Source organism: Balearica regulorum, chromosome 3 (genome assembly GCF_011004875.1).
Source record: "Balearica regulorum gibbericeps isolate bBalReg1 chromosome 3, bBalReg1.pri, whole genome shotgun sequence".
Lineage (NCBI taxonomy): Eukaryota > Metazoa > Chordata > Aves > Gruiformes > Gruidae > Balearica > Balearica regulorum.
This window is the reverse complement of record NC_046186.1, coordinates 6,798,704-6,942,882: the sequence shown is the minus strand read 5'-3', so window position 1 is coordinate 6,942,882 and position 144,179 is coordinate 6,798,704. Positions and strand designations below refer to the sequence as shown.

The window sequence follows — 144,179 nt, the reverse complement described above, 5'->3', positions numbered from 1 at the left end:
ATAAGGGTTTCTCGGAGGTGAAGAGCTCAGGAGACATGGCCTGGGAAAGGAGCTCAGAGTTTGCAGGATAATGGAGGAGCAAACAAGGAAGGAGTGAGACAAAAAGAAAACAAAAAAAGGCATTGTTCAGTCCAGCAAAGCTGCAGGCAGAGGAAGGATTTCTCAGGGTGTCTGGCTGCAGAAGGGATTGTGCCATGCCCGGAAGGTCCACGTGGGCTAACCTGAAATAAGAGGGATGGTTAACGGGGAGAAGGGGACCTCAGTGCCCAGAGCCTTTCTGCCACAGCTCAAGTGACCAAACACTAACTGATGAAGTTCAGCCACAGGCAGAGGACTAGCCTGAGGTCCATGTGTCTCCCAGCCTCTGCTTAAAATCTGGGATAAGGGTGTGGGTGAGGTAGGAGCCTTGTGCCAGCCCTTCCAGACTGGTGTGGGGCTTGAGTCCTGCACTTCCAGTGTTGGCAATTCAACACGCTGCATCCTGACCTAAAACTGCTGTAACAGCTTTGCTATGGCCTGTAAGTTGTGGGGATCTTGTCCTTGCAGGCACGTCATGTATCCAGCAGTGGTGAACACTTTGTTTGGAAAAGGCATCTGCCCGACAAGTCAGAGTGAAATCAAGGAGTTTGAAGAACATTTTCAGAAGTACGATGAGGACTTCGAATATGCTTCTCAGCTACCCGAGTGCTTCCTGAGGTAACGGAGTGGAGATGATGCACATGATGGTGTCCATTACAGGCATTTTGCTTGCTGAGATATCAACTGTGAGAGACATTTGCCCTGGAGGATGATACGCTGTGTCTATTGATGGTGTGCCCTTGGGTCAGGCAGGCTTTCAGCTAGGTGCTTCAGAGCAGTTCTGACCTCATCTCATGCATATTCCTGGCATAAAGCAGAAACAACCTTGCTTAGGTAGACAGGGTCCAGCTTGGACCAGTCAGGAGCAGCAGAACTGGGTAAAGGCCTGAGCCTAAATATGATCCCCAAGCTGAGGGGGTCCCCAGCGAGGCATCTCCACTCTTCCCCACACCTTAGCTGTTTTCTCAGCAGACCAATCCCAGGTTACACAGCTGCACTGTCACAGAGTTGACCTTGGGTAGAGGCAACCAAACCCTGAAGAGAACTGACAATGCTCTAAAAATGTGGCCTTTATTTTCTTAGTGAGGGGTAATTCTTGAAAAGATTGACTTAAGCAATCTGTCAAAATCCACAGTGAAATCCTATAGTGGAAAAACATGAAAGTTTAGGAGTCTTGCAGTCACGGGTCCTGGCTGCAAGATGAGGTCTGGCCAGGTTGAAGGTCTGAGATGTGCTGCTCTTCACGTCAGTCAACACTACTGTCAGTCAGACTGACGCTTGACTATTCATCAACTGACTGCTGCCCAGGGGCTTTTGGAAAGAAACCAGTGAGTCCTTCTCATGGAAAAGGAAATGTTGGTTTGTGCTGCCTCAGTTAAGTACTTCATGTTTGCTGCTTTTCTTTACAGGAACTGGTCTAAATCCAAAAAATGGCTTCTAAAATTATTTGAGAAAGTAGTGTCAGACGCTGAAAGGACCAACCCTTCAGAGACTGCATCCAAGGTAAACATCCAAGGCTATGAAATAAGATGACTTCGTTGTATATTCTGACAAGCAATGGAGCGCAGGAATTATTTCAATGCTGGAAGAAATAAGCCAAATATGTCAGCTTTGATAGCTGTACCTTCATTGTCCAGTATTGCTGTCACCTACATTAGAACAGACCCGTAATTTTGGGTCTTACTCTTCAATTTAGTTTATTTCCTACAATTCTGAGAAGTGATGTCTTCCTCTGTGGAATTTTAAGCCAAGGGTTCAGAGCTATGACCCATCGCCAGCCTCCGGTATCGCGGTTGCAGTAAGCAGTTGGAAGAGGTGAGAGAAAGATCTCTTCAGTTGTTTCTCTGAGGGCACCGCGCTGTGAAATTTCAAAACCTTACATGTGCTATTTTTAAACCCTGGTGTAGAGTGAGTAAATCCTCGAGCAGCCAGACTAGTAGAAAATAACAGATTACTGGATTAGAAGCCAAGTACCCTAAATATTGATTGTGTCAAAGCTGTGATAAGTTGTCCCCCTGGTTATTCTCCTTAGCTATGGCAGGAATTCCGTCTATACGGCTGACAAACGTGAGGGCAGACTGGCCTGGGAATTTTGATCTACCGAATGATTATAGAACAGATCATTAAACAAACCAGGTTTTATTTAGACCCTAAAAGCTTTACATACCACAATTTCTTTCATAAAATAAACCAGAATAATGGAAAGAAAGAGAGGGCTGGAGAGGGCATGGTGGGAGCTAAGAAGGCGGAGGAACTCGGTGTCTTAGATTGGGTGGGAATTTGGAAAAAAGAACGGTCATTTTTATTCAAGGTCAGCCGTTTCCCCTCTGAAAAGTGGACAGGAAGCTTTGCCTTGAACAAGTGGTTGTCCTGTATTTAAGGAAATACTATAAACAAAAGCTGATCCTAAAACATGACACAGTTGCTATAGTTTCAAAGGGTATCAAGCCATTGAAGTCACTGGTTAGGTCACTAACAAAGCACCTGAAACAAGGGAGTTCACTGATATATCAGACCACCTCTTCATAACAAGCATCTTTTTGGCAAGAACAGAGAGAACATTTTTTTCATATCCATTCATTCAACTTCTTCAGTCCCATTTTCAGGTTCTTTAGAGAAGTAGAGCAGGAATTAAAAAAGAGATTTCTTTTTTTCTTTTTTCCACATCCAAGCAAAAATAGGGAGTGAGGAAACCAAATCCCCTAAAAACTTTAAGAAAATGGAAGGCAGCGCAAGTATTAAGTAGGGATTCACGTGGTGCATTGACTTCTGGCCCTCTGCCTGTGAGTGAGTCTCACTTTCTCTGAACAGCTGTTATCTCTACTTTGCGACTGCAAGAAACCATAACTAACATTACTTCTCTTTGAGAAACTAGTCTTACGTTGTATCCTTGAATTCTAATAAGCCCTACCCTAAACTAGATTTTAATATACTTTTGGAAATACACATTATTATCTTTTATTTATAACAGACACTACTGCAACATCTCCTGGATAACTTGCAAGGAAAACATCTAGCTCCTAATTATGGTCTCCTAATGCTCTGGGCTTCCCAAGCAAATGCTGTCCCTGTAAGTACATCAGAAACACCTTCTCTCTACCCTGTTCAGAAGCCTGTATTTGGGAAGCAAGGACTTTGAACCAGAGGTCACACACACTGCGTGGATTCCAAAGAAGGGATTATCACGCCCACACGCATCACTACAAATATACCCAGGCTGCAATGTCACAGAAGCAACAACAAGAAAAGCTCTTCATGTATTTTTCCTAAATTATGCTGTCCCCTATCATAACATTTTGGGAACGTATGTCTCATAGCTATTAAGATCCCAGCCTTAAGCTGTGAAGAGCATTTAACTCTATTTTGAAGCACTGTGGCTGTATTAGAGTAGAGACTATTTTAAATAGCCTGGTGCAATTGTAAAGAATATAAAAACCATAATGTAGAGTAACTTCATCTGTGTGTAAATCCTTGAGTGAATTTGGCTTTTTCACTTTGGGCGATCTGCTGTACAAATGCCAGTGTTGCTTCAGGAGAAGAAAAACATTAGTTTGATTCTAGTGCCGCTCAAGTTTTGTCTATGTTAGAAATGGATTTGACAGATTAATGATATAGATAGTATGCTAATAAGCCCAATATATGTAACACGGCTTAGGCTGACCAAAGACATTTATAGGAATTTCTCAGATGAAAAATCCATAGCAGCAAAAACATCCTTTATTTACCATGACTACTAAGCTCTTCCCAGCACGGCTATGTCCGTTACAGATGTGATTTAGAAAAAAATGATAGTGATTTATTTTTATATGTACTCCTAATGGATATATCTATGTTTTTTGTAGATTGGATATTACTACAATTTACCCTAAAGGATTTTCATCCATTTCAGTGAGGTTTCTGTGGATTCACATGTTGGTATAAGTGAGAGGCATAGCTTGCTGTCTGTTATCAGGATAACTGACATTCCTTCCACAACACTATCATTACTTACTTCTGTAATATTCAGCTGTAAATAGACATACAGATATTTCGTGGTTTCTCAGAATAGTCACAACCGCTGTTCTGGTGACTGGAATGATGAAAAAAGGCCTTTCACCTTCCAAGGGGATTTTTTACAAGCGCATTAAACCCTTTTATCTGAAACAATTCAGTTATCCCTCCACAGCCCATGGAGAGAAGCCACAGTGTCCAAGTGCCGTACGAGAAAACTAAGCTACCAGATTTGTTTTGCAGAAGGAGGGCTGCATCCACGTGGGGCTGTTTGGGAAAGAACAGTAAGAGTTCTCATCCCTCACCAGCACAGATGGCCCACGACCAGATGCGCATGCAGACTGCATCTCCCGCTAGCTCAGCAAGAGGAGAGAGACTCCTGGCAGTGCTGCGAGTCCTTCTGGCTTCACCCTACTTAAGAGGATTTTCTCCTTTCCTAAATTTCTTGATTTTCAACTTCATTGCATAATCAGTTAGCAAATTATTTCTAAAGGGGATATACTACTGCTTGTTTTGCTGTTAATTAAAACTTTTCCTGCCCATTTTAGTGTGACTCACTGTGACAATGCCCTGCAAATTATTTAACCTCATTTCTGCTAATATTAGTAGGCATTTACTATTTAATTTTTCTTCCATTCATGCAGCTAAATCTAATCACGCACAATGATTTAGTAATTCATTTTAACACCTAGTTATTTGAAATTAAAGAAAGGACTCTGTGTATCAACACTCAAAGCCAAAGCCATATAATGTTCACTGAAGATAAGTACACAGACCTAATCTCCCAGGATCTGAGCCCTTAGATCTGGATTTACCCTGGAAGCACAGCTCCCCGTGCATCTCAACGACTGGCACATCCAAAAAAGTAAAAATGTCTTCACCTGCCTCTGTGATTTGCTACAAAGATACTCTAATTCTGTTCCATATTTCTGATTTAAAGTACTTTCATCTCTGTTTAGGTCGCATTTTGGACCCTTGTTTTCATACTCTCTTATCCTTCCATTTACAAGAAAATCATGGAAGACCTGGCTTCTGTGTTTGGCAAAGCAGGTAATAAATCCGATCGCGTCTTTCTGGAACCTGGAAATGATTTATTCTGTGTTGGCCCAGCACACGGCACACTTGGTCAATGGCTGGGAACAATGGATGTTGCTGCTAAGGGTACGACTGATAACATGGAGTCCAGCTTTGAGTTCTTTACTCAGCATGTGCTCAAGACATATTTTCAAGCAAACACACCTTTGATGTTAGCAGAAGGAGCTAGAAAAAGAACTGTATGTACCTATCTCTTCATTCCACACCTATCATTTAGACCTAGATTTGTATTAAGCAGTCTTGTGCCTTTTTCATGCTTCTGTGATAGGGTCAGATGAACGCTTTCAATTCAGCTGCTTTTCACAGTGAGATGTTCACCAGACTTACAGCTATTCTGTGGAAAATCAGGTCAGGAACTGTTGTCTTTTCTTTCATCTGAGGCCAGTTTCTCCAGCATAATTCACCCCCACATGACTAATCTCTTTCCCTCAAAAAACAGTCACCTACTGGGAGCAGTCACTCCCATCTGCAGTCCCCTGAACAATGCTTAGACTTTCTTGGAAGAGTCTTAGTTGACATGGGTCAAAACCACGTCAAGGAACATGTCAATAATTAACCAGTAAGGATAATCACGAACCAGTGCTTAAGCCTTTCTCCTGGCCCTGTTTTATCTGGTAGTCTTAACACAGCCCAAGAGCCCAACCTTGACTCCCCATCTTGGTGTCTTCAGTCCCTGAGATTCCCATGCAGTGTCCTACCAAAGTCCTGAAAAAGTACAGGGACTCCTAACTTCCAAGATGGCCTTTGTTTGGCCTCTTCTGAAAAATGCCATATCCACAGCTGCCTTAGAGTTATTATCTTCAGTGGCTTTTCTTAAATTGTACTGATTTTGGTCTGTTTATTTACTTTGAAATATAAAGAAAATTTCTGGGTGTAAACAAGGTCTTAAAGTCTTGAGGTAGACCTCAAAGTCTTGAGATAGGTAGACCTTAAAGTCTTGAGATAGACCTTCTATCAGAGGGTCTAAAGCAAGACATATCAGCATGTATCAAAACAAGTGTGAAATCTATTTTTTACATGGCATCTTCTTTCTCATGCCACAACAGGTAGAGATAAAATAGAAGTCTCTGAAGAGGACCTTAAGAAGCTCCCTTTTATTAAATGGTGCATTTTGGAAGCCATACGGCTGAGGTCACCAGGTGCAATCACCAAGAAAGTAGTAAACCCAATCAGAATTCAGGTGAGGTTTTTTTTTTCTTTTTCTTTTTTTTTCCCCAAAAGGATGGTGTATGATTTGTCTGGAAAATGGCCTCCCAATAGATCTAGATAAAATTAAAATAGTAGAGATATTTCACAATCTCACATATAACTTCTGTTTAGTTTAACAGATTTATTCATTATCATTGTATTAATCTTGATTAATTCAAGTGTGGTTTCGCTTCTGTTGCTCATAGTCTTACCTTCATTTTTGAATTGAATTTAAATTAAATTGCATTGAGCTGGAGATACTGTGTTGGTGGTATATGAAATAGCAATCAGACACAACAAATAGAGTAAAAGGCACCACGATTCAGTAACTGATAAAATTGCATTTTTTCTGTTTGTTCTCTTCAGTGCCATTTAGAGGGGAAGTGCCAGTGTTCAGAAATCTAACAAAAAAATGTTTGGGAGAAAACCACTCTGTCCCAAGGAACAGCACTCATGCCCATTTAAGAAATTACTAAAGTCCCATAAAGGTCTATTGTCATATAAATCTTTCTATGAATTTCTTTGGGTTTTGAAGGAAGTCCTTAACAAAAGATTTAGAAAAAAGTATCATTCACATGGTACATGAAGAAGTGGGAAAGATGGAAATAATGTTTCTATTATTTCTATACCTGAAAAACAAAATGAGAACAAAAATAGTCTTTCTACATTCTCCACTGTTTAGGTCTTTCTTACGGGAAAAAAGGCAACAGCAAGAAGCTTCAAACATGTAATAAGCCCACTGTGGCCTCACCACCCTCACTTGTCCTCTGTTAGGACCTTCTGCTGATGGAAGAGAAGTACTAAGGAGGGGCTGTTTTGTGAGTTGAACCCACAATTTTCTCTTTTCTTAGAGATTTTTCTCCTTTTCAGAATTTCACCGTCCCTGCAGGTGACATGCTGATGTTGTCGCCGTATTGGTTGCACAGGAATCCAAAATATTTTCCTGACCCAGAAATGTTCAAACCTGTAAGTTGTCACTCTTAGCATGGGTATTTTGCTGTCTTTTCTCCTCTTCGCTTATTTCAGAACAAAAGCACATGGACAAATTGGCTTAAAGTTGGGTATTCCCCATCGTCCGGAGGATGGCCTTATATACAGAGAAGATGTACACAAAAAGGAGGAGCCTGTAGGAATAAGCAAGACTTTAAAGTTCAGTTATATATTCCAAATAATATGGTACTACTTTATATCACTTTGATCTTGATTCAAAGCCCACCGTGGAAAGACCCCACTGATTGTGCTGTTGAACCTAATTCCAAGTACTCTCCTCTCCCTGGCATCTGTCTGTAGCTCATCTCCACATATTTACACAGGCTCATCGGTCTTTCCAGTCAGATGATTTCTGGTAGGTATTAGCTCTGCTAATTCAGTAGCTCATCTAGAATTTCTTCATTATTATTTCGCTCCAGGTGGCTGTGTGGGCAGGCTTGTAACTTGCTCTTTTTAGCACCACCCTCTATAGAACGGTTTGCCTTTTTTATAGAAATTAATTTCTATTACAAGGAGTAATTTTAACAAAACTCCCCTTTTAGCAAACTCTTCACCAATCTGAAATCTCTCATAGCAATTCCTGCCTGTTTGAAACCCTAAGCAGAAACCTTGACGCAGCAGCTTATTTCTTTAGTAAGTTTTTTCCTAAAAAGTAAGCTAGCTTGTTTTTTTAGAAACTCACCCTTTTTCCATGAGGAATAGATGAGTACCCCTTGGACACTGCCATTCCAAATGGTATCGCCTTGCTTCATCACTGCTGAGGTTTTTTTTTTCCTTGCTTTTATTAGATTTTGATGCTAACAGGTTTCTTCTTCAGAAACCTCTAAACAGCCCGAGCTGGAAAAAATCCAAAATAAACAAACACAAGATTACATCTTCTCTAAGACACCTTCATTAGGGGAGTTAGGCACTGTAAACTTGACAGAGTGTCACTTGAAGGCCTTGGTAGAGTTGCACTGAGTTTCTGGAGGCTGGTATAGTTTGTCACCCAAATTCAAGAGATTTACTTCTGTCAGTGTCACCCACCCAAACTTTAGCCCAAATTGCCTTGTTCCTTGTGTTGTTCCTTTTCTCTGAAAGCTCAGGATGGAGCAAGGAGCCCTCTGGGTACAGACAGGCTGGTTTTTTGGAGAAGAGTTCATTTTCTCACACGCCGGCTTGCGCCTGAGAACGGGGCTGCGCAGTCCTTGCCTTTCTCTCATGTGACAGCTGATATACCTTGCATTTGTCTGTGCGCAGCATCTTAGAAATAGTTTGTGTGCAAGGTGTGCGTGAGCCGTCTGTGTGCTGTGATACGATTTTGTGTCTGAGGGAAGGTACTGGTTGAACATTTGCTTGGAATGTGCGTATATTTAAATGGAGAAGGTCGTATTTTTATAGGGATTTTGAGAGCTCAAGACGCAGGATTTACAAAAATGGGGAGGTAAAGGAAGATGGCTTTAGGGGTGATTTTGAAAACCTCTCCAGCATTTTGAGGCACCTAAGTACATTTCAAATGGGATCCTCATTTCTTTCCCTGAGTCGGTGCTGACTTTTGAATCCAGACTCTAACAGGTTGAATGCAAAAAAATGGCACTAGTGCAATTCTGCATTGAGGATTAGCTGTCCAAGGTCATTTTTAGCTCGGAGAAATAAAGTTAAGCTTTATTTATATAAGGCTGATTTGGAAAAAAAAAATTCTTCCCACAGGATCGTTGGAAAGAGGCAAATTTAGAGAAGAATGCTTTCTTGGACAGCTTTGTGGCATTCGGAGGAGGGAAGCATCAGTGTCCAGGAAGGTCAGTGAAACAGCTGGGGTTTATTTATTCCCAAACCCTGCAGAGAACAACTCTCTTGAACTGGGCTCCTCTTACACTTGGAGATAAAGCATTTTCATTGCTTTGCTCTTTGTCAGTCCCCTAATGTTCAGTATTATCTGGACCTTGTTTAAACTGATTTGAAGTGGTTTCATTCCTGGAAAAGACAGGTTAAGTCACGATGTAAAGGCAGACTACTGTATCAAGGGATATCCCCCAGGGAGGAAAGTCAGCCCAGCTCTGCTGCTGCTGAGGCATCTTCTCATCAAGGGAGAGTTGTTCCACTTACAAACATGCCAGTTTACAGACATAGGCATTTAGGTTGCCATAAACCAGTTCTAAACTAACCTAAAGAACATTTCTCTGGTCTGAAACTCTCTTCCCATACTCTGTGATGCCACTGTCATCTTTGCTAACCTTCAGATGTCTTAACTGGCTCTTCTCTGAATCTTGTCTTCGCATTAAGGCCCCCGCAATTGTATGGTGGCTTAAATTGCAAATCCTGTCTCTCTTCACTCCTCCAGCAATGCCAGCCTCAATGCTTCCTGCATTCCTTCTGCTGTTTTCTCTGCTGTCCCTCTTCCTGGAACAAGTCCCAGGGAGCCAGCTGCTCCTTGTTTCTGTGTTCAAACATCTCTATGCTCAATTCCCTGCCTTCAATCCTGGTCTCCTCTAGGAAGCAAAGAACGGAAAATCCTTAAAACTGGTCAGTTTAACTCGAGAATCCCATGTGGAGTAAGGAATCTAGAGGGTGTTGCAGAGGATCTGCATTCTTGAGTCTGCACCCTATAGCAGGCTGGATATGAGTGTCAGATAAACTTTGTGAAAGCATTACAGACATAAACAAAATGAACAAAACTGCATTCACCATTTAGGCTTGCCAGAGAAAAGTGCTCACTCACTGCTGTGCCTCCATGGCTTGTACCATTTCCCTGAGCTAAATATGAGCACAGCCTCATTCCCAGCAAGGGCGACAGCAGAATTCACAAGAGGCATCCACAGGTATGGGACAAGCTGCAAAACGATGTTTCTGAAAGCTGCTTGTTTATACGTACTGACCTATTTGTTTGGGCTGTTTTCTGGGCTCTGATAATACATTTAAAATAAGTTTGTGGTTAGAAAGGAAATGATAACATTTCTACGTAGAAATGGATGGAGAATCTTTTTCTTGCTGACTGACATAAAGTCCTTCCAAACCCTTTGGCAGTCCACATGGTAACACACACCTTCATGCTTTTCAGCAATAGTTCCAAAAGAATAATGTGGTGGTCTTGGAAGAAAGGACATTAAATCAAGGGATGTATCTAGATCCTAGTTTGCAGATTTCCTTGGTACTACTGAATGAAACAATGATATTTCAAGTTTAAGATGTGTTTTGATTTAATTCAGTACTGGGATTTATAAATGAAATGTATTAAACATGTAATTTCTCCATTAAAAAAGTTCATCATGCAATTAAAACTAATTTAATCAAACTGAAAGCTAGAAAATAACTTACTTGTCAAATATTCTAGCAAACTGACATGGGAAGAGCTCCCACACAGCCACTTCTGTGCCATCTTTTTTACCTAGAGGAAAAATTTGATGGCAGTGAAGCTACTTTTGTCTAACCAGGTGACTATTGCCTGTGCGACTGTGCGTATCTTGCATGGCTCCATCTGTTGTCTCCTGCCTTATGCTGACATTGTAAACCCTTCAGCACAACGGCCGTGATTTCATTCTCGGACTCCATTTACTGCAGGACCTCAACCCACAGCTGGGCTCCTAGGTTACAGGATAACACCAGTACGCAGCAGTGCACTGGGGGCAAGATTTCAGAAGGCATATCTTTGTCAAACCCACTTGTCAGTAAATAAAATGGGAAGGCATCAGTGATTCAGAGTTTTTACAGGAAAACCGCTCTAGGACTCAGTCGTGAATATGAAAGACAGGTGGGAACTCAGGGGCATTTAGCTACAAGAAAGTGCATGATTTCTGCGCAGCACAACGTGCTGTGGGAGGGAGGGACGCGCTGCAACTCTGCAGTCCTGCCTCTCACTTCCAGACTGTCCCTCTGCCCACCCTCGGACGTGTGCATTGCTTATCATCCGTGTGCCTCAGCATCTCTGTTTGCAGAGCAGAATAACAGCAGCAGCCTGTTTGGAAAAGCACTCTTGAGATTTTACGGTGGGAAGTGCTGCAGTCAGTTATTGGTTATATCCATTGCCGCTTGGACAGATTGCAGATGAACCCCACTGCGGGTACAGAGGTGTCACAGCTGGTCACCCACATCCGGCTGTGCTTGTGTTTGAAGGACAGCCCTCTTGTAAAGGCAGCGCTTCCACTTTCAGGGCCATCTAGAGGCATTTTGGCATTTGTCCCCATTGTGGTACATCCGTGCCAAACCAGTGAGGATGGCTCAGAGGCAGGACCTCGAGCACCAGGGGTCCAGGGCCACTCTGTTCAAATAGCGCAGTGACTGTACGGAGCCCACCTTTGTACAGTGCCGCCAGCACGGAGTTTGGGCTAGCAAGTTCTGCGTGACCTGAGATAATTTCCATTGAAATATCTCTGCACTGCATTCCCCCCTGAGCTCAAGGTCACCTAAAGCTCCCTATCTCAAGGTAATTCCAATGTGAAATCACAGAGATAATTTGGATCTGAAGCTACACCAGAACAAACAAGCATCCTCCCATTCCAGAGCACAGGGTGGCTCAGATCTGGATGGCTCTGCAGGAGTTTTAGCTTGGGTCTCATGGGGCTTATTAGCTTCCTCTTCACACCTGCCAGGCCAAATCCAGGCTGACGCCATGGCAGTCATGTGGCCTTCTCCCCAGTGAATTCCCCAATAGCTGATTTAGCCAAGTTTTCCAGCATCTCTCAGATAATGGAAAATAAACTGTGTAGGAGAGCAAGGTAGTATTACTATTTTAACTAGGTGTTTAAGACTTACATCTAAATTCTGCAAGTGAGTAATCCCATGACCTAGCATAGGTGCATGCTAGTGCCCAAATGCAAAAAGCTCTTGTACATATCAACATTAAACAATAACAGCCTAGAAGAGTTCATCTGCAGTTATCTGAAATCTTCTCTGGACTGACTAAGAAAGACCTTTCTGAGAGTGTTACAGAAAAAAAAAATCATGCCCTTGGGTCTCATACTGCATTCTAATGCTGACGCATTAAATAATAACTCCCGCTGTCACAGCTACTCTGATGTCATCAGGCTCCCAGCTGTATTATATAACTTTATATAGCACAATTAGTCATATAGCCTTTTCTATATTTGACTGTCTTCTCACTCCTATGAAGTTATTTCAAGTCAGCAAGCGTTAGAAGAACATAAATGTTTACACAGTGGAAAAAACCGTAATGATAAGGGGCTGTTTTAAAATAGGGTGTCAGAGGGATACTGTCAGTCTAAAGTTTCACCGGAAAGAAGGAGCAGCCGCTACATTCATGTTCTTTGCCGGGTAATGAAGCTGAACAAAGCCACAGCAGATTTTCTTACTGAAGATAAACTTTGAGACAGAACAAAAGCATTGGAATGTGAAATGTGTCAAAGACACCCTGTTTTTTTATCTGATGATAACAGACGTGTGATGGTCAGGCTGGACGGACAACATTTTCCTCCTTTTTCTTGCAGGTGGTTTGCTATCATGGAAATCCAGTTGTTTGTTGTGCTATTCCTATACAAATATGAATTTGTGCTTTTGGATGCAGTACCAAAGGAGGTAAAAGCTCCATGCATTTATGTAGCGTTCCACATCTTTATCTTCTTCATTCATCACACTCAGCTGAACAGCCATGCTCAACTGTCGTTATGTATAATGAAGCAAAATTTTGAGAGGAGTGTTAATAAAACATGTAATGAAGAACTTGATTTTCATTTTAGCTCAGAAAACCCAGAGTAACTCCAGCAATGTTAGTGGGGCGGCACTGTCTATACAAGAAAGTGCCTCCAGGAGTATTTTGTCTCCTCATTGCTTAAACATTACAAGAGATTTTATAATTGCTTTCTGCCACTCACAAAAACAATGAATAAGGAACTAGATTACTAATACTTTAAGGATATGAAGTCAGATGCAGCACTGGCAGTGCCCTTCCACTACATATTCTGTGGTGAAAGAGAAATGATTAGGGTAAAACTGAAGGAGCAATGGTGACACAGAAAGGTTTTACCATTAAGGGAGAGTGGCACAGTTTCCACTCTCAGCAGTAATTTCCTTTTTCATTTGCACTGTGTCCTTTCCACTTTTCAAAAATCATTGTTCCTTACAAACATGGACTGCTGCAAAATCAGCATGTTGGTCTGTCACAACCTAAACGTGACACACATGCCCTATAGCTAAACTCCCAAGGAGAATAGGGAGAAGTTTAGAGTGGCAAGGACTTTGTATGATGGCTGGAATTTGGCAGCTGGGAGAACTTAATTCCTCTGCTCTCCTTGAAGAACGTGAGATGTTGATCTCAAGTAGTGGTAGGAAGCCCACCCAGAACAGGGGGGAAGGTTGCCTCTTCCTGACTGATGGTGTATTGCCATGCCAGCTCTCACTGGAGTTGCTTGTAACTTGGGTCCGCCCCCACCAGCAATTACGCTGGTGAAAATATTCAAAGCCATTAGTTTCTTAAGATCTCATGTGTCATCCTGTGTCAGAGTGAGTGGAATAAAAAGTAATCATGAAGGCCCTACTCAATGGCTTCAGCAAAGCCAAGAAACACTCTCAGTATTTGGTCTTGGGTCTGTAAGACCAAAGCTCCAAGAATATGTTTATATCTTAATATTAAAGCACGATGATGATTCTATTAACTGAACTAACTTAAATGTTTCTACTGATTTTCTTCTTTTTGCAGAGCCCTTTACATTTGGTGGGGACACAGCAGCCCATGGCACCGTTCCGGGTCCAGTATAAATGCTGGGAATGAAAGATGCCCAGCACTAACTCACCTTCCTTTGCCAGCCACTCCTGGATGGACGGACCACTGAGCTGCTTCCCTATCCTACATCTTCAGATAGGTTCTCTGCCTCAACAGGTCTTAATTTCAACTTTAAATGCTGTACATACTCTGCGTTGTGGTCTGTCATACCAGTATAGTCGTACCTGTGTTCCTCACCTGATTGCCTACCTCCTAGTATTTAAAAAATCAGCTCTCCAGCTGTGTTACTGAAAAACCAGTAAAAGAATTTCTCAACAGCTGCAATGATAATTTGTGGGCCAAATTACTCACAGATTTTGCAAATAACTGATATACTAAACTCACCAACCAGACATTCAGGACAAAAAAGCTGCTACATTTGGAAATCCTGCATGGAAGTTGTGCTAGAACCAGCGGAAAAGCAGGTCCCTTGGGCCAGGTCACAGCTTCCTGCAGGTCTCTTCGAACCAAGGCCAAAGTGGTGCCTCGTGCTAAGAAATCAGATTGGTAACGCCATACAGCTCCCTGGTGCTGGTGTGCACAAAATACAGTGCTGAGCAGAGACCTCCGGATAAGATCCACAGCCACGACAAACTAGCAGGACTTATGTATCACTGCCTGCGTAGGTAGGTGAAGATCTGGCCTGCTCTGCCTACAGTCGGTGCCAACTTTTTGCAAATAAACTGCATTTGTAATGGAAAAATTGCAAGTGTAGGAAACACTGGGGTCTTGTTCCACTGCAGCACCTAAAATTTCTACTGAGCTTTATTTGCTCCACAGAATTCAGAACTGGTCCTTGCATGAATATGTAAGTAAAGTTTTGATCATGGGGTTTGGCTTCTAATGAAAAGTGATCGCAAGAAAAGCTGTTGTCATTCATTCTAGAACATTTTTGCTTTCCCTTTAACATGACTTACTTATTGAACAAATTGAACAAATCTAAAAATATGAAATCCTATACAGAATACCTAGTAAAAGTTGTTCAAAGAAGCTGTCAAGTAAGTTCAGATACCAACACTTCAACTGCTGTCAGATTTCATATACGGTAATAGCTGGCATGTATTTTTAGTCTCTTAAGTGAAGATTATTCATCATTTTAGAAGTATTTGCAAAAAAAATACAAGTGGACTTTCAACAACAGTAAAAACTATGAGATTAACATCCATAGGAAAATAACACATTATATAATTCATTAAATGGTTGGCTTACCTCAGTTATTGATAGAACAATTTAACAAACTTTAGTGATTTACATGGCTGGAAAATGATTCATCCTACTTCTAATTTAGCTCATAATAGTTAACTCCACAAGAGTTGCACTCTTAACTGCTGTGTCAGAATCTCTTCCATAACTGAAACCTATTCCCTTGGTTTTCATGTATGGTCATTACCCAAAAGTGTATATTTTAATTTTAAAATTTGGGAATGTCCACAATATCCGTTCAGGTATCTTGTCATTTTGCAAAGGTATTTTTTGTTTCCCAATGTGCATTTCTTTTTATTTTTCTGTTTAATTAATTTTGGATTTGGGTTTTGTTGTGTGTGGTTTTGTTTTGGTTGTTTGGTTTTTTTTGTTTGGTTGGGTTTTTTTCCCAAAGGGTAACTCAAAAAAGCAAAATTCTATAATGGCAAACTTGACTTTAAACTAAAAAGGTCCCTAAAGGGAAGTATAACCTGAAGGTCAGCATCAATTTGGTTAGAATGAATAAAAAGTACCTGATGCCAGCTAAAACTGTGAATATTTATTAATGCACCATACACATGGCTTCTGATCTGTCCTAAACACAAGCACAATTCTGGTGTAGTTTCTGCATATTGCTGAGTTTTTCAGACTTGGTGTGTTCTTGTGCCTGATAAGAACCATGTTCTGCCTCCTCCCACATCCTGCAAGAAGGGCCTGTGGACTACGTTAGGGTACGTGATATAAACCACATTCCCCCACACGCAGAGGAGAAGAGGAACAGAAGCAGGCAGGGACTGTGAGCAGCACCTTGCCTGACACCTCCTGGGGCTGGCCATGTCCGGGGGTGACACCTGGCAGCGGGAGCAGCTCCCACCTTTTGGGCTGAGGGGGCAACACTGCCTGCGGGTATTGGACATGCTGTGGGATGCAAGGGAGGAGCTGCTTGCTGTTGCACAAGGCTTCCTATAGGATGTTTAGGGGAGGAACTGAAAGTAGGGAAAGGGAGGGATCAAGGTGGGTTGGGGAGGAACAAATGTGGAAAAATACAGGGATAAAGGGAAAAAAGAGGTTAGTTGCATGTAAACAGGCCCTGTGCCTGATCTGTGCAGTCTGTCCTGTCTTCTTACTCTCCATTTTCAGATCTTTTCCTGGGTGATGGTCTCTCTTGTGTGTGCACGCGTGGCTATGGGGGTGTGAGTGCAGCAACTGGGGTGGGACCACAGGTTAGAGGACCCATGGGTCTGTGCTGCCAGCAGCTGGAGGGAGCGTGGGTGTACATACTGTGTGGGTGCATTATGTCAGTGTGTGATCGCTAGGGAAAACCACACCAGCTGGTGAGTAGGTGAAGTGTGTGTGTGTGTGTCTCATGGAGGAGCTGGCTGCCAGAGGGACCAGGGGGTTCAGGCCAGCTGCCGGAGAGCCCCTGGGGTCTGGGGGTCGACTGAGACCCATTTGTGAATGTGTGTGTGCGCATGTGTGTTTCTCTGGGCAGGAGGCAGTTGGGAAGAGCAAGGATTCAGGACCAGCTACTGAAGGGATCCACATTGTACACGTGTATTTTTATATGTATTTCGCACTTTCAGACCTTCACCCTGATTTGCACAGAGGGGAGTGGGATGAGGCTGTTGGTGCTGCTTGTGTGAGCGCTGAGTGTTTCTGTTGTGATCAGTGAGGCCATCAGTGCATACGCATGCCGTGTGTGTGTGTGTGTGTGTGCATGAGCCTGCTGGGAATCCATGCTCAGCCTCGCTGCGGGCTGGACCCAGGGGCGTGGAGCTGCAGCAGCCTTGCCTCTGTCAGGCTACCAGATTTAGCAACTCCCTACCAGGCTATAATCAATCATGAAAATATTTGTCCTGAAAGGCAGGACATAGTTTTATGAAAGTGTAGGCTTTTGGCAAGAAAGAAGTACCTGTTTTTGACAGAGAGACGCCAAACAAGCAGGTGAAGAAAAGTGGGCTTGGCTCCGGGATTCCATGGCTGCATGACTGCCCTGTGGTGGATGACAGCTCTGTGCGTTTGCCATACTTTCCTAGGTAGGAAAAAACAAGGGAGGTGGATTAGTAAAGCAATGTGGTGGTCAAGTGATAGAGCTAAATGGGGTCTTGTACCTGGAAATAATTGAGAAGCTTCTGGGGGAGGGAAAGACAGCACTTTCCCACTGAGACAGGGTTAAACGGGTATTAAAAGGTCATCAAGATACCCTACTCAGGACTGGATTAACACTATCATCTAAATTATTATTCTTCAAGTGTTTGTCCAGTCTGCTTTTAAGTACAGCAATGCTGAATTTCCATGGGGCATTTGTCCTCTTACCCGACTCTCCCTACTGTTATAAAGCTTTTCTGCATCTCAGGAGGAGTCAGAGTGAGGTTTTTATTCACACTACCACTGCAAGGGCAGTATCTCCTCTCCACAAGCAGGAGATTTTTAACTCAAAAAGAAAAAAAAATAATGTATTTTTTGTATTTCTACCTTCTGGATGAAGTATGGATGTTAAAGAGAATGCAGCAGGGCAGCCCTCAAAAAATGTCTAAGAAAATGCAGTTGTTCCTACTCCATGCATGCCATAAGCCAGATCTATCTAAGCAAAACTGGGCTGGCCAGGACTACATGTTGGTACTCATTTATAGTGGGATAAGTAAGTAACTCCCATGCCTAAGCCAGTGAAACAAATGGTAGGAGTCTTCTTAACGAGAGAGGAAATCTAGAGTTAGGAGAAATGAGCAATAAACTCTTTTAAATCAAATTTCCTTTAATAATTCATGAACTTAGTTGTATATTAAGAGTTTCAGGAAAAGAAAACAAAACACAGAAACTATCACATTGCAGCCAAACCTTTTCTGATACTTTTGAGGAAAGAATAAACGTTTTCGCTGAAATCATAAATTTCCAGGAGAAATATAATATTTGACAGAAAACTCATGAAAACATTTTGAGTTAAAATTGTTGACCTACTGCAAGTGAATCTTCTCCAGTCAGCACGGTGAAAAGATAACCTGTCGTATCAACAGCCACCTCCCAGAATAACTGCAACTTCTTTTATGTCTTCCCTCTAATGAGCCTCAGTGAAGGCCCCTCTCAGCTGTACTTAGCAGTCAAGTATTTCAAGTGGTCTCTTTCTTTACGCTAGTAATGGTATTCGATATCTTTTCTGTGCCACTGATTGTCACAGAAACCAGAAGTTTAGGCTTAGCACGTATACCTCCTGAAAATAGATATCTGGGGACTAAAAGATACGGCTGTAGCCATTCAGAGGTAAGCTAAAAATAATTACTTCCTTTTGAAAAGAAATTAATTCTAAGGCCCTAGCTCTGTGCTGTCCCTAAGCACTGTGCCAAGCAAAACTTGACTTAAGCATGTGTTTTGCTTTAAGCAAACACTTAAAATGGATTTGCAGACTAAGAATGGATTTCAATTTAAGCACATGCTTAAGTGCTTTGCTGAACCAGGGACCGAATACCTCAGTTCCTAACCCGCTGTGTATAGTGAGTCTTGGCATCTGTGTTGTAATTTTAAAGATATACAAGGGTTAGTGGAAATACTGAGGTAGCTTTGCTCATTTTAGGTGAAACTGGCAAACGTTAAGGGCTTTTAGGAAAAATATTTTTTTAAATGGTCACATTTATAGCATAAACCAGTAGGCTTTATTGGCAGCAAGCATCTTTCCCAGTTATTTGGTACATTCTAAATGTGTGGCTCATCACATGGCAAAAAATATTTCCTCTCCACTGGTATGCAGTGGAAGGGGAATTAGACACAAGAAAGGCATTCAAAAGATAGCAAACGTTTAGTTGAAACAACCAAGGAGAAGCTTTCATCATGTAGCCATTCTGAATGACATTGGACATGCAACTGATTGGCACAGCATTATTTATTTTTTTCACTTTGATCATAAAATTACTAGGAAAGGCTTAATGGAGTTATAAATATCTTGTTTCCATGAGAGTCCTGGGAAGATAATTATAGCACTGAAGTCTTTACAAAGATAGAGCATTTATAAAATGATATTATCTGAGGACTCCAATGGATAACGCAGGGAATTTTGTGATCTATTCCCAGCTCTCCTATTGACTCACTGTGCTCTTTGGGCGAATCACTTCATCCCTCAGTGACTCAGTTTTCTCATCTATACATTGGGGTAATAATGATAATTACCCACTGCTGCAAAGTCTATATGGATTAACAGTTGTAAGTATTTAATACTCACCAGAGCACTCAAGCCTGCTTATTGATAGTGATGGAAGTCTGTAAGACTTTGGATAAGCTACGTGTTTTCCTGAATTGGAGCTGTCATATTTGTGTTACTGGTAAATTACAGTACTTGTAGAGTTACAGTCAAAATATTCAGAAGAATATTTTAAATCTCTTAGTTCACACTTTTTAAGATGTTGATGAAACATCTGTACCCCAGACTCTTCAGAAATAGTTTGGTTTTAATGCAAAACTGGATATTTAAAGACTGTGGACAAGTTTCTTGTTGAGTAAAAATACAATGTCCTTCCATAAAACCAACCATGATGGAGGAGCATTACCTAGAAGGTTGTCTAGCAGCTACCTGTGAGATAGAAACTATATCTATACTCTAACTTTCATAAATTGTATCAGGCTTTTTGATTCATGTACTGCTTTTACTGCATTAGAAATTTGATATATCATCTTTCCCAAGTAACAAGCGGAGTATTGGAGTAACAGTCATCGAAAGAGCTTAATGTACAAGTACAGTGCAACTATTACTGTTAAATCTTTGTGGCTTTGAAGAAGACAAGTGGAAAGATGGAGTCATGGCAAATGAGCAAACAACTGGGCCCATACGATGCCTGAAGGGGATAACATGGATTTTGGATATGAAACCAAGAACTTCTGTGCTGGAGAGCAGATACTACAATGGAGAGGAGATACTACATCTCCCATTGATAGCACTGTTACCGCCCTGGCTGTGATTCCAAAAGACTGCTGATAAATTTGAGAGAGATCAGAGCTGAATCAGAAAGTTGATGAAAACGTTGCTAAGCCTGTCAAGCCTTGGAGTCCATCTGGTTAGCTTCAGAAAGGGAATGCTCAGAAGGGAATGCTGCACCTTTCTGCAGCAGACTGATTGAAAACAAGCAGATTCCCCCATGAAATGAGGTAAAAATGCAGATCGCGAAATGGAATTGTTTTACCAAGGACTGAAATTACATTTCTATATTGATAGTCCTGAAAACAAAATTGCACATTTTTCTGAAATAGAAGCTTTTGATCAGATGTACGTGCACATACTCTCCTGGGGTGGAGAGAGGAGGAAAAGAACACCTGATTACTTTTCAGGAATCTGCAAAACATAAATCAGAAAAGGCTGAAGACCTAAATTCTCTATACAGGCATTCCACTTCCATAAAACAACTTTTACGTAGTCTACAAAGGCAGAAGACATCTTTTCTGAGGCTATATTACCCCACACAAGGCAGACATCAGATTAGGTAATCACAGCTGGGCAGAGAAGCCTAAAACTAAGGAGGATCATGTTCTTTACAAAGTGTAATTAGGGAATGGCAAGATTTGGCATTCTCTTTTTCCTGGGTCCTTGCTCAGAGACAATTACCAGTGATAGCTGTGAACATCTGACCCAAACAAGAGCCAAGTGAGGCCCTATGGATGTAGTCCTTCAGCACAGCATTTCCAGACTCCTCTAGCTATGGAGTCTTGCACTGGTAAAGTGTGCTCACAGAATCACAGAATCACAGAATGGCAGGGGTTGGAAGGGACCTCTGGAGATCATCTAGTCCAACCCCCCTGCTAAAGCAGGATCACCTAGAGCAGGTTGCACAGGATCGTGTCCAGGTGGGTTTTGAATCTCTTCAGAGAAGGAGACTCCACAACCTCTCTGGGCAGCCTCTTCCAGTGCTCGGTCACCCTCAGAGTGAAGAAGTTTTTCTTCATATTGAGATGGACCTTCCTGTGTTCCAGTTTGTGCCCGCTGCCCCTTGTCCTGTCACTGGGCACCACTCACCAATAGTCTGCCCCATCCTCTTGACATCCACCCTTTAGATACTGATAAGTACTGATGAGATCCCCTCTCAGTCTTCTCCAGGCTAAACAACCTCAGCTCTCTCAGCCTTTCCTCATACCAGAGATGCTCCAGTCCCCTCATCATCCTCGTAGCCCTCTGCTGGACTCTCTCCGGTAGTTCCCTGTCTGTCTTGAACTGGGTGCCCAAAACTGGACACTATATTCCAGATGTGGCCTCAGGAGGGCAGAGTAGAGGGGGAAGATAACCTCCCTCAACCTGCTGGCCACGCTGTTCTTAAGGCACCTCAGGACACCATTGGCGTTCTTGGCCATGAGTTCACACTGCTGGCTCATGGTTAACTTGTCCACCAGGACTCCCAGGTCTTTCTCCACAGAAAGGAGAAGTGCTCCAAGGTGAAGATAGGGCTCTGGCACTCTCATGAGAAAGGGCTTAATTGTAGCTAGACTTGACTCTTTTGAATTAAAGACAAAATTTTCTTTGAGTTCAGAGTGTTGGTCTTTGTTACTGCTGACACAAATCCAGAGGCAATTTCAAGGCATTGGCCTTTTATCTGGCCTTTATTCTGAAAACCATCTTTCCTCAGAAAAAATTAAGTGTGTCCTTCTGCTTGCTTGATATCAAAAGAAAATCAAGTGCTTTCCAGTATCATGACATGGCTGCCCGAGTGTGATTCCCTGATTAAAATGAATAGATGATTAGTAGAGATACACAGAGTTCTACTCTTAAGTCATTCATTACAGCTCAGGATACTGCCTTTGACTCTCTTCTTCTGTCCAAATCTTGGCATTATCATTTTCTATTTCAAGCTTGTTTATAGAACTAGAATAATATACAGATAAAACAGGATTACAAGGGTGTTTTCAGGCATTAAACTTGAGGTTTGAAGTTCCTTTTTCTGAAAAAATAAACCAAAGAATGTTTTATTATCTGAAAACCTGGCAACTGGTCTTTGCTTACCATGAACTGAAATCAAGCACCACTTTGTTAAAAGCCAGCGTCATCACAATGATCTGGTTGTTCCTTAAAATAATGAAGACTCGAATCAGCAGGAGATGGTTATATTCTGTCCTTTGGGTATTAATTGACATATTCAGCCTTGCTAAATTTTTCTTGCAGAATCTGGCCTTACAGTCTGGTTCAGAGGTTTTGTGGACATGCACAGTTTGCACGGGTCTGTAGGAACAAATTGGATAATGAGTTCTCTACGTACCCACAAGCCAGGCCAAATCCAAGTGACAGAACATAGCAAAAGTTGCAATCACTAAAGCATCTGCCCTGAGCTACCACACCTGCCAGCACTGATCTGCACATGACAAGACACATTTATCCCTCCTCCACACAGGGACATGCCAGCATTGGCATCTTTGTGCAGGGGTTGAAGATGGAAGCTGGGCAAAGGGTGGGAGCTGGGGCTGTCCCACCTTCTGGACTCTGAGCATCTCACAACCTGGGAGCACGCCATGCCACTGGATGTCTTGATGGGCTGGCTGTCTGGACAGGACATCTCTAGCACAGGCTCTTTCTGCAAACAGATTTACATAATGAATTCACAGCACAGCTGGCTTCTGGAAGAAGTGGCATTGGAGCAGCCCAAGGACAGAATCTAGACCAGAGGCCCTGTTTCTTCTCTCCTTTCCCTTTTAACTTCCCTTTACTGTTCCCATCCCCCCTGGGAACTTCAGTAGTGGCCTTTTTCCCCTTCCCAGATCAACTGTAAACCCAGCTTACTCTTTCCTTCAGGATTTTCAGATATCCAGGTTGCCAATATCTGAAAAGCTTAAAGTTGGAGTACAACACTGCAAGGGTAAGACTGGCAGATCACTGCCTTGGTAGGACATAATGCCTGGATGGACTGGCTATCTCTTCTGGAGCTCTGCCACACTGCTGGGAGACCAGGAGGAAGAGGTAGAGACTTCCCTCTGGCTGATGTGGAAGAAGGACACTCTTCAGAGGTTGCTCTGCAGCAGTGGCATATACATAAGCATACACCAACATAATGTGTCTAAACAAAACATGTCTTAGTAGAAGTGTTGAAAAAGACCACGTGTGTAAGTTTTTACTTCTAGGCACAATTCAGGCACAAAAATACAGTCTCAGTTGTTACTTACCTGCTTGAGCTGCTTATTTTCTATTCTAATGTGTATGTGGTGTCATGTGCCGACTAATAACTCATCATTCACACTCTTCTGCTTCCAATGATATTCCAATTATGCCTTCAACAGTCGCCTAAAAGTGTCAGAATAATGAATGAAGATTTCAGAAAGAAAAGAAAAACACAAAAGCCTTAAGACTATGATCACACTTTAAGACAATGAAACACATAAATAATTTTTTATGATCTCTCAATCTAAACAAAACTCCTTAATCTGACATTTTTGAAAGCCTGTGTCAATCTTTATAATTACGGATAAAGATTAATAAAAGGCAAAGAAATCTAGTAAAATGGACTTCTGTCTAGCATGGCTTCAGAACTAGGGCTCCTAAATTCTACTCCTCAACAATTAATAAATAATAATTACCATACTATTTGCTTCATAGGAGTAAATTGTGTCTTGCAGTTCGTTACACTCTGTGGCCTTCTAATTAGCACATGTGAAAAATAGTATTTGTCATACCTTTGTTTTCTTAGTTGTTTACATTCTGAAGCAGATTAAATAATATATTCAGAAGCTGAGTCTGTATTTAGATATCTAAATAAGCATCATGATTTTTCAGAGCACCTACAAGTCTCAGAGTTGCACAGTGCTTCTGAAAATCAGGCCATTTATTTAGGTGTCTATATTTAGGTACATGAGTTTGAAGCGTTTGGCTTGAGGTCACATAGCTATGGCTCATTGCATTTTTTTTATTTCCATTTGGGTCACAATGGGCAAGTCACTTCTAATAATTCTCATCACAAATCTAAGAAATAGCAGGAGAGGTGGTAAGAATTACTTACTAAATACCATCATGATGCTTAGCACTTCCTCAAATACAAGAAGTTGCCTTCCTAGAGAATTTCAGTCTAAAAAAAGACAGAAATCAGTGCATCAGAAAGGTAAGACAGTATGTTTAGAGCCTGAACTTATGTCCTGGTTAAACTGTGCTCATTTCCTGGATTTTATTTGTCTGGCATCTTTGTCATTCCTTCTATAAGCTTATGATCATTTTGACAAGCCAGATGTTTTAGCTTCCCGTGTTTTGATTGGGTAAATCCTAGAAATAAAGTGCTTCTACTTGTTAACACATGGCAGCAAACCACAGTTTATTCTTGAGGAATTTGAGCTGACACTATCAGTCATGCTGTTGAATTGAGGCTTTACCTCCAAGACTGCTTTTGAATTTGCATGGTAGCTTGCACAGGCCTTGACCTTAGTGAACCAGTTATGAAATAAACAGTGTAAGACTCTGCAGAGAGATGATCACTGGGAAAAGGCCAACAAGGGGAAAAGACAATCTTTTAAAGAAACAAGGAAATCAGTTTCCTTAACATCCTACCTCTGCAGTTTGACATCCCTCTACTTCACAACGCGAGCTGCTCGTAGCTTTGGTAGCAGGTACACACATGATCGGTGATTCACACACCGCTGCCTTCATTTTGCATAAGGATGACACTGAGAAGAAACGGGCAGCCCATAGGTGAAAACAGTCATCTTAAATACCTCATGTATTTCAGCAAAATGAAAACTTCCTCTTTCAAATGGGAGAATTTAAATCTGGCCATAATATTTCAGATTTGAGACTACTGTACTTGTACTTTAAGGATGGTATTTGTTAAAGAACAAAAGGGTTGGTTTTTTTTTTCTGTCTTGAAATTGAGATTGTTTTAAAAGTCAATGAAACCCACTTTTCCCCTTGATCTATCATGCATCTAGGCTAAAAAAACATCTCTTGGTTAAAAATATTCCTTAACCAGAAATTGGGACATGGCATTTTTGTTGTCTTGAAAACTGAGGGTTAGCTGTAAGATAATAAAGCTCTGTTTTGTGGGACTTTATGTTAGATACAGAATTTTTAGAATGTCAAATCAAAAAGACCTTTTTTCAGGCAACTCTCACTCTCAGAAGTGGATGGAAAATGTGAAGACTCTCTATTCTTCTTCTCATTGCCTTAAAAGACACGAGTCTCCTGCCTGACCTCTGTCTGCCCCTGAAGATGCTCAGAAACACCCTGGATATACTAGAGAGAGAGGTTAGGGAGCAACAGAGCCAAATGCAGCGGCTCTCCCTCTGCAAGGCTGGGAGCTCAGGGGCTCCCAGAGCAGTGCCATAGATTCTCCCCACTTGCCTGACCCCTCGCATACCAGATTTGGAGAGAACTGGCATCCTTTGCCCAGCTGAAGCACGTGCTTTTCTGCATTTCCAAATCCCCAAGGAAGGAAACGGCCCTGCTCCATGATCAGCCTGGAGTATCATGTGCAAGGGCATTACAGGCATTGAAATTTTACAGCAAGTGAAGGATACTCCCCTTTCCTGCAGCAGTTTTTCATTGGTACACTTACTTATTAATCTTGCACTCAGAATTGTACAAAATGCTCAGTAGATAAATGGAAGAAAAAAAAAAGAGATGGTCTTTCCTTTGCACATTTTTATTTAAACATCTGCAACATGTATCTAAGCTGCTTTGCAGTTGCTATACACATACAGGATGGAACTGAAGAGGTGTCGAGGCTATGTTGTCTCACTGTACTGAGTGACTAGGTGATAAAATAGCAGATGAAATTCAGCAGTGATAAGTGCAAAGTAATGTACATGGGAAAAAATAACCCTAACTATACATACATAGACACTGGCTCAAGCTATCACTTTTGCTGCAGGAGATCTGGAGGTTGAAGTGGAAAAACTCTCTGAAAATGTTAGTGTGGGGCTAGGAAGCGGTCCCCCAAAGTCAAGGGACTCTATCATTCATATCCTCAGAGTTCTTCTGAGTCCCTTGGCCATACAGCTCTTGCGTATTCCAGATCATAGAATCATAGAGGTTGGAAAAGTCCTTTAGGATCATCAAGTCCAACCATTAACCTAGCACTGCCAAGTCCAATCACTAAACCACGTCCCTAAGCACCACATCTACACGTCTTTTCAGTACCTCCAGGGATGGTGACTCAACCACTTCCCTGGGCAGCCTGCTCCAATGACTGACAATCCTTTTAATGAAGAAATTTTTCCCAATACCCAATCTAAACCTCCCCTGGCACAACCTGAGGCCATTTCCTCTTGTCCTATCGTTTGTTACTTGGGAGAAGAGACCGACCCCCACCTGGCTACAACTTCCTTTCAGGTAGTTGTAGAGAGCGATCAGGTCTCCCCTCAGCCTCCTCTTCTCCAGGCTAAACAACCCCAGTTCCCTCAGCTGCTCCTCATCGACTTGCAAAATTCAATAGCATTTTAGTAGAATCAAAGTTTTAAAGAAAGTAGTCTTTTCTAGTAAAATTAGAAAGGATATAGAGAATGGTGGTAAGGTTTCACAATGGAAACAGAAAAAAAACGCACATCAGCTTGAAAGAGGGATAGCTGAAGGGAAATCCAATTAAAGTCTGGAAAATAATGATGGTGAGAAGGTCAAAAAAGAAATTTCATTTACTGCCTCTCATAACAAAGGAACACTTAATAAAATAATCAGAAGAAGACTTGAAATTGTTTTTATACAGCAAAGAATTATCATGGCATGGCATATTGTGGAAAGCAACACCACAAATGGGCTCAAAAAGAGTTAAGATGTGCTCACAGAGAACTTGACCACAGGTAGCTACTAAGCATAGTAGCTTGGATACAACCCTGAGTTCCAGAAGTCCCTACCTCACTAGTTGCTGGAAAATTATAAGGTAAATAAGAGAAGAATAAATGGTCTATTTTTACACTGTTTTACTAAGCATCCAGTCTTGGCTGCTGGAGACAAGATACAGAGCTAGATGGATCCAACTGTGTTTTTATATTCTAAAAAAGTAACAGAAACAATCAAGGGTATGCTAATGCTGATGGAGTCAACATTAATTTCACTTTCTTTATCCACTCTAATCTCCAGACTCAGCCATTTGCAAGAAATCATAATCCATATGTGGCCAAAGAGTTTGGGATTATCCCAGCGAGCAGAAATGCAAAAGCAGCAGCATTCATTTCTTGAGAATCTACAGATTTTGAGGCATTACTTACTCATTTCTTCTGAAAAGAGAAAACTTTGTCAAAGCTCCTGTGAAGGCTGCAGAAGTGAGTCTGTGTGTGTGTGTTTTGATGATCATAAATCAGCATAACATAAGGGAGCAAAGTCTTTTGGTTACAGTGCTTTATTTGTGTTGAAATTCGGTACATTTGAGAGGCCACTTTTGCTCACAGATTAAATCCGTAGATAAGAAGCAGGTGCAGACTGAAGATAATGAGCGGATCAGGATTTGGATGAAATGGGCTAAGCCTGTGCTCTGAGATATCAGTAACAAAACTCCCACTCAGTTCTGTGGGAGCAGGACTACAGCACTGCTTGCAAATCTTGCAAGTAGCAGCTGTTTTATCACCTCCTTTGGTATGCTTTCCAGAATTTTGGCTTCCTCCAGATTTTGGCACTCTACAACTCCTTGGGTTGTGGGAAGATGCCCACAGCGTTTAGGAAGCACAGGGCGTCTACTCAGGCTGCACAGCCTGAACAGCAGTGGGGCCTAAGTGGGTAAGTGGTGTGACTCCAAGAAGGATGTTCTCTCAATTGCTCTTACTCCCTTATTTTTGCAGCACCATTTTTCCATGTCTAAATAATATATTATTTTATGACCTTTCCTAACAGAAATCTTTAATGCTTACAACAGGGGATATTAAAATCCCTGCAATTGTTGCCATTCTCATTATTATCTAATTTGAAGGACATTTTTACTGCAAACAGTGGAATTTGAGCCCCCCCTACCCTTGTCATCTTAGCAATAATATCTGGATGCATATAAAAGCCAAAATACTGACTTAGGTGTTCCTGATTTTTCCTGAACATGGATTAGCTTGCTTTCACAACTGTAGAGAGTCTTATTTTACTACAAGGAAAACATACACTAGGGCAACTTAATCACAATGAAAATATTCTTCCCAATATGAAAAAGAATAGAACTTCAGACTGGTTACTGTGAACAAGACACAGTTAAGAGGTATGGAGATAAGACACAAGGAAATTGTATAACATAAAATGTAGGACAGAAAGAACATGGTGGATGCTCTTCCTACTCAGGATATTAAAATAAGACATCATGCAAAGGGAACAGGTGTAAATGGAGACAAAGGAAGATATCCTACCAGGTTTAATTCTTCAAACAAACCCCCAAAACAACAAGCATATAATTTGATTTAAAACCTGATTATTTTATATTGTGACATCTTTGGTTCCATAGCTTGCTTTCTCTTCTGCAATAGTGCCTAAAGCAGTCAGACCATGATCAGGGATTCACATTTTAGGCACAAAGATAAAAGAACAAGAAATAATAACTACTATCAGATACCTGTTATATATAAAAAAATAAAAGTAGAACCAAAGAAGAAAGCCTGGAAGGTGTCTAAACCAGATATGCATCAAGGCATAAGTCAGTCCTTAGTTAATGGGACCAGGAAGAAACTCTTCTATTGCAAGTACAACAATCTACAATGCATTGCTCTTAGGTATTTGCAGAGATGAGGTGGGAGACACTATTGATCTTATTCATTACAACTGTTTTTTCTGCTATTATTGGAAAGTGCTGCTATAAATGGCATACATCTTTTTATATATTTGTAACTAATGGAGAATTATTCCTTTCATGGATTTTTTATAGGGTATTTAATAATTATATGGGAGTCTTCTAGTTCTCCATTATATTCTATAGATTTTCAAAGCCATCTTTACAGAAACCTATTTACATTTCTGTATCACCCTATTGATTAAATCCCTCTGTATTACATTCCAAAGCGAAGACACTGCAGAAAATCAGCATTAGCCTCTGACACGCAGCTGGAAGAGAGAAAATAGCCCTTTCTTTAATAATGTGTGCCTTGGGGGCACCTGAATGCTTGCTCTTTTTTAAGATCATGACCATGATCAGCCTTTTTCCTCTGTAACCCTGACATTCCTTTAGAGTCCTACAAATGCACCTTCTGGCCTCATCTGTAATGAGAAGATACACCTCATTCACCTGCTAGACTGAAGAAGAGACAAATGACAACTGGATCTGTTCCAGACGGAGCTCACTTGAAGGGCCAGTTTGCTTATCGGTGATGAGAGGAATGGTGGCTGGAAGCTCCATTTAGGCACGGGGAGGGGGGATATTAGGAGGTTTGTCACTGAACCCATGGAGAAGTGTGTTGGCACTGTGCGGGTGTCCATTCTACCCCTTCTCTCTGCATGCTACCCCAGCTATCCCCATCCCATCCCATCTGTCTCCTAACTCATCCCACCCGACTTCACCTCATCCCATCCCTCCTCACCCCCATCCCATCTCACATCTCCTTACCCCATCCCACTTCACCTCACCTCTTTTCGTCTCTTCTCTCCTCACCTCACCTCAGGGCAGGAGGGTCGACACCCTGAGGGAGGGAAGCTTTGCCACGCACTAGTAACGAGGACACAAACCGCTGCCTGGTTCCTACCGCTCCCTAGATGCCGGGAACTAAGTGAGACACATACCCCCCCCCCCCCCCCCTCACCTGTCCCCACACAGAGCACGGACCCAGGGAACGCCGCTGCCCCCGCCTCGCCCACGTTGGTAACGGAGACCGGGCGCGAAGCGGTGGGAGGTGAGGGGCGTGGCCAGGGGATGGAGGAGGCGGGGCCAGTTTGCTTTTTCGCATTTTTATTGGTGGCTCCCGCCTGTTTGTTTGGGTGGAGGGGTCTGCTGATTGGGTTGTGGCTTCCCTTTACCCCTCCCGCCTTGTTCTCCACCTTCGCCTCAGCGGCGCGGGCTGGCGAGAGGTGCGCGGCGCTCGCTGAGGAGCCGGCGGCGCGGTCCTCGGGGCTCGGCGGCGGCGACGACGACAGGGGAGGAGGGCGGGAAGGCGAAGGACAAGCGAGCTGCAGCAGGTAGGGGCGGAGTCGCTGCCGCGAGGGGCTCCTTCCCCGGCGGGGCTGCCCGGTTACAGCTCTGCCCCGCCGACCTGGCGCCGTGCTCCCGCCGTGGCGGGGTTATGTAACCGCCCCGCCGGCTCTCCCGGCGGCTCCCGCTGTCCTGCCCCCTCCCTGGGCTCCGCTCTGACCCCGGGGCTCCTTTCACCGGTGGCTTTTCGGGCGCGGGGCGGTGCGGGACAGGCTGCCGGGCGAGCCCGGCGCTTCCCCGAGGGCACCCGCCCTCCGGGGGGTGGGGGGGGCTCGGTTCCCGCCGTGCAGCTCCGCGTGGGTGGCTGGAAATGGCCGGTGGGCGGAGGTGGAGGCGTGCGGTGTGGCAGAACGTCGTGGCGGCTCGTCCTCCGGGGCAGGTGGGGATGGAGAGGTGGGTGAGGTGAGGGAGCATCCCTGCGTGTGGGGCAGGCAGAGGGGAGGTGGGGTGGATTGGGGTCTTCGCAGCCGTGCGGGAAGCGCTGGGTGTCGGCTCAGAGCAGGTGGAGGTTTGCAGTGGTGCAGAGCTGTCCCAGCTACTTGTACAACTTAAGGCTAAGGCTGGTGTGCAGGGCTGCAGTGAAGCCCTTATCCCTGAGGGAGAGTCTTCTTGGGCTGCTTTAAAGTTAGCTGCAGCATCACGCACTGATGTTATTTGATGTTTGTATAGCGGGTACCTCTCCAAAGTTGTTGGTATGGTTTTTCCCCACTTCTCCTAGATTCTTTTGCATCTCTTGAAAATATTTTTGTCCCTTTGCTGCTTGAGTTCTGATTTTAATTCAGTTTCCTAAAAGGAAAATATGTGGTAGGTTTATACAGCTGAAAAAAAATCATACAAATGAGGATTGTAGTTTAATCAAGGGTTATGCCTTACATGAGCTTCTGTGTTAGGCTTTCAAGTTCTGCACTTACAAATAGGTTTGCTCTTTGTTTACCTAGTTAGAATGGTTGCCCTATAGAAAAGGAAAACTCCTTTTCTATGAAAATACATAATTACTGCAAAGAAACTCTGTTGCATTTATTTTTACAGTAAAGCTAAATTATATGGTTACACATAATTCCTGAGCAGATAGAATTCTCAATACTGTGAGAATATAAAACAATCAGAAAAACTAAAAATGTATCATAGTAAACCAGGACAGAAGATGACTTTCTGTAGATTATCAGCTTTGTTAACTAGTACCTTTTTTAACAGCAGAAACTGTCCCATTCTCCTTAAACTTCTGAGAAGTTGTCAGCTACGTGATCTAGTTTGTCCTTTTCCAAATATTGTAGTATGTATTCAGATCAAGTGGCTTGGTTTGTCACTGTTTGTATTGAAAATGTTTGTCATTGCATTGGTGTCCTTAACGTTTTGAAGTTATAAATTACTTGTGTTTACCAGCAGAAAATCCTTTTCAAGGTAACGTTGAACTTTTATTCCAGGTCATCGTGGTGTCTTGAGTATCTTCTAGGAGTTAAACACTGAACAGCTCCTCTTGCATGTAGTTCTGACATACGTGGCTTCTTCCTCTTTTCCTCCCAACAGGGAAAGGGAAAGTAGGTCTTGGAAAGAATTGGGGTACAGTTATGAATTTTACGTGACAAGTTAGAAGGCTATTAAATGAGTGTTCCACTGACCCCTGTGTGAGGTGACAGAGCTGGCTGAAGGCCAGGGATGTAATACTGTGTGGCCCTTATAAAACTGGCTAGCTCTAAATAGAGTAGTGTTGAGGCCAAGTGAAGGTAATCAGAAAGCTTGTTCTGGTTTCTTTTTGTTTGGGGAGGGTTTTCTTTTCTTTGAATACCTTCATGTTACCATGGTAACTTTAGTGGTTGGTTCATTGTAGCCTAGCTTCTTGACCTTAAGAATAGCACAGAAAATCTTCATGCCTGGCATTGGTCAAAGTGTCATCTTTCTATTGTGGAATGGGACTGGAGTCTTGACTTGATAGGGTTGAGCACCAGTGTCTGCTGGCTTGTTTTCTCCAGGGCTGGAGGTACAGATTGCTTAGCAAACGAGTGCCAACGGAGTTTCTTTACTGGTCAGAGGATGCATCCCTGGCATGGGAGGCACAGCTGCCCTTCTGAGCAATATGCAGGTCTTGAACTGCTTGAGCTGGCCAGCCCTGCTTTAGATGAATAAAAGTGAATAGTCCCTTTAGATGTTAAAAGCTTCCAAAAATAGTTATAAAGTCTCAGCTAAATTTAATATGGCTAGAATGTCAATGGAAAGGATTAGAATGTTTGGGATTTGCACCAGTTAGCATTTTAAAAAAATAAAATCCTCTTCTTCATATCTGCCAGTTCTGTAAGAGATTGACGCTATTTTTGTGTGGTGCTAACCAAATTGGGGTTAAAATATGAGTGAACTTCACTGTACCAGTAATTTTTATTAGTGTAAGGGGAATGGTCATTGCCCAGGTGGGAGACGCAGAGGTGAAGGTTGAGGGAAGGGGTGACTATAGTCTATATTGCTTTTGAGACTGCAACAGTTCACTAATCCTGTCACATGAGGTCCTGTTCTGCTCTTTCTAATTAAGTAAAATGTCTCCATTTAAGTCCATGGGAGCTTTCTATACTGAAGAATTAGCACCGTATAAAAATAATACTAAACTCCAGTGTTCATTTTGCAGAATGGAATGAAATTGCAGTAGGTTGCTATTATCTGAATCTTCCCTGTTATACTTGTGCCTTCTGCCAAAGCCTTTGCTGTAGGTCCAGTTGACTTCAGCAGGAGTTGCATCCTTGGGTTAAGACTGGTGACTCTGCTCTCATTAGGTCAGTGAATGTTTTAAGTAAAATCTTACTTGGTGGGCTTGATTCCCCCCCCCCCCCTTTGAATTATGATAAAACTTGCTGTTTGGGGGTGGTTTTTACTAGGAGCAGAGGTGGAATCCCTACACTTATTCTGGACCCTTCTAAAACCAACTGCAACTTCTTGCTTTGTTTTCCCAAATTTTCTTGATTCATGTAGATTATGGTTTCCAGGTTTATGCTCAGGACTCAATAATGCTTTAAATATAATCACTATAAACTACAAGTTTCTATTTGTAACATTTTGTTTGCTTTATTCTATTTTTAGTTGTGTTGTTTGTCATGGCAAGCACTGTTTAAAAAAAAAAAAGTAAAGTTTCCTAGCAATTTCAAGAGATATGTGCCTGTTTCTTGATGTCCCTCAGGGACTCTTCTTAAAAACTCTTAAGACAGGAAAATGGTCACCAAGGAAATGCCTTATTAGTTTCCAGAAAAACAGTGGATCAATCTATATGTGCTTGGTGATAGATAAGGCATTGGTCCATTCAAACACTTTATGTGTTCTAGTTGTTTTCAGCAAAATCTCAGCTGAAGTTCTTTGCTCTGTAGGGGTTTAACTTCAGAATAAAATGTACATCTTTGCCCCTTCAGTTTTACACTAAAAACCCATTACTTTTTGATAGGAATTTTTCAAATAGAAACTTCATTAAGCTATTGCTGTTTGCCAGTCAATATAATTTTCTGCTGGTCTCTGTCAATTTTTAAGTAGAGGTGTACCATGTCTAAAAATAGTGAGGTAACAGAATGAATACTTAGCTTCCACTTGGAATCTCAACAGAGCTTTTGGTTATCTATCTATTGGGGTAACACTGACACGATATAATCTGTTCCAGTGGTAAGGGTATTTGCTTTGTGTTTTGAAGAACTATCACAAATTACAAGCTCTTGCACCCCTTCATTACAGGAGAAGTTTGAAATAACTTGTGTCAGTGTACAGTGATGCAAATTGTGCCTATGAATTGCACGAAAGAAGTGACAAGGAGATTCCATACAGGGTCTGGAAGCATAGGGGCTGCTGTGGTTTTCCAAGGGTTAATAGTACTGCACTCTTGGGGTTCTCTATTCTGTGTAATGTAATTTCTGACTTGAAAGTTTAGGGCCAAAGTCAGAAATGACTTAGGAACACAGATTACACATGGATGAACATTACGTAAAGAGGGTAATGAACGTGGCAAGGAATTGGCATTAGCTGTAGGTTGCATGAACTTGGGCTCAGGTTTGTTTGTCTTGGTATCTCAGCCTTCTAAAGGGAACAATCCTGCTCTAGAGTTTATTAGTGTGGTCCCTTTTTAAGATCTTGGTGAATGAATTTACCATCAATATTGGTGCTGGATGATGCCTTAGTGATACTGCATTATTTTTATGGTGTTGCCACTTCTTTAGAAATTCTGCATGACAACTTCTGGTATCTTAAGTATTTGAACAATTTCCTGACTTTTGGGGAGTGAGAAGCAAGGCACAACTTGTTTTGAACTCTTTACCTTTTAAAAGTAAGATGAGTACAGTTTACCCTTATGTGAATGTATTTCTGTTTGTTTTTTTTCCTAATATAAAAGGGACCATAACAGGGGGGAAGCTAACTTATTTTGTCAGAAGTTGTGGAAAGGAGCTTTAATATAAATGAGAATGTGATCCAGTGATTGTAATATAGTTACATAAGGGATAATTTCTATTTGTGTTTATTTTATATGGCAATCCAGTTCATGGATTATACGTGATTTAGAATTAATTGTTTTAAGGGATTTGAAATGTAAATTATTTTGTTCTCATTTAGTAGAAGAACTGGAAAGAGAATATTTTTTGAGAGGAGTGCCTGAAGTGGCCAAATAAATTCAAAGAAGCCACAAGACGCCACTACCACAACCTTAAGGTGTTTAATGGACATAATAAAGGATATGTAATTATGATTTGTTTTATATAAATAATGCAGAAAACGGTAAGAATTCCAGCTTGTGACTGGCTGAAAATGTCTGATATGGTGACTTATGAAGTTCATGCAGAACTGTGAAAACTCAGACTATGGCTTCATGAATGCTTTAGGTAGATCAGTTGCTGAAAAGCAAAATCCTAATGTTTGCTGTTGCCTGTCCATTCCCAAAAAGCTTTGCCCAGTCTGTTTTTTTTCACTTGTGGTTGCTACAAACATTTATCTACCTAATGGAGTTAAACCCAAACATTTTTCCTTAGGCCTGGTCTTTTCCTTTAACTGAATCAGTTGTGTGGTTGTGCCATGAATTGGAGCAGGAGATGCTTTCTCCACTACAAAAGGTAGCATGGGGCCTGTCTCTGTGTAGGGAAGTGACTGGTGTTGGAAGTGAGAAGCCTGAGGTGATTATGTTGCATCTTTTGGCAGAAGTGCTAGTCTGTCCAGTCATAGTATGAACTTAGAGCCCAAGGGTTTGAAGTGTGCTAACAAATGTTCTTGATTCAAGTATGTTTGTCCCCTCTGATTATCATTGAGCTCAGGCTCACAGGCAGTTTGTCTCTTGGGCAGCATGTATATCTTCTATGACTGAGACTTCTATTTTAATTGTGCTGTGCATTGTGCAGTACCTGGCCCTTGTTTCACCAATCTTACTTTGCTATACAGTAGTTATTCCATACAGAGGTTCTTAACTGTGCAGGTTCCATCTTAAATTGGGCAGAGGATTTAATAGTGAGGGTATTGCAAGTTGACTTACTAGTGGAGGGAACACTAATCAGAATTCCTACAGTCACAGAACGGTTTGGGTTAGAAGGGACCTCTTAAAGATCATGTAGTTCCAACCCCCTGCCATGGCCAGGCCTCAACCCTCCACTAGACCAGGTTGCCCAAAGCCCCATCCAACCTGGCCTTGAACACTTCCAGGGATCCAGGGGCATCCACAGCTTCTCTGAGCAACCTGTTCCAGTGCCTCAGCACCGTCACAGTGAAGAATTTCTTCCTAATATCTAATCTAAATCTACCCTTTTTTTGTTTAAACCCATTACCCCTCGTCCTATCCCTACATGCCCTGATAAACAGTCCCTCTCCAGCTTTCCTATAGCCCCTTTAGGTACCGGAAGGTGCTACAAGGTCTCCCCAGAGCCTTCTCTTCTCCAGGCTGAACAACCCCAACTGTCTCAGCCTGTCCTCATAGGAGAGGTGCTCCAGCCCTCTGATCATCTCCCTGGCCCTCCTCTGGACTCACTCCAACAGCTCCATGTCTGCAACCCCACAGCTGGATGCAGTACTGCAGGTGGGGTGTCACGAGATCAGAGGGGCGGAATCCCCTCCTTCGACCTGCTGATCATACTGTTTTTGATGCAGCCCAGGACACTTGGCTTTCTGGGCTGCACGTGCACGTTGCAAGGTCATGTCGAGCTACTCATCCACCAACACCCCCAAGTCCTTTTCAGGGCTGCTTTCAATCCATTCTCTGCCCAGCCTGTATTTGTGCTTGGGATTGCCCCAACCCAAGTGCAGGACCTTGCACTTGGTCTTGTTGAACTTCATGCGGTTCGCACGGGCCCACCTCTCCATCCTGTCCAGGTCCCTCTGGATGGCATCCCTTCCCTCCAGCGTGTCGACCACACCACACAGCTTGGTGTTGTCAGCAAACTTGCTGAGGGTGCACTCGATCCCACTGTCCCTGTCACTGACAAAGATGTTGAACAGTGCTGGTCCCGATACTGAACCCTGAGGAACACCACTTGTCACTGATCTCCACTTGGACATTGAGCTGTTGACTGCAATTCTTTGAGTGCAGCCATCCAGCCAATTCCTTATCCACCAAATGGCCCATCCATCAAATCCCTGTGTCTCTAATTTAGAAACATGGATGTTGCATGGGACAGTGTCAAATGCTTTGCACAAGTCCAGGTAGATGATATCTGTCGCTCTCCCTTATCCACCAATGCTGTAACCCTGTCATGGAAGGCCACCAAATCTGTCAGGCACCATTTGCCCTTAGTGAAGCCATGTTGGCTGTCACCAGTAATGTCCTTATTTTCCATGTGCCTGAGCATAGTTTCCAGGAGGATCTGCTCCATGATCTTGCTGGGTACGGAAGTGAGACTGACTGGCCTGTAGTTCCCTGAGTCTTCCTTTTTTCCCTTTTTAAAAATGGGGGTTATGTTTCTCCTTTTCCAATCATTGGGAACTTCATTGGACTGCCATGACTTCTCAAATATGATGGAGAATGGCCTGGCCACTTCATCTGCCAGTTTCCTCAGGACCTACAGATGCATCTATCAGGTTCCACAGACTTGTGCACCATCAGGTTCCTGCCACAACTTCTCAAGTGGGATGGGGTATATTCTGAGTATATCTTAAGTGTAGAAGAGGTGTGTGTATGTATGCACATCCACCTACCGCTTACAAGTTTTGAAAGAGAGATGGTCAGAAGACGTGCAAGACTGTGATTTTCTTGAGAAGACTTGGCCAGTACCCAAATCCCACTGAACAAACCTGTCTCAAATTGACTGAAAAAAGGAGAAAGGTTTCCCCTTTAAGAGCTCTAGGAGAGCAAAACTATTGCCACATAATCTAACAGTATTTATCAATTTCTAATCTCAGATGGAACTTTGAAGCCTATGTATTTTAGAATTGCCTGCTATAGCATATGCTTATTTCCTTATTGTCAACTAATATGGTTAAATAACCTGAACTTCATGGTTTTAACTTAATCCTGTTCCGTTTTGTTGCTTGTCATAGTGGTTTTGCTTGATTCTTAAAAGTTTCCTTTCCTATTTAGCACCTTATAATTTGGGTTTTTTTTTTTCCTCCAGGGAGAGCCATAACACAAAACCCAACAGTTTAGCAAAGAAACCTGTAGATTTTTCTTACTTCTATTGATAATATTGAGATTCTTGACTTCTCCACATAGGCTAGTAGTTTTGTTATGCATTGGGGAACAGGATGTATGAAACTTGTTAGCTGCCATGAAGTTATCTTTAACATTACTGTCAGTAATGTGAAAGTCTTTCACTTTACAGTGAAAGTGAAGCTTATCTATTGGACTAAAAAGTAAAACTGAAGAAATCAGCTCCTATAACTGGAAATATGTATGGAAAGCAAATAAATGTACTGTATTGCCTCTCTTGCTCTACTTTGGCTGTAAGTACCATTCAGCCAGCAGATTCCTGTTTCATTATATCCTTAGGACATTCTTGTACATCTTTAGACTTCATTACTCTTAGTTCTGTCCAGTCTCCCCTCTTCTCATTAGAATGCCTACTGAGTGTTAATTCATAATCCAAATTCCTATGAGTTTTGAATATCAGCTTGTCTTCTTTATCCTCTCATGTAAAGTTGGCTTTGAAACATCCCTCTCTGCTGACTGGACTCTTCCAGCTTAATGTTTGTGGGGGAAGAAGGATTTTACCTGTGTGACTATAAAATACTCAGTGTCTTCACTGTCTGCAAGTAGTTTGTTATGAATGAAATAATTTATACTCACAAAAGTCTGCTCTGCTGGGTAAGTTATATTTTGTTACATACCAGGCTTGAGGTTTATTTTCATAAACCTAAAAGCAATGAATCTAATCTTGATACAGGCTAGATGTAACGGCAAACACATTTAGAGATGTTCTCATTTGGAGTAGATAATCTGTTAATGTTTTTTGCTAGAGTGGTAATGCATTCTGAACTTAAGTTTCTTCCTCAGTAGTTGCTGCTGTGAAGATTTCTTTATAGTACTTACCTGGGTATGTTTACACAGAAACATATGGTAATACTAGCTTGAGTCAGTTGGTTAAATACCAGAGGCAGTATTACTGTCATACTGAGTTTGTATACAATAATGTAGACTGTTCTAGCCACATCCTCTGTCATTTGTTCAGGCTTTTTTTCCTGCACTTAGAATTAAATTACTAAACTGAAATTAGCTAGAGATAGTTGTGCTAATGAGTCAGACTGAGTTGGTGAAAATACTAGTGTGCATTTGATAGTCTAGAAACCTGTCCTCAGGTTGACATAGTAAAAAGAGGTAATTGGCCTGAGGCTTTCACATTACACCTGCTTCCTTACAGCACTGCATCCTTGTTTGTTTTAAACCCCTCCCTGACAAATTACAAGCATAGAATAAAGGACTAGGGAAGTATTCTGTTTTTAGCTGTGTAATATATTTTAGTACCTGGAAAAGGAGGACAGCTAAGATCCTGTGACCTACCAGCTCTCCGCAGATCATTATATGCACTGTGAGTGGTATTGCTGTACAACATTTACCTCTGGACAAGGTCCTGAATAACCTGATCTGACCTTGGGGTTTGGACTAGATGACCTCTGCAGCCCCTTCCAAACTCAGTTGTTCTGATTAATACTGCCTAATAGATCTGTGTCTCTATCAAGCGATTTGAGAGTGTGGTAAGTGTGGACTCAAGTGTCCTGAACTGATACTTTTGAGCATGACTTTATTTTCTTGAGGACTTCTGTTCTTAACACTGAGACTTCAGCAATAACAATTACTGACATTTCCTAACATAAGGTTACAGAACGATGTGCTCTGTCATTGGCCAAATGTCATTTCAGAGCTGCAGCAGAAATGAGGTTATATGAAAGGCACAGGCATGGCAAATTAGCTCCATAATTTAGCTTTGCTTTACTGAGATTAAGTCTAAATAAGCCGATAGGGTTTAATTTTGGAGACTAGTTCTAAATAGTGTATTTGAACTAATATTTACAACTATTTATAGAGAATAACAAGTACACATAGAGCAAGGACAAATCTGAAACAGATGAGCATACTGTGTTTATGTAACTCTCTTAACTCTCTATGTTATGAGGAGAAAAAGCAGCCAATGATTGCATCTTGTTGTTGAAAGAAACAAAAATATAAGAGAATTATTCTTCTGCATAGCTTCTAGTCAGCTTACTGGAGCTCTTTAGAGGTTATAGGTTGATGTCTAATACCCCTGTACTAAGGATTGTTTATACTAGCCATGATAAATACATGAATTTATACCAATGAACGCACTGGACCTTTACTTACTCTGCTTGGTATAAAGTTTACTCCTGTATCAGCAATAAGGATACTGTTTGTATGGGCTTGTTACTTCTGTGTCCTTCAGTGTGCCTTAAAATTATCTTTTTACTCTAATGGATTTGGGGTAAAGACTCCAAAGTCAGCAGGATTTTCCTAAAAGGTGCTAAGAATCATCTCTTGAGTCCATTCTTCCTTTCACTTTTTTATTCACTTCCTAATGCGATTAAGATGCAAACAAAGAAATTGCTTATGGACATGGAAGAAAAGGGTGAGTTCTGTCCTTAAACTATAGAAAAAAATTGGCTTTATTCTTTGTAATAGTGACATGTCTTAGTTACACTGTTTTTATGATGTATCTGTGTTCATGCTACTTTCCAACAGGGTCTATTTTTTCCTTTTTTTCCTCTTGAGTTGATGCCTGGTATAATTTTCAAAGTAATTTTCATTTTCTTACCTAGTGCATCACACTTTCTCTCCAAGCCCACTGCAAGCTCAGAAACACCAGCCTGCCTTCCCAGTAACAAACATGACTCTCTTAAATCCATACAACACAGTATTTTCTTTTAGAGCAAGAGGCACTTAATAATGCCTTGCTTCTGGTTGTGTTCAACAGCTTGTCCTGTTATGTCTTTTCTGTGCTAATGAATTAAACTAAAGCAAAGTCCCTGTTTGAGCCTTGATGAAACCAGCCTTAGTGCCCTGTTTCAGAGGTCAATTGTTGCCTTAAAATAGCGTGACACATACTTCCTACAAGCTAAGAATTTCTGGGTTAACTTGTGTATGCGATATTTATAAAAGTGTAGTGTAACTGTGTCTCTCTTGTCCATGCTGCCAGGGATGAGGGGAGATTCGTACTTCTTTGGAATGCGAGGCCTTGGTCACTATGGCTGCATCCCGGAGGATGGAGGACAGTTCTTACTCTACTCTATAAATGGAGACAACGATTTAAAGAGATGTTTTGCAGAGGAAGATTTTAATGAAATAATTGACTTCAACGATCTCCCGAATTCTCTCTTTGCTTGTAATGTTCACCAGTCTGTGTTTGAAGATGAGGACAGTAAGGTACAGTGTCAGTTTCCGTATTTTCAATGTAAGTGAAACATATGCATTATGTTTGTGTTTATTGCAGTTTCAATGAAACAGTTTAATCTGTCTTGTACAAAGAAACTGGATCACAAATATGAGTTTTCTAAGGTGGCAACAACACTGTGCTGTAATGTTTATTTCAAAAAAGCCTTTTTGTTAACTATGGTGAACATAAATGTTTTTGTTCAGATTTGCGGAATACTGAAATGTGGTTATGTGTCTTTGTAGCAACCATAGTTGTGGTCGTGATGGAGGTGGTGAAGTTAACATGTCGAAGTTTTTCCCCCTTGCTGATTACATACTACTGTGATGGGAGGCTGCCTTATTTTCTTAAATGTTTTAAGTTATCTGAAATACTATTTTATCTGGAAGATCTAAAATGAATGATAGTGAGAACAAAGACAAGAGGAACTGTGTGAGAATATTTTTAACTCTTAACTAGTTTAAAACAGAATGGCTGAAAACAATATCCTCTTGAAATTAAAAAAAAGATCAACTTTTGCAGGAAGTGTTCAGTTCCTGTTTCTTAGCCTAGTATTTCTCCTGATGGAGACGTCAGGAATATAAAACTGATAGCTTGGGGCTTTATTGTCTGATGAAATTAGGCTAAGCTAATTGTTACAGGCACATCGGATGCTACTTGAGTGTCTTGTCCAGAATTTTCAATTCAGAAACATGCTGGTTGTGGTAAAGTGGGTTTTGGCTGGAACTGACTGATGAGGTATCCAGATAAAACTGCAGATCAGATTGTCCATCCTGGCCAGTTTTGGTCCTAGTCAAAGGGTCTCTAGTGGGGAAATTACCAGATGAAAGGGAAATAAAACAATACATCTAAGGATACAGGCTTCCTGTTAAAGGTACTGAAAGGGGTATCTGAGGCTGTACAAGTGGAGTTGTTTGTGTTTAATTTTTTAGACATCTTTGTCTTCCATAATGATGTCTTATGTATGTTTGAGTAATACAGATTAAAAATTCATACCACAGCACTAAACAAAATGAACATATTTATACATAAAATAAAAAATCCTAAATTGCAATCTTGGAAAACAGTGCAGTATTTTATTGTATTTAAGTCCTTTTGCTGATAAGCATCTTGCATTTATGTTGTGCCACTTTGTGGAATTCTATAACCATCTGGTAAAGAACTTCACAAAAGTTGAATGGGTCTGAAAGTCCAGTTTTAAAGGAAGAAAACAGAAGCCTGCCTGGAACTAGAGAATTTCTCTTCGTCCTCTGGAGATTCTATCCCCACTTGCCTCTGAGCTTTCCCTTTTGAGAGCTGGATTCTAGTATTTAGCTGATGGCTTAGTTAAAAAATGGAATGGGGGATTATGTAAGTATGTGGGATAGCAATCCCCAAAGACTTGCAGGACTTAAGGATGTCTCTTAAGAATAGCAGCTGGGTTGTGGAGGTGGATATTCTGTTCCATGTGCATGTCTGTAAACTGTCAATGACATGGTTCGAACAGCTCTGTTTGCAGGTAAGTAGTTACTCCCATAAGTCTATATTTAACTAGATGGGATTACCTTCAGATTTCTCATTAAATCCAAGGACCTGGGGAGCTGATTATGATTTTTATTATTCCTGTAGAACATGTACTTGTGTTCCCAGTTGATTAATACCCGTAATCCTTTCTATTATTAACTGGTGCTGCAGGATGAGAGCACACATGAATTCAATATAAAATATTGTCAGGTTACAAAACTAAAGTTTAAAATCTCATGCAATCACAACTAATAAATGCTGCTAACAATCGTATCTTCAATAATGTGTTGATCCAATGTATATGTAGTGGTACACTAATTTTTTTTCAAAGAATGTACTTCAGTAATGGTTATATCTACAGTAGTTTCATTGTGTTATCCATTCTGCAGAAAGTAAAAGTTTTGCAATGTATCTTTGACTTTTACTCCTGACCTACACTTTTAGGTGGAAAATGGAAGTATAATTGATTTGGAACTTAAAGTTAGCTAGTAAAGAAAGCCAGAGAAACCTGTCATTGTAAATGATTGTTTTGATTTGGTGTGTGGACTTGCTGCGTAAATAATATTTAAATAACTTAACTTGAGTGGCTTTGGCATGCACCAGTATTAATGTAAAGAAGTTCACACTGACCTTGTTAAAGTTATATTACCTGGAATGTCTTAAGAGGCTGAACTGTCAAGTTCAAACTTTTAACAGACAAATATCTAAGCAATATACTCACTAAAGATAGATTTAAAATGCCTTCAAATTAAAAAAAAGCAAATGCCTTAAATATTTTTTGAACTACTTTGTATCAGATGTAGGGTAAATTCTAGTTTGTGCTTGAGTACAGGCCTGCAGCAGCCTTGAGGGAACACTTAGCTGCATGTATGCCTGTACTGTGGAGAAGCTGATTCACTTTATTCTTACTGCATCCTGTATCAGATATACCCTTTTGCAATATCATGTGGCTGTACAGTGCTTCCCAGAAAGAATTCTGTGTAGTCTACCAAGAGTGTTGATGGCATCTGTAGGGAGCCTGATTTTGGACCCTCATTTTCTGAAGATGAGGAATTCTTGCAGCTGAAGGCCATGTCCTTTACAGATGAAGAAACTGTATCAGGCCAGGCTTGAGTTTTTTTCCTGGCTGGCACCCTAAGGTCATAGACATAGCGAGGCTGAAGAGTTGTGGGCCCTGGGGTCTGAAGATGAGAGATGCCATCTGGCTTAAAAGAAGCTGCTCAGGAGTGACTGCCTGATCTTAAACACTGGCAGAAGAAAGGGAGAATATAGATTTGTACTAGTGACACATACCTGATTTTACTACAGTAACAGAGCACCTAGTTAAAAAAAATTTCTCTACCTTTCAGACCTGTGTTCTTGGAAAGAAATAGGTCAGGAGAATGCCCTGGATAGCTGGGTCGATAAGATGGGTGTTTAAGGGTTTGGACAGGATGGCTTAGCAGCCTCAATGCACTAAAGCTTGCTACAACTGGGGGGAGGTGCTTTTGCTTATCTCCACTCCCATCATGGACAGCCTGCTCCTTGTAAAGAAGGTACAATTTAATTTTCAGTACCAATGTGGCTAGAAAATATTGAGTTTTTTAGTTTTTAAGGAAGAACAAAGGTGTGGAAGAGTATATTATCCAACAGTCCTGTTGCAAAGCTGGGATCACATTCAGCTGTGCCCCCACCACTGTCCTGTGTTCTGATCATTTGTTTTGGCATATAACTTGTTAATGGTAGGGACAGATTTCTTTGAGGGCTTTTTGGAGTGTACTAGATTGGGTCACGGAAGTCTTACTGTGAAGAAGCTAAAAATAAAATTACTCCTAAACCCTGGGTTTTGCCATGTCTCTTGGAAAAACTGATGGGACTACTTACATGAGCAAGATATGGCAAAATCGAGACTTATTTTTGGCTGATAGTGTGACTGAATGGGAGGTGCTGCTCCTTTTATCTTTCCTGATAAAGTAATTGTGGTGGAGAGCCAAAGGGCATGACTCTCATTACTCCTAAGGGTGGGTACGTGTGTGTCTTAACAGTTAGTTGCTACACGTAGCCCTCAGGCTTTCTGGATAGTAACCCTTTTGTTGTGCTTTTGTTATGCATATATCACTGTTTTGTAAAACCATCTTTTCTGTAATGTGACTGTGTAATTTCCTTCAGTCTGAAACTGGTAAGCACACTGTCAAAGTGAAGCATCTTTGTCTCTTAATATGGTTTCTTCAGGTGCTATAATGCCTCGGGAGATGCTTGCACAAAACTGTCACTATTAGAATATGCTTATATGAGGGAAGGATGTGTTTCCTCAAGCTGTTTAGAGGCTGTATGCTCTTCTTTTTCCACTATTTTGACTCAAATTGGAAGGTGCACCTATTAAAGTTGATAGTTATATTTCAGATGAAGAATGATCAGTTTCTGAGCTTTTTAGTGATGGTGGAGCTGCCTAGGAAATGATAGCCCAAGTCCTGTAAGTAATGTAATTCAAACCAATAGGGGATAGTATTATTATTTCTGCATGAGAAAATACAGTGACCAAACATGTGTCCAGTTCTGGACTTCCCAGTACAGGGAAGACATGACCATACTGGGGAGAGTCCAGTGACGGGCCACTAAGGTGTTGAAGGGACTGGAACATCTTGCTTATGAAGAAAGGCTGAGAGAGCTGGGACTGTTAAGCCAGGAGAAGAGAAGGCTTGGGGGATCTTATCAGTGTCTATTAACACCTGAAGGGAGGGTGCAAAGACGACAGCCAGACTCCTTTCAGTGGTGCCCAGTGACAGGACCAGAGGCAATGGGCACAAACTGAAACACAGGAGGCTTCCTCTGAACTTCAGGAAACACTTTTTTTACTGAGTGACTGAGTACTGGCACACGTTGCCCAGGGAGGTGGTGCAGTCTCCCTCCATGGAGGTATTCAAAAGCTGTCTGGACATGGTCCTGGGCAGCTGGCTCTAGGCGGCCTTGCTTGAGTGGGGAAGTTGGACAAGATGACCTCCAGAGGTCCCTTCCAACCTCAACCAGTCTGTGATCCTGTGAACATGTGCTAAAGTGTATCCTGATTCTTCTGATGAGGAGGGTGAGCATGTGAATGCAAGATTGGGGAATGAAGGTGCTTAAAAATCCATTTCTCGAACGGAGAGCTTAACAGAGGTGAGGTGGGGAAGGGAGGACAAAAGTCAAACTAGCAAGTCAATGGAAAAGATAATCCAACTTTAATGGAAGGACTTTATTATGAAAACAATTACTATTTTCATGTGGGATTCCTTCATGTTACATGTATTGGATGACTACTTGCTTTTACTGCAGAAGTCTGCATTAGATTTCCTTTGACTTTTTTTTCCTAAAGATGTATTACTGAGTTTGGGCCTTGAAAAAGATTTAAAGCTACCTCAAGTAAGTGCTAGAATACTTGTTCAAGGATGATGCTTTAAGAGAACTCTGTAGCCTTACTTGGAAAAGCTTTTTTCCTTTGTACTTGTGTTCAGCTTTCACAACAAAGCACATCTTCATGCTGCTATTTTTATTTTTAAGGTGCAGTAAAAGACACTGGACTGTTCAGTGGTCTGCTGCGTTGTCTTTAACTTTTATATGTTAATCCTGGAACTGAAACTTTATACTGATGCTTTGACTCTGAAGCATATAATTGAAATGTGTCTGTTCAGTGCTCCTTTTAAACAAAGTGGAGCCGGTGTGTCTGCCACCATGTGTGAAATGTTTCTTTGGTTCCCATTTCCTACAGGCTAATTCAAGAAGATGCTCTAGGAGGCAGGCTTTGTTTCTGCAGGGGAAGATCTGTTTCTTTTGCCTTCATTTTAAAAAAATCTAGATTGTGAAGTCAGAATCTCTTTGGTCATATTACATCACTGAAGCCTCTAGGTGTTGAGTCATCATTATATTTAGAGGGTGGCACACTTCTTTTTAGTCTAATATTAGTATTCAAGCCTGGATTCAGTGGAAGGTCACCCTAGCAAAGATGAAGTCACCGCTCCAAGGCTGGAAAGGAATGCAGGCTTCATTCTGCCTTCCTGGTACACTTGCTGTTGCTTTGTTTTACTTTCAGTTTTTCTACCTTTTAAGGTTGTTGTCCGTTGGTATGATAACATTATCAGAAACTGCCACTTGAAGCAGACTGTGCTGTGGAATCTCTACCTACTTTGTTTTGTTCCCCTTTATAAATGGGATGAATGTTATTCCCTGTCACTCTGTAAAAATTGAAGTGTTTCTTTACTATACACTGTATATGCATCCAATAAAATAAAAATACAGAGGGCTTGCAAAGAAAGGCTGCAGGAGCTGTGTCCTTCAGCACTTCATGAATCATAGCTGCCCTCTGGGAATCCTATCTTGGGCTCTTCCCTGGGTGGTGGTTTACAGGCATCTAAGAACTACTTTTTCTGTATGATTATGGAAGCACTAAAATAAAGCTATAGGAAGCTGTTCTTGCTCTGAGAAGCATGAAATCTAAAAAAATTCATTTTCTATGGCATTTATATGTTGTTTTGTAACTAATTTCAAGTACTTTCCCTAGGAACCGTGTCTATGCAATACAGTATTTCAGCTAAAAACACCTATGAACTTTCATGCTCTGTGTCTGAGATCCATCTGACTGCTGGAGTGATGATCCCAACTTTTCCAGCCCCTTTATATAAGTCCTCTCTATGACCTGACTGAGCTGTTGATATTTGTCATTCATAAACCTACCTGGATTTACTTTCTGTGGTACAGCTGCTGGACCTTGTTAGTCATAGAATGTTTTGGGTTGGAGGGGACCTTGAAGACCATCTAGTTCTGCTCCCCTGCCATGGGCAGGGACACCCCCCGCTAGACCAGGTTGCCCAAAGCCTCATCCAACCTGGCCTTGAACACTGCCAGGGAGGGAACTATGTCAACTATGAATTGACACATGGTATGGGATGCTGGTGTAACAGCTCCTCTATATAGCTGTTGTTTCTGTGCTTTACTCACAGGTTAGTTGTGAGTTATGTTGAGGAGCTCAGATAACAAAAGCAGTCACTTCATGAAGTTGGGCATACTGTATCATGAACTACCTAAACATGACTGGCACCAAGAGCCCCACAGCATATGAATGTCTGGAACTCCCTAGGACTAGAACCAGGTAACAGTAATGTGCTGCGGTTTAGGTGGAGAAGGGGCAGTAGTGAAGTTAACCTTCATTGATATTTGGGGTCTACTGAGCATTCATTCTGGTTCAGGGGAAGAAAAGGAATTAATTTTCATGTTGTTTGTGTTTTCAGATTTTCAATATATATTTATACAGAGATTATTTAAGGTTGCTGTTGTTGCTGCTCACAAGACAACTTGCTGAGGGTACTAAAGGCAGCTCATGTATTTATGTATGCATATAGAGCCTGACAGTAATTTCCTCTGAGGTGATCTGCATAATTTCTAATGGAACTGCAAGGAGTTATTAGTCTAGCCTGGTTTAGGCATTCCTTCTGTCTTTCATCTCAGGTGGGTCTGGCTGTTACTGAAAGGCTTCAGCATTTCTACAGTTTCTCTGGAAAAATGCATAAGCTTTATGACTTGATAGCCTTTGAAGAAACACAAAGGGCATACTGAGATGGTGATACTATTACAACTGCACAAAGTTGAATCTGTGCGTATGTCCACTTCATCCCATGCAAGTTATACTTGGCCATGATTATCCTGTTGGCATCCAGGAATTACCAAGCTCCAAATATTCCTCAATTCCATCAATGTTCAATTGCTGCTCTGAAAATGTAGTGTTGTGTTGTGTGTTGGTTTTGGTTTTGTTTTTTGCTTTCTTTAAACAACAAAAATCCACAACCAACCAAAAAAAAGTAACAAGTATTTCTGGGCCTGAAATGCCACTGTTTGTAATGCAGATGCTGTCTAATAATTTATACAGTACTTGGGATTATTTTCCCATCCATGCATGGGGTGCTTAGTAGCACAAACGCCCTTGTTTTCATGGGAGAACGTGCTTGGCAAAAGGCCAACTGGGTTAAAAGTACGCCTGCAATTGTTGCAGCTGAAATTTGGAGTAGTGCTTCAAAGCACTAACTATACTAGTTGTTTGTAAATCACAAAAATAAACTGATTAATGTTCTTTCCAGAACACACAAGACAGCAGTTACTTGTCTGCTTTTTAAATTTGGAAACGTACTTTTTTTCCTTAAGAGCAACTATGGAAAAATTCTTCTAGTATTGGCTTTCTGTGGTCATGCTCTACTCTGCAGTCTAGAGGGAACACGTTATCTCAAGAAACTAGGGTGGGTGGGAAATATTTCCTGGAAAAGGATAATTCAGGGTAAGTACTTCAATTTTTTTTTGTACAGGAATATCATTTTCTGTCAGTTCTACTAAAATATACAGACCTTTGAATAATGAGACATTTTAACAAAGGTGTTGGTAAGTCCATGCCAAAGCTTATGAGGACCTTCTGTTGCGGCCTGAGAAAACATAGGCTCTGGGAGCCAGAAAGAGTTGCAAGGTCTTATCTGTAAGTCAGTAAAGAATCATTCTGTTAATTACTCCTTTCTCTAGCACAATGGACATGGTAGGATAAGCTGTGGGTAGGTCTGATTCAGATATCCCTAAACACTGTACAAATTTAGATTCCACTTTGCAGTTGTCTGTCTCCTGTAATAGGTTGAACTAAATTCCTGGACTCAGATGCCTTTTGATCTTTGAGGAAATCGAGATCTGGCCTGGAACACTGAAGCTAGTATGCCTTTCCTCTGAACTCCCTACCAGTGTTAGCTGGGGCGTGGAGTTCAACCAAGGACTTCTGCTGACAGAGAAGTTTTGTTGGTGGTTTTTTCCTTCTGATTATTCTGCTTGAAAATATTTGAGAGTTTGACTGCGTGTACATGGAATACTGAACCTTTTTTCCAGGATGATAGCAGGATATGTTGCCTTCTAGGATAAGAGAACCTAGCAGCAATCTCTCCATGCAATTTTATTCTATTTCCTACTTCCCAAGTTGGAGAGGGTTTCAATTATTGTAACTGGTGATACTTACTATTCTTTACCAGTATTACCCTGAGGTGGGTGGTTTTGCTTTTTTTTTTTTCCTGTCTGGTAATATAAGGTGTAGCATGATTTTGTAAAGCAATATAAAGCCAACGAGATAGATACCAGGTCACACTTGGAATAAAACACAGCAATGATTTCTGCAGGAACTTTCTTGTATCTAATTAATACGTGCTGTGCCAACATAAAAGTTTCAGAGCAAGAAGTCAACCCTTCCGGTATCTGATGACACAAGGGAGAGCTACATCTTTCAAAGAAAAAAGTTGCCTTTATGTAGTCTATAGAAAAGTCTCTGGTTTGTTATACTAAGTAGTTCTTACCAGCTAATATCTGCTAATAATCAAACAGAGTTCTGCCCTTCTCTCTCCAGCAAACTGTCATTCTGATGTCAACAAAACCACTGTTTTTCTAGCTGATAGTAATCAAAAAGTGCAGTAAAGCCATTCTAATGTGGTTAGGGCAGCAGCTGGTCCTTATTTTAATACCATCAGAGGTCCTAATCCAGCCACAAGTTCTGATATCAGTTTTCTGGCCCAAGGAAAAGGCTTCTAAATGAAGGTCAGCCGTCATTATCAATGCATAAAGATATTGCATTTACAGAGGCTGCATTCTGGCTTAATCGCATTCAAACCAGTAAATTTACAACTCTAATTACCACTTATTTAAGGGAATTTCTCAAATGTGTCATACAAAATATATGTTAAAAAGTCTGCACCAGAGTTTAATATAATTAATAAATAATGCTTGATAGAGATAGGAAAAAAAAAAGTAGCACTTGAAAAAGAATGTAGTCCTAAAAAAATTAGGGGTACTGGAAGGTGTTTTGAAGTAATACAGAGTGGAGAAGAGAGAGACAGCAGCTTTAAGATTGTGTCATTGGTTAAGACAAATTCCACAATAGGTTTGAGCACAAAGATGAGAGATTGTATCAGAGTTGAATCAAGGTGAAATGAATTATCAATTACTTCTGTGCATTTGAAAACGTGTTTTCTTCTGTGCCAGATAAATTTATGTTTCTTTGTGGTTGATGGAAGTTTTAGCATTGGCTGCAGTAGTACAAGGATTCCTCTACAGCTGTGTTCTCAGATCCAATCCTCAGGCAATAGATCTGCTGATAAACTATATCAGTTTGTTCAAATTCTTAGTTTTCTGTGTGGTACGAGTGCATGAATGGTTTTAAAAAATAATATATCTTGTACTTTTTTTTATTGTCTGCTTTAATGTCATTACTTTTAAATATAGGTTCTTTTGCTCTAATTTGATTGCATTTTATGGAACCTTTACCCTGCTTAAATTACATGACTTTTGTACTGGGCTTTGAAACTTAATACAGAAGCAGAGGCATTGCAAATATGGTAGAAAAAGTTTCCCTTATCCCTCTGCGACATACGCATATCTATGCGATAGACTGATGAGCTGGAGGTTAAGAGGACGGTAGGATGGGGAAAAAGAAATTACAGTATCCCTGGCAGGAGAGTAACGAAGGCATCTGTTACACTGCAGCAGGGTGGATTTGGATCAGTCTGTGTTGCCTTTAATAGGTTTTGCAGTTAGTCTAAAAAGCATAAAGACATTGTAAGACTGCTGCATGCAATCATTTAGAAATTTTGCGTTTAGTCCTACTGGACCTCTAGTACTGGTGAGAAATCTGATAGTTTCACCCCTGTATTTCCAGCGTGTGGGTGGCTTACAAGGGAAGAACAAAACTGAAACTTCAGAAGATGCTGAGGAAATGAGGTACCAGCCCCTGACTAAGTGGGAGTGGGCCACTGTCTTCAGGCCTCAGTTGCAGGCTGGCGTGGTCCGTGAGGCTGCCAGCTAAAAGCCCTGCTAAGTCTGTTTTCATTCTTTGAGTCGTCTGAATGCTGATTGTTTATCTGTTTCTCAAGATATTTCTTGTTGTTCAAAGCTTTGACTCTTTTTGTTGGGTTTTCTTTGTTGTTTGTTTGTTAACAGCTGGAGTCCATGATATCCCTGACAGAAAATATAGTCAGTTCACTCAGGCTGAAATACCACCAGTGTTCAGGTGAAGGGAATGGGTGTGAGATTGTGTTGTGTCAAGCCACAGGGCTATCTAGATCAGCCTTCTGCAGGTTTGGGAAGTGGTGTTATTTTTATTTGGGTTTCCTTCTGTTCCTGGGACAGGGCCACGTACAGACTGAGAGCACTAGCACAGCGTAGGCCCTGATCCAGGGGCTGGCTGCTGTGCCATATCAAACATATTTAATATACATTAGCAAGGCTTACTGTCTTTTGACACTGGTTGCTTTCACTTTCTTGCCTTTGCCAAGCCTTTGGGGGGGATTCTCCCAAGAATCTGTATTTAACCAGCAAAGAAAAACTTCAGCTTATATAATGATTTATGCTTACTTTAATAGCTTCTAGACCCATTCTGTTCTTATCTGCTAGTGATTCTATTCCTCTGAATAACTGTGCATGGCTACTTCTCACCATCTGACTTAAAGGTTTTGGTCATGGACAGTCCCAGATCCCTTTAAAGTCTGCTGCTGTCAGCAGAAACTGCTGAAATATATCACAGAACGGTGTAATGCTGTCCTTCCTTCATGTGTCCTTCTGTAAATCCCCTTGTGTCTGGTATCTGTAACTACAAATCATCTTTGTTACTACCACTAGTTCATTTCAGGTATTTCTTTAAACATAGTGTCCATTATATCTGCTGTGTGCTCTGTAATATAGCTGCTTCTGATATGAACATTCTAATTGCTCCATTTGTCTTGCAGTTAGAGGGAGAAACACATAGCACAAATAGATTATATTCCTAAGAAACAGCCCTGTACTATCTTCCTCTTTTATGTTCCAGTTTCAAATGACTGAAATAATAAAGCTTATAACTTTTAATAAGTATTTCCCAAATAAATAGTTTTATTCATTTCTGATTGTCTTAATCTATCACTCTTACAGTTTTGAAACTGAAGTTTTTCTGACTCCCTGCAGTTTGACCTACATGTTGCAGATGCAACATGTCCTATGTATGTATTTAAATTTTGAGAAATTTTTGTGGACGTAACTGTCACTTACTGAAGCATAGTTCAGTTTATCTCTATGGTTGGATTTTTTATCTTTTTCTTGAGGTCAGATATTAGGTGTGTGTAGGGTGGGGTGAAGGAGGGTATTTGAATCCAGGATTCTCACACAGATTCATCACTTCTGAAAACTGTGGGGAAAAAACCTCAATATTGTGGAATTTAAGATTAAAATTATGATAGTGAAAAGCACTGTTTCAATTCTTCTGATCTCTCCTTGCAACTAATAGTCATGTAGCAAGTCACCTTAACAGTGAAGGTAAACTTAATTTATACCCACTTAGACTATTTACACTGTCTAAAGGAAAATCCTGGCTGGTACAGAAAAACCCCCACGCTTTCTGTGGATACTCCACTGTGGGTGAACTAAAGGGCATCACAATGTTTGTGCTCTGGTTTTATCAAGTGCCATGGGTGCCATCTGCTGACTCCTTCATGTACCACAATAGCTCTTCAGCTGTGGGAAGAAGGAAAGATAACATAAGTTGAGGAATGTACTTTTAAATACCTTGCCACTCAAATATTATATATTGAATATAATTTTTAATCCTTTCTGGCTTTGTGCAATATGAACAACAGTGTTTACCCTAAATGGTTTGAGTTTTATTTCAGCCCTGGAAAATAATTTTACAGAGTAATTATTATTACCACCAGTGTTCTTTTGCAGTGTGTTTGCTTACAGTGAACCTAGATCTTAACTTTTGCAGTGTACTGCCACTCATTGTCTGAACTCGGTTTCTACTCATTCACTTTTTAATCTTTTTAACTTTATTACATTTCTGAACTCTTTGCTGATTTCACTCACTATATTCCATCTATCGTATCCTATATATAGCTGAGAGTATATAGTACATATAGTGAGACTGAAATAAGTTCTTTATTGTGTTTGCCTGCAAACCTGGTAAGATAGATTCCGTTGTCCTCAGAACGTACCAGCAGCACTACCAGGTAAGGTGGGATAAATAGTTGGCTATACCTGATTTAGTAACAAAGCTGAGAAAAGGGGCAAACTGGAGTAGTATAGTTTAGCTAGACCTTAGAGTAGTTTATAGCCTATTTATTAAATGGGTTTGAAAAGGAAACTTCTGTTTTGTCTTGCTTGTTATAGTTTTCTTTAAAATCTAAATTGATGTATTGCTTTGGGTCACTCAGCTGTATGTCAGTAAGTATCTACTGAGAAATAGTTCAATCCTAATAACCATGGAAGTGTAATATCTAATGCTATAGTCCTAGGCTGTGTTGCTGCTGTAAATCAAATCATGTTCTGGCAAGGGTTCCAGCACTATAATGTGAGATAATGTTTTCAACTGAATTTGTTAAAATGGTCCATGACATGCTGTTGGCTGAGGACAAATAGTACTTTCCCTAACAACTTTCAGGCATAGTTTGGGAGTCTGTGTGGTCCCAGGGATCATTCCCAATAGCCATTTCAGAAGCTAACAACAGTTTTTCCTTAAAATAAGTATCACTTAATAGCATAGATGTGGCCAGAACATGGTGTATTGTGTTAGGGCCCCAAGTGTACCAACAATTACTGTGACCAGTCTTACCTTCTGCTTATTGGTCCAGGAGCTCAGGATGGGGCCTTCATTCCTGGCCTGAACAATTACATAGGTCTACTGGTCTCAAGTCCTGTCCTTGGACACACACTGTAGCCTTGGACTTATGTTGCAGCCTTTCTAGTTTTCACTCTGGTCCCATCTCTTTCTCCTGACTCCCTGGTTAGACCTGGACCTGTTTGCTCATTCATGGAGCAGTTTTGCTGCTCCCTGACAGTTGGCCTTAAGACTTGTGAATGGGCCTTGATACCACTTAACTTTTGTCATGTAGAAGTAGCTCTAGTGTCCTGATAGCAGCCTAAGCCTGCTGGATTAACTGGAGGTTTTTCATGTGATATCTTAGGATCACATGATTGAACATATGCTCGGGGTTTAGGCTAGTTACTCATGGAAGTATTGCTTATGAAATAGGGACAATAATTCTAGAAACATCTAGTGGGGGACCAAGAACACATTTTAGAGTTATGCAAAATCAAAGGTTGGGGTGCACTTTCTTTGAGACCCTAGTGTAAATCAGGCGGTGCTCCAGAGACTCTCAACATGGCTGAAAGCAGCATGAAGGCAGATCCTGATGGAAAGTGTGTGACTTCAATCTTGACGAACATCAATGCCAGAGATGTGTTGAGGGCGCTTTGCTAGTGTCTGAGCCCACATGTGGCTAGCAGTAATGCATTGAACTTGAAAGTTAGGTTAGTTAGAAATGAGTGTTCAGAGAAGTTTTTAAACATTCTTTCTTCCTCTTGCCTGATCTTCCAAACCACATTAGAAAATACAGCATCTAGAGGAAAATAATAGTTGAAAACCTTGGAATGATACCATCAAGACTGCTGTATTTCCTACCCAGCTTTATTTGCATCTAGCAAAACACTTAATATTCTGGTGGCTTTTTTCCTTCCTTGTAAGGACAAAAGCAAAACATTTGGAAGCCTTTAATCAAAAATGGGGTCACTGAAACACTAATATGAAAGTGCTGTGAAGGTATGTGCTTGGGGTACAAGAACAAAGGTTCATCTTCCAGATTTTTTGATTCTTTTGCAGAACTTGAGGCTGGTTCTCCTGCTTTGAATTCAATTCAAAGCAGCATGCAGTCTGTCTTTAAAATTCCATTTGAGTCTTCCATGGTTGAATGATAATGAAACTAGTTGTTTTTTTTTTCCCCCAAAGAATTTGGTTCTTGATTACCTGAGGTTTTCTACTGAAACCCATTTTGACTAAACAAAAAAAACCAACCCCACCCTGTAGAGTTCTCATCATGGCCTCCTGAATACTTGAGATAGATGCCTGCCTACTTTCTCAGAAAGATTAGAGAAAACATCTGAAATGGGAATTCATACAGTTACTTTACCTTTGTTTTTTTCCTCTTGCTTTTTGCTTTCCTCTAGTTCACACTCTTGCTTCTTACAGCTTACAAAATCAGAGGGCGCTGCTGTGTGCATATTCTCACTGTCATTTCATGATGTATGTTCTAATTTTCAAATTACTTTCTCTTTAACTAGAAGATACTTCTAGAAAAGAATCTATTTTTTAAAAGCTTGTTTGTAGTATTGATGTGTGTTACCATGATATGTTGGATGGATACATGAAACATGAGTTCACATAAAATTTCAGACAATTTATACAGTAACTCAAACTCTGAATTAAAACACTGCCAGCTTGTACATTGCAGTTGAACTGAAGCTGGGTGAGAATTATCTGCAAGGTTTGAACAGAACACTTTATGCAACTGAAATGTTAAGTGCTCTGCAGTGCTGAAGGCAGTCTTCCAAAAGCAAGTATTGACACAAGCACCGCAGGAAGTGGATTGCTTCTCACTGGTTTACACTAATAAAATGCTTTTAATACTTCTTAATTGTCTGCTGGGCTCAGAATCCTAATGTGTTTTTTAAATATCCAGTGTTTCATCTCTGTGTGTATATGCATATATACACATACCTTGCACTTTTGTATTTGTTCAAGATTTTATGGGTGTCCTACTGTGCTAGCTAACTTTTGATGAAATAGCTTCACTGCTGTGTCGATAACAGTAAACTGAATCTAGAATTGTGAGAGTTTAGACAAGTACTTTGTACTGGGTTACCTAGTTGGACTTTATGAAGTTAACATTTTCTCGGTGCTTAGAAAAAGATCTTGTTCTTCTAACTCAAGATGAATGGAGGGGTATTTTGTAGCTGATTCCTTTTAAACAGGTGGGACAATGCCTGGAAAAAGATGTCTAGAATATGTTGGAAGGGTTCAGAATCTGGCCTGTGAGGAGTTATGGTGGAAATCCAGTGCATGAAACCTTGAATTATAAAAAAGAGGCCTGAGGCACAAAAAGGCACTTGGAACAAATGCAAATCCTGTTTCTGGAGATTTAGTTTTGCAGTCTTCCTGTACTCCTAAAAGTGTCATAACAGGCATGTTATTTACAACAAGAAAGGTCAACCCTCCACCCCTCTTGAAACTGGAAGCTTAAATTTCTTTTGCTTTCTTGCTCCATGAACATGGCTGCACTGTTGTGTTTAAAGTAGTTTCAGTTTACTGCTTACCTTAGGTACTTAGGCTGTGCAGAACCTACTACTTAACTGAGAAAAAGATAGTAGCTTATTTTTTGTGAGGGAAGCTATCTGCTTCTTGCTGTTGATACTGTAAATGTGAGCTATCTGACTTCTAGGATGTTTTCATGGTTGGAATGTCTCATCTGTCTAAATAGACTTACCAGAAGGTGGGGATAAGGACCTTTTTAAGAGCTTGGAAAGGAAATATGGGAGCCTATTCTTTACACTTCTGCTTCTTACTGGTACTTTAAGTTCTCCACTTGATATATGCCAGTAATTCAAATAGTAATATTGTATTTGGATATGATTCCACTTAGGCTTGTTATCTGTGTTCTTACTCTCAACTACCCTCACCATGATTTGAAAAAAAACCAAGACTACATAGGTAAAATAGCTTTCAAATATCTCTTCCTGTTCTTGGTTGTTTTTTTTTCATACCCCATCTATTCCCTGGCAGTGTTTGCCTTCGTCAACCCATTTAGCTGTGGGTTGTACAAGTTCTGTCCTTCATACCACCTGACACAAGGATATTGTGTCCTCCACCTACAAAGGAAATGATCCTAGATACGTATTAGGTGGAAAAGCCTTAGTGGTTAGTTTGGTGTCCATGCTGTGGAGAGGAAGCATAACTGACTTATTAGACCTGTTTGGGACTTGGGATCCAAATTATGTTCACAGGCTTATCTTTCTGTCCTGACCAGGCTGCTTTCTATGTGTATTGGAGCACTCCATTACGATCACACCTACTGTAGCAGGGATGTTGTTAGGATAAATGTTTAATGAGAATTATTTAAGGCACTTAACATACCTTGCTGTTACAGGTAGCCCCTGACCATTTTATTTTAAAGAAAAGGAGGGGAGGGGAAGTACTATTCCATTAAGGTGATTAAAGTCTGACCATGTTTATGCATGTCTGTTGTCTTATTTGGCAAAGCCCTACTGAATATATAGGATTACTTGGGAAGCAAGGTAATGCATGAGATGGATAAAGTTTCAGCCTGGCTTAGATGAATGGGTTCAGCTAAAATACGCAGTAGTAAATTATTTAAATAAATTTTCAATATGTTTTGAACAAAATGGGAAGATTGAGTACATGTGCTGTTTATAGCCCAGCCTTGGTAAGGAGACTGTTTTTGTTAAAAATAACTTGATAAAATACTCTAGTTCTACCTGTGTATCTTCTAATTTAGGAATATATTGCTTGTGTCCTCCACTTGACTGCTTAGGGGGGGTAGGGAGAAATCTTTGGTATTCTGATATTTGTAGAGGTGGGGGGATGTCCTCCATATATACAAGAAATACTTAGCAGAGCTAACTGGTAACTAATGGATACAGTCGCTATCTAACGCATAAAGATAGTTAAGTAAATGAATGGACTGAAGAGAATGTGTCGTGAAATATTTGAATATATCAGTAGTTTTAAATGTGTTGAACACAAAAAAGTATATTTTTTCAAGCCTAGCAAACAGAAGGATTGATCTCTTTGACCAATGATGTGATTATTGAATTTTACTTATCTGTATGAGAAGATGGTAAGTTGTGCCATTTTTAATTCTTTCCATTGCGTGCTCATTTAACTCTAGTGCTGAGTGACATATAAGATCTCTAGATGAGCATGCAGTTTGAGATATATTCACTTTACAAATGCTGTAGAGAAATTGTTTTCATAAACTTACTCCATTTTGTATATGGGCCTTGGAAGAAAAAAAAAATAATTTGGGGTTATTAATCCCTTGACACTGCACTATTTCCTACGTGAGAGCGTTTGCTTAAAGAAGGATGTAAGTTCTTGATATCAAATTCTGTCTTTTGCAGTTCATTTGATATGAATTGTAGTTACTTGGGGAAAAAATTTCTTGCTTTTGTAACTCTCTACTGGGAGCTAAATTTGATTCCCATATTCATACTGAATGACAGTTTTCTTCCAGTAGCAGTAGACTGCTGCATGAAGCTTTTAGAAGTTTATGCCATCTTAGCATATTAAATAAAAGCTTTACCAACAGAAAAAACTTTCTTATAATTTATCAGCTAGAAAGTTAAAAATGCCAAGCTCGTGTCTTATTTTTATTTTTGGATTATTTCATTGTTTCTCATAATGATTCACACTGTAGGTTACAGATAAGGAATCTTAAGTGCTTTCGGACTGTGATGCCTGTTAGTACAGCACCTAATACAGTGCACTAGACCCTAGAGGAATAAACACAACCAAAACGAATAATAAAGCCCGAGCAATGCCAGGAACATTTTCTTGAGTAGATGTGAGTCATATCCCTCTGTAATATCTTAAGTGATCTTGGTGATGATATTTCGTATCTATACAACTTTGACTTTTCAATGAATGTGAAGCCAGACAATTTAATTACAGACTTCCTGCTCTAAGGTAGTATTTAAAAATGGTTTTACTGTGTGTAGGAGGAATTAGTTTAAAATATTTACGTAAACTGTGTGGTGATTTTTTTTCTACATTCTGAGTATGTAAGGGCAGATAATAAATCTTCCTACCAGTTTCATGTTTTATTCTGCTTTTTTCTGTCACATGTACATATGCATGTAGTATGTGTGTGTGCATACTTCAGAAAAAGAATTCTGATATGGAAGTTAACTGTGATTTTCTTGGGCTAGAAGAAAAGTCAGGTAACTTTAAGCATGTCAGTAGAAAGTTTGTTTGCCAGACTTCAAACAAATGAGTTACTGGAACAGTCTAGGCAACTAAAATTAAGTACAAGAAACTTGGACAACTATAGAGGAGATGTCACTGAATAGTTTTTAGGTAGAGAGATGACTTGTTACTGCAAAAGTTATTGTTTTATTTGCAGAACAGTTTTCTCTAACTGGAATTCAATCCTGTATACATCTTATTTCTGTTGGCAATAGTGGAATAGGCTGTAGGCCAACTATGTAAAAAGATGGCTTTGTATACTCAAAAGCTACTGTAATTAATTACGTTATAATTCAAAGTTTGGGTAAATGTAGTAAGGTATTTAAATATACTTATAATGATATTTAAGTGTCAGTCAGTGAGTCAGCTTGACAGAGAATTGTCAGACAAAAGCAAGGGCGTCTTTTCTAAGCTCTTGGCAATGGAAAGTATATTGTATTTTTACCATATTGAGAATTTGACTTCTCTCTAACTGAGGTTTTTTGAGACTATAAGTAAGCAGACCTCCCTTCTTTTCCTCATGCAGATAATAATTATGAACCTGTAATAAGGTGGTCTGAAACTAACAAATACCTTTTTAAGGTCGAGAGTGGTAACAAGTGTCTGTTTACCTGAGCAGAATGGCAAGCGCTTTATTTCGTGCATCCACTTTGTTTAATATATGCTTTGTTCCCTCTAAGAGTGTTCCCCAATTATTGCTGTCCTGAGCACTAAGTTCCTGTATTGTACCTTCACAGAATCATAGAAATGTTGGTTGGAAGGGATCTCTGGAGACTATCTGGTCAAACTCTTGCTGAAAGTGGGGCTGCTGCCAACACTAGACAAGGTCAGCTGTGACTTTTTCATCTGCTCTTGAAAACCTCCCTGAAACTCCACAACCTCCTTGGGTATATGGCATCTGTGCTACATTACCCTTCAAGTGAAGAAATTTTTCTCTGATGTCCAGTCAGGACCTCCCAAGCTGCATCTTAAAGGTTTACCCCTTATTTTACAATGTATTTTACTATCATTTGCACTTTCAGCAAATTCACAATTTGTCTTGTCCAGAGTGCTTAGGAAGATACTGAACAGTTTCTGCCCTGATGCTGACCCTTATGATATCCTGCTTGTAACTTGTTGCCAAGTGGATGTTGAGCGCTTGATTATTAGTGTTTCTGCCTGTCAGTTCAGCAAGTTTTCAACCAACTTTAAGTCTGTTCATGCAGGCCACACATCCTCAGCTTAAAAATGAGATCATTGGGTAAGGATTTTGATAAGTCAGTCTTTCTCAAAGCTCTTTAAAGTACTTATGAATCAGGTGATATTTGCATTATATTTGAATGCTTAGTATTAGCATGTTAGTATGTGTGGCGGGTTTTTTTTTTTTATATTTTAATGGCTGGGACTGGCCTACAGGGAAAGCTCAGTTTGCCTTCTGTGAGCTACTGGACCCTGAAACCTGAGCTGCTGGACAGTCAAAGAGGTGTTACTTCTTCCTTGGAGGCAACTGAGCACTAGGAAAGACAGGCTTCCAGAACACAAAGTAGGAGAAAGGTTGAGGGGAAGAAACCTGCATTGCAATGGAGTTTTGGGAAGCACTGGGAGCAGAAACACAACAGGGATATTGGAAAGAGACTTCCCAGGGAACCAGGGGGCAATGTGTTGTTGAGTTTCCTGCAGTGCAGGATGGCTGCACTGGAAAGCCACCCAAATGGTAACCTATCTGTGAAGATGCAGTAGACATTGGTAAATTTGCTTCCAACTGTGGTTCATTTCTATTTTCTCACTGTGAGACATTTGTATTTTTAAAATGTTCAAATTCTAGTCTTCAGTCTCAGCTAGCTGCATAATGTGCTCCATCAGCAAGAGCAGAGCCAGCAGGCCGAAGGACATGATTTATTTTAATTACTTGTGAAGCAAAATGTGGAATAGTGTGTCCTGTTTTGGGCTCCCTGATACAAAAAAAAAAAAAAAATCATTGAATGGTTTGGGTTGGAAGGGACCTCAAAGAGCATCTAGTTTCAACCCCCCTGCCATGGGCAGGGACACCCTCCACTAGACCAGGTTGTCCAAAGCCCCATCCAACCTGGCCTTGAACACTGCCAGGGAGCCAGGGGCAGCCACAGCTTCTCTGGGCAACCTGTTCCAGTGCCTCACCACCCTCACAGGGAAGAATTTAATATCTAATCTAAATCTAACCTCTTTTAGTTTAAAGCCCTTCCCCTTGTCCTGTCACTCCATGCCTTTGTAAACAGTCCTTCTCCATCTTTCCTGTAGGCCCCTTTAGGTACTGGAAGACTGCTGTAAGGTCTGCCCGGAGCAGCCTTTTCACCAGGCTGAACAACCCCAGCTCTCTCAGACTGCCTCAACAGGAGAGGTTCTCTAGCCCTCTGATCATCTTCATGGGTCACTGACAAAGATGTTGAACAGTGCTGGTCCCAATACTAAACCCTGAGGAATGCCACTCATCACTGGTCTCCACTTGGATATTGAGCCATTGACTGCAACTCTGAGTGTGGCCATGCAGCCAATTCCTTATCCACTGAGTGGCCCATCCGTCAAATCTATGTTTCTCCAATTTAGAAACATGGATGTTGCATGGGACAGTGTCAAATGCTTTGCACAAGTGTGGTGGGTTGACCCTGGCTAGGGATCAGGTGCCCACCAGAGCCGCTCTATCACTCCCCTCATTCATCAGACAGGGGAGAAAAGGTGCAACGAAAAAAAAACTTACGGGTCGAGATAAGGACAGGGAGAGATCACTCACTAATTATCATCATGAGCAAAACAGACTGAACTTAGAGAGAAAACTCATCTAATTTTTTACTAAGCAAAACAGAGTAGAGGAATGAGAAATAAAACCAAATCTTAAAACACCTCCCCCCCACCCCTCCCATCTTCCCGGGCTCAACTTCACTCCTGGCTTCAACCTCCGCCCCCCGCAGTGGCACAGGGGGACGGGGAGTGGGGTTTACAGTCAGTTCTTCACGCGGTGTTTCTGCTGCTTCTTCATCCTCAGGGGGAGGACTCCTCTCATTGTTCCCCTGCTCCAGCCTGGGGTCCCTCTCATGAGAGACAGTCCTTCATGAACTGCTTCAATGTGGGTCTCTCCCACGGGGTGCAGACCTTCAGGAGCAAACTGCTCCAGCATGGGTCACCCACGGGGTCACAAGTCCTGCCAGCAAACCTGCTCCAGCGTGGGCTCCTCTCTCCACGGGTCCACAGGTCCTGCCAGGAGCTTGCTCCAGTGTGGGATTCCCACTGGGCCACAGCCTCCTTCAGGTGTCTCCACCTGCTCCAGCATGGGGTCTTCCACGGGCTGCAGGTGGAATGTCTACACCCCCTCATCCTCCCTCCATGGGCTGCAGGGGGACAGCCTGCTTCACCATGGTCTTCTCCACGGGCTGCAGGGGGATCTCTGCTCCAGCGCCTGGAGCACCTCCTGCCCCTCCTTCTGCACTGACCTTGGTGTCTGCAGATGTTCTTACATCTGCTTGCTCCTCTCTCCAGCTGCAAAAGCTCTCTAACTGTTTTTTCTCTGTCTTAAATATGTTATCACAGAGGCGCTGATGAGGTAGATGACATCAGCTGATCTTATCTACCAACACTGTAACCTCGTCATGGAAGGCCACCAAATTTGTCAGGCATGATTTGCTGTTAGTGAAGCCATGTTGGCTGTCACCAATCGTCCTTACTTTCCATGTGCCTGAGCATAGTTTCCAGGAGGATCTGCTGCATGATCTTGCTGAGCACAGAGGTGAGACTGACTGGATTGTAGTTCCCTGGGTCTTCATTTTTTCCCTTTTTAAAAATGGAGGTTATGTTTCCCCTTGTCCAGTTAGTGGAACTTCACTGGACTGCCGTGACTTCTCAAATATGATGGAGAGTGTCTTCATCTGCCATTTCCCTCAGGACCAGCAGATGAATCTCATCAGGTCCCATGGACTTGTGCACCTTCAGGTTTCTTAGATATTCTGAACCTGATCTTCTCCTGCAGTGGGTGATTTTTCATTCTCCCAATCCCTGCCTTTGCCTTCTGCAACTTGGGCAGTGTGGCTAGAGCACTAGCTGGTGAAGACTGAGGCAAAAAAATTGAGTACCTCAGCCTTCTCCATATCCTGGGTAACGAGGTCTCCTGTTTCCTTCTGGAGTGGGCCCACATTTTCCCTAGTCTTCCTTTTATCACTGATGTACTTGTAGAAGCTTTTATTGTTGCTCCTGATGTCCCTGGCTAGATTAAATCTTTCAGGGCTTTAGCTTTCCTAACCTGATCCCTGGCTGCTCAGACAATTTCTCTGTATTCCTCCCGGGCAACCTGCCCTTGCTCCTAAAAGATGCAGACTAGCTGGAGAGGCTCTCGGCAGGGGTAATGAAGGAGCATGTAACATGTGGAGAAGCTGTCTGTGGGGATGGTATCGGTCTTTTTGTTGTCTAATTGGTAAATGCAGAGCTTCCTCACATACAAACTGCCATAGATGGAGCATGGTTGGTTACAAGCCTCTTAAAATCATGCTTTTATTTGGACTGCTTCCTGGCTTTTCTGTGCATTGTTGTTGTTACAGATCAGAAGATCTCATTCTTCACATTCCTTCCTGCATGACTGTGAAAAGATGGAAAATGGTTAGCGTTGTTCAGACACCAACCTAATAAAATTTTATCAACAATGCAAAAAGATTATTTTCCATGGCTAAGTACTGTGCGCTTTAGGTCTTGCTTTCTGACAGCCTTTGCTAATTGAAGCTGCCTGTGGACTGAGATCTTGCAGATATTCATTGGCTACGTCTGCATTAGAGAGCAGGACAGCAAAGCTGAGGAAAATAGTTGTATGTATGTTATGTGTGGGTGGATGTGGTATTTCAGACTACTTCTTAATCCAGTGGCCTGATCACTGGTGTAAACCAAAGTGTGATAGGTGGGGGTCGTCAGGAGCACAACCCTGATCTGAACTAAATGCAAATATAGATGCACCTATAAAATACTGTTGTGTATGTGAAATGTATTGAATTTGAGATTTTTCTTACCTGCTTGGGGAGACTTAGAATAATAAAGAATGTCTGAGGCTATATTAGCACGAGTCTGTCACGTAAACTTTTTCAAACATTTTAAAAGAAAAATAATTTTTTGGCACACAAGTGAATATTCCATTCTATGGATTATATTCTGATGTGTGCATATGTATTTGGAGTGACTGAACAGCCATTGGCAGAGAAGTTATTGTGCTAGGGTATCCTTAGTTGAATTTCAGACATGGAGAGACAGAATAAAAAGCAGAGGGGACAGAAAGGCAACTAATGAGGAAGAAAAAAGGGTTAAAAATGTGATTTGGTTCACTCCTTAAATTATAGTGTAAAATGTTAAACATGTGGGAAGTCACGCTTGAGCAACCTGATGGTGGTCTGCAATGAAGTGACTAGCTCAGTGGATGAGTGGAGAGCAGTAGATATTGTTTATCTAGACTTTAATGAGGCTTTTGACAGTGTCCCCTGTAATATCCTTGTAGGCAAACTAATGAAGTAGGTGCTAGATGAGTAGACAGTGAATTGAAAAGTGGCTCAACTGCTGGGCTAAAAGGGTTCAGCACAAAGCCCAGCTGGAGGCCAGTCATTGGTGGTGCACCCCAGGGGTTGCTACAAGGGCACTGTAGCAGAAGTGTAGCGTCTTCATTAATGACTTGGATGACGGGAGCGAGTGCACCCTCAGCAAGTTTTGAAGACAATCAGGAGGAGTGGCTGACGGACCAAATGAGTGTGCCGCCAGTCAGAGGGACCTCAACAGGCTGGAGAAACGGGCCAATGGGACCCTCATGAAGGTCAGCAAAGGGAAATACCGAGTCCTGCCCCTGGGGAGAAACAGCCTCGTGCACCAGGCTATGTTGGGGACTGACTAGCTGGAAAGCAGCTTGGCAGAAATGGTCCTGATGTCCTGGTGGCCACGGAGTTGAACGTGGGCCAGCAGTGCATGCTGGTGGTGAAGAAGGTCAAAGACATTCCGGGCAGTGTTCAGAAGAATGGTGGCAGCAGGTAAAGGGAGGTGATTCTTTCGCTCTGCTCAGCCCTGGTGGGACCCATCTGAGTGCTGTGTTCTAGAACTAGAGTTCTGGGCTCCCCAGTACCAGACACACATACTGGACAGAGTCCAGCAAAGGACCATGATGGTGATTCAGAGACTTGAGCATCATATAAGCAGAGGCTGAGAGAGCGGGGACAGTTCAGCCTGGAGAAGAAAAGGCTCAGGGGGATTTTATCAGTGTGTATAAAATCTGATGGGGGAGGGAGAAGATGACGAAGCCAAACTCTTCTCAGTGGTGTTCAGTGACAAGAAGCGGTGGGCACAAATTGGAGAGGGGAAAAAAAAAAGAAAATTTCATTTAAATATTAATAAAAGTTTATATTAATAGAAAAAAGTTTTTTATTGTAAGATGGTCAAGTGCTAGCACAGCTTGCCTAGAGAGACTGTGGACTCTCAGTCTTTGGAAATATTCAAAACCTGACTGGGCATGACTCTGAGCAACCTGCTGTAGTTTGACCCTGCTCAGGGGTTTGGACTAAATGATCTCCAGACTTGCCTTCCAGCTGCAACTATTCCCTGATTCTTACTTGTCTTTCTCTCCTTATTAAAAAAGTCACAACTTAAGATTGTTCTTATAACGCATTCTATAAAAGCTCTGTATGAAGTAGAATTTTCTTGGTAGATTCTCAGGGGTGTTGGTATGCTAGTATCGTACTTGTGGTTCCTGTTTGCTCACACTTAAATTAACTGGTCTACAGTGATTGATTTAAAATGATCAATTGCTTGTACTGATTTAACACTCATTAAAATAATTTTATTGCACAAATTTGAGCACTTCTTCAACTGGCACTTCTTGAAGTTTTTACCCAAATTAAAATCAAGCTCTGTGGAAGTAGAATATCTTCCCGTATGTTCTTAGTTTAGGTTATTAATGAGCTCCTGTTAGGCTTGAATTTGATACTGTATTCCCAATTTACTGATGAGACACAACCTATTGTTGCTCTGCACTTCATTGTCTCTTTTGGTAGGAACCCTCTTTAAGTTGCTTGGATCATCCCTTTTTTTTCACTCTGACTTCAGTCATCAGCACAAAGCTTGAGTTGGTTCAGCTTCCCAATTTTCCTCTGGCTCCTTACATCCAGCTGGCCTGTTCCATTAGAACACTTAGATGTGTTTCGCTGACAATGTAAAAACCAGAATAACTGAAACCAAACTCTTGTTCCTTTTCTGACATCTTTTTTTGTTCTTTTATGCTGAATATGTCACTATCGTAGCCCTGATTCCAGGTGACAGACCCAGACAATCAATCTAATTTTATCTATGGTCAGCAAACTTTACCTTCAAGAAATATTCTTTCCTTCTGCTTCTATGGCTGAAGGAATGTATTGGCCATAATAATGTCTTAGCTAAGCTGACCATGTGCTTGGGTTTCACGGCTCCTGCACTTTCTCCCATGCTATTTCACTACTCAACATTGCTATTAAGTTTCTTCCTTGTGAATCATCGTGACCATGATTCTGATGCAAAATAATATGAAATAGAAGTGTGCTCAGACTTTTTTTCTCTCTCCAGCACTGACACTCTTACATATTCATGCCACTATTTTACAGTTCCATTTCAAGTTTATTGCTGCCTTTGCTCTGCATTTCTTCCCTCCCATGCCTAACTTATAAATCTTTCAAATTACTCTTGTCCTTATCTTTCTAACAGCAATGCCAATCATGCTGTCCTGTTATAATTCTCACAGACATCTTGGAGCTTGTTATTTAATAAGTGTGTATTTGTTTGCTATGCTGCCATCATCTTTTATCTCTCTCTTCTTTAAACTGTACCGAGTATTGAGCTGAGGTGTTGTGAAGCAACATAATTTCTCTTTCTTTACCAGGAAGTATTCTGCTGCTGAAACCTGGGATTATCATAGAATCACAGAATGGTTTGGGTTGGAAAGGACCTTAAAGATCATCTAGTTCCAACCACCTGCCATGGACAGGGACACCCTCCACTAGACCAGGTTGCCCAAAGCCCCATCCAACCTGGCCTTGAACACTGCCAGGGATCCAGGGGCATCCACAGCTTCTCTGGGCAACCTGTGCCAGGGCCTCACCACCCTCACAGTAAAGAATTTCTTTCTAACATCTCATCTAAATCTACCCTCTTTTAGCCATTCCCCCTTGTCTTGTCACTACTTGCCCTTGTAAACAGGATTGTGTTCCCTTTTTCCAAATGCTAGTTATGTTACCTTACCCACGCTGCTGTTCTGTGATAAACTTGTTGATCTTCCTGTGCTTTGAGGACTTCAAGCCATTGGCAACTTTGTGACTGCCTGTCTGTCTGCATGGATTGTCATGGGTCGAGCGTGGGTTGTTATTAATATGCCAGATTCTAATAATCCATTTTGACAGAAGTGGCATTAGCCTTCTGCTGGTCTTCCTCTATCGGTACTTGAAGGCAGTGCTTACCTCTTCTACGCTTAGCAGTTCTTATACCAATCCTGTCTTCTCTGCATTAACAAATAATTTGCTGTCCAGTACTGTATCATGTTATTTATTATATGTGATCCCCCATTTATTTATCTGAAATAAGTTGTGCTAGACAAAATCTATTAAAGATTCTCTTCAGAAAGAGAGTAACTCTAAGCTTTTGCTGCCTCTTTTAGTATTTGAGTGTGTGGATTACAATGATCTCTTTCAAAATCTTTTCCAAAAATCTTGTGAGGTTGTGTAGGCTTGTGCTTGTCTGCTGCGCTTCTACTTAAATATAAGAAAGCTGTGTTTATTCTTGTCCAGTCATGTGGGTTTATGACTTGATGACACAACTCCAAATTGATCAAATTTGAGTTTGACCTAAGCCATAAGCACCTCTGATTTGAGGTGAAAGTTACGGATGTTTTTTACTATGATTTGTAAATAACATGCTAAAACAAGAAAGCACTCAAATAATGAGGTATCGAAAGCAATCTAAGAGACAAGATGAAGTGGGTGGAAAACTTTACTCTGCGAAAACAGGATGTAGAGAGGACATAGGAACCTCTTTTTCCAGTTCAGCTATTTTCAGTGGCTTCCTCGATTGCGGCAGATTCTGTACGGTAATAAATGGAGAAGTTCTGAGATTGTGGAAACGAAGCTTGGGTTTGGTTCTCTGTTATCTGCCACTTTGAAATCTGTCAGAGATCTGTTTCTGTTCCTTTGTTTGAATTTAAAACTACACGGACTTAAGAGCACTTATATAAATAAGCTCTTCTGCAGTGTTCTGTTAACAAATTCATGTTGAAAACAACAGTACCTCTAGCTTCCCATTCACCAAAGGAATTAATACTTCAATTCCAGACAAAGCAAATTCTGCACAACTGCATTCTCCATCAGTATTACATATAAAAAACTACAGTCACTAATATAAACTAAAAAAAAAAAAAGTATTATTCTGTGTTAGTTGCAGCATGCAACTATCCTGTGGATTGCAAAATCAATGTTTGAGTATACTGATTTTTAAATGGTGGAAAAGATATCTCCTTATTCTTTTTCTGCCTTTTTAAATTTTGCTTTAAAAAAGTGTTATTTCTTTTGTCAGCTTTTGCTCTAGACATAGTGCTAAAATAGTTCTTAACTTGTAATCCCTTCTACATTTTAGGGGCAGAGGAACTACTTTTTATTTTGTACATTAACCTTGCATAAATGTTTTATCTCCAGAAATATTTATAGTAGTCAATCAGTAAAAATAATTATTTGTGTTTATCTTAATAAACTGAATAACGTATTTAGCAAATTGAAATACAATGGTTCAAAGGCATTAGAGCAAAAGTCAAAGATGCGGGCCATTAAATGGAATAATTTTTTCCAAATCTTGAATTGACATTTTAAAAAAACCCCCCACAACTCCAAATCTGTCATTGCCTTGAAGACTCTTCGTGGCATGATTTTGTACTTGGTAACTACTCTGCCTTCCAGAAAAGCTTTTATTATCTATCTGTTTTCAAAATACCGTGAGATATTTGCCCTATCCTTGGAAACGTTCAGGGTCAGGTTGGATCAGACACCTGATCCAGTTGAAGATGTCCCTGCTTACTGCAGGAGGGTTGGACTAGATGATCTTTAGAGGTCCCTTGTAACCCTTCTATGATATTTAGTAGCTTTTGAACATTTATTTTACAGTTTTGTAGCTAGCCCCACATATAAGCAGATCTTGGTATAGAAACATATCTGTCTATCATCCACCTTCTCTTTTGTATCTTTACAGAAGTAAGTTGGGACTATCTTTATGGATGTCGGAATATGTATCTTTATGAATTAATGTGTTTTAGTCCCTGTTGGTTTATGTTGCTGCTAAGGTGGGATCAGTGTAAGACTGTGTGACTGCACCTTGTCTCTATTTCATGACCACTGTGCTTCCTGGCTCCTAGCCAAATGGTAGACTGATGGGAGTGTCTTTTGGTGGTTAGCAAGATGCTCTTTTAACCTTTTATGTGCAAATTTTTTATACTATGGCCACCACAACAGTGAATGTTATGCCTTGAAGACCTCAATGTCATTCTCTTAGGAGAGTCTAACACCAGGCAGACTGCCCTGCAACAATCTGCAACTTGATGTAGAAATTGTTTCGCTGGGGAATTTGTTCTTTTTAAAAACTACTTACTGTATAAGGTCTGGTACATGTCCCTTCTGAAATTTGGCTGCATTCTTTGGTGTATGTAAAATATTTTGTAAATAGCAACCAGACGTTACAATAATATTTTAAGATGCTGAAAGAATATTAACAGAAGGGGAAATATAGAACTATTTTGGTTGCTCTGTCCAAAAGATAAGAAATTATTTTTGTTCAAGTTCTAATTCAGTTATCTTCAAGGAATGTTTCTTGGCTTGTGACTGTCTTCAACTACTTCCTGTGTCATAGAAACATAAACACGCTTGAGATACACACTTAGTAATTTAGAGTGGGAATAAATCTATATTAGCTGCAGAGCGTATCCTTTCCACGAGAAGAGGTTGCTATTGTTTGATACCATCCGCTGTTGTAATACTTTTAGCAGTCTTTTAAGAGCTAATTTAAAGAGCTGTGACCTTCCTCTGTTACGCACATTTTGGAGCATGAATTTCTTCTTGTTCCAGTTGAAACCAGTGCTATGGAGTAAAACAAAGTAGTTCCAAATGATCCTTTGAGAGCAGGTGGTACACCCAAGATGCCTCTTGCCATGTGTTTGTAATATTTGAGCTTAATTTTATCTCTGCGGCCTGAGGAAATTGTAATATAAATGGTGATATCTCAAGTGAACCAAGGTGGAATTTTGCTTGTCCGTCTTAAGTTGTAAGGGTAAGTATGAAGTTCGGACTGTAAAAGCTCAGGTTATGACTAAACCTTATGGATACTGTTTTAAAATTGCATATTAAATTACAGATTACTACTCGTATTTTTTGTCTTTTCAACAATGAGGAAACAACCACCTTTCTACAGTAAGCCCTACTTGCTTTATGCTGCAAGGAAAAAGATTCCTTTACAGAGGAAAGCTGTGAAACAAATACTGATCTCCAAACTAATATAATCTCAATTTCATGTTTTATGGTAAACATCGGTACAAAGCACCTTACATAAAAAGGCACAAGGTAGAGAGGAGTAGGGTTTTTTAGTGAGACTTTCTTTTCCCCTAAACTGGGATCCTATGCATTATATGAAAATTGAGGCTGTTGGATTAAATCTTAATGGTTTGAATTTGTTTATTTTTGACTGCTTCAGTGCTGGCATTTTCTTTCTTCATGGCTTATTTGCATTGTTCTAATTTAACTGACTAAAAAGAAAATTAAGTGATCTATAGCTATGTGATAAACTTTATTCCTTGTATATGGGAAAGCTGTAGATTCTGTATCAGAGCTCTGTCTGTAACTGTTCTATGAATTGATTCATACAACTAGAACAGAATATTACCTTGAATTCTTGGTAAGAGATTACAAAAATAATTAGCCAATTAAAGTTAAATCATCAATAGATGTCAGATAATTTGAAGAGCTTACTTGTGAAGAAATACAAAAATGACTAAATATACATTGCTTGATGATGAGGTGAACTAAGCTGTGATAAGGTTGTGAGCAAAATTAAGAGTGGAAAATAACTAGGACACAAATAGTCATGATCAGAAATGCAGAATTGAGCAGCAGGTAAATTCTGCTGATCCATAAATATCTATCCTAACAGATAATTTTAACTATAGCCTTTGTTAGAAAGACTCCTCACTTGGATGTTTAAACCTAGCTTGGACAAAATTACAGACGGACTGCACTACAGAGAACAACAACACGTCAGAGTAATAGGCCTGCATCTTTGTCTCTTGACATGCAGAAGTCAAAGGTAGTCACTTTGGGATTGAAGTTATGAAATTTGTGAATTTTTTTTTTGTGAAAAATTTTTTACTTGTGAAATTTTGTGAAATTTTTTTACTTAGCATTTTCTGAGATCTAGCTGTTTTAACATAAGAATAATAATAATAAAAAATAACAAGTCTTATGAGGAGTGGCTGAGGGAACTGGGGTTGTTTAGTCTGGAGAAAAGGAGGCTGAGGGGAGACCTGATCGCTCTCTACAACTACCTGAAAGGAAGTTGTAGCCAGGTGGGTGTTGGTCTCTTCTCCCAAGTAACAAACGATAGGACAAGAGGAAATGGCCTCAAGTTGTGCCAGGGGAGGTTTAGATTGGATATTGGGAAAAAATTCTTCACCTAAAGGGTTGTCAAGCATTGGAACAGGTTGCCCAGGGAAGTGGTTGAGTCACCATCCCTGGAGGTATTGAAAAGACGTGTAGATGTGGAGCTTAGGGACGTGGTTTAGTGGTTGGACTTGGTAGTGTTTGGTTAATGGTTGGACTTGATGATCTTAAAGGTCTTTTCCAACCTAAATCTTTCTATGATTGTATAAACAGGTCTGTTAGGCTCTACAAAACTGTCTTTGACTGTTAAAGTCTGGCTGGGAGTGGGGGAAACTAAGAAGTCTTAAAAATGGCACCTACCGCAATAAGTTCAAACATGCTTGTCTACATAAGCATGGCTAATAAATTGTTAGATTGGCCTGAATCTAGCTGTGCTAAGTAATGTTTTCTCTCAGCAGTTCCTGGGCATGGGTAGAGCTCCACAGTAGCCGAGATATTCCCCGTAGGCAGGCTGAAGACAGATTTCTTGTTTTGTAGGCCAACAGTACCGGCACAGATGTGGACTGTTGTGTGCTAGTTGGCCTCAAAACTAAGCTTAGATTATTTCTGGCAGACTTAGTTTACTGATGTAACTGCAGGTACAGTTTAGGAATCAGTTCAAGGTCCAAACATATGTAGCCACTTAATGTGAAATATTCAAAAAAATAACTACCATATTCCCAAAATCAAGCAAGTTCATAAGCTGGGTTTGCCTAGATGTAAAGCAACCAGAAAGACTATAAAATAAATAAAAATCTGAAGCTGAGAAAGTGTCTTGTTTCCAAGAAAACAAGAAACTTCATAGTATTTCATAGAAACAGTTGTTTCTGTGTTTTTCAAGTTCGTGCAGGGACTCCTGATTAAAACTAAGTTGCTTAAATTTAAATGGGAAAAAAAGGCAAACCAAACAAAACCCAAAAGCTAAAGTAACAACTGAATTGCTCCAGGTTAGTTGGAGCCAATATTTGAGTTTTCCCCCTCCTGCTGTTGAAAAAAGCTCTTAAAAAGCCACTGTTGTCTAGACTTTTCTTTAGGGTTCAGAGGCTTTAGGAAGTAAGGTGGTGAGGAGTAACACGTCTGAGGTCGTCTGAATTGACAGTTTGCACCTACCATAGATTTGTATGGCACATGCAGAACTGCTGCCTCAGCTGGAAGTATGGCTGATAGCATTGTTCAAAAGTGGGGAAAACCTGCACTGTTAGTCATGTAGAGAAAGCCTCTGTTGGGCATTTTAGTGGTAGCTCTAATTTGGCAAGAATATCCAGTACAGACAAGACTTCCCAGGGATTTGGATGACTTGAATCAGAAATACTTTTTTTTTTTCTTGAAGACTATCAAAACTAGAATGAGACAGAATTTTTGTATGGAAATGTTCTTCTACTAAAGAATATTTTGTGTAATAGCATACATTTTGGTTCATTGTTCACCACTCCATGTTTCAGAAGGATTGTTTAAATATAGTTAAGCTCAAGATCAGATAAGATCAATAAGATCAATTTTCTGTCACTCGTATTTTTTAATGTGTCTCCTATTTAATTACTGTCAACTTAATATTGACAATGCATTATAATGCCCTTTTAGGGAGTGAACCACCATATAGAATGACTAAATGATTTAGAACTGTATTAAATACAGATCTTCTGAAACCACTGAAACCATTGATACTTCATGTGTAAGATGACTATATGGGACCTAGCTGTTTTAATTTTTTTAAATTTTGTTTTTGTTAATATCTGTTTAGAGCTGTATCACATTTTATAAAAACTACTAAAATATTGAGTAAACTGAGAGTGCAGATACAGGCTTTTAAATGGGCCATCGTGGCCTCTTTCTTCTGTTTGTGAAATCATGAAATCAGCTTTACGGGGCGGGACTCAGATAAAGCTATTTTATAAATACAAATTCACTAATATTTTAGAATTACTTGGATTTCTTTTTTTTTCTTTTTTTCATCATCAATTATATGCTTTAGGGGGAAAACCCCCACAACTTCCATAAGAGAGATGACATTTCACTTTGGAGCCACTGGAGAAGCTTTATATCTGTCTTTTGGGTCCCATATTATCTAATCTCCATCTATCCTTTGAACATAAATAAAAAAATAATAGCAGACAATTTATCAAAATGGAAGGCAGTGTCTTTTGTCTGTAAGGAGGACAAGAATAGATATTTGTATATAGTAAATTTTAAGTACTGACACTTATTTTTTGTATGCAGTTGGATCAGGGATTTAGCAGGAGATGAGACAATCTGGTTTAAAGTGTTGCAGCAAAATAAATGCCCACCGTATAATATCAGGATAAAATAGCAATTACGTAAGAAATCTGTTATTCATTGCTTCATTATTTGCTGTCTGACTGCATGCTGTTTGACAGTTTACTTTTTTTAGTTCTTCCTTTGAGCTGGACTGCTTTTGCTGGCTTGGCAGTAAGCACTGTTTTCTCTCAGCACAGCCATTAAATCTCTCACCTGCGTGTCCTGTGCAGAGCTGCAGTCGAGAGATAAGGTTGGTCTCTCTCACAGCAGTGAGCATTGGTATTCCAGGCTCTCCTTTCAAGGGCATTTTGCTGTGATGAAGTGTCTCAAATGACAAGGAAAACATACAGACATGTTAAATACCCTTGCTAGGCTGAGACAAGTAAGGGTAAATGGAAATGATTTAAAAATACATTTTGAAACTGTTAACAGAGTTCATGGATAACTGTAAATCACATTTTTAGGCAGGAATATTACAGGCCTATTCCAACGGCATCATCCATTAAATAATATCTAGTAATGGAGAGTGCCTGTCCTGCCCAGTTTACACTTAAAATCCAAATAAAACACAAGGGCTCTGAGCCTGTCTGAATGTGTGTTCCTGCATGTTCTTCATCCAAGGTCGCAAAGGTTGTTCTGTGAAGAATTGAATCCATCTCTCCAGTGTCTTGCTCCTGTACCAGCCTATGAGCACCTCCGTCTTCTCGAAGTGAACTGGGAAGGTGCCTGAGACTTCAGAGTTTCTTGCAGCTCTCAGAGCATTGGCCTGGCATCCTCTGTGTGCGGCAGTCTCTTACAGAATCCATGTATGACCGACCTAGTTTTAATTCTGTTTTCAAGTACTGCAAGAGCAAATATACGTAAGCGTGTCACCTGGTTTGCTGTCCTTTATAAAATGAAAGATAACATAAAAAACTATTGATTAGAAATTTGCCTGGGAAATCTGTTTTACGCATTCTCATTAACATTGTCATACATGTAGACGGTAGGTAAGTATTACCATTCCTATGTTGCTGTTGAAGAATTTGAAGCACGGTAGTAACATTATGTGTAGGATTCAGTTCAAGATCAACATTTAAATGTCACCTTATACGTATATACATATGCACTGTATGTTTAAGTTTCTGTTGTTGTTGCTGGAAATCTATTTGTCAATCAGTGGAGGTTAGAGAGCAATTCAGCCTGTCCTAAACTACTAAACCACATCAAAAGACTGGTCAGCAAAATCCCACTCCAGAGTCTATTGAGTGTATTGAACAAGAAGCATGCAGTTGCCCAAATACAGGTGCTTAGTGCCAATTAAAATATGTTAAAGAATCCCTCTGGTTGATGGTTCAGAAGAGAAGGGTCTTCCAGAGGCCCTTTGTCGTGTTTGTTGACCCCCATGCATGTGTCATGGATACCCAAAGGCATCTCACATTGCTTCAGCAGGAATAGCTAGCACAATGAAATCAAGTTGCAAATCTGTTGCCTGTAATGGCAATGTATATACCAGGATGTGGAGATCTATGTTTAGTTCTCTTAATTTAAAACTGAAACCTATGCAATTTATCTATGATACTGTGTAGATAGACTGCAAATAAATTTAGCTTACACTATAGGGTTATGATCCTCTTCTGTTATCGGGGATTCATGTGTGTTATGTATTCTGTGGGTGGTCATCTGTGCACCAGATGAATCAAGGACATCTTGACTTCTGAACTGCAGCAGCTCATTTTATGAGAGAGGGTTCTGTAGTCTGGAACCATAACAGGTCTTATCCTGTGAGGATCTGGCACAGAGAAGGATCTGTAACAATTTCCAGTAGACGGAAGACACATGCACTGATTTCCACCCCCTCACACCTCCCCGCATATACTTGGAAGCTAAGGACTATAAATGATATTGCCACATTTAAAGTAATTGAACAATTCTGACTCAGACTTGAAACTTGTATGTAGCTAAATGAGACAGCAAAATGACGTTGGCTAAATGACTTAGTCGTTTATTCAGTCACTGAAGTATTCTCATGTTATCATAGGTGGGTGTCTGAGTTGCTTGATATTATCTTTAACAAAGGAGGGAGAAATCCTTCATAATGTTTATTATTTCTTTTATTTTCTGACTCTTGGACCCTCAGATTCTGAGACCTATAAGTATGACTAACAAAGTTATTACCTACAGAAAAGCAAAATATCACTTATAATACAGAAAAGTTACCTTTCCAAAAATAAATGCCAGCCAAGGCATGGTTCAGCTATGGATTTTCCAAACTCTAGAGTTTATGCATGTATCAGGAACTTACTGATTTAAGGTTATTCTGAGTTTATTTAAACTTCTGTTTTCTTTTTTCCTTTGGTGAAAATTCTGTGTCTTTAAAAAAATCTTCAAATTATTTGTTGTGTGAAAGGGTAAATCAGAGTCATCTTTTTACCACAATTGTTGCCAATTTAGAATTTGTAGAAACTTTAGCTTGGGAGTCAAACTCATCTTGGAAAAATGTGGGTTTGTAGCTGTTGGACAGTTTGTTGTTCTTTATTTACTGTAAATGCTAGTTAAAACATCTTTTAGATAGAAAAATTTATTTGATGTATAATTGATGTATTTATCATCTTTCAGGGGGTCAAAATGCTCTAGATAAATAATCTACTTTAGCATGAGTCAATGTTCACTCTCATAAGAAAAAAAAATAATTATGCATGTTCTTTTTCCTTCTGTGGCTGCACTGAACCCTACTCAGCCTTCAGAATTCCACCTTCTTTTAATGTCTTTCATAAAGACCTCTTTGAAGGAGCTAACTTTGGTCCTGAAGAATGTATCTAGTTGGCTTTTCTTATCTGCTGCAGACAGAGAAACTGGAAGAACTGTCTTTTTTCAGGTGTTTTTTTTTTTTTTTTCAGGGCTGTCTCTTACATTACTAAATTTTTATGGGTTTTTAAAAGTATTTCTATTTTATAATTCTGTTAAAAAATAGGATTACATTTGTAAAAGTATGTTCCTGACAACAGGTACATAAGGGACCTCAGTTTAAATACTTCTGACTTGTGTAGTAGGTTGAACAAGATCGATAAAGATGCGCATCATTAAAAACATTTGAGTCACACATAATGCAAATCTATTTATGGTGTTCCATTCAAGTGCCAAAAGGTTGATGTAGGGTTTCTTTTCATTGTTCTGGATTTGTACAGTGCTTTAAACAATATGGTTTGCACCTGCAAGCAGAGCTGCTACAGAAATAATCTCTCTATTACTAGTAATAATGAGCACAGGCTTCATCCAGTGAGCAAAAAATGTCACACTTGCTTCCAAATTTAGCTGGTATCTTTGGGTTACAACGTGGCCAGTGTTATTGTGAGGTTCAGATACAGTGACATTTCCCTAAGGCTAAATCAGTAGTAGTTTGGTTGTAAAAGTGGGGGCGGGGGATCAAGATTTTGCACAAGTTGTTTTAGTGACTTGACAGTTGAGCTTGAAAAGTCTTAAATCTGTGGTACTATTTATATGTATCAAGCTGAAACATAGCTATTACTATGGTAACACTGCAGAAAAACAAAAACTCCGTGTGCACAGGAGTGAAGGTTGTAGGCTAGGACTGTGTTAGCCCAGGCACCGTACAAATCCAGAATGCAAGATTGCCCTGGGCTGGAGCAACATGACTTATTTCCCTTCTGATTTTGGAAACTTTTTGTCTTTTTGAAGTGGATTGCTGATTCAAGCATAAGACATGATCGTCAAGTTACTAATCAGAAAGTCTAGTGATGCTACAGGATTACTTTGGCTTTTGTGAAGCAACACTACCACCTGGAGTTACATTTAATTAGTATTATTCTGAGTTCTAGAACCTGTCTGATGGCTCTACACATAACTGTAACAACTTGATCTTTCCCTATTCACCCTAGATTCACAGAACGATAGGGATTGAAAGGGACCTCTGGAGATAATCTAGTCCAACCCCCCTGCTAAAGCAGGATCACCTAGAGCAGGTTGCACAGGATGGTGCCCAGGGTGGTTTTGAATTTCTCCAGAGAAGGAGACTCCACAACCTCTCTGGGCAGCCTCTTCCAGTGCTCGGATCACCCTCAGAGTCAAGAAGTTTTTCCTCAGTATATTGAGATGGACCTTCCTGTGTTCCAGGTTGTGCCGGTTGCCCCTTCTCCTGTCACTGGGCACCACTGAAAAGAGTCTGGCCCCATCCTCTAGACATCTACCCTTTAGATACTGATAAGCATTAATAAGATCCCTTCTCAGTCTTCTCCAGGCTAACCAGCTCTCTCAGCCTTTCCTCGTACCAGAGATGCTCCAGTCCCCTCATCATCCTTGTAGCCCTCCGCTGGACTCTCTCCAGTAGTTCCCTGTCTTTCTTGAACTGAATAGATATACAAGTTGATATACATACAATACAATAGATATATCAACTGCTCTTAAATTCATTCCCCTTAAATATTTGCAGACAGTGAACAGTGCCCATTTAATTCCATGAACAATTGTTACTATGGACAAAACCTGAGACAAATTGAGAAACTTCTTGAATGACTGTTCCACACTCTCTACTTTCTCTCCATTCTCAAAATTAGTGGTCGTGGTCTTAAGCCCAATGTAAAATTGGTAGGGGACGGCAATAGTGATATACTTTTGGGGGCACTTAGATTAGTACTCTAGTTCAGGTCATTTTCTTCTGAAATGGTCTTCTACCTTCTGCACTTTGGCTGACATTGCAGAGCATTCTGCCTGTGGGTTTCCTTCAGATGAACCTACACCAGAAGATGCCTCCAGGACTGTTTCTGCTGTGCTGCTGCAGGGTACTGGTCCACAGGGTATACTAGAGCTAGCCGAAAAGAATCCCTCTTGAAGTAGTTATACTGATCATATCAGGTCCTCAGCACCAACTAGTCTACTTGGAAAAAAAAAAAAATATAAAAAAAATCTGCTTGTATTGATCAGTGTCCTGGTTTCAGCTGAGAGAAACCATGACAGTCAGTATTAAGATTCTCTATATTGTCTATCCTTTAACTTTCAGGTGAAGCTTTAAGGTATATATGTGATTTACAAATCCTCTGCCTTAGCACCCGCCAACAAGAGAGTGGCTTTCCTGCTCACATGTTAGTACAAAAGCTGTGATGAGTAGAAGTTGGTGATCTGGAGAACCTACTGAAAGAGTAGATTCTTTGAGTATGCTGAAGGGCATTATGTGTCTATATCAATTTGCCTTTGTTAAATGTGATACTTCAAAATATGCATGAAATATGACTTTATTTTTTCTTAGGAGTTTGCTGAATTGAATTTAGCAAGACCATCTAGAGCCAAAGTTAACATTAATTTTCAAAGAAATTGAAAGAATCTTTCTTTAAATTTGATTCAAAAACAAGTCTCCTGATCTGGAGAAAGCAGTCAATATTAATCAATTTTAAATTATACAATAATAAATTTTTTTATTAACATTAGATAAGATTATAAGGAATTGTGGAGTGCCCTGAAAAAAATCTACCACAAATTGTCAATGTCTTGATTTCAAATGAGAAGTGAGTAGTAACAAATAGAATATGATGTATATCGAAAGACATAAGTTGAAGCACTCAAATGCTCTGTAGAGTTCTTCTGTCAGGTAATCTTTGTTTTCGAGAAGCAAAAACAACTAGGTTGTCTCTGTAAAGAGCTCACCAAAATACCCTAGTGAGCTAGAGTGGTTTTGAAGGGAAAAATAGGTTGTGCTTAGCAATAGGCGAGAAGAAACAAGAAATGAAAGTAATTGTGATCTCAGTAAGGTTTTCTTACTTAGATGGAGTGGAAAAATTGCAGTGATTCTGTTTTGAAAGGAGATAAATAATAGTAGAAGTGCAAGAATAATCCTGAAGTGGAACAGGTCAGTTCGCACACCATGTACCAGTCTTCATAAGAAGATTAAGGAGATGGGCTATTGAAATTGATAGGTGACAGTTTTAAAAATGAAAAAAGGAAATAAATTATTATGGAACTATCCAGTTTAGCTCTGTATTGTAAGATCTTTTTTCCATCACTGCTATGAAACCACACTCAAGCCAGGCATCGCTTTCACTTCAGATGCTTTTCTAGACTTTAGTGATCAGCATCATCTAATTCTTGATTTTTTTCCTTTTTCAAATGTTTGTTTTGGTCTTTTTGTCCTGTTGGTCCGTACTGCTGAAACTCATTAGGCTCAGATATACCTGACTCGCCTTTGCTTTCATTGTTTCTTTCCAGCTCTTTGATAATCACTTACTAACTTCTTGGTTTTCTGATGACATGGCTTTTCCATTGCTGCCTGCTTAGAACTTCAATCAGGCATCTTTATGGCTTTTTTCTATGATATCACATATATATGATATTCAAATATATGAGTAAAAGTTCCTCTAAACATGCACAAAAACGTTAACTTCAAATTCTTTCTAAAAAGTGTTTTCCTGTGGTTTATGAAAAAACTTGACAGTGATTAAGTGACTAGTGTACAAAACAACTGATAATCATGATAAACCGTATTGATTCATTTGCTGCCTTATACTACTACCCTATCTATTTCTGTTGGTTTGTAAAATCTTTAGTGCTGTCCTGGTTCTGGATCTTAGTTTGTGATTATTGCTGAGGGGACTACTCTAAATGCAATTTAAAAAGTGGGCAAATACAATTATAATTAAAATATAAATATATTTATTATCTAATTATATTTATTTTAAATGCAAGTTGAAAAGTGGGCAAATATAAATAAATACAATGATAATATAATTTATACGATTTAATAGAACTTGGAAAGGAACGTTCTGATAAGAGATCTCAGCTTTGCTGTATCAGCATCTAACCTTACTGCCAGCTCGCAGGGGTAAAGAGTGGATTTCTCAGCAGAGGTTGTTCTGTCACCGGCTAATCTGGAATTCCCTGTGCTTACCAAATTTACGGCGCTGGTGAAAGCGTAAGACGGGAAGCTGGATGGCTTGAGTCTAATCTGGAGCTGCTTCTGCTTTTAGGTGTCTGAATGACCAGCTTTGGTGCAAAGAACTTGATATATGTTCCCTAGGCATTTTCATCTTGAATTTCAGTAAGCGTATGGTAGTCTGCAGCCCAAACTCACCATGGTTCAGCATACATGTCTGAGGGAGTTTTAGACAACCTAAATACCAGTAGTAAACTATGTGCAGCATCACAGAACGTGATGCAAGCTGCAATATCTGTCACTGAAAGAGAGCTAAGCAGAACAGTCTCTTACATTGAGCTATGTGTTGCTGCTAGGTTTATATCAATAGTTCAATATTTTAATTCTGCCTGTTAATCTGATTTACCCATAAATGTCATCTCTAGGCCTGCAACAATTACAAGTAATTTATGGATCACAAGAATGAAACATTAGAGGAAAAATAATGGTGCAAGTCTGGGATAAAGATCAACTTTAGAAGTCCCAAATTTGTAGATACTTTATTTCTATCATAAAAAAATAAACTTGCAAAGCATAAACAGACCACTGAGCAGGTGTAAAATTTCTTCACTTTACTTAAATCTGTTTCTTTCAATTGAATACTGTTACATTTGCGAAGGAGTAACCCTAAGGACAGATGGTATAACGGTTGCCTAGTGTGAAGTCCTGATTTCAAGGGAAATTTTTGTGTTCTGGTCTTTGAAGGGGTATTGACTTCCAAATCACACACAGACATGCCTCTGATCTTCCTGAAAATGAGTCATAGTGCAACTTGTATGTCTAAGCACTGGGATCAAATTTGCAGTACGTTGATCACTCCTGATAATAGGGCTAGATAGTCTCTAATCTCGTGTGGGGGGTTATGTAGTGTGCTTTATTGAAAAAAAAAAAAAAAAAAAAAAGAATTAGAGCTATTGAAAGCAGAATGCTGAGGTGGTTTGTTTTGGGGTTTTTTGTTAGCGTTCTGTAGATTTTAAAGCATAATAAAGTAACGAACGTTATCTTGAGCTTAGTAGCTTTAAATGCTGGGTTAATTTACACTCAGAGTGGAGCTTTCGGTGTCAGGCGATCTTTTTTTTGCCAGCATAAGCACTCAGCTGAAACAACAGCTATGACTCAGTTGCCAGTGAACGCTGCTTGAATTGATTTAGTCCGAGTTCAGATTTAGCACATAATCATGTTCAATTTGATCCACTGTGCTGCCTAGAGATAAAAGGGTTGAAAAAATAGATTTAGCTTATGTCAGTCTTTGTGGTGATGTCATTGCCATGAGAGATGGAATAGCGCTGTTACTATGCTGTGCCTGCTCAGTTGGTGGGTGTACGGGGGAAAGGCAAGGAGCAACTCAGTTAAGTGCAAAGAGCTTGTGTCGGAAGCTTGCAGTTATTGTCAGCATTGAACCAGAATTTTGGACTGTTCAATTACAATACTGAATTGAAGATTTATTTTTTTTTTGTTTGTTTCTTTTTCTTCCAATCATTTGTTACTCTGAGGTTGCCTAACTCTGTGTACAAAAGGGGGGGATGCCAGCCCGTAGCATGGACTGTGATGTCTCCACTCTGGTTGCCTGTGGGGTTGACGTGGAGATTTTTGCCAACCAAGAGGTTAAGGTATGCACCTACAATTCTTTTGTTACGGATGCTTCTTAGAAAAGCCTTTGGGAGCAATAGGCATTTGTATGTAGCAATTCAGAATGAGGAGGCAGATGAGATTCTGCTGCAGTAGTAAAAGACACGCAGTTAAAAGAAATCTGTTAATTAGAGGAGAGAAATATGGGAGAGAAATGTGCCTGCTTTTTACTGTGTTTTGATAAGCTGAAAGAATAGGCTGGTGTTTACTCTTTAATGATATAAGAAATGGGTTATATAACTGACATCTGTGCATATGCATGTTTCATACTCATAACAAATCATTCATTGCTAATTTTGTCGAGATATTTTTAGTCCCGTGTCACTTTTTAAATCAGCCTTGCCATAAGTGTTATTTATCAATGTTGATAATCTTCAGATATTTTTGCTGAGTTGAACAGTAGCTGTTTCTTTTCTTCAGATCCAAATCATATATACAAGTATAATTGTTTTGTAAAGGGTTAAAAGTTTGTAGCAAGTATTTTGGCGCATCTGCAATATAACAGAATACAAAAAGTTGTACATCTTGCATATCATATGAATACCTCAAAAACAATGCTTAAATCAAAGGCTTCATATGCTGGACTGATAGTCTCTTAATTAGACAATTGCTGTAGAAAAATCATTGTGTGAAATTGCTTACTGTTGAAATCAATTATCTTTTTCATTTATTCTCATATTACTGCAAGAAAATCACTGCAAATTAAGTTTGAAAGAGGAATTTTAAGTATGCTTTTCACAGATCATCTGAGAGAGCTCATAGGCATAATAATGATATTCAGCAGTTTATTTAAAGGACAAAGATACAGATAACATTAGTTACTAATCTGATTGCTCTGTTCTTAGTATTAAAAGAATGGAACAGAGAAAAAAGGATTTGCAAATTGGAGGTCAAATTTTGAACCCCTATTCTGTTTAATTCCAAGTCAAACATTGAAGCCAGTGGAAATATCTGGAAATAAACTCACTTTAATTTGCAAGAGGTTATTGCGATTTTTCTTTCCCTGTTAGTTTGTTACCAGGTGATATTATGTATACTTTGTACAGATGCTTTTGTGTTGCCAGCAGAAGATTCTTCTTAATTTAGGAAGCTTTTTCTTCACAGTTTAATACTGCATTTAGAGATGAAATAGGGAGTAATTCAAAGGAATGGTTCAGGTGAGCAGCCTTGCCTGCACTGGGACATGTTTCCTGTAGTGTTTTAAAGTAGTAAAATGTTCATCTGCTTATTCCTTTTTATTTTCTTTTTTTACTTAAAAACATATTTTAAAAAAAATTTAGGAATGACACCTGCAGTGATACGGACTTGGACTTGGAGCAACTGTCTTTTAGTGTCTGGTCCATGTTCAGCATCAGACTATGCAAGAAATTAAAGTTGTAGTCGTCTTCTTGTATCCTTATTCATATGACAGTAGCAATGAAAAAGTGAAATTTTGGCTGTCATACAATCATCAGAAAGCTTTCTATTGACTTTCATAAGACTTAAATTAGTCTGATTTAAGCTGCAGCATCTGGAAAGTGTGGTCCAGGAACATGGGATAAAAGAGAACAAAAGGGTTACAGAGACATTACAGGAAAACCCCTTTCATATTACTTGGACTTTCTGTACTTTGTTTGCTCTGGTTAAAACTACCTCTTTTTTTTTTTTCTTTTTTTTCTGATATTGGAATTAAATTTTGGAGTGCAAATACTTGGGGTATATTTACAATGGAGACTGCACTGCAGTCTGCAGTGCAGCTTAGAAATGGTAAGTCTACTTTGAAGTTGTCTGGCTCAGATGCTAGAAGCAGTCTGTCCTCAGTGACCCACAGCTCACTGCAGACTAATTTTCACTTAGTTGTCAACAAACTCGGTTTTTGGAGGCTGTGTGCAATGCTGCCGCAGCTAGGCTGCTTCCAGAGCTCAAGCCTAGCTAGCTCTGCGCTGATCCCCGGTCTTTTTCTACACGGCAGGCTGCAGCGTAGGCATCCGCTTTGTGAATTTTTCAGTGCTACTGATATTTTAAAGGTGGAGAGACCTACTGCTCTTTGCTCATGCCCGGGAGAATTGCAGCAGGGAAAAAAAAAAAAAGAATGTTTTTTTTGTCTGCAAAAGGGATTCGCTTCTAGGTGGGTTTTTTTTTTTGTTGGACAGTATGGTCACTGTCTTTGATAGGATGGTGGAACTTCAAGCTTTAAGGTTAAAAAGGAAGGAGGCTGTTTCTGAGAAGAGGGGTGTGGAAGTTGAAGTAAAATAGCAAAAGCAAGCACAGAGATCCTGCCTTCTCCCCCTCCCCTGTTCTCCTATGTGCACGTCTCCACCCAGCCCTTCTGCAGGTCAACTGGAAGTGCAAACAGTATTGAAAACTGAAGTCTAGGCTATTGTGCTTCCAGTTTTATTCTGCTGTAGAGCTTTTCACATAAGGGAAAGTTTTTGTGTTTTTTTTTTGTAGGGTACCTTCTGGCTGTGTGAAGGGAATATCCCTTCAGTGGTAAAACACACGTATTAAGGATTTATTTCACGATGCGTGTGGTGCTTGATGAGATTTGTTAAAATGAGCTATTAGTCCTGTAGAAGTAGTTCTCTAATGTCAGCAAGGGTTGTGTTCTAGGTTTTAGGATATGCTTGCAGCATAGCTTACTTTATGCCATTTCAGAGTTAGAACTGAAGTGAGGCTTTGGAGAAGGATGCTGGCAGTACTGAGCCATCGTTGTCCCGCTTGCGGCATGTGGGTTGGACGCAGTAGCAGGCTGAAGAGAGGGGTGGCCAGGAGCTGCCCTGTTTGCCAGGCCAGCAGCAGAAGAGCTTAGTATGTGTTTGGGCTGTAGAGCAGTAGCAGTGATGCCTCCTGAAGTTGTCACTCCTCCAGAGTGATGGCTCTCTAGTGCTGGGGCAGTCTTACAGAAAGGCAAAGGCTGCTACCGGGCACGGGCCTTGGAGTGGAGTGAGCTGCTTAGCTTATTGCTGCTTTTCCACCTATGGAAGTGACCTTATTCTGTAGGCATTATGCTCTTGGCGTCTGGCAGACAGGGATAGAAATACTCTTTTTTCCATTTGGCCTCTGGAACAGGAGAGCGATTACTTAGTACTGAAGGCAAAGCTTTTTCGTTTCAGCATTTGGAGTTGCTCATCCTTTCAACAAACAGGGGCTTGTATGGATGCCCTGAAACTGGCAGCTGGCCCACAGCACTGACACCGTTGGTTTACCATCCATGAATCCATCCAACAGGCCTTTTGGTTTCGATCACTGCTGCTTTGAATTGTCTTTTATAATCCAAAAACTGGGTCAGGCTAATCAAGATGCTACCAACTGTACAGTGCTTGTCTGTCAGGAATTGGGAAACTTGAAGAGAACTATAGAAATCAGAAAGTTCTGCTTTGAAGTTCACCTGGATAATTAAAATTCTTTTTCCGGTGCCTCTAGATAATAATTTTATGTAATGATATTTATTACATAAGCAATTAGTTAATTAATATCTTGTTTATTTTTAATAGAGAAATTCCAGACATCACTGAAACAGTGAAAGAGAATTTAAACTCATATTTCGTACTCTAAGCAAGATATTCTTATTTTATTAATTCTTCATGTTCTTTCTTCAGTTATGTTCAGATGCACCATTCCACTAAGCAACAAGGTATGTTTGGGACCACGAGGCACTACTGAAGCAGAGAAGAAATACTAATGATCCAGACTGATTGAATTTGTATCTGAAGACAGTAATGTGGATAGGAACATTATCTTAATGCAGGGAAAAAAACAATGTGGACATGAGCCAGGCCGCAAAGGGAAATAGTAGAAATAGTTTCACTGTTTTAACTGTATTGCTTTGGGGGATTAATCCCCACTGGAGCAGGATCTCTGTCAATCTGTAAACTCATTATTCAGTTCAAACACTCCAGTGAGTACATGCTAATACTAGTTGTTTGGGATGGATGCTTTAGAGATCAGTCATTGCCCTGCAGTTGCCTTGGAGAGGCTTAACAGTCCAACATCTTATCTAAACTTCTGGGGTCCGGAGGGCAAAAGCGTACTACGTTCTTGTGGTTTTTGCTCTCCCCTTCAATTCTCCATTTGTAAAAGTGGCTCATTCACAGAGATGTTCTGAAGTTTAAATTTTAAGTGCTCTAAGATGAGAGTCAAGTGAAGAAAGCTGTAGAAAAAGGGAGGCTTGTTGCTGCTCTTCTGGCTACTGCCAGCTGCCCGATGTCTGAAATCATGACTTGTTGGGAGAGTTTCAGGGTTTCTTTTTAGAAAATTCTTCTCCTTAGCCACGTGAGCTTGATTTGTGGGAAGAGACTGTTACACAGCCATAAGACTCCACAGACTGGGGCTATAAGGAAGAAACCAAACAACATCATGACTTCCAAAAATACCATATTGTACTATATTGTAAATATGAAAAAAAATTCAAAAGCAACAGAAATATTTAGTACCGAAATAAGCAGCGACGTGTCCAGAGAGATACTTTCCACTTTTAATTTAATGGTAGCCTGTTCTCCCTGTTCTTCAAAAGGTCCCAGAAGCCATAGTGCTGTTTCCAGCACATTGACCCAGCTGCTTGGCTTCAGTGTCAATGCCAAGACTCTGAGCCAGCAAACCTGGGCTCACGCACCCAGTGCCAGAAACCTGTGTTACAGAAACAGTTTAGGCTTTGCCTTTGTCCTCCTTTTAATACCAACAGAGTGAACAGCATAACAAGTCGGAGGGTTTTGTATTCTTTTTGATCCTCCTTTCTGTTGGAAGTCCTATGAAGATACTTCCTTTTCATAAGGATAACTAGACCATGAGCAATTTGTGGTCAAAAGAAAATAACAGCTAGAAGGTGCAGCATTAATCCAAGGCAGGTAATAAGGTAAGATGGACCTTGCAATTATACTGAAAAATGACCCAGCCTATGTGAGGAACAATGAAGTGATGATGATTTTCTTTAGCAGATTTGAAGAATTAATCAGTACAGCTATAGATTGAGGTACTTTTAATACAGATGCAAGAGAGAGACTGATTTTTCATTAAATAATGACTTTGCTTAGAATTCCCAGAAGAACCTAGAGAGGTGAAATATCCAAATTCTGTTTTTCTCAGAAAAGTTTTTCAAGGGCACGTTGTTTTCAGGTCTATAGTGATCTAGTCGCATTCTTCTCTGAAGGTACTGTATATGTGCACTGTTGTGTCTCAAGCTTTACTGATACTGTTTGCTGCTTCCTAGCACAATCTAAGCTTTGATATTGAGAGAAGTTGCAAGTTTTGAGGCAGAGGTCTGCACTGAACTTGTTGTGTGTATCTCTAATAAATTTGTTTGCACATAGACTAATGGATATGCTTTATGGCTGGACAGTTCTTCCTTTAATATTTTCTAGGAGTGATTCTGCCAAAGGTGCTAAATAATCTACCTAGTTTTGATCGTTGTGTACTGGACAGCATATTTGCTTTGGAAGACATTATCTAATTGTATGCTAGAATGCAAACAACCATGACAATGTGGTCTCAAGCAGTGAATTCTTCCCTGGCAAAGAGATGCTGAACAAGGAGTACCACAGTTTATCAAGCGCTTGGCTAACACACAAACTGCCAAGGTCCAGAAACTGGCCAAGTGAAGCCTCTAGTCAGTGCTCAGTTGCTGCAGGATTTTGTGTTTTCCATCCACATAGTTAACAGTTGGACTTGCTGATCTTAAAGGACTCTTCCAACCAAAATGATTCTATGATTTATAGTGGTGCTAGAACTGCATGCATGGACTTTTCCTGAAAATTTCCCCCATTAATATGGCTAAATGACAATAAGCACCTTCTCCTTCTAAATGCGAACACAATAAAAATTTTCCCCATGGGAGACATCTAGGACTGTACTGTCTAACCCTCCTTGAAGTAACTGCATTTATTGGCTTCCTAGTGTTGAGTCTTGACTCTTGGGTTTGGTGTAGATCGTACAGATGAGCTTCAGTTGATGCTAGCTTGAGGCAGGACAGCTTAGCTGCTCTCTGCACTAACTGCAATGTAGGATATTATACATTTTACTTTTTCTGGCTAAATAGTAAATTTCTCCCCTCTTTCTCATTGATCATGCTTCTCAATACACATGCAACCTTCAAGTTGGGCTTCAACCTATGCTTTCCATCTAGAATTCAGGTTGATTTCTGCTTTGTTCATGTTAATTCCTGAAAGCACAGATCACCTTCTCGCAACATCAGTGTTCTTGTGATGCGTTTAACTCCTCCCATTTGGAATTTCTATAATTTCTGTTGGTGCTGAATCAAGGAGAAGCCTTTAGTTGCAGCAGCTCTGGTGGAGTCAAAAGCCCCACTGTCCTTGCAGATGTCCGCACAGCAAACCGCGCAATAGGAACCCAGATAGATGGGTCTGTGCAGAGCTGGGTGCTGCAGGAGCTGTGGGCTGCTGCTTACATCTCTGTGGCAGAGTGTGTGTGTCTCTTCTGCACTCCTGCAGTTGCTGAAAAACTTCAAAGCGACAGTATGAATAAAAAGCTCCAAGTATTTTCATTTGCAGGTGGGGAGAACTAAGGAACCAGGAAATAAGTTTTGTGATTAGGAATCTGGCTTGGAATGTGTCAGATCTGGTGTAATTAATAATCCTTGTTTTTAATAATTGGGTTCTGTAGATGTGCAATCTCAAATGCAGTTTGAGCTCTAGATGCTTTCCAGAGAGCAAGGGGCTTTGCTTAGTTGCTAGCTGTTTTTTTGGGTTTTTACTGAATTAGCCTGAACTCGCTACCTTTCAGAATCTGCCTGAGATTCTGGCAGCATCTGGGTGGAGAGATGGACTTTATCTTGCAGGATGGCTTCATATTTAGCAGGAGAAACGTACTGCAGCATGGAAGAGCCTCCAGTTTTGCAGCACCAGATAGTCCTATCTGTTGAAATAATAGTCACTGAGCTGAGAAACACAATGAACCTATTGTGCTCAGAGCAGTATCAGCAGGCAGCTCTACACTGTAATTTCTTCAGCTCAATTTGTCACTTCCAGAAGTATCTGTCTGCTTCGTATACCGCGGTGAGTAATCTTGATACAGCGGCCATAAAAGGTGGAGGCATTCAGACAGCTGAATCATGCAACATGAGTTCTGCTGTGTTATACCCATGTCATGGCCAGAAAGGGGAAACCTTGCAGAAATCTCACTTGTCCTTTTATTCATGTAGGTCAGATGTGCTGGTGTGGAGGCAGATGAACAAATTATGGTAAAAGAACTGCTAAGCCTCTCAAGAAATGAAATTCCATTTATGGAGGACATAAGATTGTTTCGTTTGCTGTATAAGTCTTACTTCAAGTTTACCAACCTCAAGTTTCATCGTCCTTTGCATGTTCTCTTGCCTGATGACAAAGTTCATTCTGTTTTAGTTACTTTTCCATATTTCTCAGAGAAAAGCAATAGCTAAACCAATAAGAATACAAACTTTTTTGTTGTCTAAATGATTAGAACTATACTGGGAAATTTGATTTAACCATAATTTCTCTGTAGCTGTTGGTTTGGTGTGGGTCCTTTTGGTTTTTTTAGGGGGTTTTGTTTTGGGTTTTTTGGGGGTATTATTATTTCATTTGCTAGTGCTGATAAAAAAAACCCCAACAACAACAAAATAACCCACCATCAGAAATGGCCTTTCTCCCTCAAAGATGAACATTTAAGAGAAGCAAGTGTCTTTAGGGAGCAGGTCATAGGTGGAAATCTTCTGAGCTGTGGTTTTAATCTGAGGGAGGAGGAAAGCAGTTGGTTATTCAAAAAGGTGGCTGAAATGAGGAAGGGGAGCATGGGGTTTCAGAGGAAGGAATTCGGTATGATGGTAGGGCTTTTGTTTGGGTTTTTTTTCCATCAGAAGGGCCTCTGTGGTACAAGACCAAGAATGGAGAAAACTCTTGTGGAGGTTGTGGCAGGCCACCTTATTGAGTAGGTGACAGAGGCAGAGAAGTTTAGGATGGAGAGTTGAAGGAAAGAAGAATTGTCAATGGAAGACCAAGGTGAGAACTGATGAGTTTGACTTCTTATGGCGTAGTGGAATGATTTAGGGACTTTGAGAGCAGAAACTGACACAAGATGTCACATGAAACCAGGTGATGGTCAAAATAAGGAAGACTTTGTGACAAAGCTTTTACCAAGCAGGTGTTAGCATCATTGAAGCTGTAGGTAAATTAATGTTGAAAGTTCCTCTCTCTCACTGAAAGCACCTTCCATAGGCTTCCATTCTGCCTCCAGGTAACAAAATCCCTTGTGAACTGTTACTCTGGGCTGCTGCCCCCCTCCATTCAACTCTCGCCTCAAAACTTTTTGGTGTTAAATGTCTTACAAGAAATTAAATGATTGAATGTGGCTAAACTAAGCTACATATGCATGCATGGGACAGAATATGTTTTTGTAAACCCTAAAAAAAAAAAATCTATTCTCTTTTCATAGAGAAAAAGTAGAGACATGTCTTCCTTTCTTCTTCATCCTTCTGGAATGTAAGAAAGAATTGAGTGTTTTCCCTTGTTGTTGTTATCCAGTGTGGTAAATGATACTAGAAATAAGTAATAATACTTTCTAAATTGTTGAAAGTATCCGAACAGTGATATAGTAAGACATGATATATCAAATTATGAGAATGTTCTGGGCATGCTTCTTTCAGCAAATGGAGATAGGTAATTTGTATTTGATTTTAGGTTTTGATCCTAGCAATTGAGGAAGAAATTAACAATGGCAAGTACTTTTGGTGAAAATTTATTTTGAAGAAAGCTTTTAAAATAAAGTAAGTCTGAGATCAGATGAACAAGGAAAAAAATTTTTTTGAAAAGTCATTTTCAGCAACCTTATGGAGTTGGCAAATAGTCTCATAAGAAGATTATCTGAGAGACGGAGAAGTGCAGGAGAATTAGCAGTTAAGGAGGCACTTATGAATGCATAATGGCGATTATCTGTCCTGATGCAAAGGACAGATGGGACGTACATTAAGAGACTGTTATGGCTAGATTAGATACTCCTTTTGCTTTACAGCAGTTTAAGGATTTATATATAAAGAACAAACAAAGTGTGCAAAATCACAAAATTAATTTCAATTAGCGGAGGATTTAAAAAAGAACAAGGAAATTCCTGTGATGCATAAAAAGTAAAAGGAAAACAATGTGCAAATCTATTAACAGCACAAAGACAGCACATAACGAACGATGCAGGGAGGGTTAAGGTATGACTGATTTTGTGTATGTTAGTCTGTATAAAGAGCTTGACAGATAATTGGCTAAATTAATAGAAAGAAACAAAACCAAAGCCTAATGGTTTAGCAGAGAAAAAATGCTAAAAATACAGAGGGAAAGTTACACAAGTGTACAAGACCTGATAAAATCTACCAAAGAATGCTTTAGGATATAGCTGAAATAATCTTTCCACTATTTGAAATTATCTTTGAGAGTTCATAGATTACAGAGAGATGGCTGAGGATGGGAGATGGGAAGAAATAGCATTTGTGTTTAAAAGGAGGAGGGGGAGAAAGGCCTGGGTCATTACAGATAATTTTATCTAACTTGAATTCTGGGAAATAAGTTTGTAAGTACTTCGGAATTAATTAGGGTTGGGTTGTCTAAAGCAAATCATGTCAAATCAATATGCGTTCCTTGTTTGACAGGCAACTGGATAAGTGGGATAAAGGAGGTGTGGAAGGTGGATATTTTGACTAAAGCTTTCACACTGTTCAACAAGTCATTTTCATAAGTAATCTACAGTCTAAATATAATTTCCATAAGGTGGGTGCACAGTTGTTTAAAAAATCTCTAAACCAGAAGTGGTTCATTTTCAGAGTGATGGCATTTAAGTAGACCAGCTCACATACTTTTTCCTGGAACCAAGTTGACATTAATGACACTAGTCAACAGAGGAAAAACCTTAAAAAAGATGTGTGGATGACACTGTGCTGGTGGGACAGGGTCAAAATTCTGAACAACTTTAAGCGACAGGATGATCTTCAGTGAAGACCACTGCAAAGGAGTACACCTGAAAAGAAATCAAAATTATAGCTGAATAAAGAAATTCATGTGTCTAAACAGTTGTGTGATGCAAATCTCTTGAGTTCTAGTGAATTGCAACAAGTAATGGTCAGCAGTATCGTATTTTTGTAATTAAAACAAATACAGAATCACAGAATGGTTTGGGTTGGAAGGGACCTCAAAGACCATCTCGTTCCAACCCCCCCGCCGTGGGCAGGGACACCCTCCACTAGACCAGGTTGCCCAAAGCCCCATCCAACCTGGCCTTGAACCACTTCCAGGGATCCAGGGGCATCCACAACTTCTCTCGGCAACCTGGTCCAGTGTCTCACCATCCTCACAGTGAAGAATTTCTTCCTTATGTCCAATCTGTATCTCCCCTCCTTCAGTTTAAAGCCGTTACCCCCTGTCCTGTCACTATACTCCCTGACAAACAGTCCCTCACCAGCTTTCCTGTAGGCCCCTTCAGGTACTGGAAGGTGCTGTAAGGTCTCCCCGGAGCCTTCTCTTCTCCAGGCTGAACAACCCCAACTCTCTCAGCCTGTCCTCACAGGAGAGGTGCTCCAGCCCTCTGATCAGCTTTGTGGCCTCCTCTGGCCTTGCTCCAACAGCTCCATGTCTGTCTTGTACTCGGGACCCCAGAGCTGGACGCAGCACTGCAGGTGGGATCTCACCAGAGCAGAGTAGAGGGGCAGAATCCCCTCCCTCAATGTGCTGGTCACACTTCTTTGATGCAGCCCAGCATACGATTCCTTGCATGTAATTTCTGGATGTACAGATACCAGTGCATATCACTTATTCTCCCTCATTGGTACGCTCGTGCTGGGTACCGTGGGCAGTTTTTGTTGTGCTCTAAACCAAATGCAGACACCTGGAGAGAGCGTGGCAAAGCTGCAAGAACGTTAGAAGCTTAGCAAAGCGGCTAGGATGGCAGCCCTTCCAATGGCGCTCTTACAGCATTTACGCTCTTCTGTTATATCTAGTTATTGGTCGCGTGGGGTTTATCCGCTTCTTGAAGTTCTTACAGAGCCTGAGTTTGTGGAATTAAAGTCTGGTCCCACTTGGTGCTTAGACAGTGGCTTGCAGGAGGCAAGTACTTTCTGCCTCTGCCATCAAGCTGACTGAAAGCTCTCGAGTTGTGGGTATTGTTGTGGTGTTCTTGAGCGTGTTAATTCTGTTGAGTGGCAGTTTATTAGTTTGGGTTCTGTGCTAATGTGGCTGCTGGTCAGTGTAAGTAAGCTTGCTGTTGCAGGTACGCTGTTTGTATCTTCAGGCTGGTTAGACTTTCCAGATGCACTTTTTTTTTTTGTCTAAAAATGAGATTTCATGTTGTTATCTTGTTTACAGATCCTAAGAAGAAAATTACTGAAGTGTGAAAGGTATTACCTTTATTTCTAGAAACGGCTGATTATGTTAGAGGAATTCCAGGACTCTGGGACCAGCCAGCTTTCTGCAGGCTACTGCTAGTCCTTGAACCATAATCTGAGAATCGCTGAACTAAAAAAAATTCTTATTAATTACGACAGCTGGGAGTGAAGCCAAATGCTGGGCCATAACAGTAATAAGTATGCTGCTTATGTTAGAAAGAAGTAAATTATTGGCATACTTAAAGTTTTAGAGGTTTGGGAAGTTGATGCATTCTTGTCTGGGTTTTTTATTTAATAAATGAATAAAGAGGAAAGATGTTTAGATATCTATTTTTTGCTTTTGTAGCAGATAACTAGACTGAAACTGCTGAAAAACTGTAGTGATTTAAGCTACCTGCCCACAATTTTAACTCCCAAAGTAGGGGTATTTCTTGAGGTAGGGGAAAGAGCTTGGTGTCACTAAATATTCCTGAATAAAAACATTTGCTTGGCTTACGGTACCAGTCGTGAAACAGGAGATTACTCAATGCACACTGCATCCTAGAAAACAATACAGGGTATTTTTGAATGTCATTGGCTTTGTGTTCGCTAAAATTTCTGCTTAAGCTGTAACTATTTTACATAGTTTTCTAGTGAAACAAAAGCAGAGCAGATGGACTTTAAGAAGAGATTTAAAATGTGTTAGATAAGGAGAATTTACTTTGGGAATAAGTGATTGCTATAGGTATGGTAAAATGATAATTAATAGGAGTGTATATGTCTGTGTAAAATGAAGTATGTGGTTGATAATAGCTGCAGATCACTATATATTGAACTGCTCTATTTTGGGACCACTTATCTATAGGAAAGTACTCTTGCTTTTAGCCTCTTTTGATTTATTCTCCCCTGAATGTTTTCCATCAAATTTGAGGGTTTTCTGTAGCAAGTCTAGATTTATTGTGTTTCTGATTTAAATACCCCTTAGAAAGAGTCCGTGGACTGCAGTAAGGGATTCGTAGGATGAACTTGTTCACTTTTCAGTTGATGTTTTGTCCTTCTTAATTAAATATTAGTATCTCATACTGATTAATTAAACAGTTCAATTGGAATTGAAAAGTGTAAATTCCATTCTTGAGGCTACAACCGACACTGCTTCTGCAGCGTAGTGATGTGCAGCTGGATGCAGGTATAGTCCGTGCATCAGGCTCAGCGGTCTGGGAGACCCTCTGACACTTGAAGATGTAACCTCAGCAGCAAAGAGGTTGCTTCCCTTTATTTTGCGTGACTAGTTCCCCTGAAATTGGTAGTTCCGCATGTTCTCGCGTCACTTAGGATCTATTTGCACCAAACTTTAGTGCTTTGAAAATCTCATTGACCTCAAAGCCAGACTCCTCGAGTCTACGCATTTGTCTCCCACTGTGCAGATACACGCGTTATGGATTTACATCATGGCACTGGCAAGGCACGTACCTTTCTTTGACACAGGGACAGTGTGAAACAGTGCCACAGGGCAAGAAACTGGACTCTACGGGATACTAATTATTTTTATATGTCCTACTTATTTTAAAAAAACTTGTAAAAATGAATAAAATACCTTTGGCTACCACTCTGCTTGCCAGTCACTGGGCTCGTTGCCTTCATACTGATTGCTCTGGATACAAGCTTCTATGAAGAGCAGCTTCAGTTTCGTAATGCCAGTCCAGTATCATTTTAATATCATGCTGTTACTGATATATTTTTCACATCAGGAAATGAAAATGATTTTGATGAAGAGCGGTGCTGTTTTTAGCTGTAAGATAGGATTAGTCTACTTTCCAATTCTTGTTTCTAAACAAAAGCTGTGCCAACTGGAAATTATCCAGTTAGTTGAAAAATGACATGGGAGCAGTTTGGTCAGGAATATTTGTTTTTTCACCCTGGGGTTTCTTCCATCTGCCTAAGAAAACAATTCTATCACTGTAAGACTGAAATTCCCTCGTCCATATCCTGACTGGTAGTGGACAGTACTAGCGGCTGTTGAGGCAGATAGAAACCATCACTTCTTTTTCTGCCCTTATGTACCTACTACAGAGTCCGGGACTGTCATCTCCATAACTCCTGGAAGCTGCTTACCAAGCCCACTCAAAACCTCTCTTCTGGCCTACGCAAGCCTAATTTTCTGAAATGTGCTAAATTCTTGATTTCGTTAGGTACTATAACACTATAAAGTACTAGAAGCTAAGCATTGTGGTATAGACTGGAAATGAAAATATGCTTTGCATTTTTTTAAATTAGGCAGGTAGACCGCTGTATGGCATTTCTTTGGTATTTCAGCATCTATGCAGCTTGGGATTCTGGAGTTTTCTAAACACTGTGACCTCTGGGAGAGAAAACAGCCTCTCAAAGTGCAAAAATATTTTAAGCACTTTTTTTTTTTCACTGATGTTTTTTTCAAACTGGAAAGCATCTTCATTTTTTCTGTAGGATAATGCTGAATCAGGTGTTACAGTGACAATATAGAAAAAGCACGGAGGGAAGAGTGTATCATCTCTGCTTTTGCAGAAGCTTTCCCTCCATTTTCTGCCATGATCTGCAAAATCAAATTCACAAGTAAACTTTTCGGACCGATAACAGCACTAAGAGCAATTATAGCCAGCAGATTATAGCTCATCTGAGGCTTCTCTGTGGGCACCAAATTGGGAATGTGGAAGAATGATAAACTTGCAGTCTTCTATAGTTGCCTCTTTCAGTGCAATGTATAAATATAACCATTTTAGTCTATGGAAGTTCTGCCATTTGAAGTTAGGAGGAATAGACTGTTACCTATAGTTATGTTTTTTAAATATATCTATCTATGTGTGTGTATATATATACATGCTACTGTCTTTCCAGTTTTGATAGTATAATTCCTCTTGTGAGGAAAGTCTATTTCCTATGTAACAATAAAAAAAGATTTTTCTCTTCAAATAAAAGCATCAAGCTCCAATGTTTTCTTATAAATCATTAGTGAAGGAAGGACTACAAAGAGCAAAATAGATAGTAAACAGAATATACATAAAGAATTGGTGATGAAGATGGATTTTCACTGGCAAGCTACAGAAAGAGACTGTCATGAATCATAAAAGCCTTTTTCTGGGAATAATTTTGCAGAAATTGCAGCAACTCAACATATTTTTTACAGATCTTTCAATTTAAAAGAGATGTCATAGTTTCTGAACTGTGCTTTAAGGCTGTTTATTTCACCTTATTTTCCTCTGCCGTTATCCATTTTTTCCCACTTAGGCCACTTCTCTGTTTTGAAGTGAAATTAGGAATTAGAACCAGTTAACGTATTTTAAGAAAACCGTATTGATCTCTATTGTTTAGTGAGATGCGAAGGGGTTTGCTGTATTAACCAAGCACAAAATGGACAGCCGTGCTGTGGTGTAAGCTTCTCTCGTGTGTCCCTGGACCCTCAAATCCCTGTGAAGCCTATCAAGTAAAACGTGTTTGAGTTGTACGTGTCACCCATTCAGTTACAGTGTGTTGCTGTTACCAGTGTGCTCCTATTCCATCACCGCCACTGAGCCGGATGTACGAGAGACACAACAGGTCAGAATATGTCTGAAATGGATCCTAGAAAGGGTTTCCGTATCTCTCTGTCACCTGTGGAAGCAGAAAGTTTCCTCTGTGTACACCTTTGCTCTTTTCCAGCCCAGGGATGATTTTTTTTTTTTCTTAGTTTTCTGTTTACCTCTCACTTAAATGTTTATTTCTGATACTTTTTTTGTTTGCTTTCAAGCTTCAAACACTGTTCACGTGTAATTTATGTAGGTTTGCTACAGAATCTATTCAGTTGCTCAACTGGAGATAGCGTAGTACGTTCCTTTCGGTATTTTTAACATACAAAGAGACTCCAGTCTTAGAGGCTGTAGCTTCTAGGAGCTGTTGAAACATATATAGAGAACAGACCTGCTTGAGTAATTTGCAAATGAAGTGTAAGATGGCGAATGACAGATGGTTGAGACAGACTGGCAAGAATAAGAAACAGTCAAGTAGTACAACCGGAGCGTTAGACGGTGGTCACAGTACTGCAGATTCTGCCCGCTAATGTGGGCTGCAATGGCAGGGAGAAAGGCAAGAGTTTTATATTTTACTTCTGAGGACGTGTATCGGTGGGTCAGTACTCTTCCCTTGTACTTTTTTTTCAACAGTAAAATAACATTTATGGATGAGCATAAGATTAGATTCTCTTCCACTCTCTTGCTTGGGTTTGGTTTTTTTTTTTTTTTTAATAGTCACTTTCAAAATTGTCAGCATCCTTTCTAAATCCAGACAAGTTGAACTGTATTTTTAGTTGCGTTAGTGCAGTTTGTAGTTGTTGGGGGAGAGGGAAGGGAAAAGCATTCCCCACGACTGTGGTGAGAAACAGCTGAACTGCTATACATGTTGATCACTGTAGGCGAAATAGTAAATCAGGAATGGGCAAGGCAAGCATTTTATTTGTTTAAACTGTCCCATGGCTTTTTCTTGTTTATTTTTCTAGTTTAACTGGATTAACAGAGACAGGCAACGAATAGTACCTATTTTATGGTTGGTTTACAACATTACAGCTCCACGAGTATAAATAAAGTTTCTCAGCTCTTAGTGTTCTCTTTATTATATTTCAATCTTGCATTTAGCATTCTGTCCAGTAAGGACCGGATTCTGCGTCACTGGCAGCAGCAGAGGTGTCCCCTGATGCTTCAACAGCCTCGGGAACAGATTTTAAGAGGCTGAGCTGTCTAGATGCTCTGACTGGGTTTTTGTATGCTTGTAGAAGAAAGATGCTCCTGAATGAGCTATGGAAACACTGGTTCTACTCCCATAGTCGCCCAAAAGCGGGCACTGTGACTGTCAGTGAGTCTGTCCTCGCCTCAGTGCCACCCCACAGAAGACCAGAGTGGTAAACCTCAGGAGGGCTGAGGAGGTGAAACTTAGGTTGTCAAAGATCAATGAAAAATAGTGTAATAAGAAGATGGATATTGCGGTAGCTTTTCTTACAGTCCCTAACTTTATACAGTTAGTATGAATGTTTTTCACGCAGCTTCTCATAACTTATAACTTTAATCCTAGTTTCCTGCACAAGTTTGACTACCAGTCCCTTATTTATTATTATCCCTAGCACTTCAATCTGGGTTTGTTTGTTTTTTTTTTCTTGGGTTTTGCAGGAGTGCCAGCTAACTATTCTTATGAGAAATACTGGCTTGCGTCTACATTAGCATTTTTAGTCTGAGCTGGGGATTCTCATGAGGCAACTTTCCTCTTGATCTTCATTAACTGTGCTTTTCGTTCACATCACAGAGCAGTTCATGAACTGGATACCTTTCAGATTAAATTAATAGAGAAGATGCACTCCAATAGTGTGCCCAATATGCTCCAACTGCTAATGGGCATTCAGTCCATGGCACCTGATCAGAAAGTCCTCAGCACCAACTGTTTTGCTGTAGAGATCTGCTCCTGTTGGAACACCCTTATTGTTATAAACATAGCAGATATTGGTAAAAACTAATTAAGGTTGTTCTTCTACCTTAGTTTTGTTTGCTAAATTAAGATAATAAGGACTTTAGGAATTATTGAAACCGGTTAAATGTATACACAGTAATTTGTTCCTTGTGCTACCAATTAATTGTTGTGCTTAAATGTTTTGAGCAACAAGACAAAATCAATAGCCAGTATTGTACTATGTACATTCTTAAATCCAATGCAGACGGGCTCCTTGGAGTTCACTACATACATTATCTAGTTAGTTATTGTTTGAATTCTTAAAATAAAACAAACAAAAGGTGGTTTTTTTCTTTCAGGTCAGTCTGAATCTTTTTCTTCATGTCTTTGTTCTTAGCATTATTTTATCATTCTGAAGCCAAAATGTAAGGCTGCTATTAGGAAAACAGAAATTGCATTAAATCCTCCACAAACCTTTCTTGCTTTTTTTTCATTGCCAAATATGATGCAAAAGAGAAAAAAAAAGTATCGAGTGATGTTGCACAAAATGGTAGCCAGAGCAGGAATCAAAAGTAGCTTCTCAGAGAACAAAGAATGATGTCTCTACAGAACTCTTCCTAGCACTTGGGGCAAAACTAATAGACTTGGCCAGCCGGTTTGGAAGAGCACTTCTAGCCTTTCAGGGAGCTAATACGGCATCTGGAACTGGAGTACTTCAGATTTGGAGTGCTCAGAAAAGCTGTTGCTGGTGATACAGTAAAATAGCAGTGCTCATTTAAAGAAGAAATGTAAAGTGTGGATTTTTCTTTTAGCTCAATCGTTGGGTGTGAAATTGAATTGAGAAGTCTCCAAACTATATTAAATCACCCCCTTGGCATTGCCACAGGAACAATTTATTTCATCTTGAAGGAGCCTTTGCTTTCCAGATCAGTGGAGCTAAGCAGGAGGAACGTGCGTCACATTGAGGTAAACAGGGACATGAGCTGGTTAAAAACAGAAAAGGCGACGCAGCAAAATTCTGTGCCCCTGACATTTGTCAGCCTCTTCTGAAATGTGAATGCTGTTTCCATTAAGCTTTGGGGCAGATATTATCTCTGTACCTTTTGTTGTGCTGATGAGTTGGAAGCTGAACATAAAGTTATTTAGTTCAGCTGATTTTTCAAGAGGCAAGTCTGTCTAGTTTTGCTCACCGGGAGGTTTGCAGTACTATTGCAGTGCTGTCGTGCCTTTGAGGACTGTCCTCATGCAGCAGGACTGGTGGTGAGGAATGGCTCTTCCTGCCTCAGTCCTGGTGTGAGGTGGAACTATCAGGCTTCTTCCAGTTTCCGACCTATTTTTGTCATCACCGTTTTTTGTGAGATGATGAGTTACGAATATCTATGTCACACTGTGTTATGTTGTGTCCGTTACACTTTTTTCAAAGTCTCTCTCTGGAACAAGACACTGAATCTGTAAGCGGTAAGCATTGTATCAAATATTTCTGCTGTCAGAATGATTTTGGCACAAAATGAAGGCAAAACCCTGGACGCAGGATCTAAAAGTTCTACGCAGACACCTCCAAAACAGCCCTGGTGTGTCAGGATAACACGGCAGCGTGAGAGAGCTGCGGACCAGGGCTGCGTACCGACGTGCTTTATTCACTGCAAAGAGCGCAGCCAGAAGGTCACTTAGCATCACATCTGGAATCAAAATGTGTATCGTTTACATAGTAAAACTTAAAGGTACTAGGACCCTCCTGGAATTTTAACTGGGAATCAATAGTGCTTTGTCATATGCGCTTCCTAAGTTTCCTGGTAAGTTTTATCTTTTTAGAAGCAGAGAACTGATCATTGATGAGGCTGTTGTTTACACTGGCTACTTGCAGGAGTTCTTCCATTGAAGAAATTTTCACATGTGAGTTATATCAAGCTGCTTGCTTTTTTTCTGTGGCTCATAAAATAATTGTTAAAAACACTTGAGGTGAACTCAATTCTTTAAAGTTCTGATTAGACAGATCAGAGCCGTTTTCTCTTTCTCTTTTTCTCTTTCTCTTTTTCTCTTTCTCTTTTTCTCTTTCTCTTTTTCTCTTTCTCTTTTTCTCTTTCTCTTTTTCTCTTTCTCTTTTTCTCTTTCTCTTTTTCTCTTTTTTTCTCTTCCCTCTCAGAACTAAAGAAATGCATACTGCTGTCCTGTAATCTTTTCTTCCTGTCCTTTTCATGAGAGTAATTAGCCTTTTTGCTACTTCTGGGCCAACGGCATTTTGAAATTTTACAGATCTAGTGCTAAATAACCTCCTAAGTTTAATGGGCAGTCTTTCTTTCGTACCAAAGCTGTTCGTTATTTTAATTCAGATAATCCCTTCCCCTTCACATCATTTACTGATTTCCTTATACTTAGATGTAGCAGGAAACACTTCATACCTTAATTTCTGTTCCTCGTTTGGGATTGCCCTGACCCACGTGCAGGACCTTGCACTTGGCCTTGTTGAACTTCATGCGGTTCACGTGGTCCCACCTCTTCAGCCTGTCAAGGTCCCTCTGGATGGCATCCCTTCCCTCCAGCGTGTCGACCACACCACACAGCTTGGTGTCATTGGCAAATTGCTTAGGGCGCGCTTGATCCCACTGTCCATGTCGCTGACAAAGATGTTGAACAGTGCTGGTCCCAATACCGAACCCTGAGGAACGCCAGTCATCACTGATCTCCACTTGGACATCGAGCCACTGGCCACAACTCTTTGAGGGCGACCATCCAGCCAATTAATCTGTTGGTAGAATGTTTTTATTACAAGACTCTCTGGTGCACAGCCTCCCTATGTTCTATCAAATTCCATCTTTCTTCTTGTGCTGCACGAGATCCGCAGTGTTGAAACCAGCATGGCTGTGTGGAAACAGAAAACATTTCACTCTGGGATGTTAGTTTATTTCTCACAGGAAAACTTCTATCTGGTACAGAAACAATTTCAGGAAAAACATATTTCATAACTGTAAATTATGTCTGAGTTGCCCTATTGTATACAGTTAGTTCATTGGATTATCTTTTATATAAATGAACAGGAAAAAATAAAATGGGAAAAATGCTTGCTTTATTTGCACGCAAAACTCTAGGAAAAAGGATTAGACTAAAGTTTTAAATCACAGCCATCTCCTAAATCAAAAGTCTAACAAGGGTGATAATGAGCATAAACACACTGAATAATAAAATGTAATTTGTGTTGTGAGTTCTAGGGCTCTAATCCAAAGCTCGCTGATGTCTGTGGAAAGACTTCCATTGATTTGAATTAGGCCTTGGCTTTTGTCCTGAATGAACACAATACCAGTGGAGCTATTCATGAAAGAAATGTTTGGAAATAAATCACAGGAACTTGCTGTGTCGGAACCCAATTCACTTGCTAATTCAGGCAGTCCTGTTTTACAATGCTTGTTGTGTTGATACCTTGTCATAGTCCCGCGCATGAACTAACCAAATTCAATCTTAAAAAAAATCATTTGCCACTGCCGCTGTAATTGGAAGGTTGTTTCTGGATCATTACTCTGATGTTTGAAACCTTCTTTAACTTCTAGACTAAACCTGTTTATGCCAATCGTTTCCACTTGTTTTATGCCAAGATAGTCTTCTAGTATTTTACTCGATATGGTATACTTCGTCTTTACTCCATACAGTTCTGGTAAACTACTGATGATTGTCCCATCTCCTCTCAGACTTCGCTTTCTTTTGCTAAATAAGCCAAGCATTTTCATTTCTTATTCAGGAAGTTGTTCATTCCCTGTAGCCTTTATCTGAATCTATTCCCATTTGGCTTAATCTATCTGGGATACAGGCAACAAAACCTGCATTTTTAATGAGGTGTAATAGTGCCGTATATAATGTTGTTAATACTTTCCTTGCTTCACTGGAAATACTTTTCCAGATACATCCAGTATTTTCTTTGCCTCCTTATGGCTGCATTTCCCAGATCACTTTTATCATGTGACTGGCAGGATCTTGGTTCCCAGGTGAGCTCCCGTTTAGTAGTAGAAATAGTTTTTAGTCCAGGAGTGTATAGCTTTGCCCTTGTACTCTGAGGCTTTTAGCTCATGTCTGTTACTCCGGTGCTCATTTTTCTTTGGATGGTGCTGTTTGTCCTCTGCATTGGCTGTCATAAATGATAACAATCAAGCTTGAGTAATCAGCAGCCTTAATTAGTACGTTCCTACTTTGTGCTAATTTCGTTAATTAAAAAAAAAAACCACAAACTTTAGAAACTGCTAGAGGTGGTGAAGGATGGGTGATGGGAGTGGACGTAAGGTGACAGGAAAGAACTGGGGAAAGGTGCTCAGCATTGGGCAAAGGAATAGGGAGGGGAAGAAGGCATGGAGCCCACAAGGGAGAATTGAGAAGAACTTCTGCAGTGTTGGTCAAATGAAGGATACTCACATTTGCCAGAGCATTAACTGGGTCTCACAGAGACATAATTGGGATGGATGAAAACATGCCAAAATCCCAGAAATATAAATGCATAACTCATGACTTTCTGCATTTTGACTTTTTTAAGAGTAGCAACGCTGCTGCTTAACTTTGGATGTTCCTTTGCTTTTTTCAGGAGTTTTCAAAGTATTTTGAAAGTTTAAAGACTTATTTTCCAAAAGCATTTTAAAAATACTGAATCCTAAAAGCACTTTAAAAGTCCTGAATTGAGAGGATTATGAGTCTTGAATAATTTATCCACAAAACTTGAAAGGGAGATAATTTGCTTGGGTCTTTAAAACGTATATGATACATTTTCTTATAGATTGGAATGACTCTGAAAGACCTTTATCCAGATAAGTACATTCAGCAGATATTAGAAGTCACAGGCAATAGCAATTAAGGCATAAGGCGTTTCCTGGGAATTAATATCAGGCTGGGAGGAGTTGGGATGGCTCAAGATGCAGCTGGGGGCCATTAACTGCAGTTGATGATTAATGACCTTTGCTGAGGTCATTATTATTATCAGCTGAAAATGTATAAAAATTCAGATGTATGAGTCTTTTTAATGGGAGATGCAGTTTCAGTTGGTGCAGTGGATGTGTCCCCACTGTGGAGAGACTGCCCTGTACTGATATCAAATAGAAGGCTTGGTTTCACGCCTCCCTTTGGCATTTTTGGGAGCGTTAATCAAAGCTTGATCTCTAAAGCTGTGCCAATATCAAATTGAAAAGTAAGCAGAATAAAGTCCATAGCACTTCAGTGTTCTCCCAGTATTACATTTGGCATCCAGTACTTAATCAGCTTTATTTAGAGATACTCCCATCTGTCCCTTTCGGTGCCTAATGAGAGTGCATCTCAGTTCTGTCCAGAAATGTGCCCAGAACATTCCTTGTGCTCACTGTTCTTGGACCCATGTTTGAAATCATGGAATCACAGAATGGTTTGGGTTGGAAGGGACCTCAAAGCCCATCTAGTTCCAACCCCCTGCCATGGGCAGGGACACCCTCCACTAGACCAGGTTGCCCAAAGCCCCATCCAACCTGGCCTTCAACACTGCCAGGGATGGGGCATCCACAGCTTCTCTGGGCAACCTGTTCCAGTGCCTCACCACCCTCACAGGGAAGAATTTCTTCCTTATGTCCAATCTGTATCTCCCCTCCTTCAGCTTAAGGCCATTACCCCTTGTCCTGTCACTACACTCCCTGATAAACAGCCCCTCTCCAGCTTTCCTGTAGCCCCTTCAGGTACTGGAAGGCTCCTATAAGGTCTCCCCGGAGCCTTCTCTTCTCCAGGCTGAACAACCCCAACTCTCTCAGCCTGTCCTCACAGGAGAGGTGCTCCAGCCCTCTGATCAGCTTCGTGGCCTCCTCTGGACTCTCTCCAACAGGTCCATGTCTGTCTTGTACTGGGGCCCCCAGAGCTGGATGCAGTACTGCAGGTGGGGTCTCATGTCCTCCCTTCTTAACCAAGATCTAGGTTCTGGGTTGTCATATATGCTGTGCACAAAGAAGGCAGGCACACAGGACTGGCTGATGCAAAAAAAAATACTGTAATGTCGATACAGGCAGAGTCTGTTTTGTAGTAAATAGTCAGTCATAATAGATACTTCCCAGTGTCCAGACAAGTCCATGCATGGTTTCTTCCATGGTTGGTGAAATATATATATTTTTTTTTATATGATGTGTGATTTCATTGTTGACTTGTGAGGAAACTGAGAGCTGCTAAGAGGACTAGGAAATATTCACCTTGCTGCTTATTTGTAGCTTCTGGGACTTCTGTTGTAAGAACTTGATCATCTCATATATATATATATATATATATATAAAAAAATACCTTGATATGCCATATATATATATGTATTGAAGTTTGTTTACTTCAGGGTGCTTTTTAAAAAAATACTGAAGAAGTCTGAAATAGGTAATATTGGTAACATAAAGACATAAGCTTTAATTAGTCATATTATCTTTTATTTAGATTATACACAGTACTGCATGTTTCTGAATGCTGCGTAAGTCCTACTTTACACATACGCTGGTCCCCTGTCCCTTTCTCTCCCTTCCCCCAGCCCCCTTCCTCTGGTTATTGTGAAGGTTGTAGCATCAAAATTCCAAGCAGGACAGGACCGAGATGACTGCTGCTTTTGGCTGACCTTTATACAAATGCCACTGGCTGTAGACTTCTGCTCAGGAAAATGGAATTTTGCAAAACTGTAAGCAAAGCAGTTAAAAAACATAACTCAGGTGTGAAATGTTGACAATTTGAACATTAGGTGGTATGACTAGACCCGCTTGTACAAACCTATCAACTTCACGCTGTTTGTGGGATTTCTGCACGCCTTTGTTCTCCTTGAACCAAACCACTCTGCTCTCTCCTCTCTCTTTTTATTTTTTTTTTCTTAATTCCTCCAAAGTATCTGCTGTGGTGAGAGGAAGAGGTGAGTGAGGTCAGACGAAATGAAATGAAAATCATGAAAGCTTAATAGACCACAGGGAAGTTCCTTTGAAAGGGTGCCAGAGATGGAATATCAGTTATGGGGAAGAAGACCACAGAGTTGGCAGTGAATGAAAGGAGATCTGGTACATGCGCATTAGTGTTTCGTACTTCTTGCGATGACACTGGTCTGTTTTCCTAGTTAACTCTTTAACACGTGTATCCGTGTGCTCCCTGGTGCAGCTTCACGATACATTTTTCTAAGAAGTTCTGGATCCTTTGTCTTGCTTGGTAGATCAGCCGATGAGAACTTGAGGTATTCATGAGATTACATAAACTGCATTTTCTGTTTCATCTTCTGCAGCCTCTACCAGTTATCCAGTCTAAGGGATAAGAAATTGTTTTCCTGGATGAGAAGAAAAGAAGTTATATTTTAAAACATGTAAAAATGTCCTTACCTGCAGACGTATCAAAGAAAACATCAGGTTATTGTAGTTATACAAACCTCTCCACCTGACATAGCCCTCAGTGTATGAAATGGTGTGGCCAATCATCTCAAACACTGGTTTTTTTTCAGGAAAAAGAACTCTTAAAAGAAGGGGCTTTGATCTGGTTGATTCTCCATCTTCTAAGACTTCAAGTCTTGGTTGCAGTAGTTGCAATGCTAAGGCTTTGAGACACTCGCTGGATGGCAGTCTATAATCTGAGCGAACACAAAGGCTAGACTAAATGATAACTGCTCCCTTTCAGTCTTAACACTTTATAAATCTGTGCTTGTGTGAATGAAAAGACCTGTGCAAGTGTTTCAGAATTGATTTAAGGACTTTGGGGATATTTGATAATGTGAAACTAGTCCTCTGTGTGAGAATAGCTTACATAGAAATTGCAGAGAGAGTCTGATTCTCCAGGGCTGCCAATGGATCTTGAATTTCTGTTGATCTCTAGGTCCATAGATGCAGTACATTTCAGACCCTTCTTTTGCAATATTAAAATATCCATATTTGTGTCATGTGCTGTTGAACATAGAGTTCTGCAGCTAAACATTTTTAAGCCTGACATTTATCTTTGGGACAGGTCACTGTTTGCAGTTATCTAATTTTTTTCTCTGCTGCTACAGGAACTCTTAAGGAATGAGTGTGTATCTGTGCTAAGTATGTAAATGACTAAACATCGAGAAAAAGATAACGTACGATACAAAATGACCCTGCAGCATTGATGTGAATGCAACCCTCAGTTACAGTGGCCCTGACTTTGTCTGCTGACTCCATTGTAACTCAGCACAATGTTTGCTTTTGTACAGATGAGACCACAGTTGTCTGATATTTTCAGTCATATGCCCTTTTCAGCTTCATTTCAGAAGTCACTATCGCAATTTTGCTCAACTTTTACTAGAAGTTCAATAGCTGCTGGGTTCTCAACTTGAAGACTCCTTCCCCCAAACATTTGCAGAGTTCAGCACTTCCAGACCAGTGCTTCCCTTAGTTTCTTTTCACAGAGCCTTTATCAGTCTATGGACACCCAGCCCCAAAGGCCACAGGCTGAAACCTCCTAGTTAGACAGTTGTCCTCAAGTTTCAGATTATCCTCTGACACAGGCTGATGTGAAGGCACAAAATTAATCTTCAGCATTATTTCTTTTTCATTTGCAGGAAAAATTTGAAGGCTTGTTCCGTGCCTATGATGACTGCGTGACATTCCAGCTGTTTAAAAGCTTCAGGCGTGTGCGGATAAATTTTAGCAGTCCCAAATCAGCTGCTCGTGCCAGAATAGAGCTGCATGAAACACAGTTCAGAGGGAAGAAGTTAAAGTTGTATTTTGCACAGGTAATGAAATCTGGTATCTGCTGCTATGTTAGTGCGTAGCTTTTATAGAAATACTGTGCAGCAGCACTGAATAAAAGTAATAAAGGTTTCTCGCATGCCCAATCTCTCTGCTAAAAGATCACTCAAACGTCCTTACGTTGCCTGAGCTGCACCTGCCCAGTGGGTCCGCAGTAAATTTAAAGGACTGCTTAGGACCCAAGTTGCTTATTCAACACACAGAAGTTACATAGCTTAGAACTGATTTACAACATTGGGTATTTTCTGTGGGTAGCTCTCTAAACTAACCATAAAAAAAGCAGTAATGTAAAGTATCATAAGTTCATAAAAAAAGTAGGGCTGAATTACTTCTTTGACTGCAGCCCTGAGCCACAGTCAGGTTTCCTCCTGCTTTTTTTTTTTTTTTTTCCTTACTGAATACACGTGTGGATTTTCTAAAAGGAATTTAATAAGTTTAAGTAAAAGGAAGAAGGTAGAGGGAGAACAACATCACCAGCCTGGGGCCATAGGTGATTATATCCATCTGTTGGACGTGTCAGATGGGGGTTCAGCTCTTCTTGGCCAAGGGAGAGAGAACCTAGATGTCCCACAGCCTGGGTGAGTACTGGGCCTCAGCCAGGACACAGAAAGCTGAGGGAGGTTGAGAACCTGACCACCACCTCTTCTGAATGTGTGTTAATAAATTGCTGTGGCCACTTAGGCTTTTGGGATTGGTCCTTTGGAGGCCTCAGGTTAAGGGCAGGCTCATCTGAAGGTGTCAGTCAGACCTAAGAGGTAGTTAACGTTTTGAGTCTGTACAGCCTGGGCAGAATAGCTCAATAGTTTTAAGCCTAGGCAGAAGCAGAACTTCAGGAGGATGAATGTGAAAAAACCAATATGCTTAACGGGTTAGAGGAGTTCCGAAGATCTTACAGTTGGATTTAGGTGTTGAAAATCTGCCTCAATCCCATTTTATATGCCTTAATCTCCTAGATCTGGCTCTGAATTTTTTTCTGGAAGGTTTCAAAACCTGCTGTTAAGCAGATCTGAGAATCATTTCACTCTCAACTGCCCAATCAAGAGGTTAATTGAAAGCTTAGGATAACACAAGAAAAAGAAAAACGTTCATAATAGTGATTAGTCTCCATATCTAAGCTGATTTCCTGCAAAGCCATTTAGGTATCTGCACTATGCTTTCCAGTACGTGCAGTCTTAAACGAGCTTATTAGTTGTGTCCAGGGGATGAATATGTGGAAGCAGCACAGTGTCTGGAGCAGTGTATGTTTATATGGGCCTGAGCCAGACTCAACAAGCACTTCCAGCACTGGAAGTTCTGGAGAACATGGAGTTGGGAGACCCAAACTGGCTCTTTGCAAACCTGTTCTGGTATAGCAGGGTGCTGTCTCAGGCTCGCTGTCACGCAAATACACTTTATTGCTTCTGGGCTCAAGCTGGTTGTAAACTTGCTCAGGTATGGCTGTAGCATAATTAATTTATGTCGAGGCTTCTTTAATATACCAGAAAAGAGCGGGAATTAAACTAGATAATTTAAGAGGGAAATAAAATGAGAACAATTAGTTGCAAATGACTAAGGAACACAATAGATTCCTTTATCACTTCAACGAAAGAAACCTTTCTGAAGTTACTTATAAGGCCTTGGTGCAGGAGTTACTGGTTTCTTGTCTAATGTCTGTTTTTATGTAGGAGTTTAGACTGGTAGATCACAACAATATCTTTTCAGCCTCAAAAATCACTGAACTAGCAGCTGCGGATACCAAAGCTTTGCATTTATCCTCAGAGAACATACACAATAGGCACAAACATTGTAGCTTTGCTCGTATAACAGCCCCCCACAGTGTATTTACCATCTGTAAGGTTGCGATGAAATTCGTCTCCAGGCCTTCTCTGCTGAGACCGATGCTGAAACCCTGCCTGGGTGGCATTTGGTATGAGAAGTGTATGATTCAAGTAATCATTTCGTTTACCCATCCTATACTAAACAATGTGTTTGTTATGCTTTAAAGATTCAGACCTCTGAGACAGATGGAGACAAGCTTCATTTGGCACCACCACAGCCTGCAAAACAGTTTCTCATCTCGCCTCCAGCCTCCCCACCTGTAGGGTGGCAACCGATAGATGATGCAACACCTGTCATCAACTACGACCTCCTTTATGCAGTTTCTAAGCTCGGACCAGGTAAGCTTGTGGTCCTTGTGTGAAAATGTGTCAGAAAAAGCAGACGAGAAACAGCGGCATAGATGTGACTGTAGAGGAAGTTGGCGTAAAGCCTCTAAGTTGCGTTAAAGCTTTGGATTTAGGTTGATCCATGTCACCTGATTCTTTGCTTGAGAATGAGTTTTGCCATATGTGCATACAGATTTATATCTTATCTGCAGCTCGTGAGTGCTGTTTGATTGAATAGCAGATCAAAGCTTGCTTACACATTTTTTGTGCTAGGCTTCGTGCTTAGGTGAGGCAACTGATGGTTTAGGTGGGGACTGGACAAATGCTTGTCCATGAACTTGAGGAGTTCTTGCTTGAAATCACATCTGCTCGGTACTACATTCCAAGATGCAGAATACTTCATCAAATATTTAGGCATCACTGCATCTCCATCAGAGCGGAGAATCTCTCACATTAACAAGATTGTTGAGAGAGAACTACCATTCCTCAATCCCGGCAGGATTGCTTTGTTAGGGCTGCTCATTTTCTGTTGAAAACTGTATGCAGAAGGAATGGGATAAGTTGTAGCCATGTTATCGCAGGATAGATGTCAATGGGTCATGCGGATAGGCTTTCTTCTGACTTCCTGTCTTCAGCTAATGCCAGGAATTGAAGCTAGCTGGGATTTTCAAAACAATGCTTTCCCTTAGAAAATGCTCATCTGATGAAACCAGAACTTTTCATAGGAGAGGATTATTTTTGGATTTAATTAAGTCATCTTTACAAATAATTTTCTTTCAAAGCTGTTAAAGCATCCTCTTTTAAAATATTCAAAATGGAAAAGGTTCCAGTTTCAGGTCTAAGCAGTATAATTTAGAAATTAGTCTAATTCACATTCATAAACCACAAGGAAAAAATAGCTTATTAAATTATTTTCGTACCGAAATAAAACACTTCAGATCCAATCTAATAACAATTGTGGGGGGTGAACTCATGAAAATTTATCAGGTTATTTTTGAAATTCTTGTGGGATGAGAGAATTGTTTTCTCCCCAGCTGTACCAAAGATGCTGCTTGCTTGTTCTGAGAGTAGCTTCCAATTGCAGACATCTTATCACTGGGGCTTTTGTGTAACTGCACCAGAGTAACCCAGAGCTGAAACACATGGGGTGCAGGATGATGTTCTGTGGTTCACAAGGTTTGCAGGATTAGCGCGCATCTCTTTCACATGGGATCTCCACAGCGGGGAAATATGTATCAGGACAACCTCAGAGATGCCTATGTTTTATTGGCCTTCAGCAGGAAAGCCCATAGAAAAAGGCTGCCAGGTGTAACACTTGATACTGTATTGCATAGTATTATTTCCAGAATTGATACTTTGCTTCTAAACTGCTGAACAAAACAAAAACCAAAACCTCCTTTTTTTTTTTTCTTTTCCCTTTTCCTTTGATGCAGCAGTGTTATAAATGGAAACATGTAAACGAATTCCCTAGCTAGCTGGTTAATAAATCAATTCCTGTTCTAGAGCAGTGGAATGTGAAATATCACTCATTGTCCCACACTCTGGGACAGCTTTGCGTGAAGGTCATATTCACCCGTATTTAAGGAGCCTGCAGGGAGCAATATGAAAAGTCATTGTGTGCTCTCTTCTTTCTATTTTTAGCACTTGTTAGAGAGATCAATTTTAGTTAACTGCAGCGGCGGTTTTAAAATAGTGTTGCAGTTCTCAGTTGTGCATTTACTATGTTTAGGATTTCATTGAAAAACAAATCCCACCAAAACTCATTTTGCAGTATCACATCAGTAAAAACATGCTGCTGTACATCAAGTAACACTGTTAGCCTCAGCTAACAGATTTATTTTTTAACAGATTTATTTTTTTCTTCATTCAAACAATAAAAAAATGCAACTGGCTCATCAGCTATCAAAAAATACTCACTGACACAGTTGTTTACAGAACTCTGAATGTTAGAGCTTGACTTCTGTGTCTTTAACTAGTGAGGAATCTTTGCTATATTAAATACACTAATTTGGTAAAATTAATATCTGAGGACCAGGAAACCTCATTTGAACATGTAAATAGCGAACAGTTTCTTTGTATGTCCTCAGTACATGATGAGTTTTACTGACCTACTTCACTGGGGGTTTAAGATACACCACTTGGACACAGACCCACGCTGCTTTCCCATTCCATGAATACAGGTCATCTCCTTTCACAGCATGCTGCTGTAATCATCATAGCCAAAAAAATGGAGGCTCAAACTGTCCCTAGGGGCAAAGGTTGAGAGATTTGCTCTAGAGTAAAATGAATAGGCTGGAAGCTAGTTAACAGATTTGCTGTGTGTTGTGCTTTTCCAAGCTCAGGTTTGGTTTGTTGAGTTGGGTTTTTTTTGTAGCCTTGTGGCTGCAGCAATGACTGTCCGGCATCTCAGAGGTCTAATGGAAAGGATTTCTTTTTGCTGTGCACAAAAGGAGGTTGGCTTTTGATCCTTCGACATTACATTGAGATTGGTAAGGGTGCATTTACTTCTTAGAGAAGACCATGGCATATTTAATTAAGTTTCTGGCTGATTGATGTATATTCTCGCTCGCTGCAGATGCAGAAATGGAGCTTTAAATGAGGCATGAACAGATTGCCATAGACCACTCGGAGCCAGGAACCGTGCCTGTGCCTGGTTCTGACCACTGCCCTACAGTTTTTTCAATATACTGCAAATAAAGAAGTGCGATCGTTAATCTCTTTGATGAAAAACACTTCCACTGTCCAGAGAACTTCCAGTAGTTTAAAATACTGATGAAGATAGAAAGGCATTGCACTGAACTAGGGTGGTAGTTTGCCTGTTTGCCCGTTGAGCCCGGGTCGTGTCTCTGCCTGGCCTGACTTGGACCTAACTCTTCCCTGCAGCAATGCTTGCAACCTACCGAGCTGTTGGCTAAGTCTAGGCCCTCATGTCTTTTCCATAACATTTTGTAAGGTCTTAGTTTCACCCCACTGAGGAATACAGGCAATAATTTTATATGAGAAATGTTTGTAAGGGGGGGGGGAAGTCTCCAGGTGTAGGCTGTGTACATACAGCAGAGCTACTCCTCTCAGAGAAGGCGGCTATGTTTGCTCTGCTATTTATTAGTGCAGCGGTTTACAAACCATCCCCTTGGCAGGAGAGTAAGTCCCTTCTTGTCTGGAAAGCAGTCCTACCCTCTCCCTGTCCACTCCCCAACCTGCATATTTCTTCCCTCCTTCCCCCGATGCCTCTTTCAAACCTGTTACCCCAATTTCTTCCCAACAGACTGCCCTGCGCCCCCTCGCTTTCTAACTCCGCACTCCAGAGTGCCTCTCCCCAGGATCCCAGGTGCCACCCTGGCCTTCACCTGCCACTGCCAACCCCTGCCTGCTGCCCACACGGCGGTCGCCCAGACAAGTTGCCTTTCTCCGAAGGCTTTGATTGATTCACAGGTCATGGCTCCGCTGGCAAGATCTGCACTAAACAACAACGCGCAATATGGGTCAGGGTCCTGACCTGCTCCGTGTGCTCCCTGGTGCAGTTTTGCCCTGTCAGTTAGCACTCACCTCCACAATTTCAGGCACTGTTTGAAAACCAGTACAGGCTAGGCACCATCTCCAGTGGCTCATATAGACAAGTTTGTACCAGTTTTCACTTCTCTCCACATTTCCCAGTCCCTCATAAGCATTCCAGCAGGCTTTGCACCTCCTAAATGCCCTCAGGGTACACTCCGGGTTGTGTAAAATACATTTTTCACATTAGGAAAGCACCGTTCTGAAGTGTGATGCATGATGGGTCTTAGGTCCATGGTGGCACCCCTTGGGACAGAAAGGAGACCCTGCAGCAGTCTGTGCCACTTGGCTGGTGGGTCTGCCAGTGATTGGCGGTCAGAGGAGGGGTTGGGTCAGCGTTTCATTTTTGTCTCTGAGCGATTAAGATGTCCCTGCCATGCTCTAGCTGGGCTTCTTGAGGAGGATGCATAGTTCTTGCCCTGGCTCAGCCCTGCGTTTAGCTCACCCTTGCACAGGGAAGGGCAGGACCCTGCCCAGTAAATGCCGCACACGGGGATTTCAAACCATGTCTCGCGCTGCAAGTTTTCTGTGCCCAGGGGTTTTCAAAGTCTCATGTTTGTTCTCACTGATTCAAAGGAAATACTGAATACTTCATATAACTTCCAGGGAGGATTGAAAAGGGGATGGATGGGCAGGCAGATGGGTGATAGCTAAAATTTTCCATCTCTGTCGTTCTCCTCCCTTCTGTTCTGTGGCTGCTTCTGCCCTTCCCTCCGATTGCTGAGGCAGGGTGCGCAGAGCTGTGGGTGTCGAAAGCTTTCCCTCTGCTCCCTCTGCCTTGTTCTGCTGGCCAGGAGAGGAGGGGACCCTTGTCCTGCAGCGTCAGTAACTTCAGAGCTTCCAGAGGTCAACTCTTCCACCTTGCCTAAGGTAGATCCATGCAGAGGAGGTACCATACAGGATGGGTTGTTGTATCTCTTCTGGTGTAAATGTGCACCCGTACAAAGGACCACCCGTTGTTTGCACCATATTATTTGTAAAGCGCTTGGATGAAGGGACTATAAAAGGACGGCATTTCTGTGATGTTAATGACACGTTTAACATGGAATGGACAGCTCTGAACCCGTTAACCTTTGATCATGACTCAGAATCAGGGATGAGGTAGCTGCATAGAATTGTTTCCGTTTCTTCATTATTAAGTAAGTATATGAACATACTCTTTGCTGGACAAAAGAGCCTCATTAGTCAAGAGACGCACCATCAATGAAAGGTCATAGTACTGATTCACAAAGGGATAGAAAAGCACATGCTGTTATTTTTAATTCTGAAATATCGTAAGTTGCTTTTGTGTTGTTCTTGTGGTCATCTTTCTTGCGTCACCTGAGGCTTGTGGTTAATGTGGCCACAAAAGGTGCCAAGTGAGACAAAAGCGGCTAGGGCCATTGTTGAATAATGAAACTTCCAATTCTTAGTTTTTTTCTTAAGCAAAGCAAACGAATAGAGGAACATCACTGCTCTTTTCAGGGGTTTGTTAGGAATATTTACTGACAAATCTATATGGTGGAGGTGCCACAGGTTGATTCCTCCCTGCATTATATCCTGAAGGCCGGGTTTAGATATTTGAGCATATATGATAAATTTTGTGATATTTTTCTCAGTAAATTTATGCAAGTTTCCACTGTTATCTCAGCTTACAAGAATATTTAAACGACTTATTATTAAGGGTTAGAGGTAGCCCAAAGACTGCTGGAGGAGAAAGACCCCTGTCCCCAGGTGTCCTTTGGCTCAACCTGTAGGAGTTCTCCAGGCAAGCGGGAGAAGCAGCAGTGGTGGGGCAATGTAGGGCCTGAGAACGCAAAGGAGGCAGCGTCAGAAGCTGAAGGAGATGACTGGACAAGTGCTTGAGTGATACTAACTACAGAAGTTGTGAGTCAACTACCCTAACTCCACTTCCTACCCTTAGCTTAGGACAACCTGTTATCTTATAAGCATAACTTGACTGCAGTGATTCAACCATTACTGCGCTAGCCTAACTGCTAAGAATTTAGCTTTTTTTTTTTTTTTAATATGCTGGAGGTATTGTTTAAGAGGAAAGAAAAAACACAGAAAAAAGCAGAAGGGAAGGAGTAACCAGGCTGTATCTATTGGGTTTTTACTTTGTACTTATTACCTTAGTATTTTTCCACAAACAACGGTTACATTCAGGAAACGAGATACAGCTGTATAAAACTCCCGTAGTTACTGTTGTCCTGTTCCTAGCTCAGCCATAAAAAGGTTTTCTGCAGTTTGAGCCACAGTTCTGCAGGCATGAATAATTGTGAGTACAGAACTGAGTCTGCAGCTCATTATGCTCAGAAATAACTCTATGCCTTAAAAACCTAATTTATGAGTGCATCACATTTTGATTTGCAAAGTGACATTAATTGCTGTTGCAGTTACTTGTGCCAGAGGCATCTGAGTATTTTTCCTTGTGTCTGTACTTATTTCCACTGTTCTTTTTCAGCGGAAAGAGTCCTTCTGGGAAGGATTTGAACAGTAAAAGAATGTGGCATTTGAACTGGGATTATTACCTTTTAAGAAGGCAGTGAATCTGATTTACTTCACGGTGCTGGTGTACGAGGAAAGGGCCCAGGGTTGTGTGTGCACAGCACTGCAGAGCTGCTGGTAGCTGACAGTGACCAATGTAGCCTTCAGTGCTGGATGGCAGCATTGACGTCAGCCCATAGCTGAGAAATTAGCTGAAGCCCGCAGGGAAAATAGGCAAAGAAAAACCATATAATTTCTCAATGCAGCACAACCAAGCTATTTCTCTTTTTATATTTTAGCCTATCAGCAAGACCTGTAATGCTTTGCTCAATTTGGATTCAGAGGAAAGGTTGCCAAAAATAGAGCAGTTAAATGTCAACATTAATGGTATCACAGCAGTAAAATATTTCTCACAGCAAGATGCCTGACTTATAGCTATTATTCACTAGTTGCCTCCTATTTTTTAGGCAAAAGTGCAGCATGTCCTCTAGTCCCAAGCTACCCGGTCTTACTTGGAGCAAGAATTTGTCAGCACAAATAGCATGTGAGCACAGTCCCAGAACTGCAAGTGCTAACGCAGGGCCAAACCTGCAGACCCTTCCTCACCTGAATTACTCTGCCACAAAGTTGCTAATAAATAAAAATCTGAATTAGTAACATGAGCAAACTACAAGTGGTTTGAGGGAGGGACTGCCATTTCACCACTGCCAGGTTCTGCCTGTGTGCAGGTGTTTTCAGAGCTGCTGCACCACAAATGCAGGTCAGCTTAGGTGTATTGGGACCTCCTGTTCCTCAGAGTATTTTCCAGGCAATATGCAGTGATTCTGGAGCAATCTTATGAAAAAAATAATCCAAGCTATCAGGTGTCCGTGTGGTCACTGTAAGCCTATTTTAATTTAACTGCAGTTTGTGGGTCTTGGAGATGAGAGTGATGACAAATAGTGCAAAGGGGGCCAGCACATTATCTGGAATGGTTTCTAGTTTCTAGTGCTGCTAATGGGTGTTTGTCACTTCTGAAAGACCAAGTCATCCTGTCAGAACTGTCACCATTAGGATTTTTTCTCTTTACAGTCTTAAATTAAATCCTTGTAATTTAATATCCAATAGCTACTTACATCCTGTGAACAATCCAAAACACATGTAGTGCCAACAGACTGGATTCAGGACTGAAAGTCCTATGTCTGATCCTGATCTTCCTTCATTTGTTGTGGACTCTTGCAGGTAACCACCTAAGCCATATTTATCTTCCTCGCAGGAGTACTTAAATAAGGAATGCACATAGTTAGAAAATCTGATGTACTCTTTAAGCATTTAGCCTGATAGTGAGCATTTCTAGACTGTACTATCTCATCTGTAGAGACAGAACTTGTTACAGCCCCAGCTAAAGAGCTTTGAATCTCAAAATCCGTCTGGAGGAGATACATGTATTTTTTTATTTCTGGAGCAATCAGACCAAGTGTTGATGTCTGTCTGGAGGTGACAAGTTGCAGCAAAATCTAGTGGACTTTAAATGGGACTGGAGCCATGCTAGACCGAAAGAAAACAACAAAATCAAAAGAATAGCCCCAGCCCAAGAGGTGTGACATGACCTCAGATCAAATGTTTGATAGATGACTTCCAGTCCCTCTTCTTAACCATAAACTTCTGTCTTCTCTCTCCTTTATTTTTTTTTGAGTGTTGGTGGCCACTAATACTGGTGCAAAACACCATTATAGACACCGGGGTATTTTATTATGCCTTACAGACCAGTGATCAGTGCCCCTCGGGGGTAGGATCCCCAGAATCTGTTGTGACAGCTGATACAGTCTAGCCATGCTTGCCCTCAGCTGTATTTTGGAGCCGCACACACTCATCTGCCCTATCCAGGTGCAGGAGTATTCTGCAGACCAAGAGTGCCATGGCCTGCGCTGCCTCTCAGGCAGTCGTCCTTTGATCTAACCATATTTTCTGCTTCCAGGAGAGAAATATGAGCTGCACGCAGGAACGGAGTCCACTCCCAGTGTGGTAGTGCACGTCTGCGACAGCGACATGGAAGAAGACGAGGACCCAAAGAATTCTCCAAAGCCAAAAATCATTCAAACTCGACGCCCTGGTCTGCCACCTCCTGTATCTAACTGAGCCTCTCGGCAGAAGCAGCACTTCTCTCCTCCAGCACAGCTCTTGGTTTTTGTTTGCTTTCTTTTGTTGAAAGGCAGCCATTGCCTTTTGAGTATGAGGACATTAAACTCATTGAAATCCCTTCACAGTAATCAAGCCTATGTAATAAAAGGGCTAGGAAAAAGATCTTTGTATGTGTAACCATATCACACACCAACTAATAGATTTTTCTGGAAAGGACAAATCAAGGCTGAAGAAACAAGGGGAGGGTTTCAGTCTGAGGATTTTTTCACAGCTATAATTTGCATGCTGAAACACCAATACCAGAGAGATCGTTCAGGCTGGGCGATTAGGCTGATATCAGGCTCCCAGAATACGTGCTAGTGCTCTTCATCAAGCAGCCTGCTCCTCTGCCCTCAGTTCCCCAGCAGACCTTAGTCTTCCCTCCCTTCTTTGTTTTAAGGGGGTGCATGTGTGTTGGTTTTAATCTACTAGCAGCTTGGTGGCCTTTTCATCTCCCTGAAATTTTCTGTAAGGAGTACTATCTTTGCAACATTTTTAGACACAGCAGAAAAACACCCTCTTCCATCGACAGCTGTAGAGTACACTGGTCCTTAATGGTGGCAGGGATGTAAGATGGAGCTCTCTGGGCTGAGGGCAGAGGCAGCAGCTGGCTGGAGGGTCCAGTGTCTTTTGGTCCTCCTCTCCGAGGAGGAGGGAGCCAGAATATCAACAGGGATTGTCACTTTATCTTCCATAAAGGTGTGAGTGGTACTTCTCTCTGAGTCTGAGGAAGGAAGAGAAGCTAAGTGACTGCTCGTTTAAGATGGGATTCATTGCTTTCTGTCATAGCTGTAAATTCTAGTAATGAATGGCTGAATGCTTTCCTAGTGGTGTGTTGAATAGCCCTGAAACTGTTAGTAATTACTTGTACATCCCTAATATTCAGACCTTTTCCCTCCCCATTTCCTGTGCTTTAAAGACCTTTTTGAGCTGTATGCAGTTTGGGTTTGCGGAGGTGAGGAGAGGTTAGTTGGTGTTCTTTTGTTGTTTTGGTTTTTTTTTTTTTTCCTTTTCTTTCTCTTTTTTTAGGCCAAAGAAAACAGGACCATAATTACACACTTGAAATTAGACTGCATGCAATTGAATCCCCTTTTTTCACTCTGTCCTGCATGTTTCTTTCACTTGCAATGTATACTGGGTTGCAAAAACTGTTCTGTGTTTTCATCATGGCTGACAGCAGACAGATACTGGATTCCCTGTCTGACAGACCTTCCATGATGATTTTTTTTTTATGCGTACTTGTCATTTTGAGAACATATTTTCTAGACATTTGAGCTCAGATTTTGCATATATTTAAGCATGCGCTTAATTTATGCACATGAGTAGTTCCACTGAAATCAATACTGCAGAAAACTGAGCATATGTGTAAGATACGGTGGGATTTTTAAGCTAATTAGCTGCAGCTGTACTCCCAAAAGTGACTATAAAATGGCACAGTGAGATTCCACAGTTTAAAATCCTTTGCAAGTTAAAATAAGTAAATACATCTTGGAAGCTCATTCTAGGATCTGAAGTCAGCTTAGGTTCTGTAATCAAGATTTTTATCATAAGACCTAATGATCTGGTTTCTGAGGGAGGGTTCCATTCCACCCTTCATTAGCAGTGAGGCTACAAGCTTCAGCAGAGTCGAGTCCGCCTTGCCAGGGTGTTGGCGCTGCGGTACTTCCAGGAAGAAAAGCGGATTGCTTTGTTGGTGGAGACAGGAGATGCCACGCTCAACATGCATGGTGAGGACATTCTGAGAACAAGGACTTCTCACGTAGCTCATTCTCTGACCACCACAGCCCCCTAATACTCCTGTTGAGATGTAGTGCATTACTTAGCGTTTATCTATAATGTGATTCTTGTTACTGCATTATGGACGTTATTGTGCGTGTGTTACACTAATAGAAGCACATTAAATACAGCAGAGACTGAACAAAAAATGGGGCTTTAATATCCTCATGATATCTGTGTAAAGTTGTCTTAAAGTAATTCCTTAGATGTTTCACTTCAATTATTTTTTTCAATGATGGATTTAGAATTGATTTAAATAAATTGTGACTCACTGCCCTAGGACTATAACCTGATGTTCCTGGTGGAAACACCGTCATAGGCCACCTACAGTATTTCAGGAGTAACACCACTGTTTTTTGAGAAGATACAGACCGCTAAGGTCCATGGGGTTTAGACCAATACAAACAGGGAGAGTCAGAATTAAACGCGTTAAGATTTTTTGATTGATATATGCTGTATGGGATATACATCCTCATCCTCAACTGATGTAAGCAATCAAAGTTGATACTCTGGATTTTTTTACATGCAAAAGTGTTGGAGGCCGAATACATGGCCTTGTATCTATGTACTTTGGAGAGACTTAGTTCTAACTACAGATTTTGGCCTCAAATGATGTAAAACTATACTGAAAATTAAAGCCTTGGATCTTAAATGTTATTTCCTCAAAGTGAATTTTCAGACAGATTTAAAACCAGGCCTCATTCAATGACTACTCTTTGTCTTTACAAATCTATGTAGTACTGCCCAGGAGGGAGTGCAACATGGCTCGTTGGTTAAAGCGCAGAAATAGAAACACAACTACAAACCTGAAAACTCAAGGAAGCCTGTTGTAACTATGGTCAAAGCTCATGTATCGCCTTTATATGATAAAATAATGGTCATCATAGAAAAATGTTTCAGGTATTATGGAATAATGTCCCTGTCATAAAAGTAACAGCATTTAAGAGAACCTGGTGTTTTGCTAAAGGCTGGTTCTTGCCTGGCACGGAAGAAGAGCTTCTTTCAAAAACTGCTGACCATCTGGAAGAGTAACTGCCCTATTTAATTCAGTAATTCACAGGCAGAGCCCCTACTTCAGTGGGAATTTTCTTCTGTGCAGCAGCTATGAGCTCAGTCCCTCTGACTTGCACTTTTCACAGGGTGTCCACAGTGCGAAAGTAGATTCTCTCATGCCGTAATAATATAAAAAAGAACGAAATCTCTGTGTTACATTACATCTTCTGATGCACAGTGACATAGACGACGTCCTTTTAATTCCCTTTGCAAAGCAGGAGCCTGTGGGAGCGGCTGGCAGCGATGGCCTGGGGCCCTCTGCTGAGCAGCCCTTGCTGCTGCTTGGAAATGAAAGGAGGAAATCAGGGGAGTACAGTTGCCATTTCTGCTGCCTGCTTGTCCTTTCTGACCTCTGCAGATGCGAAATCGAAATTTTAATGACTTCCTAAGTACAGTTAAAAGCATGAAAATATTTACAATGCACGGAGAAAGGGTATTTTTGAAATCTGCTCTTTTGGAACAAAAGAATAAAGAATTTCTGTGGCCTTGATTTTTGTAATTAAGGCAAGTACTGAGTCCCCCCTTCCTAGCATGTATATATACACACTGGAGTACACTTTGTTTTCGTGAAAGAAAACATGGCAAGAGCATCCCTTCCTCAACCATACAAGGCTACATAGTTATCATAAAGTGCTTTATACTATAAAAATGTGCCCCATGGATAAATTACTTAACATTTATTTGATCCTAAATTGGGTGGGAGGGGTGGGTTGTTTATATTTTGGTCTTCCCCCCCACCCATTCAGCAACAGCGAAAAAGCTTTCTGCAAAAAGAAAGACTGTTCTTTGTACAGAGTAACGGACTGAACCATCTTGCAAGACTTGATTCCAGTGGTATGTCTGAGCACTGTGACAGATTATGTTAGCATTTCCATTATATTGTACATACTTTTGAAATACTCTATTTAGTCATATTTTATAGGAGTATTAAAAAGCTATGGGCTAATTAATCACTTTTACACTTGTATAATTCAGAGCTTAGTTTAAAAAATAAACATGGCAACCAATATTTTTGTGTTCTGCTTGCATTGGCATTTTGAAAAGCAACTTCTCAAGAGTTAAACTATATTAATAACCTGATTAGTGTGGTATATACCACTGCTCTCTTAACTGGTAGAACTGAAAACGCTTAAATGTGTGACATAGGCCAAACTCTGTTTCAATAGAAATTAGGGGGAGGAAAAAGAGCCCTCTTACTGGCAGGATATGCCATGTTCCCTTTTAAACTGCTACCATTTCACAAAGTCGTGAACTTGCGCTGGTTTGCTGTGGATTTGGCTAGGTGTACGCAAAAAAAAAGCATACAGCGCAATCCCTGGTGAGCAAAAGTGCATCCCTGACAGCTGATGCAGTTCTTACTGCGCTTTTATGATAATGGTAAAATACAGTGGGCACAAGCGTTTGAAGAAGGAAACATCCAGGCTGGGGAAAAAGTTCTATTAGCATTAATTATTACAAAAATCAAAAGAAATTGTTTGTAGTCTCTTGCATCAATTTGTACCGGATCTTCCAAAAGATCGGAAACCAGGTGATGAGTTTGCTGAGTAACTGTCTTCTGAAACTCTCATATTTGTTCACTCAGATCTGCATTTGGAAATTTTTTTTTTTTTTTTTTTCTGGGTGGCTAGCATAAAAGACAGTTTCTCAAAGGGTTATTGTTCATGGTTCTGAAAATCAGATCCGCTTAAGAAGTAAGCTCTGAGCTCACCCATTCCTTTTGAAAAGACAGGCCTTAACATCTGTGTTTTGATTAGGAAAAGTAGTAACAGGCATCCTCTTATGGAGTACTTTAGAGGTAAAATGCACTATAGGAGGCCTGATCTATTCTCCACTGCTGAGCAACAAATGAGCTTTCCCAACTACAGTAAGGTTCTTCATCTGATGCGATGGAAATGTCGCATTACCTACGTGCCGATTGTGGCTCTCCCCTCTTGCTTGGCACTGGACAATAGGCTTCGAGGCTTCGGATGTAAATGGTAGAGAGCTGCACGTCCCAGAGGAACTCAAACTGGTCCTTGGTTGAGGACATGACTGTCTGTAGGCATGCAACTTCAGTACACGCTGTATTTGTACGCACAAATAGGCAGTATTTATTTACACTGGGCATTTGTGCAACCTAAGCCGAATAATGGGAGTTAGGAATATTTCTCCCAGCTGCAGCAGGGGCCTGAGGCTTCCGCAGCTCACTCCTGGGTTACTTACAGCCAAAGCCCTCCATACGTCATCACTGCCAGTCTGGCTATTGCTGCTCCTTGTGCAACCTCGGCTTTTTGTCCAAAAGAGTTACAATCAAAGCAAGCGAGATGGTGATTTAAGAAGGATGTGTTGGAAGTGCAAAGCAGATTCCATCTCTGCAATTAGGTCTGTAGTTACCAACTCACTCCCTGATGATTGGCCTGGCTTCTTAAAATGGATTCAGCAGCTCACAGGGGTTGGGTCCTTCAGCGTTTTACCACTCAGTGATGAAATCTGTAGTCAGGTTGGTGATATTGCCCGTAGACTTACTGGAACACCTTGCTTGAAGTGAGGGCAGTATCAGTCACGGATCTGGGGAGCTGGAACAAGCTTTCTATGGAAGAGGGGATTTAAGTAGGTTATTGTGGATATCCTGATTAAAGTTACAGTGCTTTCAGATCACATCCTCTAAAGAATCTTTACTAAATTTATTTTTGTTCCTTCTTTAGTGGTAAACATTTAGCTTCTTACTGCTTTCCCTCACATACTAGTATGAACTTAAGACCTTTGCACTTCTTTGATTCCTGTCTGCTCAAGAAATCGTATTTAGTTCTGTTTTACAAAAAAGCAAAACTAGGCATGGATTAAAGTCCCAGACAGACCCTCACTTACACTCATCCTCCTGCAACGCTGTTGAATAACTAGTTATGCTAGCAAACAGCCCCTAAACCACCAAACATTGCTTTTCCTGTTTTAGCACATCTTTGGGGGGAGTACAGCAGCTTAAAAGGAGATTTATTTTTTTTAATGCGAGCTGTGCTCTTTTTTTAAATACACGTAGACTGCGGCATTCAGAGGTAAAATGACAAGGAAGGAAGCATTGTAAAAGCTCTTTCCCACTTGCCTATTTGAAGTGTCAGGTACGTTTGCTTTGGCTTGGAGAGGAGGGGAGCCTGCGCTGTTAGAGGTAGAACAGCAGCAGCATTCCCGATGGAAGGGCAAGAACTCCAAATGCCTCCGCTGCAGAGATGCTCAGAAAACGTTAAAAAAAAGCCGTAATTCATCTCTCCCCTTTTGTCAATTTGTTCAGTTGCTACACAGAGCTTTCGGGGCTACAGTAAGGGTCATCCGTGGATTCTTTTAATGCAGAATTGTGTACCAATGCAATAGCTACAAAGCCTAGAATCGGGGACTTTGTTAGTGAGATTCTTGCTGGAGTAAGGCTGGGAGAGCTGGAAGTGCTGAGCAGCTTCAAAGTTAATGAAAAATGAAGATATTCAGAACCTTAAGGCAGGCTTCAGGATTTAAATCCTTGTACTTGAGAGCTGTATTAAGAAGGGCCCATTCGCTGTCCCCGAGTCAGGGGCTTCCTCACTCACCTGAGTAAGAGTATCCAGCAAGCAGCATTAAAATTCTCTACAGCAGAAAATCAGCCTTGTTTTAACAAATTATTGTAATTGTTCATTTATCTAGTACAAGAAAGTTGTGTCTACATTAGTGTCACACAGATGTGTTACCTTCACTATTCAGTTAATGAAAGTAAATGTTTTGAATCCATTTTAGAGCAGAGTTCTTGTTCAGAAACTTCTGAAAGAAATGCTGTCTGTAACAACTGAGGGATCCTCAAGTGTCCATTTGGCAAGTTGTCCTACTGTGGGTAGCTGCAGAAATATTTCATGTATGTTGTTGTAGATTTAAAACATTACTCATGTTTTCATTCAAGTGTCTGCATTTCTGACACAGATGTGACATATCTGTATATATTATAAATCAATACTATTTTTAACCACATATTTTGTACAAATATTCACATTAGCTCTGTACTTCAGTGAAAATCTATTATGGTATTAAACATTTTGGTGGAATTAGCAAACTCCTTGTCCATGCTTTGTTTTCATTTTGTAACAGTTTTAAGCAGCTGAGCCATTTCTTACGTCCAAGGCAAGTAGTATCATTTCCAGCTAATCAGAACAGTACCTGAAATCCATGTACACCTCTACCCTCTAGTGACTAATTCCAGCCACTGCAGAAAGACACAGGTCACTACTGCAGTTCCCCAGACCTCTGGATCAAAGTGACTCGAGGCCAAAATTAAAGTTGAACCAACATTAAATGCGAGTGCTATTTTTCAGTAAGAATAACTACTAGTGCAAGACCGCACATTGGTGTTGAAGGGCACCCAACTAGAGATTTCAACACGCACAGATGCAAATTTATACTGGTTTTTCCTTGTTACCTTTTTCTCCAAAGCTTCTGGTGTCAGTCACTGTCAGGAATCAGATGATGAATTTCATGCTGCTGGTGTGGTCTCTTTGAGTTTGCTGTGTACAAAAAGCCACATCCACGCAGTTTCTACCAATCACAACAGCACTATATATTTCCAGTTTTGTACTAGTCTCAGTCTCTTATCTCTAACAGAACAATGTTAATTAAGGAAAAAAAAAAAGAAGAAAAGACATTAAGAAAGCAATTTAAAGAGCCTTGTCCCCTACTACAATTCTTAGAGCAGGGGTGAGGGGGAAGAACATATCGCCCTTGCTTATAAAGTTTAGATACGATGACCAGACTTTGCCGCTGTCCCTCAGAGCGCCAGCCTGGCCAGCTCAGGGATCTTGAGTTCACGAAGCCAAGCTGTAAGCTTACACAAAAGGGAGGGGAGGGACCCAGAATCTTGCCTGGATTACAGCCTGTACACAGGCTGTATGTAATCCTTTTCTATCCACTTACTATTAACGTGCTATGTCAGAGATGTGAAGCCACCAGCAGGGTGCCATCAAGAAGAAAGCAGGTTCATCCTGTATGGAATATAAAAAAAAAACCCAAACCAAACTCAAACCTCCCAAGTTTTGTTTTCTTTGCATTGCAATTCTTGTTTGCACCAGAATAAGTTAGGCAGTGCCAGCTATAAAGTGATTAATAATTAGCATGTTCCTACGCAGCAGGGGAAGTATAACAGTTTTGTACGCTGCCACGAAGTGGGGTAAGGTTTGTGTACGTGCACAAGGCACCGGCTTTGGACCCACACGTAGCACAGATCCTCAAGTAGTAACGGTGGGAAACGCAGCTCGGACTTCTGGCCCCTTCAGCAGTTTAGTTTCTAGTGAGATGAGGAGGGATAAACTGATTTTCCTCATCGTTCCAGGGCATGGCTATGGGTCTTGAACATCACAACACGGGAAAAAGTATCTGCCAGGAAAAAAGTGGAAAATTTAAGAGCCTCAGAACACAAGAGGAGGAAAAAAGCAGATAGAAAGACACCTGAATCAAAATAGGTTTGGGGGTTGGGGGGGGGGGGGGGTGTTTGGTTGTTTGTTTGTTTTGGTTTTTTAAACTGAAGAAGCACCTGCAGATGTCCAGAAAGTGAATTTTGCTCCTTTCGTTCACAGTCAGGTCAGAGCACAGCTAGCCCAGCCTGGGCCCTACTTCTCGTCTGTTTAAAGCAACTCCACGACATGCAGCGATACCCTCCCAACCCGCCCTATCGCCAACCCCTGCTCTGGCCAAGCCGCTCTGCTCCTCGAAGCGGGAGAAAACCGCCCCCGAGGCGGCTCCCAGGAGCTGCCTGAGGGCACCTGGGCAGCGTTAACCGCCGCTCAGCCAGCTCGCACCACCGGCCGCAAGCCGCGACCGCGATCTGAGGAAACTCCTCAACGGCCGCCCCTCACTGCGCCCTGACCGTTACTCGGCGCTGACTGACAGCCCAACTAGCCACTCACAGGGCAGGACGGGGTGGGGTGGGCGTTCCGTGCGGGCGCGGCCGCAGACCAGCCTGGCGGTGTCGCTCCGCTTGCGGCCCGGGGCGGTCGGTAGGTAACGGCTGGGCCGTGGCTCCTCTGAGGCCGGGCTGGGTCGGCTTCCTGCGGCCTCGCTCCTAGCTTACCCGCCCTCGGGCGGTAGGAGCTGGGGCAGCCCGGACAGAGGGCTCCGGGGGCGGGAGGACGGTTCGTTAGGCCAGAGTGGGCCTCGGTGAGGGCTGCCCTGGGTGTCGAGGTGGTTTCTCGCCTCTGGGAGCGTGTTGTCCGGCCGCGGTTGGAGGGTGCTGTGTAGGGGAATGCCGGCCTGGCCTTGTCATTCGGCTGTGTGCTGAGCTCCTCTGGCTGCTGGGCAGGTCCCTGGGCACTTCCCTGGCTGGCTGGCTGTGTGGCAGCTCCCTGCCCTGGACAGTCAGATGCCTTTGTCCCCTCGGAGCCCCTTCAGGGCCCCAGAGCCGTGCTTGGTGGTGCTGGGTTTCTGCAGGGACCCGGACTGGTAGATGTGCTCAGGTTCTATCCAGTGAAAACCAGTATAGGAAGGCCCTGGGAGCAGGAAAAAAAAATAATAAAAAATTACTATTTATTAAAAATAGGCAATTACAGTTTTAGCTGGCATTGACATTCTTAGCAGTGAAAATACAGAAGTGAGGACCTGATTTCACCTGAGAGGACTTAAATTCATCCTTGTTACTTTCCAGAAGGGGGAATTTATGACTTGGCCATGGGCTACGCTTAATTTAGTGGGTGGGATTCAGATGGACACAACTGCACATTCTCCCGTTCTTCCTTCAGATGCAGCTGAAAGAAATCCCACCTGGGGTAGAACTGAGTGATTCTGCAGCCTTGGGGTCTGTGGTGTTCGCTGAAAGGGGATTTACGCCTCTGAAGTGTCAGTTCATTCTTAGCATGACTCTAGGCCTGGATTTTAATTTTGGAAGACACGCAAGTTGAGTGCGACATTTGACTGCCTGCAAGTCAGCAGTGCCAGCACTGTTTTCCAGTGTAAATATGAGAGATTCAGTTGGGGAATCAGAGTAGGAAAACTTCCCATGGATAATAGCTTGTGTTTACCAAAATGACAAGTGCTATTCCATCATTGCAGTGATACTCAGATGCTTGTTATACCATAACTTTTTATATTAACTAGGATATTTATGTACTCCAGATATTAATATGGATTTACTGGTTATAAAGTCACTGTTTTCCAGCCAAATTTCTGTATTGACTGGTTCTGGAGGATTGCTGAAAAATGGGAACCTAAAGGGAGCTGTGTGGTGTATCAGTGCAGTCCACATGCAGGATTGGATTGAACAGTATATGGTCTTGTGGTTAAATAATGCTGTTGAGCAAAAAGTGGGGAATATTAGCATGAAATTTTAGGTCAGTTACAGATAGAGAAATCCTATGTGAGCGTTCTTACAGGGACCTTACTTTGAGTTAGGTAACTGAGTATTGAACAAGAAAGTGTTTGGGAAGGGCAGAGGGAAACTGGTGCAGGGGAATACGACCCAATACAGCATGCAGTTGTGTCATATTATCTCGTGCTGTTAGATAAGGAATGCGAGTCATAGCTAAGAACAGTCACTATCCTTGAGTCATATGATCAGAATTAATGCTGAATGTTTGTCTAGGGATTAAAAAAATACTTTAGGGCACATGGTCTAGTGGTCACCATCTCATGCACTTCATGGGCAGGGTTTGCATCCTGTTTCTTGTTTCTTCCATACTTTTTGCTCCTTGCACTCAGGTAGCAGTGGTAATTGACTGGAAAGGACAGATGATGGGGTTTATGCTTGCTTGAAAGACGTAGTACAGTTGTGAGCCACCAGAAATACTACTGAATTTTTCAATCATAGTATGGTTTGGGTTGGAAAGAACCTCAAAGATCATGTAGTTCCATCCCCCTGCCATGGGCAGGGACACCCTCCACTAGACCACGTTGCCCAAAGCCCCATCCAACCTGGCCTTGAACATTTCCAGGGATGGGCCATCCACAGCTTCTCTGGGCAACCTGTGCCAGTGCCTCACCACCCTCACGGGGAAGAATTTCTTCCCAATATCTAATCTAAATCTACCCTTTTTTAGCTTAAACCCATTATCCCTTGTCCTGTCACTATGTGACCTGATGAAGAGTCCCTCTCCATCTTTCCTGTAGGCCCCTTCAGTTACTGGAAGGCTGCAATTAGCTCTCCCCGGAGTCTTCTCTTCTCCAGGCTGAACAACCCCAACTCTCTCAGCCTGTCCTCATAGCAGAGGTGCTCCAGCCCTCTGATCAGCTTTGTGGCCTCCTCTGGACTCTCTCCAACAGCTCCATGTCTGTCTTGTACTGGGGCCCCCAGAGCTGGATGCAGTACTGCAGGTGGGGTCTCACAAGAGCAGAGTAGAGGGGAGGAATCCCCTCCCTCGACCTTCTGGTCACTCAATCACCTCTTTCCAATCCATTCAGAGACCTGAGCAGTTAGTTAGAAGAACTTAAACTGCACACTCATTACTTGTTTGTAAAAGCTGTCTGTACACTAGGAATGACCTTTGGTAGTAAGCATCAGCATCAGTTGATCAATAAGAGCTTGGTTATGTAGGGGAGCTACGATCAGGTTAGAGACTGGACAAAATGTTGGGAAATGTGTTCCTGCTCTTTGTCTAACTCTTGATCTGACACCTTTTAAGCAGCAAAACCTTTTAATGTTTGTTGGTTTTTTTTTTTAATGGATACTGCTGTATCTGAAATCCAAAGCTTATTTGCTAGTTTCTCCATCAGAAATTGTCCTCAGCACATTTAGTAATCCCGTACCGAGTGTCAGGGCTGAGAAGCTGTGGTGGTTTCTAGCTGGTACCCCCTCCCTGATGGGAGCTGTGCAGGCACTGAGTCCTCCAGTTCCAGTGTGTACTTCCTGCTCTCATCTGCTGCGCTCCTGTGTGATGCCAGTGTATCTGCTGCCATGCTTGCGTAGAAGAGGAGTAATGCTCTGGAGGTTTTAATGAGGGTTATAAAATTCTGGTGGAGATGGACCTTGTTATTCTCAAGGTGAGAACTGCCCCTGTTTATATCTTAACTCTTAACAAGCAGAAGCTTTTTCATAGGAAAGTTTCTTACAACTTTGGGTACACAAAATACTTGAAAACTTGTCAGATTGCAAGAGCAGGAGTTCCTGTATATTGGGAGCAGGGAAAAAAAAAGGAAGAGTTTGGACAGTGGTGTTGAATAAAGAAGTTGCTTTGCAAACTGTGTTTCATTCAACAACTTGTAGTTTCTCACTTTCCGTCTCTGAAATTGGGATATCAATACAACTGATAGGTAAAAGGTCTTGTTCCTGTTTGGAGTGCTCACTGTTAGTAAGGCAAGCCTGTATAAATACATAAGGAGTATTTTAGCTACTCATTCTTAAAACTAAGTTATGACTTTGACAAACAAGTTAACACAAACAAATGTTCCATCTCTGCTCAACAGATGCCATGCTGTCTCAGAAGAAGGGAAGAATACCTTCCAGAATAGTCATGAACTTTTATTGGAGAGTTCTGGCAATTTTCTCACTATTTTTTCCAAACACGTTGTCTCTCCAGCCAGCCCAGCCTGGAGTGTTGCTAATATCTTTTGATGGATTTTGATGGGATTCCATTATAAAGTCTCCAAATTTTCACTATGTCAAACAGGTCACTAATGTGTTTATAACAAAAATGTATCCTAATCATTGCACAATGATGACTGGTCTTTTTGCAGAAAGCTGCAGTGTAGTTGCCAATGAGATGTATGATCCTATTCTGAATGAAAGTTCCTCTCTGAACAAAATGAATATTCATAACTCCAAGTTCTGGGAAGAAGCCAGGCCAATATGGGTAACGAACCAGGGGGAAGGACATAAAACTGGAGCAGCTATGTGGCCTGGAACAGATGTGAAAATACATGGAGTCTTTCCTACGTATGATATGCCCTGCAATGAATCTGTTTCCTTTGAAGATAGAGTTGCTAGGCTTATTGACTGGTTTACATGGGAAGAACCCATAAACTTTGGTCTCCTCTATTGGGAACAGCCTGATGAAATGGGCCATATTCTGGACGCACTTATGGGACAAAAAGCTGGGATATCTTATGTCTGAACTGAAGAAAGCGAAGCTGTGGTATGTGATAAATGTCATAATCACAAGCGATCATGGATTGAAAGCAGTCCTGAGGAGAAGGACTTGGGGGTATTGATTGATGAAAAGGTGAACATGACCCAGCAGTGTGCACTTCCAGCCCAGAAAGCCAAACGTGTCCTGGGCTGCATCAAAAGAGGCATGACCAGCAGGTCGAGGGAGGGGATTCTGCCCCTCTGCTCCACTTCTGTGAGACCCCACCTGCAGTACTGCGTCCAGCTCTGGGGGCCCCAGTACAGGAGAGACATGGAGCTGTTGGAGCGAGTCCAGAGGAGGCCACGAAGCTGATCAGAGGGCTGGAGCACCTCTGCTATGAGGACAGGCTGAGAGAGTTGGGATTGTTCAACCTGGAGAAGAGAAGGCTCCGGGGAGACCTTACAGCAGCCTTCCAGTAACTGAAGGGGCCTACAGGAAAGCTGGAGAGGGACTGTTTACAAGGGCAGGGAGTGACAGGACAAGGGGTAATGGGTTTAAGCTAAAAGAGGGTAGATTTAGATTAGATATTGGGGAGAAATTCTTCCCTGTGAGGGTGGTGAGGCACTGGAACAGGTTGCCCAGAGAAGCTGTGGATGCCCCTGGCTCCCTGGCAGTGTTCAAGGCCAGGTTGGATGGGGCTTTGGGCAACCTGGTCTAGTGGAGGGTGTCCCTGCCCATGGCAGGGGGTTGGAACTAGATGGGCTTTGAGGTCCTTTCCAACCCAAACCATTCTATGATTCTAATGTCACAGTCCTTCTTGGAAAGGCTCATTGAGCTTGATCAGTATGTGCATAGAGAGTTCTCTACAGTCATTGACTGTTCTCGTGCAGTAGGTATTTTACCAAAAAAAAAAGGGTAGGAACTATAGCCCTAAAATTCTCTGAAGAAAATACCTGAGTATCAAAACTTTATAGACTTCATTCCTTAACTGAAGTGGTGGTAGCAGTACTGATGCCAGTAGGACATCAGCCTTGAACAAGGAATACTTGCGGGATCACTTCTTTGTTCTCTTTGCTAGCTCTGACAAAAGCCTGGATTAACTTTCTGAAATGAAAAGTGAGCTAATCTGTCTGTTGTTGACTAATATTGCCAAGTATCCTTTAGTCCTTATGAGAAGTAAGGTAATCTAACAGCATTATCAAGGATGAACGGCGTTCTAGATAGAAATCTAATTCTTCCACTGTGGCTTTAGCGTCTTGATGAAAGGCAAGATATGTAACGTTCAATTATTATCTAACTCAAACAGTAAACTGAAACCAGATGGGGGCCTTTGATAAAAAGAAAGCCTGTGTTGGCTATTTGATTAGCTGCCAGCTATTGGAGTTCACTTTAGCCTTTTTTTCCCCATTGCGCTGAACAGCTAGCCGGTTATGTTCGTACCATTCTTACTGTGGTAATGATGGGTAAGGATACTGTTGGAATCAAAATCTGAAGTCTGGGTGCAGTCACTGAAGGGTTGCTTAAGTGTCAGGTGTATGTTCAGTGTCACTGATGTAAAGACGTTGATCTTTATTTTAATGAGCAAAAACTGTAACTATTTGGTGGAAATATGTTAACCTGGAAAATAGCATTTTTTTGTGTGGCAGGGTTGCTAATTTGGAGGTTGAGTTTTAAGATGGCCTTCTGAAAAGGTGGTTTTTTTAAGATTTCTGTATAACATTTGCATTGCTAATGGATAGCACTCTGTATTTAATGCCCCAGCAGGGAGGGTATTTTGCAGACTTAAGTGACCTTTGAATGTGTAAACAAATGTCATTTTTGAGTTTGAAGAATACTCCTTTATTAACTAAACTAAAATGTTAGTATGTCCAAACTGAGATCCATTTGCTGCCTGAGCACCACTGGTTCTCATTACCAAATAAAGGAGCTGTAAAAGTGAACTTTAGTGCTGAAACATCCCTAATGCAGTAAATGAGAACCTGAAGATGCATAACCCGATTCTCCTGGCTGCTAAATGCTGAAAAGAAATAGTATCTGCAGCCATTAGATGACAGAATAGTAAAAAAGTCATTACAATAGATTTCAGAAATATCTTGGATAGCTGTAATTTTTATTATAAAACAATGGGCTTCATTCTCAGTTTAGCTATGAAATAATTTATATTTCAGTACATAAGACTGATTCTTCAACAGTTGTTCCATTTGTCTTGCTTAAACCAAAGGAATGGTAAAATCTAGCGAGACATTGAAAAAATTTTGTAAAGCTTAAAAAAGCAGCAATTCCTGCTACTTTAACTGTTTGGCTGCATAATTATTCCCTGAGATTCGGATTAAAGCCATGCTTGTGTGTTAGTCTGGGTGGAAATAATTGTATGTTCATGAAGATGGTACATGTAGCACAGCTGGTGATGCTGGCCTTTTTATTTCATTTAATATAGTAATTCAATAATTTATTTACTGTAGAATTGTATTTTGCTGTATTTGGGGCTTCTCCTCCCTGTTACCCCATGTAGAAAACTAGCATAACAAAATTAATTTTGTTAGCATTATAGCCCTAGATTGGAGTCCCTTTTCTTGTTGCTGTTACTATCTATCGTTTCTGGACTTTTGCTGTCTCATCTTGACCTTTCTTGTGTTTCTTAAGTTTAGTGATTTTTTTTTAATGGCAGTTTGAGATGAGGAACATCATTATACATTAAACTACTTCCAGTTTCCCTCCAGAATTTCTACCCAGGATCCTAGGAACTGAGAAGGAAAGCAAAGAATCTTTCTTTAAAGACATTGGGCCCGTTCCCTCAAAATTGTTTTTCTGAGATATGTTCAAAACTCCACGCATGTTGTAAATGGAAGATCAGACTTTTTTCCTTGGTTTATTTCAGGAGGTGTGTCGGGTCATACTAAGCACTTGTTCTTGTGGTCATGAAGGTGGTCATTTCCGGGGGCAGACAGTCAGAGAAGGGCTGAATCACAGCAACACCCACTCCAGGATGTACAGCTAGCTGTGAAGGCAGACCTAGCAAGAAATGGTAAGTCAAAATGACAGGATGTGCTTAAATCCCACTCATCTGCTAAAAACAGCAGTGTTGGCCACAAAGAAAATGTAGACATCTTCTAACTGCGCTTAAGACCTTGTAGCGCTGAAACTGGCCTGCAGCCACTAGCTGTGAACTCAGCTGTCTGACTGAATTGTGCATGCGTGTAGCACAAAGTACTTGGAAAACTTCAGCTCCATGGTTATTTATTTGGCTGCAGTAGGGAGTCTGTTACGTAGTCCTCAATAGGAATCTGTGCTTAAATGGAGGGCAGGGGGAGGATTGAAGAAACTTGCTCAGATGTGGATTCCTGAACTTGCTTTTATGTTTATGTGTCCTGTTTCCTCCTTTCCATGCACTCGTGTTCCAGCTTGTCCAACTGCTTTCTTGGCTGTTCAGTGACTTTTGCTGGAAATAAGCAAATAAAGAATTGGGAGTGGAAAATGCCTATTTATTTGATAGTGTTAGTACAGTTCTTGAGGATTTATGCTTGCTGTGCAGTAGCACACTAGGGAAGGGAAAGGACTAGACACAAATAACACGAAGGAGTAGCTAGAGCTGTTAGTTGTCATTGAATATACAGAGTTGCTATCAGTTCTAGACCAAAAGTGCCATCTTCGTCTGCCAGTCCAACCTGTCCCTGCTTAGGCCCCTGCAATCTTTGTACAACTCCTAACAGGTTAGTGGCATCTGGACTGTGACCTGAGGGCTTCGGTTGAAAGATTAATGCAAGCTAGGTTTGCTTATCCCTAGGAAATTAATTACCAGTACTATGATGTTACATGGTGCACAGCCACAAACTGTCTACCCTTTCGAAATTGGGTAAACTTGTCATCAAAATGGTAGAAGATCAAAGCTAGGAATCAAATGAAGTTAAATATGTAGCTGTTTATTGGAGCTTCTTGTAGAGGGAGGAATAAATAGTTGGGTTCACTCAAAGTATTCATAGATGCCAAGAAACAAAGTGGCTTCTCTCTTCAGCCTTTTAAAGGAAAACAACTATAAGCTGCCTCAAAATAAATCAAGTGTCACTTATCATAGCTCACTGAGGAGAAGACAGAATACGGCCTTAATGCATACACTACTTCATAAGCAAGTTTAGGAGCTGTCTTCTGGCTAGAGGGCTTTACATGGAGCTAGGAGGACCTGATTTCTTTTCTGGGAGACTTAACTGAATGCCTTCTAACTCATTCTTGAGAGAAGCTTACGTTCTGATAACTATGAAATGAGGGATTTTTCTAAAATTAGCAAGGTTCTTGCAGCTTGGGAATAGGCTGTGAAGTCTGATGGCAGGTGTGATCTGTGAATGACGCTCTGGATTTCTCACAGTAATTTCTCTACACATTGTAATACGCTGTTGTCCCTTGCAGTTATAATTAGGGGGAGGTGCATTTTACCCTCTTCTATCAATTGTATTCAAATTACTGATGAGTTTAGTAAACATATTGGTATGTTTAAGTTTTGTCTTTTTGTTTGTTTGTTTGAAGGCAAACTGGGTGAAGTATACGAAGCCCTGACCAATGCTGATCCCAACATGACTGTATATAAAAAGGAGCAGATTCCAGATAGATTACAGTGCAAACACAACAGGAAAATTCAACCAATCTTAGCAGTGGAAGATAAAGGATAGGAAATTGTATATACTAAGTCTGACGGTTTTCAATGTAAGTATTCTGTCTTTACAGTGTGTTGCTATATCTTTCTAGTCAGAGACCTTACGTGATACTTTCTCTCCCATCTCAATCAATATTAATTCTTATTTTATTTTGTTTTAAGACTGGGAGGGAAAACTCTGAAGCTAAGTGTGTAGAATTTACAGTATTTTTTTTCCTGATGGGATGGGAAGCACCCTACTATTAGGATTGTGGATTAGGTGTGGATGACCCATCCCTGGTTCAAGGCCAGGCTGGGTGGGGCTTTGGGCAGCCTCATCTAGTGCAGGGTGTCCCTGCCCATGGCAGGGGGGTTGGAACTACATGATCTTTAAGGTCCCTTCCAACACAAACCATTCCATGATTCTGTTAGGGAAGGGGGAACTGGACTTACTGTTTCTAAAAATTAAACACTGAGATAAGATCACTCACATGTTTTAGTGGCTGCATACTTGAGGTCTTCTTGCGAGATCTACCAAACTGACAAGCACTTCCTGAGACATTTAAAAAAACCCCAAACTTGTAACTGAACTTGTTGAGTAGAGGATGAATACTGTTGTTTTACCAAGTACTATTTATTTACTGGAGAAGGCATGGGTTGGAAATAAAAGAATGCTTTCTGAAAGTTCTCAATGTCTGTGGATGCCTACACTTACAGTAACCTTGTTCTATTGCTAGAAAGAGTCTTTGAATATTGTGTTACTGTACACCAGTGCTTTTCGTTTGCCTTATAGAATAAGATGCATTCTAGGTGATTTGAAGGAAAAAAAAACACTTTAAGTTCCTCACCTTGGGGTTTTGAGATTTATTGTAGGCAGAATGGAGACAGTAACTACCTTTTGGTTAGCTAGGAGGAAAAATACAGTGTCATATGGTAAGTTCTTATGTTTCTTAATTGAAAACCTTTTAAACTTTACTGCTGGTTATGAAGCTGAAGAGCGTTACCTGCAAGACTTAACAAGTTTTTCAGTTGTTGATAGCTGATGAGAGCAGCTTTTTGTGCCTGCAGATTTATTCACTTGTTCAGAGTTTTTAGTGCCCCAGTAAGGATGGGACACTGGAGACCCACTAGTAAGTTTTTCCTTGTTGATGAGTAGATAGTGCACGAAATTAGACAAAGTGTCAAAGCAGTCAGAGCTGAAGTTCTGTCTGCTACTAGGAGTCAATCAGGCTGTCTCTACTTGGATTTCCCGCCCCCCCCCCCCCCAGTTATCTGCTCCAGTTGCAAAGCTGGAGTTTTTCCTTGAGGAAAATCAGGGAAACTTGTGTGTAGTGTAGCAACCATTGACAGTGCTGCTACTTCTTTTTTTTCTTTTTTCTTTTTTTTTTTTTTAAATAGTGCTCTGCATTCTTTTTTTAAGGCATCTTCTCTTTGTAGTTCTCGGACTTGGTGTTTGCTAGGAGGCATTTGTGCTGTTGATCAAAATGATTCTTGTAATCCTCTACAAGAATAGATGATGGCTGTTCCTTTTCTGCATGATGCTAATTCTAGGAAAAGGTTCAAAATGCTTGTTTTACAACTTTAGAATATTGACCTTTATCTAACTTTTATTTCTAGTCAGTAATCATGGATATGACAACATCTTACCAGAAATGCGTCCAATTTTTTTGGCAGTTGGGCCTGTTTTCAGAAAGAGTGTCACCAAAGAAGTCATGAATGTTACAGACCTGTACTCCTTATTGTGCCATCTACTTGGTATTAAGGCACTGCCAAACAATGGTTCATTCAACTCTGTGAAAGATACACTTGCTGAAGAAGTTCCCGTAGCCTTTGGAGCAGACACCTGTGCTACTGTTGTAGGAGTCTTTCTAAGCAACTCTCTTGTTATGGTTTTTATTGCAGTTTTTGTTAAGCATTTTATTCTCCCCCAAGCAAATACTCTGCAAATGCAACATACTGAAGCTGCCCAGCCACTATTACAAGATTAATAACACTTGGTACTATTTTCTGATTGATGCTTAAAAGAAGCTTATACAAAAAAATAATAGAAGTGGATCAGCGTAAGTACATGGAGTAAAAGTGAACGAATGCTGATACATAGTTACACTGGAGTACATACATATCAGGTATGCAGAGAAAGAACATGTTCTGGTTCTACAACCACTTAATCTTTCAGGGATTGAAAATACCCTAGGTAAACCTGGATGCAATGTTGTGCAGCCTGCTCTGGGTGATCCTGCTTTAGCAGGGGGGTTGGACTAGATGATCTCCAGAGGTCCCTTCCAACCCCTACCAATCTGTGAATCTGTGTATGCAGACATGTAGTGACAACAGATGTAGAATACCACATTCTGAGCTACTTTTAGGGAAATAACATCAACTGAGGTGCACTTCACAGACTATTACATGGTGATTTAATTCTTCCCCCCGGTCTTTTTTTTTTAGAGGGTTTTTTAAGTCTCTTAGGTTCTGACAAGTCACTGAATGAGACTAGACTTCTTTGTTTTGTTTTTTTTTTTCCCGTGCCCAAGGAAGCTTTTGCATGGATCAGTATTACAGATAGCAGTGGATTAAATCCTGCAGGAAAAAACATTATTATTAAGGTAGGTCATGCAGTGCTAAGTGTCTAAGTTTAGGCATATTTCTTTAAACTACTGTATAAATTGTAGCCCCAAAATATTAATCGAGGCTAATTGCCTTTAGCAATCAGCATTAAACTAATTGATTTTTTAGTATGGTTTTTTTCGGTAAATGTAAGTCTTTACAATTTTAGGTATGATTTTAGGCAAATATAGGTCTTTACTTTTCCTATAGTTTCCTGTATGCTGGACTAAATTTTGTAGGAATTGCATGCGGCTGGCAGTTTAAAGACACATACAAGCACAACACTCCAAATGGAGTGTTCTCTATTTCTGTTATAAGAAGGTTCTTTCTGAATAAGGCAGACAAATCAGTTAAGAAACATACATGTTACAAGCTGGTTTCAGAGTGCTGCTGTCAAGCTTGTCACTGGGTGTAACATCTGATCCATTACTGGAGACTTTTCTGTAGTGTGGGTTTGAGTTTGGCTTGCTGTCTTGTGTTTTATCTGATATATCTGGGTGGACCTTAGAATTTGATGAGTAAGATTAGATATACAATTTAGGGAACAGCCATATAAATCTAAAGCTATATATACTCTTAAATCTGTAAAAGCACACTGTAATATAAAAAAAGGTGTAAGACTGGAGTTTGTTCTTCCAGAGGAATGTCTCTGTCAGGGAAAATTATTAATTCTGAGTTAACAAAGCTATATATTACGCAGATTCTTTTGTGTGGGGCAGTAAATCTTCTTGTATGGTAGATTACCATCTACCCCATGTTGTAGTTGTGGGGTTTTTTTTGATGAGCTCACTTAAATGGTAGGTGAGAAACTGCTGACTAAGGTTTGTATGAAAAACGCAGTATGAAGTGAGAAAAGTTGTCTAGTTGTCAGACTTGTTTAAAAGCAGATTTTTCTTACTCCCCTGCCTGTGTGAGTTAGTATTTCTCTATACTTTGCTTCTGAGTACAATGCCTGAAGGAAAAAGAAACTCTTTCAAAATTCGCACAAATGCTCAGTCTGGTATTTCTGTAAGTGCAATCTATTGCTTTATCCACAGCACCCAGCAGAGGGCAAAGATGGGAATATCTTGGCCTTGGATGTGCTCTGGCAAACTAACGGTGTGACTGACAGGCTACTGCTGCAGTTGGGAGGGTGCTAGCAGACCGAGCAAGCAGCTGCAGCAAACTAACTGAAGTACAAAACTTATTTTGCTAATCTTAATTCCAGACTTAATGAATGACATCTGGGCGAGTTCAGAAGTGAGCTTACTCCTTGCTGCCTCAGTGACAACTCTACAGTGCCGTGTTACGAACTGTCTGGCACTCAGTGCGTCAGAAGTAATCTGTTGGGTTCCTCCGCAATGGCAGGGATGCTTCCTTAGCATTAAGCTGTCTTGCAAACAGATGTGGACAGTTTCCTGAGACTGCAGCTAAGGGCAGTGAATGCTTAAGAGGGAAGGCAATGAAATATTCTGATTTAAGGTATACCCTGAAAGTCTACCTGTAATAGTAGCTTTAGGAAGGCAGGAAACCAGCAGATCTGTTGGAGGACAGCCCCTTAATTTGGGGGATATGTATGAACTGTTGCATAACTTAATCTGACTCATTGCTGCAATCCTGCTGTTACTGTTCTGTGAACTGCCTTGTTTTCCTACATTGCCATTTTCTTAAGGAAACACTGAAGGAAAATGCCTTTGTTAGGTGTGCTTGACACTGCAAAGCTGATTCTTAGTGGAGGTGACCATTAGGTATGTCTTAAGTTTAATTTGCTGATGCCAGCTAAAGCTGAATGCTGCAGGTGCTTTTCAAGCTGAAAGATGAAAGCAGTAAAGATGTTCACAGTGGTTTCTAGAGAGGCTGGGGAAGTCTGAGTAGAAAACCTAAACCTCTAAATTACTAATCACTTCCCTAGCTACTTCCAAAAAGTGGATGGCAGATAGCAAATTGATGCATTGAGTCCACCTTTTTTTGCTTATTTGCAACTTAAAACCAAATTGTAGCACAAACTTACTGTGTGCTTAAAGATCTACGGGTTTGCTTAAGGGAATGGCAGTGAAAATTGGACATGCTATAATCCTCACCTGTAGCTACTTCAGTTACACACTTTCTCACTTTGGAACATGCTGCTTTAATAGAAATTCTTGTTATTGCAGTAATTTCATAGCAATGTTTGTGGCAGATGTAAAAATAACAGGATTGTAATCTCAGAAGTGTCCATTAAACTCCCACTTGTTTAATTGTGACAGGTGTAGTTCTGTCATCAGCCAAAGTGACCCTTGGTTTTAAGGAGGGGGCAAAGTTGCTCAGTGTTGTTCAGTCACCTGGGACTTAGGCTTACCTGCCCAAACACGCAGCAGGGGAGGAGCAATAGGTTTCCCGTAACAAAGGGGTTTGGAACAATAATAGTCAAAACAGATTGGGAACATGAACGTGAGAATTCTTCTCGCTGTCATTGCTCTGTATCGCACTGTAAGGCTCTTTGAGGGGAGTAAAAGGAAACTGTAGAAAACTGAAGGGAATCTTGCAGCATTCAGGTATTTCAGTTTAGGTTTCAACAGGTTTCCTTTATTGCTTAGGTGTATTTGCAGGTACCTCTCGGGTAGTTACCTTGTTAGGGTATTTGCCTAGCAAGCGTTAAATACCGTTTTAAGTTGTTGGGTGTATGCTTGATGAAACTGAAAGCACATATGATGCCGCTGGAGAAAAATACCCGCTTTTTCTCTGATTCAATATGAGATTTTTTTGTCAGTCTACCTTTTTGGTTGGGGAGGATGTGGGATTTGGTTTCTGTGTATATGATACTTCTTATGATGTACGAACAAGTTTATTGGGAAATAGATTTGAGCATACTGTATGTTACTTGTAACTTAAGCTTGGAAACTGAGAAGCGTGCATGATTTTGTCTGTCATTATTGACCTGTGAAGCATACTTTGAGATGTCAAATGTTTTCTTTGCTTCTTCCTGTTTGGAAATGTCGATGTTGAAATACATCTTTTCTAGAGTGCTTTCAGGTGTTGAGTGCTTGCTTCATTTAAAACCACTTCTGGAAAAAAACCTTGAATTGTGGGGACCGGCTGGGGGAGAATGGCTGTAACTCATATGCATCCCGAGTATTTCTTGTACTCTGCATAGTGTACGCCTTCATTAAAAATAACTGAAAAAGTGATAGAAATTAAGAATTTTAGGTCAAAGTTCTTTAATAAAAGACCTCCCATTTCCCACCTTGCTACTGTATATGGAAATAACAGCTATCTGTTATCAACAATGGTAATACACTTTCTTTTGTCAAAAAAATCTTCCAAACTTTCTTGGTAAAGAGCTGCAGTTTACAGCTGTTTACAGCTGCAGTTAATGCTGTTTTTACAATAAATGTGGTCTCAAAAAAGCCACAACAAAACCCAAGCACAAAAATGCCTATTATAAGGTGCAGGGTTGTGCAGCATGACTTTCCAGAAGTGTGGAACAACACAATTGTGAGCTGTGTGTGGGAAGAATGACAAACGTGCAGCTGTTGAGTCCTGCTGATTGGTAAAACACAATAGAGCAGGCTTACTTCCGAATTTTCCCTGCTTAAATAATGGCCGTGGATGTAGTCTTTACTGTCTATGCTGCTATACATAGCTTTCAAGAAATGTCATGTTTGTACTACAGTAATGTTAACAAGCATTTATTAGATGTTAGACAACAAAAATTGTTGCAAGCACTTGAAAAGGCTAAAAGTTCAATAGCAGTATCTGCAGCATTGCAAATAGACAGCCTTTCCTTAAGGAAATACTTATCTCAATCTTATTAAGTTAACAAATCTCTAAAGGGTTTTTTGTGATAAAAGGTAGTACCATGCATATTAAAGCAAACATCTGCCCCTGTGGTCTGATCCTTGGAGGTACATGATCTTGTTGGTTTATTTTCATAGGCAGTACATTCTTTTCAATTTATAGCAAGTGTTTTGCTATACCAATAGTTAGTTGACTGATAGTTAGTTGAAATCAGCTCAATTCTGGAAGTGTTTCCTTGGTGCTGATGGACAAAAAGCATGTAAAGCCAGAGGGGTGGATGTTTTAAGGCTTCTGTACCCAGTGTTGAGAGTTCCTTTATGGAGGCAGTCAACATAATGAAACAGCAGGTTTTGTAGCACTGCTTCCCCTACTCCCTTCTAAACTTCAGTGCTAGTTTAGTTGTTAAGAACTTCCCCTAAATTAATATGCCCTGTCTGAACCTTGCAGAGTTGCGTATATTTAGCAAGTCATTAAATGTTGCCACAAACTATTGTAGGATGTCTCCTTTATCACAGCTTTGAGGAAGGGGGAAGCCACAGCTTCTCATGTTTTTGTTGGAGTTAGCTAGCTATTCAAAAGGAGATCAGCTGCTGACTTTCACAAGCAGTAATTCATACAAACTGTAATTAGGTAGTTGAAATATTTCATCATGTTTAAGGCACTAACGCTTTTAAAAATAATCATCTTTAGATATATTGACTTTGTCTCTAAAGAGAAAGAGGTGTTTGTCTAGGTTCTCTTCGTTTGTACATTATCTGTATGAGATCTTGGATGTAGAAGAGCTACTTTAAAACCCTCCCTGCCCGCAGCAAAGAATTGTGCCAGGAAGAATACTCGGCTCTCTTATAGACCCCACCACATCTTTGAAATTGAAAGTAATCAGCAATGCAACTGGAATATAGTTTATCTTATTTCTTGATTAATACTTAAACTTTCTCTTTAAACTCTTCCCACTGTTCAGTCTCAACACTAAAAGGAGGAGGAGTAGAGGGCAATAAGGATTTTCGCTAGATACTACCGCTCGCCTTCTGGCTCCATAGGAGCTCAGTTGCCTGTAGCAATTATTGGAACTACCTAGAGCTAGGAGGAGAAATGCATTTAGACCTAGATTTCCCCATCTGTAACAATATTCGTATTTCAGATTAAAGTGCTGCCATTGCACTTGAGTCAACATTTATATTTTTGGTAATTAAAATCTTGGTAGTAACCTTGACACCTGGCCTACGATGGCAAAGCACAGAGGAACTGAAAGCGCATCACTCACGCTGTATGACAAGTCTGGGGGGGAAGGAGGAGGAAGGGAAGAACAGGGTGGAGCATATACTGCACTAATCTGGTTTAGCATCTAGGAAAAAACCCCTCAAGGTAGAGGTCAGTACAGTTCAACCTTACTAAGTCTGCTAGCAAGATAAAGATAACTCAGCTGAGTCAAACCTCTCCACATAGAAATGATGCAAAGCATTTCCCAGCAAGTCTCCCATCCTCTTAGGATGGCAGCGTTTATTAGCAAAATTACAAAAACCTAACAACTCCTTCCATTGTAGGAATTCAAACATCTTCCCTTTTACAGCATCTCTAAGCCTGGGTTCTACCCTGCAAAACATTCACATCATGGTTACTCATTAACCTGAGCTCTTATTATATGGAATTAATTATTTTAAATCTTCCAGCAGGATGAAAAAGTGACTTCTGTGTTCAATCCTGTTATCACTATATTACATCAACAGTCTAAAATCCAGTACGATGTCAGTAACAGTACAGATTTTTCAAGGGGCCTTCTTCAAATTCAAATTAATCCAGACAAACATTAGCCAGAAAGTAGAAACTAGTAGTTTAAGAAGGGGGGGGGGGGGGGGGGGGGGG

At 40.8% G+C, this 144,179-nt stretch overlaps 3 protein-coding genes across 9 annotated transcripts in view; all 3 read left to right on the top strand.

Annotated features, from left to right (window-relative positions):
• CYP39A1 (cytochrome P450 family 39 subfamily A member 1) overlaps nt 1–14,735 on the top strand; it is a 25,701-nt gene extending 10,966 nt beyond the window's left edge. For 2 of the 5 annotated variants that reach the window (XM_010303361.2, XM_075750461.1), the window contains 9 exons: nt 547–696; nt 1,488–1,581; nt 3,050–3,148; nt 5,028–5,118; nt 6,210–6,343; nt 7,222–7,317; nt 9,031–9,119; nt 12,762–12,849; nt 13,970–14,735. In XM_010303361.2, coding sequence (XP_010301663.1) covers nt 547–696; nt 1,488–1,581; nt 3,050–3,148; nt 5,028–5,118; nt 6,210–6,343; nt 7,222–7,317; nt 9,031–9,119; nt 12,762–12,849; nt 13,970–14,041 — 913 coding nt within the window. In that variant the 3' untranslated portion in view covers nt 14,042–14,735. Of the gene's footprint in view, nt 1–546; nt 697–1,487; nt 1,582–3,049; nt 3,149–5,027; nt 5,119–6,209; nt 6,344–7,221; nt 7,697–9,030; nt 9,120–12,761; nt 12,850–13,969 lie in introns of those variants that run through there. The other 3 variants (XR_012834980.1, XR_012834979.1, XM_075750462.1) reach the window with 3 other exon arrangements.
• A 15,329-nt stretch (nt 14,736–30,064) lies between these two features.
• Nucleotides 30,065–125,403, top strand: RCAN2 (regulator of calcineurin 2). Of its 3 annotated transcripts, XM_075750480.1 has the most exons (5): nt 30,065–30,221; nt 40,809–41,035; nt 108,015–108,188; nt 110,189–110,360; nt 118,324–125,403. In XM_075750480.1, exons 2-5 carry the CDS (start codon nt 40,811–40,813, stop codon nt 118,482–118,484), a joined length of 732 nt encoding a protein of 243 aa, XP_075606595.1. In that variant the 5' UTR covers nt 30,065–30,221; nt 40,809–40,810; the 3' UTR covers nt 118,485–125,403. The 3 variants fall into 3 exon arrangements, with proteins under 3 accessions (XP_075606595.1, XP_075606594.1, XP_075606596.1); XM_075750479.1 differs by lacking the exon at nt 30,065–30,221 and having other exon boundaries at nt 40,799–41,035; XM_075750481.1 differs by lacking the exons at nt 30,065–30,221; nt 40,809–41,035 and adding an exon at nt 82,451–82,763.
• A 4,873-nt stretch (nt 125,404–130,276) lies between these two features.
• ENPP5 (ectonucleotide pyrophosphatase/phosphodiesterase family member 5) lies at nt 130,277–139,285 on the top strand. The gene is given in 5 exon segments (XM_010302363.2): nt 130,277–131,346; nt 131,348–131,444; nt 132,144–132,239; nt 135,847–136,027; nt 137,574–139,285. Coding segments are annotated over 5 exon segments (1,383 nt in total). The 5' UTR covers nt 130,277–130,708; the 3' UTR covers nt 137,945–139,285.
• Nucleotides 139,286–144,179: the final 4,894 nt, after the last annotated feature.

Coding starts and splice junctions, on each gene's coding strand:
- RCAN2 (XM_075750479.1), top strand. CDS start 40,799: ATGCTGCCAGGGATGAGGGGAGATTCGTACTTCTTTGGAATGCGAGGC. Junction 41,036..108,014: donor TTGAAGATGAGGACAGTAAG/GTACAGTGTCAG, acceptor TTTCATTTGCAG/GAAAAATTTGAAGGCTTGTT. Junction 110,361..118,323: donor AGTTTCTAAGCTCGGACCAG/GTAAGCTTGTGG, acceptor TTCTGCTTCCAG/GAGAGAAATATGAGCTGCAC.